This window comes from Moschus berezovskii, chromosome 8, assembly GCF_049115385.1.
Source record: "Moschus berezovskii isolate FMDL1 chromosome 8, NW_MosBer_1.0, whole genome shotgun sequence".
Taxonomy (NCBI): Eukaryota; Metazoa; Chordata; class Mammalia; order Artiodactyla; family Moschidae; genus Moschus; species Moschus berezovskii.
In genome coordinates, this window is record NC_142467.1 from 108,299,105 (window position 1) to 108,440,300 (window position 141,196).

General features: G+C 50.1%; 4 protein-coding genes and 1 pseudogene across 6 annotated transcripts; all 5 read right to left on the bottom strand.

Moving 5' to 3' along the window:
- Positions 1-9,828: 9,828 nt before the first annotated feature.
- PBX4 (PBX homeobox 4) lies at positions 9,829-60,873 on the bottom strand. The gene is made up of 8 exons (XM_088839229.1): positions 60,672-60,873; positions 40,590-40,663; positions 17,465-17,709; positions 17,002-17,192; positions 16,626-16,761; positions 12,968-13,124; positions 12,499-12,684; positions 9,829-10,636 (listed from the first exon to the last, which is right to left on the bottom strand). The coding sequence occupies exons 1-8, from the start codon at positions 60,821-60,823 to the stop codon at positions 10,554-10,556; spliced, it is 1,224 nt and encodes a 407-aa protein (XP_088695355.1). The 5' UTR covers positions 60,824-60,873; the 3' UTR covers positions 9,829-10,553.
- A 984-nt stretch (positions 60,874-61,857) lies between these two features.
- Positions 61,858-67,314, bottom strand: LPAR2 (lysophosphatidic acid receptor 2). The gene is made up of 4 exons (XM_055430537.2): positions 67,116-67,314; positions 66,818-67,001; positions 65,504-66,245; positions 61,858-64,728 (listed from the first exon to the last, which is right to left on the bottom strand). Exons 3-4 carry the CDS (start codon positions 66,243-66,245, stop codon positions 64,415-64,417), a joined length of 1,056 nt encoding a protein of 351 aa, XP_055286512.2. The 5' UTR covers positions 66,818-67,001; positions 67,116-67,314; the 3' UTR covers positions 61,858-64,414.
- Positions 67,315-68,077: 763 nt separating this feature from the next.
- GMIP (GEM interacting protein) lies at positions 68,078-77,642 on the bottom strand. 2 transcript variants are annotated; one of them, XM_055430534.2, is made up of 21 exons: positions 77,498-77,642; positions 76,413-76,497; positions 75,841-75,916; positions 75,672-75,729; positions 75,272-75,397; positions 75,115-75,179; positions 74,895-75,002; positions 74,383-74,463; positions 74,128-74,298; positions 73,900-74,037; positions 73,351-73,538; positions 72,998-73,104; positions 72,836-72,925; positions 72,444-72,521; positions 72,217-72,371; positions 71,811-71,999; positions 71,577-71,714; positions 71,278-71,474; positions 70,561-70,948; positions 68,964-69,030; positions 68,078-68,831 (listed from the first exon to the last, which is right to left on the bottom strand). In XM_055430534.2, the coding sequence occupies exons 1-21, from the start codon at positions 77,514-77,516 to the stop codon at positions 68,458-68,460; spliced, it is 2,898 nt and encodes a 965-aa protein (XP_055286509.1). In that variant the 5' UTR covers positions 77,517-77,642; the 3' UTR covers positions 68,078-68,457. The 2 variants fall into 2 exon arrangements, with proteins under 2 accessions (XP_055286509.1, XP_055286508.1); XM_055430533.2 differs by having other exon boundaries at positions 76,415-76,584; positions 77,498-77,605.
- Positions 77,643-83,272: 5,630 nt separating this feature from the next.
- Positions 83,273-99,638, bottom strand: ATP13A1 (ATPase 13A1). 2 transcript variants are annotated; one of them, XM_055430417.2, is made up of 26 exons: positions 99,227-99,638; positions 96,398-96,487; positions 96,128-96,318; positions 94,677-94,749; positions 94,334-94,489; positions 94,164-94,233; positions 93,979-94,085; positions 93,334-93,463; positions 93,161-93,216; positions 92,202-92,328; positions 91,982-92,119; positions 91,782-91,902; positions 91,235-91,392; positions 90,787-90,962; positions 90,603-90,713; positions 89,506-89,631; positions 88,615-88,723; positions 86,974-87,173; positions 86,794-86,890; positions 85,778-85,938; positions 85,592-85,706; positions 85,308-85,504; positions 84,195-84,337; positions 83,939-84,050; positions 83,713-83,856; positions 83,273-83,627 (listed from the first exon to the last, which is right to left on the bottom strand). In XM_055430417.2, exons 1-26 carry the CDS (start codon positions 99,605-99,607, stop codon positions 83,517-83,519), a joined length of 3,600 nt encoding a protein of 1,199 aa, XP_055286392.1. In that variant the 5' UTR covers positions 99,608-99,638; the 3' UTR covers positions 83,273-83,516. The 2 variants fall into 2 exon arrangements, with proteins under 2 accessions (XP_055286392.1, XP_055286393.1); XM_055430418.2 differs by lacking the exon at positions 89,506-89,631.
- On the bottom strand, positions 92,335-93,154 carry LOC148777194 (NADH dehydrogenase [ubiquinone] 1 beta subcomplex subunit 3 pseudogene; annotated as a pseudogene).
- Positions 99,639-141,196: the final 41,558 nt, after the last annotated feature.

Here is a 141,196-nt window from a genome sequence, read left to right on the forward strand (position 1 = left end):
CTTCCCCCAGAAGGTGCTCCTTGCCTCACGGCCACGCTTCAGCGCTCATCTCCCTGTCCACCTGCCTAAGCCCTGGGCTGGGCAGATGGCCCACACATCCGTTGAGCATGTGCTGGATGCTGAAGCATTTACCTGCATCTCTTCACCGACCCCTCCCAGTGAGGTTGTTCCTATAATTGTTCTCCTTTACAGATGGGAAAACCAAGACTCAGCGGGTTTGCGTGGTGTCCTGGGATAGCACTGCCGATTCTGGAATAGGAGCCATTCCACCACCGGTGAACTAGGATAGGGCCCTGGTGACCTTGTCTTTGGGGCTTGGATGCCCCCTGGAGGTCAAAGGGGGAGCTGCAAGCTGTGCCCCCGGGTCGGCCTGAGCGGCCCAGCTTCCCACAGGCGCTGTCGCTGCCCTGCTCACACGGCCTCCGTGTCGCTGCCGGTCCCCGCCGGTGGGGGGCAGGGGCTCTGCGTGAACCCTTGTGGGTTACCATGGAGACCCCTGAGCACAAAACCAGCCTCTCTTGTCAGAGTCAAGCTGGACCCAGGTTTGGGGAGGGACCAGATAGAGGGAGCGGCCGAGTCCAGTCTGCGTGTGGGTGACACACTGGGGCTCCAGTGAGGGGCCGACTCAGGAGGTGGGGGGGAGTCCAGGCGGACTGCGGACGCATGCCTGCCCAGCCTCCTGCTTTCACTCCACCCCGGGAGAGACGGTGAAATTAAACCCAAAGCTTCGGGGGGACTTTGACGATCGATCAACACGGGGTGACTGGGGGGTCACAGACCTCCCCTCCACACAGACCACAGCTCTCCTCATCTCTCAGCCCTCTCCAGGATTCGCTTTGGTCTGGAAAATCCCCATCGGCCAGGCTGGAGTTTGATTGAAAACCAGCGGGGATTCCCTGGTGGTCCAGTGGTGAGGACGCTGAACTTTCACTGCTGAGGACACCGGTTCAATCCCTGGTCAGGGAACTAAGACCCAGCAAGCTGGGAAGCCAAAAACGAGAAAGAAAATAAACCAAAACCTTGGGACCACAGAGGGGACGCTCCTCCGTGGACACACAGCCCAGTCCCGTCCTGCCCCAGGTGACTTGGCGGCTTGAGGGCGGGGGAGGGCGCCCAGTTGGGGAGCAACGGGAGCCGCAGCCCCCGCTGCAGAGGTGCCCCATCTCAATTCTTTTATTGTGTATATATTTTTGGTCGCGCCTCCTAGCTTGCTGGATCTTAGTTCCTGACCAGGGATCGATTCTAGGGAATTCCCCTCCCCCGCTGATTTTGGGGTTGCCCCATCTTTGTTCCAGAGGGGAAAGAAGGGCCAGGCAGGAGAAACCAAAACACTGTGGCCCTTGAAGTGCCCGTGGCCCTTGGACGCTGGCTGGCTGGTGAGGGGGCGGCGGCTGGAAGGAAGGCTGGGCAGCTGACAGTAGCGTGCCAGGGGCCCTGAGGAGTCAGGTCTGGGGGAGAGGGGCTGCAGGAAGCGGGCTGGGAGCAGAGGAGACGGGTAGGATCTTGGGGGGCGGGGCAGAGCAGCTCACGGGGCAAAGAAGGAAACAGAGAGCCCTCGGGCGGAGGGAACAGCCAGTGCAAAAGCCCCGGGCTGGGAGCATGTTTCTGGGAGGCGTAGTGAAGGAGGCCAGTGAGGAGGGAAATGACGTTTAAAGACGCCGTTTGTAAGACCTGGAGGAGCAGGAAAAGGGAATCGGAGTCTGAGAGCAAAGGGAGCCACGCCTGGACTTGCGTCTTGCTGTCAGTGCGCCCCCTGGTGGCCGAGTGAAGAAGGGGCAGGGAGACGGGTCTGTCCACCCTCGAGTCTATGCCCCCGGCCCTCATAGGCCGTCACAGACACTGTGGCATCCTGAGCCGGGCTGCCCTTCATCAGACCTCTGCCCTCTTGTCTTCCTGTCTCTGTGTTCCCCTCGGAAGGGGGACAAGATAGCCCCAGACTCTCCAAGAGCATGGACACCATGCTTCGGGCCCTCAGCGCTCTTGTGATTCCCACCAAGCCTGTGGGAAGTCTCTTAATATTTCCACTTTGCAGAGGGGAAAACTGAGGCTCAGGGAGGGCCGGGCATGGCTGGACTACCTCACACCATGGATACCTGCCAGGAGAGAATGGATCCCTCCCCCCCCAGGGGCCAGCCCAGTGGGCCAGAACTCAAGTTCAAGTTCTGCCACTTCATATCCTCAGGGTTACCTCCATGTGCCTCAGTTTCCCCAGTCCTTCAGTTGAGGGAGGCTAGCAAGAATAGCTCTAATTCATTCCTCAAACTTTTCTTTTTGCTGATGTTGGTGTCCACTTGTGGTTGTACACTTGCTCAGTCGTGTCCGACTCTTTGTGACCCCATGGACTGTAGCACACCAGGTTTCCCTGTCCTTTGCCATCTCCCAGAGCTTGCTCAAACTCATGTCCATTGAGTTGGTGATGCCATCCAACCATCTCATCCTCTGTAGTCCCCTTCTCCTCCTGCCTTCAATCTTTCCCAGCATCAGGGTCTTTTCTAATGAGTCAGCTCTTTGCATCAGGTGGTCAAAGTATTGGAGCTTCAGCTTCAACATCAGTCCTTCCAGTGAATATTCAGGATTGATTTCCTTTGGTTTGATCTCCCAGTTTCTGGCCAGCCCACAGTAGCGTGGGCCCAGGAACCTATTCAGCACCCCCAGGCTGGCTGGTGATTCTTGCGTGAGTCAGTGCAATCATGGGCCAGTGGGAGGCCCTTTCACACTGCTCCTGCATCTGTCAGTTACCCTAAAATTCAGGTCCTCTGGTTCCCTGACCTCAGGCTCCTACTCATTTGGATGTGTGTTTGAGATTTAAAGTGCTACACTTCATGCCTGAAGAAGGTCCCTTATCACCTGGTTCTACAAGGTCTGGGTCATGAGCCACTGCGATTGCTCACCTTCAACACCCCCTGAAAGGAGTTTGGGGTGGAGATTAGGAATGAAGCTCTCAGTGCTCTGGAGAAACTGGTCGAGTAGCCCTTCAGATAGGTGGGTATTTTCAGGAGAAAACTTTCATGAGCTCAGTGTCTCGCATCTTTTCACACTTAGAAAAGCGCTGAAATCATTAACTGAGACATCTGGTTCTGTGAGTAGCAGCCCTCCTGAGATGCGTGCTTGATTGCACACTCTTCTTCTCCAGGGTCACGTGCGTGCTGACACCCTTCCACCTCTTTGCAGCAGTTGCTGGGGACTCTCTGAGAGGCTTCAGGGGCTGTAGCCCTCAGTCAGTCCCCAAATAAAACTGAAACTCACAGGTCTCATGCTGTGCATTTTTCAAAATTTAATTTTCATTTTATATTGGAGTAACTCAACATTCAAAAAACAAAGATCATGGTATCTTGGCCCATCACTTCATGGCAAATAGATAAGGAAACAATGGAAATGGTATTTTCTTGGGCTCCAAAATCACTGCAAATGGCGACTGCAGCCACAAAGTTAAAAGACACTTGCTCCTTGGAAGAAAAGCTATGACAAACCTAGATAGCCTATTAAAAAGCAGAGACATCACTTTGCCGACAAAGGTCCACGTAGTCAAAGCTATGGTTTTCCCAGTAGGTCATGTATGGATGTGGGAGTTTGACCATAGAGAAAGCTGAGCACCAAAGAATTGATGTTTTTGAACTGTGGTGTTGGAGAAGACGCTTGAGAGTCCCTTGGGCTGCAAGGAGATCAAACCAGTCAATCCTAAAGGAGATCTATCCTGAATGTTCATTGGAAGGACTGATACTGAAGCTGAAACTCCAATACTTTGGCCACCTGATATGAAGAACTGACTCATTGGAAAAGACCCTGTTGCTGGGAAAGATTGAGGGCAGGAGGAGAGGGGATGGCAGAGGATGAGATGGTTGGATGGCATCACTGACTCAATGGACATGAGTTTGAGCAAGCTCCAGGAGTTGGTGATGGACAGGGAAGCCTGGTGAGCTGCAGTCCCTGGGGTCGCAAAGAGTCAGACACGACTGAATGACTGAACTGACTAGTTGATCTACAGTGTTGCGTTAGTTTCAGGTGTACAGCAAAGTGCTTCAGTTACACATACGTATGTATCCATTCTTTCTCAGATTCTTTTTCTGTATAGGTTACTATGAGTGACTGAATGAGGTCCCTCAGTCGTGTCCGACTCTTTGTGACCCCGTGGACTGTAGCCTACCAGGCTTCTCTGTCCATGGGATTCTCCAGGCAAGAGTACTGGAGTGGGTTACTGTCCATTTCCTTCTCCAGGAGATCTTCCCAACCCAGGGATCGAACCTGGGTCTCCCACGTTGGGGGCAGACACTTTAACCTGAGAATACCAGGTAGGGTTCTCTGTGCTATAGAGTAGGTACTTGTCTGTTGTCTATCTTATATATAGTAGTCTATATATGTTCATGTTGTGCATTTTTATTTCATTCAACACTCTTTCCAATTTCTCAGTGTTCCCAAATAAGGAACAGAAGGATCTGACAGCCCAGCCACACCCTGTTTAAGCTGGCCCCAAGGGAAGGGTGTCACATGCAGGGTCCACGCCCAGACAGGGACAGTTACCCCAGTCAGGATCACACATTCCAGGCACACGGCTGCTACTTGCACAACTCTAACCTACAACCAGACTTTTTCTTTCTTTAAATCACCAATCAACCTCAGACACTTTGCTAATTGAGTATCATGATGAATACTGTTGTTGTTTGGTTGCTAAGTCGTGTCTGACTCTTTTGCGACCGCACGCACTATAGCCTGCCATGTTCCTCTGTCCATTTCCCAGGCAAGAATGCTCTAGTGGGTAGCCATTTCCTTCTCCGGGTATCTTCCACATCCAGGGATTGAACCTAGGTCTCCTACATTGGCAGGAGCCGCCTGCGAAGCCTCTATGATTAATATTAGAGTGAATTTTTCTCTGATGGGAGCCTTGGAGTTAAGATGTGTGGATCAGAGAGAATATTAGCAGTTTTTCTGTCCAGACATGTGGTCGGAATGCCAGCCTTATCTGGGAGCTGGGGGAAGTGCAGATTCCCAGGCTTGGCCTGGGTCCAGTGAACCAGCACTCCCATTTAAACCCATCTCTGGCCTAGATACCTCAGAGTAGCCCTCAGGGCTCTTGTGTCCAGCTGCTTGGAACCCTGCCCAGGCTACGGTGGCTTTTGTCTCAGAGGGTGCGTGGAGCTCTAAGCAGACAGAGTGTGCCTTCCTGGGGCTCCCAACCGGGTGGTGGAGATGAGACTCCACAGAACCTGAGGGAGGTGTCCACTCACCTCTCGGAGGCCGCCCAGGACGCGGATTCCCAGTCTCTCAACACACTGGCTCACAGAAAAAGATCTTTAAAAAACTACACGAATGGCATGCAAAAATATGCAAATCACACATGGTTTTAATTCCAATAAAGCAAATCATGCATATCATATGCAAACCACAAACACACGTGCAAATGTCACGAGAGGGAGAGTGCCCGAGTGAGGGCGGTCAGACACTTTGCAAGGGACACACTGAGCAGAATAGCGGCAGTGGAGGTCTCGTTTCCTGCCCCGAGCCTGACCCTTTGTGTGGATCTGCCTTTGAACCCCACAGCTACCAGGTAGAGGGTCTTCCATCCCGGGGTCCCTTGCCCAGGAGCACCAGGTCTCCAGGCCTCCAGCTCTGTACTCTCTGCAGGGCCCTGGTGACCCCTGGTGGATGATGGTGGGACACAGAGCCTGAATCTCCCACCCTCTCCTCTCTGTGCGGCGGCTTCCAGATCCTTCTCCTGTGGGCCTCCTCTCAGGTAAGATCCCGATCACGGACTCCAAGCCAAGGATTAGTGGGTGGGTAGAGGTGTGGTCAGTGTTCCAAGGGTTCCCTCTCCTCTCCCTGCACAAGCCTCTTTTTGTTGTTGTTTAGTTGCTAAGTCGTGTCTGACTCTTGTGACCCCACAAACTGTAGCCCACCAGGCCCTTAGGGATTTCTAAAATGCAGACTGCCCAGGGGTATACAGAGAAAAGAGAGACTGCTTTCCCACCAACCCCCGATCCTTGGTTTCTTCCCCAGTGGTCGTGGCTGTGACCTGGGTCGCCTTCCAAAGATATTTGGATATGTCCTCATTTAAAAAAATGTGTGCAAATTGTTATCTTCCTACTCTTTACAGTAACACGTTGTGGAGAAAAACTGCTTCAGCTTTTTAATGGTTGTATACTATTCCACTACATGACTCAAAAGCCTGATTTAAACAGTCCCTGTGCTTTGTGCTTAGTTATGCAGTTGTGTCTGACCCTTTGCGACCCCATGGACAGTAGCCCACCAGGCTCCTTTGTCCACGGGATTTCTTCCAGGCACGAATACTGGAGTAGTTTGCCATTTCCTCCTCCAGGGGATCTTCCCAACCCAGGGGTCAAACCAGCATCTCTTGCATCATAGGCAGATTACTGCTAAGTCATTGGGGAAGCCCCAAATAGTTCTTAACTGACAAATATTTTTCCTTTTTTTGCAATTACAAAAAATGTAGCAGTAAATGCATCATTTTGCATGCATTTGCATGTTCCTATAGAAAAATTATTAGAAGGCAAACTGTTCAGGGAAAGAGTGTGCATTTTTAATATTAATAGATTCTAGAAAATTGCCATCTTGAGTCACTGTACTGATGAGCAGTCTCCCCTGATCAGCTTTCAGGCTCAAGGCCTTGGGTCTGCCTACCTCTCTCCTAACTGGGGGCCTGGAGCACAGGTCACCAAGCCTCCCAGCCTCAATGTCCCCTCCTGTTGCATGGAGGTGCCATCAGCTCCCACTCTGCCAGCAGGGCGACTCCTCTGAGCTCCTGTAATCCTTGTAGTTCGATTATTGTCGTGTGGCCACATTTCAGGCATTTTTGGAGTAATGTAATATGAAATGTTAGTAAAGTGTGACTTTAGGTGCAGAATTTGACGTAGGGAGTTTCCTCAAATTGAAACCCTCTAAGAGACCCAGCCAGAAGCTGGAAGCTAAACCAACCCAGAGCTGCATTCACACCATGGCCAGGAGAGGGGGCAAGTGAGCGGTAAGCGCCAGGGCTACCTGGGACATACAAGTTGCAACGTTGTCTGTTTCCCTTGGGACACCCCTGCAGGGTTTTCTCCAGCACCTGTGCTCTCCGCCTCCTCTCCAGGGTCCAGACGACCTCCCCTGGTGCATCCCACTTTCCCCTCCCTCAGGACCTGCCTGGCAGCTCTCCCCACACCTTGCCCAGTTTCCCTCTCACACCCCATGGCCTCTGGCGACATTTTTGCTGCAAATGTGCTCAAGAGCTGACCGTGCTCTTTGCCTCTGATTGCTTCTTGAACTGGTTCACAGCCCTGTGGTTCCACTGAGCCCATGCGGCTCAGTCTGGCCATGCTAGTGAGGCTTCACTTTCTGCTCCTGAGATCTGTCTTTCTGACTTGTGACATCCTCTCTTGATTTTTGCCCTGTATTTTGGCCTCTCCCAACTTCCAAATTTCTTTTCTTTTTTTTTTTTTTAAGTTTTGCAATATCTCCTTTATTTCTTTCACTTTACAAAAGAAGTTCCTTTAATTTTTAAAAAACTTTTTATTTTGCATTGGTGTATAGCCAATTAACAATGTTGTGATAATTTCAGGTGGACAGCAAAGGGACTCAGCCATACATATATACCTGTATCCATTCTCCCCCAAACTCCCCTCCCCTCCAGGCTGCCACATAACACTGAACAGAATTCCATGTGTTATACAGCAGGGCCTTGTCTCAGCTTCCACATTTCTATCCTGAATGTGACTCCTCTGCCCAGCTGTGTGGACACAGCAAGCCTGCCGGATCAGAGCTGTGCTACCCTCCCTCTGTGACTTCCCATCTAGTCTCCCTGTGGTTCAGAGCACCCCACTCCACCCGAAATGAAAGGACCAGAACAGAAGGCCTCATGTTGCGTGATCCTATGTGTATGAAATGTCTGGAGCAGGCAAATTCATGGAGACAGAGCAGATTAGTGGTTGTCAGGGGCTGGGGAGGGGGACTGGGAAGTGACTGCTCATGGGTAGGGGGTCTTCTTTTGGGTTGGCTGCTCAACAGCCTCGATTGAGACTCCCCCTACCCCAGGCTGTGCTTTTGGGGCTTCCTAGCATCTTAATCGTTCCTGCTGGGGGAGTGCTCAGTGGAAATGTCACTGGTGCAGGGGGAGGTCCTGATGGCTGGCCCCTGCGGCTTTCCAGGCAGCTTAGTAGTAAAGAATCCTGCCTACAAGTGCAGGAAACAGGTTTCATCCCTGGGTCAGGAAGACCCCCTGGAGAAGGAAATGTCAAGCCACTCCAGTATTCTTGCCCGGAGAATCCCATGGACAGAGGAGCCTGGCGGCCTACAGTCCAGGGGTCACAGAGTCGGACACGACTGAGCGATGCAACAGTGGACTGAAGGGAAGGAAAGCGGCGGCAAGGATGCAAAGAGCCAGGCCGGGGCGGCTCGCTGAGCAGCACTCAGCGCGCAGGAGCTGCTGAGCTGAGGGGCAGTGAGGGCCAGGGCTGCAAAGATGGAACCACCCTAAGTACCCAGTACTAGGAACGAGGGGCTCACTCGCTGGAGGAAGAGCTTCCCAGATTCAGAGGCAGTGACCACTCCAAGATACATCATGTGGAGAAAGGTAGGGCGTGCCAAGTGGGGACATGCACGCAGGGACACACAGACCATCACAGACCATCTTGGTAGGACCCAACCCTAACTCTGAGGATGGGTCTGCAGTGGATGCCAGTGGAAAAGCGGCCAGGGACTGGATGGGGTCGGCTGAGATTGTATTACCTTCACTACAAATCTATTTCTTCATACTTCCCTGGTGGTCCAGTGGTTAAGACTCTGTGCTTCCAATGCAAAGGGCATGGGTTCAATCCCTGGTCAGGGAACTAAGATCTCACATGCCATGCAGTGCGGCCAAGGGGGGGAAAAATATATATATATATATATATATATATATAAAGAAATCCATATCTTGGTTCTCAAACAGAAATGCAGACATGGAAGGCAGTGTGGTAACAGGTCAGGTGAGAGCAGCAGGCCCGTGGCTGTGACAGGTGAGGGTGGGCAGGTGAATGGAAGCCAGAAGGGAGGGGGCTGAAGTCCTCTGATTCCTGGAGACCACTGTGCTCAACCTTTTGGGGTGCAGGCTGTGATCCTGCCATGCCGCATGGCGGACTTTCACTCCTGCACTTTGTGTCCTGTCTGCACCCCTCACTAGAGCATCAGCACCACAGTGGTGGCACCGCAAGGGAGTGGAGACAGGAGGGAGGGGGCGGAGACAGGAGGGAGGGGGGCGGAGACAGGAGGGAGGGGGCGGAGACAGGAGGGAGGGGGGCGGAGACAGGAGGGAGGGGGGCGGAGACAGGAGGGAGGGGGGCGGAGACAGGAGGGAGGGGGGCGGAGACAGGAGGGAGACATGGCGGGGCTTGGAGGCCAAGAACCAGGAGAACAGTGACGCAGTCAACTGGCCAGGATCTGGCATGAGCTGTGTGGAGGCGTGTGGGAGTTGGAACACACTGTGTGCAGAGAAGAAACCCTCTGGACAGAAACTCACGGGCTAGTCGTGGAGTCAGCTGGTAGTGTGGGGTCAGGGCCCCGGTGACGTAGACCGATGGGCAGATACAACATTTGCTCAGGGCCCTGAGCTGTCCCCATTGCGGGCTCATTTAATTCCCCCAACAGCCCAGCCCTACCTTCTTGTTTTGGCTGCACCAGGCCTCAGTTGTGGCATGGGGCGCCTTTAGGTGTGGCATGTGAAGTCTGCTGTGGCGCGTGGGATCCAGTTTCTTGACCAGGGATAGAACCCGGGCCTCTTGCATTGGAAGCCCAGAGTCTTAGCTACTGGAGCGCCAAAGAAGTCCCCCAGCTCTACCATCTTCTTTCCCAGGGAGGGGAAGAGGAGACGGAGCGAAGGCCCCCTCGAAGGCTGAAGCAGAGGAGGAACCAGGTGAGGGGGCAGAGGGACGGCTGGGAGGCGGGGCACACTGAGCACTGAACCTCAGGCCAGCGGGATTTCAAGAGCACAGAGGAAGGAAAGCGCTTGGGAAGTTTATTGTGTCGAATGACATTTCAGCTGAAAATGGTAGAACTTGTATTAACAGAAGAAAGAAAAGTGCCAAACTAATTCCGGTAAAACCCTGAGCTCACACAGACTTAAATCAAAACTGCATTTTCATAACACAACACAAGTCGGGGAGGCAGTGTCTGGGAGAGTTGGCACCCAGACGGACCAGTGAGCAAAAGGGTCGCAACTCAACAACTGCGCTTGCGACGTCGTCAGCCACTGCCAGCAACAGATCTGGGGTGAGTGGTGGCAAAATTAAAATTAGTCCAAAATTTTAATGGCAGAACTGGTGCCAGAATTTCTTGTAGAAATAGTCATAGTCTTAACCATAAAATTACTATATATATATATACACATATATATGTATAAATATAAAAACAAGATTTGGGAGAACAAGTAGCATCTCAAGCTGTTTCAAATCCAAGCTGGTAAGCAGAGGATGGTGTCAGTGTCTCTGGCCGGCAGCTCAGGGAGCGCCCTCTGCTGTCAGCTCTGGGTTTTCTGAAGGAACTCGAGGGCAGGTCACACCGGCCTCTTTTCTGCTCACCCCCACACTTAATTAGATGCGTCTGAGGTGACACTGCCGGGGTTGCCAACGGGTGAAGCGGTTGGCATTCGCTTCTCCTGCCAGCCGCCCCTGGCCTGAAAAGACAGAGACAGAGACTCAGAGGGGGGCCGTGAAGACTGGTGGCCCATCCAGCCTCCATGTCCCTTAGAACGTGCTGAGAACTGCGAGAGGAGCCAGGAGACTGGGGGGATGCAGGGGTCTGCCCTGAGTCGCAGCTGGCCTCCACATGGACGTGCTTCCTTGGCAGGGTCTGGCTTCTGCTGGCCGGGCGCTGGCAGGGGAAGGACGGGGCACCACGGCACGTGCTCTGAGTGGGAGGGAGACCCAGGCAGGCCTGGAGCTAGCGGGCCCTGAAAGACCGTGGTGAGATGTGCTGAGCAGCAAGAGGTTCAGGAACCCAGCAGGACGTGCGCCTGACTGGAGTTAGGACGGAAGGGCCCATGGCTGCGGGGACTCTGTCTGCGCTGTGGGGATGTACTGGCACACGTGACCGTGGGGTGTTCGTCCACAGACCCCCCCACCATCATGGAAACCACTATTGACAATGGCTATCTGCTCCAAGGTGAGTCCTGTGTGCAGCCCACGAGAGCAATAACGCACAAGCTCCCCTTCTCCTTCCTCATTCTCAAACTGTTCTGAACAGGCTGAGCCTGCCTGCCTGCACCCTCTAGTGCATCCAGCCCCACGAGGCCCAAGACCCTGCTCCCTTCCCCCTCTCCCCATGTGCCAGAAAACAGCACTGCTCCACTCAGCCTCAGTCTGAAAGCACCTGGGGCGTGGATGCTGGCTGCAGGGGGACACACTCTGCCCTCGGGTGGGCACCACAGGCCTGTGACCCCAGCAGCAAGACGTGAGTGAGGAGGGGAGGGCCGACCTGGCAGGCCTGGGAGGTGACAGCCTGGGGCCCGGGTGGGCCTGGGAGCTAAAGGGCAGCTCAGGGCTGAGGAGTCAGCGCCCAGCTGGGTGGGGGGTGGTAGAGGAGCAGGGGTGCTCAGCCTGGAGACCTTCTCTCGGGAAGAGCATCTGTACCTGCCCAGGCCAGGGGACTGGGGCACAGCTGGGCATACACACCACATCCCACACTTCCCACTTACTACTTGGGGCCGACAGGACCCGGGCCCCAGTCAGTGGACCCCTCACCCTGAGTCACTCTCACAGGCTTTCCCCTACTGTGGCTGTGGCGCTGGGCCTTGGGCAAGTGCAGAGCAGGATGAGCTGGCCACCTGGTGGCATCAGAGTGCCAGCTCTGCCAGGTGCTGACTGTGGGCTGTGGGGTTGCCATGGTGACGAGATGCACTGCATCCATTCCCTGCATCTTTAAGAGGGGTATACTGAGGAGGGAGATTTGACTCTGAAGCAAACAGTCTGGCTGCGTAAGACCCTGCCCACTGCTGCATGGCCGTGTTACACCTGTACCTGCACAGCTCTGCAGCACAGTCCTGAGGGCACATCCTGAGAGCCGCAATCTAAGGCCCATGCTCTTCCCAGTCGCCAAAATGGACCTTCACTCTGGCCCAGCTGGGCGCCAGCGGAGGGGGTGGCCGGGACGGTGAGGCGTGCTGAAGGCTCTGAGCTCAGGGGGCACCTTCAGACCACTGGGGCCTCGTTTTCCCACCCCACCCTCTGCCTCCTTGGGGAGGGAGGGCCCCTTCCCGACAGGCAGAGCCCACTGTGCCCACTGAGTCCTGTGAGGACTGAGGTCTCTGCTGAGCGGCCCACGGTGCCGAGCTCCCTGAGGGGCTCCGCCCGCCTGCTCCATGCCCGTGACGAGGGCCTGGCGGGCCCACCTGGTCGTCATACCCTTCATGAGAGCCTGCAGAGACCGCGATGCGGCTGAGGCGGCCAGTCCCGAGGACCTGCCACCCACGGGCACTCCAGGCCTGCTCGTCACTAGGTCAGGGAGCCCACAGGTCTCGGGGTTGTGCCACAGACTCACCTGGGCCAGGAGGCCGCCTCCACGGGGGGTGGGCTGGAGGCAGGCCAGCATCTGCAGGCGGATAAGCGCGTCCCCAGGGCCAGTCAGCGGAGAGGGGCCAGAGGAGCCTGCAGGGGTCGGAGGGGTCAGGACTAGCGTTCCTGCCCCGGGAGGTGCAGCGACGCCTCAGGTGGGACTTGCCAGCCCCTGGGTCAGGAGGAGGCCATGAATGTGACTCCCATGGCCCCCAGCCCTCCTGCAGCCTGTGTGGGTGGGGAGACCAGCCTTCTGGGGTGCACCTTCTGTCCCCACGACACCCACACAGCTGTGGGGCTGTGTGATTTGACGGGGACCATCTCCGGTGGGAATGGAAAGCCTGCAGTGTGAGCAGAGGAGAGAGGCGTGCGCAGAGCCCATTGGCTGCCCCGGACGCGGCTCAGTGCACTCGGCCTCGGGGGGCCGCTGAGCCCGGCTGGGCGGCCTCACTCACTGGAGTGGGACATCGATGGGGGGCTGGCCCGGCGCCCTGGGCCCCTGACTTCGGTGGCGTCCACTGCCGCCTTGGCTCTGTAGATGGTAGCCTCTTCTTGAAACTTCCTCATGTTCTTTTTATACCGAATTCTTTTGTTGCCGAACCAGTTGGAGACCTGTGGACACACAGAGACAGAAGTCGCTGGAAAGGCTGACGGAGCAATGAGACATGAAATGAGGGGGGCATTGCTGAGTGACAGCGCGTGGCCCCAGGACGGGGTGAGAGGCTGAGACTGTGAAGCTTTCACCGATGAACCCTGGGCACGGGGAAATGTCTGCTATGTGCTGGGGGTGCCCTGGAGTCGGCGTGGCTTACAGAGAGGGAGGGGCTGCGTTGCTGCTTGAGGACCTGGCGCTGCTGGAGCCTGGGGTGAGGATGGCGGTGGGAGAAGAGCAGGCGCGTCACACGCTTGGGGAGACCAGTGTCTGCTCACCGCAGGCCACAGGCTGAAGCCTGACGCGGGACACCTGCCCCAGCAGCCGCGTTTCTGGGAATGCAGTTTAAGCAAAGAACACGATCGCATCTAAAACTTATCAAAGGATAAAGGACCACCTGACGGAGCAGGGGCAAGAGCTGAGCGGAGCACAGGGAGCCTTCAGCCCTCGAAGCCGGCTGGGAGCTGCAGTCACACACATCTTGTAGGCAGGGGCCCAGCCCTGACACATCTGCACGGGCCCTCTGGGGCAGGGCTCCTCCCTGTGGATCACTCTCTGGGTGGGTGGTGTCCTGGGCCCTGAGGGTGCTGAGCAGCATCCCTGGTCTCCACCCGCCAGAGGCCAGGCGTGCCCTCCCCTCCCCTCGAGCTGTGACAATGAAAACGTCCCCTGGCTGGCTGAGAGGCTGGACAGCGCCCAGCATGGAGACATGTGCGACCGGAAACACCGTGTATCCCAAGCAGGGTGCCTGGGCCTGCAGTTCTGTGCACACACGAGCCCTGCATTCTCATGGACAGAAACACGCAGTTGAACTGCATGGCAGGACTGTGGATGACCTTTTCTCCTTTAAAAATTAGTTTCTTTAGCGTCCCTCTACAATCCTCTCAATGTCAACCACAGACAGAAAGAGCCCCATGTGTGTTCCCTGCTCTCAACTCTCCTGCCCTCGGTGTGAGTGTGACCTGCTCGCAACCAAGCCAGGTAAGCACCTGGCTCCCACTCACCTCCAAGAACGCACCCGCATGTCTGTGCTGAAGTTTGCAGAAGAATGTCAGCGAGCGGTTTTCCATGTTGAATTCAACTGGCATTTTAGAGGGACGAAGGGCAGACTTCCCGAGTTGGTGTCAGAGGGGGAGCTGGTTCAGGCTGGGGTCCGACCTCCCTACGGGGTCTGTCCTAGCACCTTGGACAGGAGTGAGATGCCCTCTCTGCAAGGCTCACCATAGCTTGGCGTCACCGGCCACTCCCTGCCCAGTCCCTCTGGCCCCTGTCGTCCGTGTAGCTGTAGCCACTCAGGTCTCCACCCATTGCCCTGTCCATGCGCTCAGCGCCCCTGTCCTTCCCCCTCGGGCCTCCTCAGCCTGCAGCTGCAGCTGACCCTTCCTGAAAACATCCGTGGTCTCATCTGCAACGCCCTTTGCCTGATGTTGCTCCACTATTTTCTCCTTAAGTGCGCCTCACAGCCTGCACTATGTTTGGAGCCTTAACTTGGCTCTCAGCCATTTTTACTGAGGAGCCACCACAGTGGGGAGGGGTCCCAGGACACAATTCTGCTGCTGGTGGGTGGGTGGGGATGTCAGTGCTCAGCTGCTGAGCGGGAGTCACTGGAATGTGGCCAGTGCTTTTCAAACCTTTGTTTGTCATGAACTCCCTCCTCAGATGAAGTGTAGACCCCAGACCCGTCTGCTGTCTGAGGCGGCAGGCCCTGAAGTGAATCTGGTCATTTCCAGACAACTCCTGGGGACAGATGGGCTGCCATGCCTCCCACTTCTTCTGGGCCTCGAGGTCCTAGAAGCGCAACCCTCACTTTAGCTCTGGCCGAAGCGCTGAGGATACCACGGCAGATCCGGGTGAATGAGGACACCTGAGAGGCCTCGCTGCCTGTGTGACCCTGCAGACCTCCTGGGTGCCACTGCCCCCAAGTTGCTGCTGGACTCGGCAGGGACTGGGGCAGAGGGAGGTGACTGAGGGCACAGGTTGACCGGGCTGGAAACTCAGCCCCTCCCTCAGCACAGCGGGAGGGGTGGCCCCGCTTACTGAGTCCGGGCCCCTGATGGCCCTCTCTGTGGCCAGAGGCAGGCGCCAACCCCCACGCGGCCCCGTGGGTGCTGCCTGGTCCGCTTTCTCACTTGTGGCCTGCCTGTACTTAACTGTTCTCATTTTAAAACCTTTTGAAAGGGCTTCCCTGGTAGTCTAGTGGTTAAGAATCCACCTGCCAATGCAGGAGGCATGAGTTCAATCCCTGGTCTAGAAAGGTCTCACATGCCTCAGAGCAGCTAAGCTCAAGCCGGAGCGCCCGTGTTGTGGCACTGTACAGCAAGAGAAGCCACCGCGATGAGCAGGCCGCACTGCACAACTAGAGTAGCCCCCACTCTGCAGCTAGAGAAAGCCTGTGCAAAGCAGCGAAGACCCAGCACAGATAAAAATCAATAAGACAAGCAACAAAACCTTCTGACGTATTTCTTGGGCTCTCGCCTTAGCCCCGACCCCACCCGAATCCCACTGAGATGAACAGTCATCCCAATATGGTCTGAAGTTGTCTGGGTCTCTTCTCCAACCTGCGCTCCTATTTCCCATCTGGAGCCAGCTGTTGCCTGTCTTGTTGCCCTCAGACTCACACACTGGACTGTCTGAGCAACTAGCAGGTAATGCACACGCCTGAATTTATTCCAGGATAACTGAAGTGGTACTTTTGCACAAGAGCTGGTCTATGACTTTAAGTCCTAATTTTGCTCCAAGTTCTTTTTCTTCTCATTAGCTTACACCCCATCCATCTTACAGAACACAGCACACCCCTCTGATATGAGAATATGAAATCTTAACGACTGGGCTTCCTTGGCGGTTCAGTGGTAAAGAATCTACCTGCCAACACAGGAGACACAGGTTTGATCCCTGATCCAGGAAGATCCCATATGCCGTGGAACAACTCAGCCCATGTGTCCCAACTACTGAGGCTGCACTCTGGAGCCCGGGAGCCACAACTGCTGAAGCCCGCTTGCCCCAGAGCCCGTGCTCCACTACAAGAGAGGCCAGTGCAATGAGAGGCCCGGGCCCCACAATGAAGAGCAGCCCCTGCTCGCCACACCTAGAGAGAAGCCTGCAGTGCAGACCCAGCACAGCCAAAACTAAATACAGCAGTAAACAGAATGTAAGGTTTAAAAAACTTCCTAATGACTGCAGTTCACCGAGGATCACTACTGAGTGCTATGCTCAGTGGTGCGGGGCCTCACACTCCATACCCATTGCCTCAGGGAGCATGGGAGGGCAGGTATGGCTTCCTGCCTGAGCCCACGTTCATGGCCCAGACCTGGGACCTGAGCCCAGCCAGCCAGTTCCGAGGCTGCACTGCACGTGCTTGGCTGTGGCTGCACCCCACATTCGGCTCCTGCGCCACACATTTGATGAACCTCCCTGGGTGTCCCTTTCGGGTTCAGGGAGGTGTGACAGGAAAGGACCATCACCTGGGAGACCGTGATGCCACCCCTCCTGGCCAGCTCCTCTTTGGCTTCTTCACTGGGATATGGGTTGCTCAAATGGGAATAAAAGTATTCATTCAGCACTTCTGTGGCTTGCTTGCTGAAATTCTGCCGCTTACGCCTGAGAAGACAGATAGCCTCAGCCGGTGATCACCCATGGGGCCTCATCCCCATCTCTGATCGAGAGGCTGTGCCAGCAGCAGTCAGCACTTCCGAGCCTTCCTGGAGGCTGTGTGAGGGCCGCAGCCACAGCTGTGATCAGAACCCCTGCCCAGGCTGGGAGGCTTCCGTAACTCAGACCCAAACCAGCGCAGGACCTGCTTCCTCTTCCTGAGGTCACAGGTCGGGGGTCGGGCCTGACCTGGCATCGAGGAGCCTCGCACGCAGGGCCATCACAGCCTCACAGGCGCTCTGCTTCAGCTGCATCTGGATGCTGTTGAACTTGCCGTGGATGACGCCCACCATGCGCTCTATCTCTGTGGGCGAGACGGGCCTGATCCTGCTCTGCTCTTGGAGGAGGCTGGTGACGTGCATGGTGAACTCGCGGCAGGCCTGGGGCGGGGACACACACGCCAGCTGGTGACCACCTAGCAGGCTGGCCTGGGGTCCCGTGTGGGATCAGCCACCTGCCCTCCGAGCCTCTCACACAGGCTGGCTACTGAGAAATGATGGCAAGGGGCTGGGGTCAAATCGGCTACCTCTGCTATGAGACCAAGCTCGTGGGCTCTCTGCTCGATGCTGCCAAGGGAAGGCAGTTTGTACTTCATGGTTTCCTTTGACAAACGTGCATTCCCATGACAGAAACTTCCACGCAGAAAGATCACCTGTTCATATTTCTCTAGCTCGGAGTGGTACATCTGTCGGATCTGGGACAGCCTGGCCCTGTAGTCAGAGTGCTCGAGGCCACTGTTGTTTGGACGGCCACCTGGCGTTGCCTCGTTGGCTGCTGCTGCTGCTCCGCCCCCTTGCTTCTCAGGCCTGGACACGCCCTCGGCCAGCAGCATGTTCTCCAGCCTCAGGAGCTGAGCATCAGGGGGGCCCGTGTCCTGAACGCCATGGGTGCTCGACACTGGATCAGAGAGAGGAGGTGGGGTCACTGTCTGTTGTTGGAGCGAAAACCACCAGCACCACAGAGCGGCCGCGTGTCTCAACATTCCTCAGGAGCCCTCTCGGGGAGGGAAAGGCTGTCTGATAACAGACATCAAATAACCCACTCTGGTGCTGGTCTAGCTGCTGTGCCAGGAGTGCAGGGGGCAGACGCGCCACAGCCCACAGCCCACAGCTGGGTACATGTGGAGCTCCAGGCAGGGCAGGGGTGGGATGGCACCAGGTGCTGGAAAGCCTGAAGCCCTGAATCACGCCTCCAAATGGGAGAGGAGGCACCTTCCAGATGCTCACAGTGCATGGACAGGAATATGAAGGCTAGTGGCAGCCTGGCTTTGGGCAAGGCTGTGCTGGTCTGTGTCTGAAACTGAGCCCCCCCGAAACCAAGTTCCCTCACTGAGTCTCATTAACTTCTCTATCTAAAACCTCATTCCCTTTCTCGTCCCCTTTGACCTCAACCCTGTGTTTTTCAGTCGCAAAGTCATGTCTGACTGTTTGTGACTCCATGGACTGTAGCCCGCCAGGCTCCTCTGTCCATGGGATTCTCCAGGCAAGAATACTGAAGTGGGTTGCCATGCCCTTCTCCAGGGAATCTTCCCAACCCAGGGATCAAACCCGAGTTTCTTGCTTGGCAGGTGGATTCTTTACCATTGAGCCACCTGAGAAGCCTCAACCCCGTGTTAACTGAACACTAATGACTAATATTAGTGTTAGTTGAACATCTGAACACAGATAACTAATATTCTGTTGTTGATGACATGGTTAAGGTGCTAAAGTTGCTATCATAGATATTTCATCATTCATGTACAAACTCAGGTTGTGTCTCCAGGGCAAGATGAGCTAACAGGCACGGACCACCTGGAGAGTGAATCATAGGCCAGAAACATCCTGACTGTTGAAACTATGATTATGAAATGTCACAAGATGATGCTTAACTCCAGCCTCTCTGTTCTCCCCCTTAAAAAAAGACCTTCATTCAAAGACCAAAGTGGGGTAGATCTGAGGCTTGTCTCCCACTCCCTTGCTTGGCGCCCTGAAATAAATGCTGTACTTTCCTTCACCAGGACCTGGTGTCAGTAGAGTGAATTTGTTTTTCAGGTTACTGAACTTTGGTTTGGTAATACGTCTGTTGTGTCTGTGTCTATTGTGTGAGTGTGTTGAGGGGAGGGTTTTTGCTGTGAAATCAGAGAGGAAAAGATGGATCCAGAGGTGCCAGAAGAAATGAACTAACTCACTGAGAGATGGGTTAGTTTGAGCACAGACCCAGTTGCATGGCTTTATAACATGGAGAAGCCATCCTAGCTAGGCGATGTGCTCAAGGGAAAGACTGGATGGGCAGTGGATGGGCAGGGGACGAGCCCCTGCTGTCTGAGGGGTGCATGTCAGCTATGAGGCAGCCAGAGGGAGAGGCCCCAGACTGACCACCGGAATATGAAAGTGTTAGTCGCTCAGTTGTGTCTGACTCTTTGCAACCCCATAGACTGTAGCCCTTCAGGCTCCGCTGTCCACGGGATTTCCTAAGCAAGAATACTGGAGTGGGTTGCCATTTCCTCTTCCAGGGGGTCTTCCCAATGCAGGGATCGAACCTGTGCCTCCTGTGTTTCCTGCACTGGCAGGTGGATTCTTTACCGTCTGAGCCACCAGGACTTGAGAAAAAGGAAGACGCTGTGACAGCTCCCACATTTGCCCTGGAAGGCGCTACTTTTACCCAAGCAGAAGACTCAAAACAGCAGGCAGGCAGGTGAAAAGGTGGTGTCAGGTTGGTCCCTGACACAGCTCAGCACAAACATCTGGGTGGCTGCGAAGCAGCTGCTACCTAGGAGCTGAGGCTGAGCTGACCAGTTCAGGTGCTAGAAGGTATTCCTGAGTCATCGGGGTGTGGCATGTGTTTGGGAAGTCTGTTTCTATCTGCCTGTACCTTCTCACCTATGAGAAGGCCACACTCCCTGAATGCTAGAAAATCAGCATTTAAAGGGTAGGCAAAGGAGGAGATGGAAAGAGTTATGAGGCAGGTGGAGGAATAATCAGAAGTGGTAACAGAGGGGTGAAAACAGGCTTGGTCATTAGGGGAAAATTGTTCAGTTCAGTTCAGTTGCTCAGTTGTGTCCAACTCTTTGCAACTCCATGGACTGCAGCATGCCAGGCCTCCCTGTCCATCACCAAGTCCTGGAGTTTACTCAAACTCATGTCCGTTGAGTTGGTGATACCATCCAACCAGGGGAAGATTGTTAACCTCTGCAAAAGCAGCTTCAGGGCATGGTGGGGTGAAGCCTGACTAGCAAGCTCAGAGGAGGACAGGAGGCAGGCAGTACAGGGAGGAGGCTGCTGCAGGGGTTACAGAGTGAGGCTCGGGTCCAGGGAGGGTGGTCTTGCAGGACCTGTTTTTTCTCTGCCTTTTCAGTGATGGAACACATATCTGTGGAGACACAGGAAGGAAGGTTGAGGGGTGGTTCCTAAGGGGATGGGAGGCAGGGAATGGGGAAGGAGGTAATGATAGATGATATAGATTCCATGTAGTTCTAACTGTCAAGAAAAAGTTTTAAGTCTTTTCTTAGAAACAGGTTGTCAGTATTATCAGTTACTAATGGACTTCAGTGCTCAGATAAGAATTGAGCTTAGGGAATTCCCTGGTGGTTCAGGGGTTAGGACTCAGCACTTTCACTGTCATGGCCTGGTTCAACCCCTGGTCCTATAAGCTGCATGGTGCAGCTGCTCATTAATCATGTGCCACGTTCTTGTTCCCTATTTAACAGATGAACTTTTTTTGGTAAAAAACGCACTAGCAAAAACTGAAGGAGTTCAAGAGATATCCTTGCAGGAATTTTCCTCACAGGCAGGGACCTCTGCCTCCTCAGATTCGGGGACTCAACTCACACAAAAGCACCCTTTCCCTTTAGTCCCACTGGGCTGCAACAGGGCTCTTTCTGAAAGAAAGAAAGGAAAAGGGTCCCTTTTATGAGTTGTGGGCCTTCCAGTTCAGAGACCTAATTCTCTAACGGCCTTACTTGGTCTTCAAGAAGCGCCAGATGTAAAGGCTGGGGACTTCTGGACAGAGCGGAGCTGCGCTGCCTGATCCTTGTAAAGGCCCACACCCCCCGTAACCATTCCTAACCCAGAGCAGATTACGGACATGCTCTTCCCTCATCCCTCTGTGTGTGTGGATCCTATTGATTCCACCTCGACGCCTGGCCCACCATCCAGCCCTTCCCTTCACGCCCCTCCCGGAACCCTGCTGCGTTGACCCCTTCCTGCCCTTTGCGACCTGTGAGGAAAGCTCTCCCCTCCGGTCCATCAGGCATACCTGCAAGCTGACTACCCTCAAATGCTGTCTTCATCACGCCAGTCTTCTGTTCAAAGACTTCAACTAGCTCTGCATCCACAGCGGCAGCCTAGACTCTGACACCTGGCACTCAGGGCCTTTCCTGACAGCCTTCCAAACCCGCCCTTGTGAGCTTTCCCTCTTCTGGGCCCGTCATGGCCCTTGGAAGCACTGCGACTGTCTCAGGCTTGCTCAGCAGCTCCTCCCTAAGCACCCATGGGTCCGGCCTGGGCTCAGGAGTGACCGAGAGGGACACCCACAGCACTCCGCCCCCCCACCCCCAGAGGGCCCCCAGCACAGCCTGCCTCCCAGGGCTGGAGAGGTCCCTTCAGCTTCTCTCGTTACAGTTAGGGGCAGGGGTGGTTCAGGCTGGACACATGACTGAGTGAAGGGTGGCTGGGAGCACATGTGTGTGTTTGGCATGTGTGTGTGTGACTCTGGGCTGCTGAGGAGTGCTTAGTAGTCAGTCTTTTGTTCTTTTTGTTTGGCCACGCCTTGCAACTTGTGGGATCTCTGTTTCCCAACCAGGGATTGAGCCTGGGTTAAGGCAGTGAAAGCACCGAATCCTAACCACTAGGGAACTCCCCTTTCGCTCTTTTATTTAACCAACAGTGTCAAAAGAATGCACTGGTCATAGCAAACACCCTCTTCCAACAACATGAGAGACAATTCTACACATGGACATCACCAGATGGTCAATACCAATATCAGATTGATTACGCTCTTTGCAACCAAAGATTGAGAAGCTCTATACAGTAAGTAAAAACAAGACCTGGCTCAGATCATGAGCTCCTTATTGCAAAATTCAGGCTTGAATTGAAGAAAGCCGAAGTTCCAGTACTTTGGCCATCTGATGCAAAGAGTTGACTCATTAGAAAAGACCCTGATCCTGTGAAAGATTGCAGGTGGAAGGAGAAGGGGGTGACAGAGGATGAGATGGTTGGAGGGCATCACCAACTCAATGGACATGAGTTTGAGCCAGCTCTGGGAGATGGTGAAGGACAGGGAGGCCTGGTGCGCTGCCATCCACGGGGTCACAAGGAGTCAGACAAGAACGAGCGACTGAACAACAGCCACAAATTGAAGAAACTCGGGAAAGCCACCGGGCCGTTCAGCTATGACCTAAATCAAGTCCCTTAGGATTGCACAGTGGGGGTGACAAACAGACTCAAGGGGCTGGATCCGCTAGACAGAGTGCCTGAAGAGCTATAGGCAGAGATTGTAGCACTGTACAGGAGGCAGTGACCAAAATCATCCCCAAGAAAAGAAATGCAAGAAAGCAAAGTGGCTGTCTGAGGAGGCCTTACAAACAGCTGACGAAAGAAGAGAAGCAGAAGGCAAGGGAGAAAGGGGAAGGTATACACAACTGAATGCAGGCTTCCAGAGGACAGCAAGGAGCGATAAGGCCTTTTTACATGAACACTTTAAGCAAGGGAGTTTCCGAAAAACATCTGATTGAATACGCTAAAACCTTTGACTGTGGAGATCACAACAAACTGCGGAAAATTCTCAAAGAGATGGGAATACCAGATCACCCTACCTATCTTCTGAGAAACCTATAAAAGGTTCAAGAAGCAACAGTTACAACTGGACATGAAATTGGTTCAAAACTGGGAAAGCAGTACAAGGCTGTAGATTGTCACCCTGCTAATTTAATTTATATATAGAGAACATCATACGACATGTAGGGCTGGATGAATCAAAAACTGGAAATAAGATTGCCAAGAGAAATATCAACAACCTCAGATATGCAGATGATATCAATCTAATGGCAGAAAGTGAAAAGAAACATAAAGAATCTCCTGATGAAAGTGAAAGAGGAGAGTGAAAAAGCTGGCTTGAAAATCCACATTCAAAAAACTAAGATCATGGCATCTGATCCCATCAGTTCAGTTCAGTTCAGTCGCTCAGTCATGTCCGACTCTCCACGACCCCATGAATCGCAGCACGCCAGGTCTCCCTGTCCATCACCAACTCCCGGAGTTCACTCAAACTCATGTCCATCGAGTCAGTGATGCCATCCAGCCATCTCATTCTCTGTCGTCCCCTTCTCCTCCCGCCCCCAATCCCTTCCAGCGTCAGGGCCTTTTCTAATGAATCAACTCTTTGCATGAGGTGGCCAAAGTATTGGAGTTTCAACTTCAACATCAGTCCTTCCAATGAACAGCCAGGACTTATCTCCTTTAGGATGGACTGGTTGGATCTTCTTGCAGTCCAAGGGACTCTCAAGAGTGTTCTCCAACACCACAGGTCAAAAGCATCAATTCTTTGGCGCTCAGCTTTCTGCACAGTCCAACTCTCACATCCATACATGACTACTGGAAAAACTATAGCCTTGACTAGACGGACCTTCGTTGGCAAAGTAATGTCTCTGCTTTTTAATATGCTATCTAGGTTGGTCATAACTTTCCTTCCAAGGAGTAAGCATCTTTAATTTCATGGCTGCAATCAGCATCTGCAGTGATTTTTGGAGCCCAGAAAAATAAAGTCTGACACTGTTTCCACTGTCTCCCCATCTATTTCCCATGAAGTGATGGGACCAGATGCCATGATCTTAGTTTTCTGAATGTTGAACTTTAAGCCAACTTTTTCACTCTCCTCCTTTACTTTCATCAAGAGGCTTTTTAGTTCCTCTTTACTTTCTGCCATAAGGATGGTATCATCTGCATATCTGAGGTTATTGATATTTCTCCCGGCAATGTTGATTCCAGCTTGTGCTTCCTCCAGCCCGGCATTTATATAAGCAGGATCCCATCACTTCATGGCAAATAGATGGGGAAAAAGTGGAAGCAGTGACAGATTTTATTTTCTCAGGCTCTAAAATCACTGCGGATGGTGACTGCAGCCATGAAATTAAAAGATGCTTGCTACTTGGAAGGAAAGCTATGACAAACCTAGATAATGTATTAAAAAGCAGAGATGTCACTTTGCTGACAAAGGTCCATATAGTCAATGCTATGATTTTTCCAGTAGTCATGTATGGATGTGAGAGTTGGACCATAAAGAAGGCTGAACGCTGAAGAACTGATACTTTTGAATTGTGGTGCTGGTGAAGACTCTTGAGAATTCCATGGACTGCAAAGACATCAAACCAGTCAATCCTAAACGAAACTGATCTTGAATATTCATTGGAAGGACTGATGCTGAAGCTCCAATACATTGTCGGTGAAGAGCTGACTCACTGGAAATGACACTGATGAAGGGAAAGACTGAAGGCAAAAAGGGAAAGGGGTGTCAGAGGACAAGATGGTGAGCTACCATCGCTGACTCAGTGACACGAACCTGAGCAAACTCCAAGAATTAGTGGAGGACAGAGGAGCCTGGCAAGCTACAGTCCACGAGGTTGCAAAGAGTTAGACATGACTTATTGGCTGAACAATGACAGCAAAGAATCTGAGAACCCATAAGTCAAGTACCCAACCAGGTGCAGGAGATTAACAAACAAAACACACTGGAGAACGATGGGACCTGTTCTCAGCTGAAAACTCACAGAGAGCTCTGAGAACACAGAGAACCTTGTCTCACACCTCGTTACGGGGTATGCATTATTGCAGCCTTTTTTGGAGGGGTGCTAAACGCTGATTAACATCTTCAAATTCTTGTCTGAGAACTTACCCTACAGGACACCAGTAGATGTTATATTTATAGGACATACAAGACCACACTGAAAAAAAAAAAAAAGGCCACACTGAAACTGTGAAAAACCAAACCTGCCTATATGCCCAGGAATAAGGATACTCCTGGGCAGCAGACTGGCCCCAGGGCAGCCAGCAGCGGCAGAGAGACCCTGGAGCCCTCTCCTCCAACATATGCTCCAGCCTTCCCCAGACTCCCTTCCAAGCTACTCCAGAAGGAGCTTTGCCTTGACTTTTGAGTCGCACGGCCATTGGCGGTTTATATGCTCAATGAGGACCAGCAGTGGAACAACCAGGGCACCAGGCATGTCACCCAGCTACATGGAGCAGCCGAAGGGCATGTCCCTGCTAGTCAGGGCCTGACAAAACATGGCCCACTAAAGAAGGGAACGCGAACCACTGCAGCATTCCTGCCTCGAGAACCCCATGAACAGCATGAAAAGGCAAAATGATATGATACTGAAAGATGAACTCCCCAGGTCGGTAGATGTTCAATAAACCAATGGGGAAGAGAGGAGAAATACCTACAAAAAGAATGAAGAGGCGGAGTCAAAGCAGAAACAACACCCAGGTGTGGATGTGTCTGCTGGTGAAAGGAAAGTCCGATGCTGTAAACAGCAATACTGCACAGGAACCTGGATTGTTAGGTCCATGAATCAAGGCAAACTGGAAGTAGTCAAGCAGGAGATGGCAAGAGTGTACGTAGACATTTAGGAATTGGTGAACTAAAATGGACTGGAATGGGTGAATTTAACTCAGATGACCATTATATCTACTACTGTGGGCAAGAATCCCTTAGAACAAATGGAGTAGCTGTCATAGTCAACAAAAGAGTCCAAAATGCAGTAGTTGGTTACAATCTCAAAAATAACAGAATGATCTTGGTTCGTTTCCAAGGGAAACCACTCAACATCACAGTAATCCAAGTCTATGCCCCAATCACTAATGCTAAAGAAGCTGAAGCTGAATGGTCCTATGATGACTTACGAGACCTTCTAGAACTAACACCAAAAAAAAAAAAAAAATGTCCTTTTCATCACAGGGGACTGGAATGCAAAAGTAGGAAGTTACCTGGAGTAACAGGCAAGTTGGGCCTTGGATTACAAAATGAAGCACAGAAAAGGCTAATAGAGTTTTGCCAAGAGAACGCACTGGTCATAGCAAACACCCTCTTCCAACAACACAAGAGATGACTTTACACATGGACATCACCAGATGGTCAATATCGAAATTAGATTGATTATATTCTTTGCAGCTGAAGATGAAGAAACTCTATACAATTAGCAAAAACAAGACCTGGAGCTGACTGTGACTCAGATCATGAACTCTTTATTGCAAAATTCAGGTTCAAATTGAAGAAAGTAGGGAAAACCACTAGGCCATTCAGGTATGACCTAAATCAAATCCCTATGATTATACAGTGGAAGTGACAAACAGATTCAATACACCAGATTTGGTAGATGGAGTTCCTGAAGAATTATGGAAGGAGGTTCATAACACTGTACAGGAGGTGGTGACCAAAACCATCCCCAAGAAAAAGAAATGCAAGAAAGCAAAGTGGTTGTCTGAGAAGGCCTTACAAGTAGCTGAGAAAAGAAGAGAAGTAAAAGGCAAAGGGGAAAGGGAAAGATACACCCAACTCAATGCAGAGTTCCAGAGAACAGCAAGGAGAGACAAGAAAGCTTTCTTAAGCAAATATTGCAAAGAAATAGAGGAACACAATATAATGGGAAAGTCTAGAGATTTCTTTAAGAAAACTGGAGATACCAAGGGAATATTTCATGCAAAGATGGGCACAATAAAGGACAGAAATGACAGAGCAGAAGACATTAAGAAGAGGTAGCCAGAATATACAGAAGAACTGTACAGAAAAGCTCTTAATGACCCAGAAAACCACGATGGTGTGGTCATTTACCTAGAGCCAGACATCCTAGAGTGTGAAGTCAAGTGGGCCTTAGGAAGCATTGCTACAAACAAAGCTAGTGGAGGTGATGGAACTTCAAATCCTAAAAGGTGATGCTGTTAAAGTGCTGTACTCAATATGCCAGCAAATTTGGAAAACTCAGCAGTGGCCATAGGACTGGAAAAGGTGTTTTCATTCCAATTCCAAAGAAAGGCAGTGCCAAAGAATGTTCAAATTACCATACAATTGCACTCATTTCATATGCTAGCAAGATTATGCTCAAAATTCTCCAAGCTAGGCTTCAGCAGTACGTGAACTGAGAACTTCTAGATGTACAAGGTGGATTTAGAAAAAAGCAGAGGAATCAGAGAAAAAAATTGCCAACATCTTCTGGATCATAGAAAAAGCAAGACAATTCCAAAAAAACACATCTATTTCTGCTTCACTGACTACTCTAAAGCCTTTGACTATGTGGATCACAACAAACTGTGGAATATTCTTGAAGAGATGAGAATACCAGACCACCTTACCTGCCTCCTAAGAAACATGTTTGCAGGATAAGAAGCAACAGTTAGAACTGGACATGGAAAAATGGACTGGTTCCAAATTGGGAAAGGAGTATGTCAAGGCTGTATATTGTCACCTTGCTTATTTAACTTACATGCAGAGTACATCATGTGAAATGCTGGGCTGGATGACTCATAAGCTAGAATAAAGATTGCTGGGAGAAATATCAATAACCTCAGATATGCAGATGATATCACTTTAAGGATGGAAAGTGAAGAGGAACCAAAGAGCCTGTTGATCAAGGTGAAAGAAGATAGTGAAAAAGCCGGCTTAAATCTCAACATTCAAAAAACTAAGATCATGGCATCTGGTCCAATCACTTCATGACAAATAGGTGGGGAAAAAGTGAAAACAATGTCAGATTTCATTTTCTTGAGCTCCAAAATCACTGCGGACAGTGACTGCAGCCATGAAATTAAAAGACGCTTGCTCCTTTAAAGAAAAGTTATGACAAACCTAGACAATGTATTAAAAAGCAGAGACATCACCTTGCTCATCTAGTCAAAGCTATGGTTTTTCCAGTAGTCATGTATGGGTGTGAGAGCTGGACCATAAAGAAGGCTGAGCACTGAAGAATTCGTGCTTTCCAACTGTGGTGCTGAAGACTCCTTGGATAGCAAGGAAATCAAACCAGTCATTCCTAAAGGAAATCAGTCCTAAATATTCACTGGAAGGACTGGTGCTGAAGCTGAAGCTCCAATACTTAGGCTACCTGATGTGAAGAGCCACCTCACTGGAAAAGACCCTGATGCTGGGAAAGATTGAGGGCACAAGGAAAAGGGGGTGACAGGGGATGAGATGGTTGGATGGCATCACTGACTCAGTGGACTGAGTTTGAGCAAGCTCTGGGAGATGGTGAAGGACAGGGAAGTCTGGTGTGCTGCCGTCCACAGGGTCACAATTTAGCGACCGAACGACAGCAACAAGGAGACACTACGCCTGTCACACCCCAGGCCCCGAGGTGCTGACAGTGCGTGTGTTACAGCAGGCGTACACACTTAGAAGTTTAGTGTCTTCAAAGCTGTACGTTTTTGTGAACATACTGTGGTCCCAGCTGTGGACACAGCTCTGCTGAGCACCGTGGCGCTCTGTCAGCGGCCCTGTGTGGAGCCCTGTGAGTCCTCAGCATGGCCCAGCTGTTTCCCAGCACCGTGTCCCTGGCTTGACTGTGGTCATTAGCACATGTGACATCGGCACATTAGCTTCCTCTCACACACGTGCAGATGACTCGTTACTATCAATTACAACAGGCTCATTTCCGGTCCCAGGGGTGCTCCTCAGCTCCCCCAGGGCCCTCGACTTTGGAGCGGGTGGCTCTGGAGCCCAGGAGCTCAGCTCAGGGACACTGTCAGTTAGAGGCATTCAGAGGAGGAGCTGGGATCTAAAACAGAGGCACTCCCCACCAAACCACCAAATTTCCTTATGTTCCCAATTTACTGTGGGTTTAAAAACCACACAATGAGGTAAAATAAAATTATGAATATCAACACATTATGTTTTTTATAAGAAACAATATGGAACTGCTATGTACTAACTTGTGTTCCCCAAATTCACACATGAAACCCCAAATGTCTTTGTGGAATAGGGCCTGTGAGGAAGTAATTAAGGTCAAATGAGGTGATGGGGCAGGGCCCTAATCCACAGGACTGTGGCCTTCTAAGCAGAGGACAGGGCTTCCCTGGTGGTTCAGACAGTAAAGAATCCACCTGCAATGCAGGAGACCTGGGTTTGCTCCCTGGGTCGGGAAGATCCCCTGGAGAAGGGAATGGCAGCCCACTCCAGTATTCTTGCCTGGAGAACCCCATGGACAGAGGAGCCTGGCGGGTTGCAGTTCACGGGGTCGCAGAGTCGGACACGACTGAGTGACTAACACGTCACTTCAAGTAGAGGAAGAGAGACCTCTTCCACCTACAAACCAGTAAGAGAGCCCAGACTAGGAACTGAACTAGCTCCGGACAATAGTAAAGCAACGAGCAGCGGAGTTCCAATAAAACTGTTTACCAGGACTGTGGTCTGGGACTCTGCTCCTCCATGTGTGTCACTGAGCCTAACACGTGTCTGAGGAGGAGCCTGTGTGTGCGGGTCCAGACGGGTCCTCCCACCTCTGCGTCACTGCCTTCAGGCCCCCCCGTCCTTGGAGTGCCTCTGGACCCTTCCCCTTCCCTGACAAGTTTTCTTCTGTGCGTGCAGTACAGAGCAGGAGATTTTAGTGTGTTCATTCAGCTCTAATCTAGACAAGGACTCCTCGAAAGGGAGTGTCTGGTTTGCCTTCTGTCTGCGTGAAGGCCAGCGCAAACGTGACAGGCAGCCACGCGACAGGGTGAATTTATGCCTGTCGAATCTAATGAGACTTTTGAGCTTACTCTTTGAGATGTCTGCTTCATTTTTTGTTTCCCTTTCCTGGTTTCCTTCTTTGTGTTTCGCTTTGGTCCTGGGCAGCAGTGAGCCAAAATGCTTCCTGTGGCCAGGGACGTACTGTCCCTGGGTCACTCCCAGAGGCTGTGGGCACGTCCGGGGGTGCCCCAGTCCCAGATGCAAGGTCCAGGTGAGGGGCAATCCAGCAGTGACACCCTCGGGTAAAGCTGCTCCCTCTCACCCAGGCCTGCCTCCCTGGGTGTCACGCGCACTGTCAGTCTGGGGGTGGAGGTGGCGCTGCTCCCTGAAGGAGTCTGGAGATGAGACGCTGAGGGAAAGCCCCGTGCGCGGTAAAAAGGCTCATTCCAGGTGCTCCCACCGAGGGGACGTGGAGGCGCCGAGTGAGGAAGTGGGGGCCGGGCCCGGCTTGTAAGGGAAGAGCAATCCATTCTCACGGGAAGATCCATGTAGTGAGGAAGCAAGGCCCTCCAACCCCCAACAACGCCAGGCTGGTGGCATCACAGATGCGGCAGGAACCCAGGCTGTGGGCGCTTCCTTCACAGAGAAGGCAGACCAGGTTGCCTGGCCCAGGAGTGAACACCTTAGCCAAGGCAACAGCATGGGAACAGGAGGAGGTGGGGGTGATGCCCTGACGAAGGTGACTGGGGTGAGGAGGCTGGCTGGGCAGGATGGGGAGTGGCACAGCGAGAGGGAGGCCCCCCAGGAGGCCCGGGGACCCACACTGAAGGGGCGGTGCCAGAGCGGGAGCAGGACATGGCCCCACCCCCAGCAGGGGCGGGGCGCTGACCCCCGCCCGACTCCTCAGGTTCTGTTCAGAGAAGCTCCCTGGCACTCCCTGCTGCTGCCCACTCTCCTCACTCACTCAGCTGCCTGCCTTCGGGCCTGGGTCCCACGCCATTCCTGCCTCAGAGACACTTTCCCAATGTGGAAGCAGAGATGTCCCATCAGGCAGGTCCTGGCTCCGGTCAGATCCCCCGGGGAGACTGACCTGCCCAGCTGCCCACCCCACCGCCCCACTGCCTGCCACCGAGGGCTCTGAAGGCCACAGCGGTTTCTGCGTGGCTGTGTGGGACCACCTGCTCCCCAGGGACTGTTGCTGGCTCCTTCACTGCCACGGCTCTGGTTCCCGTAACATTCCTGGCCTCATGGAATCATGGCCCAGAAATAGGAGCCTGTGCTAAGAAACCTCTCCCCAAAGGCTAGCAGGACATTTTAGGGACCAGCACTACCAGGCCCCTCCAGGAAGAGAGAGCACCTTCCTGCTACACCTTTAGAAAAGAGAGACACAGGAAAACCAGCCACTCACAGATGGAAACTGAAGGTGGGCGATCGCACGCAGAAGTCACAGCCCCATGCGTTCATGACCAGAGAGCTGAGAAAGTAAAACATGGTCAGCAACCCGAAGTCAGCAGCATCTGTGAGCATGTGTGAGCACAGACACAGGGCTCACAGCCAAGGGGACTCACCTCTGAACATGGGGGCTTCCAAGCTCTGTCAGTAAAACACACCATTGTCAATGAAAATCAATGTAAGTCTATCAACATAAAGCACCGCAGTAACCCCAAGGAGAAAAAGCATATCTCAAAAGATGCAAAAAGAAACAAATCGATTAAAACAACACCCGTTAATGATAAAAACCCTTAGCAAACCAGGAACAGAAAGAACCCTCCTTAACCTGACAAGGGGCATCTCCCTAAAGCGCGCACACACACACAAATACACACATACACTTGGATGTACTGGGGACCCTTTTGAGGCACTACTTCAAGTCAGACACTGTCCTGTAGATGCCAGTCAAGCGGATGGGACCAGAACCTGGAAAGGGACAGATGGGCAAAGTAAAGATGGGAGATGTCACCTACTTACAGGCTGAAGGGCATCCCTGTGTGGCTGGAGTCACCCAGGGAGTCACTGATGCCACTGACAACTCCCCTCTCATCCTCCACCTCACCCCCAAAGTGGCCTCCAGGTGGGGTCGGTGCTGAGCAATGGCATTCAGACCAGCTGGCCACCCACACTGACAAGGGACCTTTAGATTCTTGCTTCCTGGGGATAACTTGGAATACAGCCTGCTGGTGTTGAGAACTGTCTGCATTTAACTTTGAGGCAATGTTTCCCAGGTCAGTTCTTTAAGCAAGATTCTAGATGAAGCCTTGTTTAATTAAAAAAAATTTTTTTTGTATGTTGTTTCTTTGGCTGCACAGGTCTTAGAGCAGCATGCAGGATCTTTAGTTGCGAGGCATGACGGGTATTTTAGTTGCAGCATGGGGGATCTAGTTCCCCGACCAGGGATTGAACCCCGGTCCCCTGAAGAGTCTTAGCTAGTGGACCACCAGGGCAGTCCCCGAAGCCTTGTTTCAAGTTACTAGACTTTCTCAGTCCCATGAAAGTGGAAGTGTTCATTGCTCAGTTGTGTCCAACTCTTTGTGACCCCAAGGACTGTAGCCTGCCAGGATCCTCTGACCATGGGACTTTCTAGGCAAGAATACTAGAGTGGGTTGCCATTCTCTTCTCCAGGGGATCTTTCCAACCCAGGGATAGAACCTGGGTCTCCCACACTGAAGGCAGATTCTTTATCATCTTTCCCACAGGACTTCACAAAGAATATTTCTTTAGGGAGTGCCCTGGTGGTCCACTGGTTAGGTCTCTGCGCTTTCACTGCCAAGGTCCCTGATCAGGAGCTAAGATTTCACAAGATGAGTGGTGAGGACAAAAAAAGCAAAAAGCCAAAGAATATTCCTTTAGCAAACACTCATCAATTTCTGAAATCACACCTGACATGAATGTTAGATATTCATCAGACTGAAGGAGTATAACACTATGCAAATTCCCATAGGTTCTAATCAATCCTTAGTTGAAATACATCACAACCTAAGCGCTGAAATCTCAACCAAATATGCAAGTTGTTTTCATTTCAATACACGTTTGCAGTTGTTAATTAAAGGCCTGTGATTCTGTCATAGACTATTGAACTGCTGATGCTCAGTAAAAATGGCATGGAGTTTGCTTTAGCTCTGTTTTCTTGTGGCAACAGGGCAAAAGGACAAGACAGAGAAATGTTGTAACAGAAAATGCAGCCAAGTAAAACACCTAGAAAACTGGTCCATGCTCTCCTGTGAGGCTTTGGGAACATTTAAGAGCAACAGCCAAGAAAAAATAGCACTTACAGATGGCTTCTGTATACCTTAAACAAACTTATTTCTCATCCCAAGAGATGCTCTCATTTCAACTGAATGATATCTAGAAGCTTCTGAAGTTGGGCTATGATCACCCAAGGGATGACCTTTACTTTGCTGAGTCCTGCACAGGGAGGTGACCAGCCCAGCAACATGCACAACCATGTCCAACCCATTCCCAGGCTGGAAATCAGATTTTCAGGCCCGCCCCGGACCTAACTCCCCTCTGAGGGATTGGCTCAGGGACTGCTGTCAAGCAGGTTCTGCTGCTGCTGCTGCTGCTGCTAAGTCACTTCAGTCGTGTCCGACTCTGTGCGATTGGAGGTGACTGTAAAAAGGCATTCTCTGTTAAGAAAGATTAGTCACTTTCACACCATCACCAGGTTTACCGATATCGACTGTGGGCCAAGCCCGTAACTGGGTTGGGATACGCTGGCCAGCAGGCACATCTGTGCATTCGCAGGCCGGCATTCCAGGGAGGGGATCAGGAGACACACCAGAGACAAACCCACAGGATAATTTCAGCGAATGGTTAAGCCCTAAGAAGAAACTGCAATAAAGGTACAGACACTGCAAGAAAGTGATGCTTTATAAGAATCTGTGTACCAAGTCCTTAAGCTGTGGGCCCCTGACTAAAATCCCCCAGTCTTTGGGTGGTTTTTATGAAAGTTTTATTGAGAAATGATTCAGGTGACATACAATCCACCCGTTTCCAGTGACTAACTCTGGTTTTTCAGTGCTTTCACCAGGTCGTGCAACCATTGCCTAATTTTTCTCCTCCTCAAAGAGACCCTGGGCCCGTCAGCAGTCACTCCCCACTCTCCCACCCGGCCTCTGGTAACTACTAATCATCTCTTTCCGCCTCTTCTGGACAGTTCACATAAATGGAGCCACGTGCTATTGTGGACATTTTTGTCTGGCTTCTTTCATTCAGCACAGAAGTTGATTTACAATGTTTTAGGTGTGCAGCAAAGTGATTCTGTTATATATATGTTATTTATATAATATATAGAAACATATATTCTATTAATGTACTATATATATGTATCATATATATATTTCTCAGATTATTTTCCATTATAGGTTATTACAAGATATTGAATATAGCTCCCTCTACTATACAGTAGGGCCTTGTTGTTAGAATAAAGTTTTTAAGGTTCCTCAATGTTGTAGTTTGTGTCAGAAAACTTCATTTCTTTTTGTGGCTGGACAGTAGTCCATTGAACAGATGGACCATATTTTGTTTCTCTGGTCATCATCATGGGCATTAGAGTGTTTTTTTTTCATAATTCTTGATTTGTGTATTTGTCTATACTAATCCATCTGTCTGTCCAGTAGGATTTCCCCAGTGATGGAATGTTCTGCATCTGCACTGTCTAATATGTGACCCACCAGCCACACGTGGCTGCTGAGCACTTGAGATGTGGCGAGTGTGGCTTAAGAACGCCTTATTTAATTATACTTGATTTTAATTAATTCGAATGTAAATTGTCCCTGGGGGATGAACCACAGTCTGTCGCTGCAGAGGAGCTATGATAGGGTGGTCAGAACTGGAGGCTCAATTCATGAGTCACCCTGAGACTGTGGGGCCAAGAAAGGATACTCCAAGCAACCTGAAAAATAACCCCAACTCTAGGAGATCTGCTCCCTGCGCAGCCACAGTGAACTACTCCTCAGGTCCAGCCGATCACAAAAGGGGCCCGGATTCCAAAAAAAGTCACACACTGGCCCCAAGGGCAGTCTTTGGGACAGACCCAACCAGAAGGCTGAAACTACCCATCACGATGTTACAATCGCAACAGCTCTGAGTGGCTGAGGGGGAAGGGAAACATAAGTAAAAAAACAAATTAAAAAAATGCTGGATGACTATGCCTGAGAGCTTCCAGCCAGGCCCAGAGCCTGCGCTCCTCAGCAAGAGAAGCCACTAAGATGAGAAGCCCATGCATCGCGACGCAGAGCAGCCCCTGCTCTCTGCAACTAGAGAAAGCCCTTGGGCAGCAATGAAGACCCACCACAGCCAAAAAATAAAATCTATCAATCTTTAAAACAACAAAAAAAAGAAGAAGCTGATGTGCCATCTCCTGCTGTGAGTGCCCCAGGAGGCCCAACCCCCAGGATCGCTCATCGGGCAGAGGCGCCTGGGAACCCAGTGCAGGGTCAGGACCCTCAGCAGTTTTCTTTGGGCCAGGACTTGGTCATTCCTGGTCAGGGGGCTGGGGAAAGCTCAGGCGGAACTGAGACCTTGTTTCTTTTCTTTGTGGTCCGTCCTGAGGCGGGAAGGCCTGTGGCCCGCGTGTTGGACAGGCAGTACTGCCGCGACCGCACTTTCTACTAATACGACAAGACGCCTGGCCACACTGAGCCTGACGTGTAGGCAGCTCTCGGCAGCCGTGATGGCTTGTGTTTTTCAAGGCTGAGTGGTGCCGCTCCTTCCTGATGCCATGCCCCCAAATGTACCAGGCACCTTAATGTTTGAGCCAATCAGTGGAAAGGAAGCATGATTTTCTGGAAAAAAAAAAAAAAGCCCAGATCTGACGTGTGGCCTATACTGTGGGCCCCACAGCTGCCTTGGGACTCAGTCTGGGTGGGGTCAGAAGCCCTGAGTGTGACCCCGACAGCCTGGGAGAATGGGCTCGGGCAATGATGTGGGCTAAAATGGACACCTCAGCCAGCCCTGATGGCAGTAGGTGTCGAACCGTTCTTTTTCTCCTGAAACTGCTGAGTTGGAAGCTGACTACTGGCTGTCGTCACGTCCGTACATACAGAATCAGATGAAGCAAAAGCAGACGTGCCCAGACAGCGCAGCCGCGGCACTCAGGAAGCAGTTTTCTGATCAGTCCCAGCATCTTGCTGATGGGAAAAGCTTGTCAAGAGCCACAGCTTCCTGAGATGACAGCTGATAAAAAGACTTTTAACGATTGCTTATTATTGCCACTCAATTCTTTACTTTGCATAGCTAAGTTGGCAATAAAAACCTCAAGGACCCACACAGCCAAGGCGCTCTGATGACAGGGCCAACTGCTGGGGGCAGTGGGGAGCCCCCCAGAGGGCTGTTTCTCTCCTCTAGGGGTGACTGGGAGACAGCACGCCTGAGAGAGGCACCAGCACTGCACAATTTTGAGGACGGTGACTAACATCACACAGTCCACGTGGTGCTAAGGAGCACGTGACTGTGCCAGGAGCTCCAGGCACTGGACGCACACCGGCGTGTCCCGAGGGCAGTGTCTACCAGCCCACAGGACTCTTGGGTTGTGCTACTTTTTCAGTTGCAGGAATGCTGCTTATCTGGTTCACACAGAGCTCTGGAGGGAGGTGCTGTGAGGTGTTGAGAGCAAACTTGCTTATAAACCCCCCAAAAGCTCAACCTTTGTTTCCTGGAAGCCATAATATCTGTACCCCATAATAAAAATAAGGAACACAAATAAAAACATACATAAATAAGGAACAGAGAAGACAGACCACTAGACACTCAGACACCCGTGAGGAGCACCTGAGCAGAAGCTCAGGGGAGGGGCATTATAGCCCTGTAGGACAAAGGCCTGTCTGCAGGGGAGGGTGACCTGGCTCTGGGCGTTGCAGGCTGAGGAAGGTGAGGAGGGCATCCAGCAGGGGTTGGCGGGGGATCCGGGTCAGGGGCCGAGGGGGTGAAAAGGGATCCACGTCGGGGAGGAGAAGGAGGGCTACACGTGAGAGGGGAGGGGTGACTGATTAAATAAGGAAAACACCAAGGGTGTCAGAGGAATGAGTCGCCAATCTAGAGAGAAACAGACAGCACCCCGCGGCGCTGGGCCGTCCTGGGGTTAGGACTCCATGCTTCCACTGCAGGGGGCAGGGGCTCCACCCTTGGCTGGGGAACTAAGATTCTGCGAGCTGTACCGCATGGCCAAAAACAAAGAGAGAAAGAAAAGAGTTATAATAGTAACTGACTGTTTCAGATAATACTCCATGAACCAACGGCGATACAAAGCCCAAAGATGAACAAACGGGAATTTAATAAGGAGCAGTCTGAGAGCACCTCCGACAGGATACTCATTGCCAAGGGAAAAGGAGGGACTCTAGAAAGGAGGAGTCTGGCACACACCACCTTACTTGAGTTATCAAAGTTAATGTCACCGAGACGGGAGAGCAAACGTGGGCACCACTGACCAGTCCTTGTAAGAGAAGAGGCATGGCCCCCTTCCGAGGATGTGTAGTGGGAGTCCAGTCGTGAGGAGACACCAGATAAGCCCAAATGAAGAGGCTCGCCTGTGATCTCCCAGATGCTCAAGGTCATGAGAGTCAAGGAAAGACAGGGGTCTTATCACAGATGGAACAAGACCAAAGAGGCGTGACAACTAAGGGCAATGTGAGACCTTGACTCTTTTTGTCCTTTTCTCTAAAACACATCGTTGGGACCACTGGCAGAGCCTGAGTGAGGTCTGAGAATTCCATGGTGGGTGGCGCATCAGTGCTCCTCTTCTGACCATGATGGTTGTTCTGTGGGTAAACAGGACACTGTGCCCTGTTCGTTGGAGATGAGCTCAAGTGTGCAGGGGTCATGAGGTATCACGGCAGCAACTTACCCTCCAGTAGTGCAGAGAAAAAATTTATTTGTGCTATTTTTGGAACATTTTTGTAAATCTGTGATTGTTTCAAAATAAAAAGTTAAACACCCATAAACAGACTTATCAGAACAAACGTAGACCACTCAGACTATAGTGGCTTTGTAAACCAAATGGAATATAAGTTTCTGGGTTACAGAGTGCATAGAAGGGAAAATAATTAAAAAGAAATACACCACAAGCTAGGCTTTCCAGGTGGTGCTAGTGGTAAAGAACCCACCTGCCAATGCAGGAGATGGAAAAGATACCGGTTTGATCCCTGCGTCAGGAAGATCCCCTACAGGAGGGCATGGCAACCCACTCCAGTATTCTTGCCTGGAGAATTCCATGGACAGAGGAGCCTGGCAGTTCAGTTACAGTCCATAGGGTTGCAAAGAGTTGGAAAGGATTGAAGCAACTTAGCACACACACTCATACCATGGGATAGTTCTTATGAAAAGTCTCAGTTTAGGAAGATGAAAACGTGTTGGAGGTGGATGGTGGTGATGGTTGTACAACGATGTGAATGTACTTAATACCACTAAACTGTACACTTAAAAATGGTTGAAGTGGTAAATTTTATGTTATGTATATTTTATCACAATAAAAAATATTCAAACTGTGGGAGGAAAAAATATTATTATGTTCTTATAGCATTTGGGTGAAACTTAACTAGTTTTAAAATTGAATTTTTCTTTCAGTCATCAGATAATTACTGGAGGCCGGCACTGCACTCATAACCTTACATCTATGAACTCACACAGTCTTCAGTCATCATGAGCTAAGTGTTATCACTGTCCCCAATTCACAGAGAAGGACTAGGGACAGGAAAATTTTCAGTCACGTGCCAGGGTGATGGAACCAGAAGCAAAAAGGAATTCAGACCATGTCACTGCTCTCTGCCACTGTCCATGTCAAGTATACATCAATCTTGCACCAAAACCATGTTGAGAAACAAACATACTTTTGGATTTCTCTGGTGGATAGGAAACCACCCGCCAATGCAGGAGACGTGGGTTCAATCCCCAGTCTAGGAAGACCCCACAGGCTGCAGGACAACAAAGCCCTGCACCATCACTACTAAACCTGCAGCTCTGGGGCCTGCCAGCTGCAACTGCGGGAACCTGTGCATGCCTAGAGCCTGTGCTCCGCAGCAAGAGAGGCCCACACAAAGCGGTGAAGACCCAAAAATAACTGAGTTAACAAATAAAAAAAGAAACATACTTTTGTACCGCATATGTGCTTTCTACAAGCCCCAGAGTAACTGTGCTCTAAAGCGACACCCAACACTCAAATAACTGATCTCAAGAGACCAGCTCACTCTAAGAAATCAAGTGACAACCCTTCTACTGAGGACTTTAGTTTTAAAGATACCTTCACCATATTTGGTGGCTTCTCTTATAAACCATCTTCAGGGGACCTCCCTGGTGGGCCAGTGGATAAGAATCCCCCTGCCAATGCAGGGGACACAGGTTCAATGCCTGATTTGGGAAGATTCCACATGCCGTGGAGCAACTAAACCTGTGCACCACAATTACTGAGCCCACGTCCCAGAGCCCACGAGCCATGACTACTGAGCCTGTGAGCTGCAACTTCTGAAGCTCACATGCCTAGAGCCCGTGCTCTGCAACAAGAGAAGCCCCCACAATGAGAAGCCCGTGCTCCGCAAAGAAGAGTAGCCCCTGTTTGCCTGTGAGCAACAACGAAGCCCCAGCGCAATCAAGAATTAAAAACAACAACAAACCTTCAAACTGTTATTAACCTTGACCAAGTGATCGGGTCGGAACTGTCAGTGGTAGGATTTACTGACGGCACATACCTCAGACATGATGCACTGAGAAGTACACAACCTCGCTTCTGTGAGATTTCTGCCAAAGACGCACAACCTCAGTCTAATTATGCAGAAACAATGGACACACCGCACTGAAGGACTCTCCATAAAATGACTGAGCGGTCCTCAGCGAAAGTATGAGTGTCATGAGTGAGGGGCAACAACAGAACAGACTTCAGGGGTGGGGTAACTAAGGAGACACGGGGACTGCATGCAATGCGGACCCCGGAGCAGAAAAGGGGCACGCGGGACCAGACCCAGGGAGATTCAAACAGGGCCTGTTGCTCAGTTACAGGCATTGTACCAACGTCAGTTTCCTGGTTTTAATCACCGCACTATGGAAACAGTGACAGACTTTATTTTCTTGGGCTCCAAAATCACTGTGGACGGTGACTGCAGCCATGAAATTAAAAGACGCTTACTTCTTGGCAGAAAGCTATGACAAACCTAGACACATATTAAAAAGCGGAGACATTACTTTGCTGACAAAGGCCTGCATAGTCAAAGCTATGGTTTTTCCACTAGTCATGTACGGATGTGAAAGCTGGACAATAAAAAAGGCTGATCACCAAAGAATTGATGCCTTCAAACTGTGGTGCTAGAAAAGACTTGAGAGTCCCTTGGACAGCAAGGAAATCAAACCAGTCAATCCTAAAGGAACTCAGGACTGAATTGGAAGGACTGATGCTGAAGCTTAAGCTCTAATACTTTGGAGAAGTATGTGAAGAGCTGACTCACTGGAAAAGACTCTGATGCTGGGAACGACTGAAGGCAGGAGGAGGAGGAGGCGACAGAGGATGAGAAGGTTGGATGGCATCACCGCCCCAATGGACATGAGTCTGAGCAAACTCTGGGAGACAGTGAAGGACAGGGAAGCCTGGCGCGCTGCAGCCCATGGGGTCGCAAAGAGTCGGACACGACTGAGCGACTGAAGAGCAACAGCGGTTTTGAAGGTGTTGCCACTAGAAGAAGCTGGGAGAAAGGTGTATGAGAACGCTGTGCTAGTTTTCCAACTTTCTGCAGGTCTAGATTAATTCAAAATAAAAAGCTTTTTTTAAACAAAAGAACTTCCAATAGCAGAAACTTCCATGGGGCTTACTTTGGATGCTTAAAACAACCAAAACAAAATTATTCTACTTTCCGAATTCCATCATGTTAGATACTTTTGTAAAGCAATGGAATGCCACAATGCTTCTGAGGCCTTATACACAGAACATGGCTGCTTGTCACTCACTGGCAGCAGCACTTCTCCGGTTACAAACTATGAAAGAAACGAGTGTAATACACCAGCAAGCAGGGCTGTGACGAGTCAGAAGCGAATCATCTGAACCACTGCTGCCAGAGAGGGATGTGACGAGCAAGATGGCTCAGGACGCATGTGAGGACTGAGCCGGGACCAGAGGTATGAAGCGGTGGTGGTCCTGGACCCATACGGGAAGCGCCTTCTCGACGGCCTACCTGCCTTGTCCTTGATCTCGCAGAGCACACTGAAGAGAGCGGGCTTCATCCGATGGCGGTTCAGAGCGTGCTTTCTGAAAGAGGCGACAGAGGAGCGTGTGAGAAGGGGAAGAGTCGCTCTGGGCACAAGAGTCTGCCAGTTCTGCTGAGATTTCCTATGAAAGGACAGAACCGTAGCATTTCAAATGAATTCAGTTTGTAACAAATCCAAACAGTAATATTCAAATATTCAAAACATTTCTCCTTAAACATCGCAAACTCAAATAACACAAATATGACATTTCAAGGTCCAGTAATTTGAAAGCTGTTCGCATGCTGCCCTACAGCAGCCTTTCAATGCATAAGTAAAACCCCAACTGAACTATCCCAGTGTCCTGCAATGTTAATGTAGCAGGACTGATGCTGAAGCTGAAGCTCCAATATTTTGGCCACCTGATGCAAACAGCTGACCCATTGGAAAAGACCCTGATGGGGTGTTTCTGGAAAGATTGGAAGATTTGAAAAATTGTAAAGGTTGAAGGCAGGAGGAGAAGAAGAGCGTGACAGAGGATGAGATGGTTGGATGGCATCACTGACTCAACGGACATGAACTTGGGCAAACTCCAGGAGATGGTGAGGGACAGGGGAGCCTGGCGTGCTGCAGTCCATGGGGTCACACAGAGTCAGACACGACTCAGTGACTGAAAAATGACAACTGAGCAGCTTCTAGGTGCCACACACGATTTGTGTCACAGAGACACCTATGAGTTAGGATGGAGACAATGGGACACCACGCAAACAAACATACCCCATCAGCGGGGGCAGGCGCTTTCTGGGGGCTTAAACTAGAGTGACCAGAAGGCTTATAGGAGTTTGCATGTCTCTAAGGCGACATCACTGGAAAGGTCTCTGATGCTGGGAAGGGTTGGGGGCGGGAGGAGAAGGGGACGACGGAGAATGAGATGGCTGGATGGCATCACCGACTCTGTGGACATGAGTTTGAGTGTACTCCGGGAGTTGGTGATGGACAGGGAGGCCTGGCGTGCTGTGATTCATGGGGTCGCGGAGAGTCGGACACGACTGAGCGACTGAACTGAACTGAACTGAACTGAAGGCGACATCAAAGCTGAGATCAGAGTGACAAGGAGAAGTCGGCGGGAAGAGGTCCAAAGAGGAAACAGCCAGTGCCAAGGCCCCAGGTGGGGGTTTCCCTGGTGGTCCAATGTAAGAAATCTGCCTTGCAATGCCAGGGACACCAGTTCCACCCCTGGTTCAGGAAGCCCCCTCGTGCCTCGTGCACCACAGCTGCTGAGCCTGTGCTCTGGAGCCCACGTGCAGCAACTGCTGACACCTACAGGCCCGAGAGCTTGTGCCCCCAGAGAAGACTCTGCAACAAGAAGTCTAAGTACTGCACCTAGAGAGGAGCGCCGGCTGGAGACAGCGTGCCGCAACAAAGACATGGCACGGCCGGAAACAATAAACACTGGGCTTAAGAGGCCAGGCCGCTGTAGAGTAAGGGGTGAGGGGACAGCCGTATGGTCAAGTTAGAGAGGCAGGCGGGGCTGACTGGAGAGTCTTGTAAGTCAGGGGAAGGACTCTGGCTTTTGCTCACCTGTGATGCAAACTGTGGTTGGCAGAGGAATGGCCCCCAAAGATGCCTGTATGGTGATCCTCAGAACAACTTACAAGAGCAAAAGAACTCTCAAGAAGATTAATGTTAACGACTTCGACGTGGAAGGATTAACTTGGATTACACAAATGGGCACAATCTAACTCATGTGTCCTTTTTTTCCCCCCAAATTGAAGTACAGTAGAAATGGCAGCCCACTCCAGTATTCTTGCCTGGAAAATCCCATGGAGAGAGGAGCCTGGAGGGCTACAAGTCTATGGGGTTGCAAAGAGTTGGAGATGACTGAGCATATACACACATATACATAGCTGAGTTACATCCAATCACGTGTTCTGAAAAGCAGACAGAATCTCCCAGCTGTGGTCAGTGAAAGAGAGGCAATGACACAGGGTCAGAGACACTGTGTTGAGGGCTTTGAAGATGGAGGGACTGTGAGCCAAGGAATGCAGGTGGAAAGGGCAAGCTGGAAAAGGCAAGGAGGTAGACACTGGTCCAGAGCCTCCAGTAGGAATCCCCCGCTGACACCTTGATTTTAGCCCAACAAGAGCCACGTTGGACTTGGAACCTACAGAAATGGAAGATCATAAATTTGTGCTTTTTAAGCTGTGGTCATTTGTCACAGCTGGCAACAGAAAGCAAACACAGGAAGCGACAGAGGATTTTACAGGGTGATTTTCATGTGATTTGTATTGCAATTTATTAGTGCTGATTTTTTTGAGATGTAATTCACACACCATAAAGTTTACCCTTAAGCGTTATATAATTCAGTGACTTAGCTATTTCATGACATGTTTCTCACCACTACCTAATTCCAGGACACTTTCATCACCCCAAGGAGAAATCCTGTTCTCATTAGTAGTCGTTCCACATTTCTCCCTCCTCCCAGTCAGCAACTCCTGATGTGCTTTCACAGATTTGTCTGGTCATTTCATATAAAAGGAAATCATACAGCATGCGGTCTTTGGTGACACAGAGCACGTTTTCAAAGTTCATCCAAGATATTGTGTACCAGTGCTTCCTTCCTTTTTATAGGCAACTAATATTCCATTGTTAGATTATATTTTGTTCATCTATTCATTTGGGTTATTTCCACCTTTTGATTATTATTAATAATGCTGCTACGAACATGCATGTGTAAGTTTTTTTGCAACCACATACCTAGGGAGAATGGTTGGATCATATAGTAACTCTGTTTAACTTTTTTAGGAAATGGCAAACTTTTGCAAAGTGGCTGTACCATTTTCCCTTCCTACCAACAACTTAAGAGGGATTCAATTTTTCCACATCCTCAACACTTGTTACTTTTTATTTTTTATTTATTTATTTTTTTTAACACTTGTTACTTTTTAAAAAAAAAAATTACAGCCACTCCTGTGGGTGTGAGGTGGTATCTCACTGTGGTTTGGATTAGCGTTTGTCTAATGGCTAATGACGTTGTACATCTTTCCAAGTATTTATTAGTCACTTTTTTTGGTTGTATTGGGTCTTCATTGCTGAGTGTGGGATTTCCCTAGTTGCGCTGAGCAGGCTTCTCACTGTGGTGGCTTCTCTCGAGGAGCACAGGTTCTAGGCATGTGGGTTTCACTTGTTGAGTTGTGCGGCTCTACGGCCGTGGGCTCCAGCAGCGGTGGCACTGGGGCTCAGTAGATGCAGCTCTCGGATTCCAGAGTGCGGACTCAGAAGCTGTGGCCCATAGGCATAGTTGCCACAAGGCTTGTGGAATCTTCCTGGACCAGGGATTGAACCTGGGTCCCCTGCACTGGAAAGCGGATTCTTATCCACTGTGCCACCAGGGAAGCCCTACTAGCCTTCTTCTTCTTCTTTTTATTTCTGGTGTATTTGGTCTTTTTATTTTTAATATTTACTGGAGTATAACTGATTCATGGGCTTCCCAGCTGGCTCAGGGGTAAAGAACTTGCCTGCCAATGCAGGAGACCATGGATTCCATCCCTGGGTTGGGAAGATCCTCTGGAGAAGGAAATGGCAACCCACTCCAGTATTCTTGCCTGGGAAATCCCATGGACAGAGGAGTCTGGTGTACAGTCCATGGGGTCACAAAACAATCGGGCACAACTGAGTGACTAAACAACAACAACAAACAGTTGGTTTACAGTGTTGTGTACTTTCAGGTGGACAGCAGGCCATTCTTTAGAAAAATGTCTATTCAGATCCTTTACTTACTTGACTGCAATGGATCTTAGTTGAAGCACTTGGGGTCTCTGATGTGTCTCGTGGGATCTTTTGTTTGGGTCATGGACTCCGTCTTTTGTTGTGGCCTGTTGGCTCCAGGGTGCATAGGCTCAGTAGTTGCAGGGTGCGGCCTTAGTAGCTCTGTGGCAGGAGGGATCTTAGTTCCCCGACCAGGGATCTTAGTTCCCCGACCTAGTTTCCTATATTGCGAGGCAGATTCTTAATCACTGGACCATCAGGGAAGTCCCCTCTGTTCCTTTTTAAATCAGGCTCTTTTTTATTGTTGAGTTGTAAGAGTTCCTCATATATTCTGGATACTAGATGCTAACATGATTTGCAAACTTTTTTCTCCCATTCTATAAGCTGTCTTTTGACTTTCTTTATAGTGTCCTTTGGAGCACAAAGGTTTTTCATTTTCATGAAATCAAATTTATCTTTTTCTTCTTCAATTTATCTATTTTTTTCTTCTGCTGCGTGTGCTTCAGGGGTCATATCTAAGAAGCTGCTGAGACTGGAGGGCTTTGGGGGTTTGAGCGTTGAGCACGTTTGGGGGAAGGTCTGGAAAGGTTCGATCAGGTTATACCTGAGGTCCCTATAAGCTTCCCAAGAGGAGGAATCAGGTGGGCAGATAGCACACAGACATGGACTCAAGGCTGGAGATAAATGACATGAATGTCAGGAGAAGCACTGACTGAAACTGCCCACCCTGGCCGGGCACCATGGTAACCATTTACGTGCTATTTCACGACAGGAGGTCCTGGTAAGAAATAGGGAACTAACAAGCCACCACCAACAGGAAGAATATGGGAAAGGTCAAAAGGAGACGCCGTGTGTCCTACCAACCTCCCAGGATCGTCCTCGCTGGAATCCGCCCTCCCAGGATCCCCCTCACTGGCATCCATCTTGGCTGGGTGATGCGTGCGCCACCAGGAAGGACTCTGAGTCACAATGATTGGTCAGAGACAACCCGGAAACTAACCCCATCACCATAAAGCCCAAGACTGCGAGCCACGTGGCAGAGCAGTCCTCCTGGGTTCCTTTACCCTCCTGCTCTCCGCCCAGGCACCCCTTCCCAATAGTCTCTTGTTCTGTCAGCTCGTGTGTCCTCTCGGACAATTCATTTCCGAGTGTTAGACGAGAGCCCACTCTCTGGCCCTGGAAGGGGTCCACCCCGCCTTCCTGCAATGTAAAGACGGAGCCCTGGGCATAGAGATGGCACTTTTAAGTCACAAGACTTGAGGGGATCGCCACAGGAGAATGTAGATAGAGAGGGACCCAGACCCTGGGCTCAGCCATCTGGCCTTGGAGAGGCCAAGCAGATGAGAAAGTCCTGCAGAGGAGACTGGGGCCCAAACTGCCAGTGGGGAGGAACCAAGAACAGTTTCAAAGACAGAAGCATAATCTGCGAGAAATGCTTCTGAGAGGTGAAGCAGGAGAAGAGACCTTGGATTTAGCAACATGGAGGTCACTGGTCACTGACTCAGCAGAGGAAGGAGGTTGGGAGAGGGTGGGTGGCGGTGGGAGAGGAAGTGGAAGTAGCAACCACAGACTGACACCATCACAAAACACAGCAAAGAAACGCAGCAAGTGCTGAAAGAAAGGGTGTGTCTTAATCATGTTGAACATTTTACTTATTTTTTAAAAATTCATTTACTCATTTTGTTGCACCGGTCTTAGTTGCGGCATGTTCTGTCTTTTATGATGCTTTGACTTTGACATCCTGGGGTAGGGAGAGACCGACTTTCCCAGGGCTAGCTAAATCCACACATAACAACTTGTCTGAGAGTGTGTCTTTCATAGGCAAACTCCAGCCCAAGGCCCATACTCTTAACTACTGCTTTAACTCTCAGCACCAGTCAAGATGCCCCCAGCCCTAAATCACCCCAGGTGCCTGGCGCCAGATGAGAAGAGAGGAGCTGCTGCAACCATTGAAACTATCCAAGCCCAGACTCGCTCAGTTGTCTGCCCAGGCTCACTGCTTCCTTCTCATAAGCCGCTTCTGTCATGTCTGACTCTTTGCGACGCTATGGACGTCAGGCTGCTCTGTCCATGAGATTCTCCAGGCAAGGATACTGAAGTGGGTTGCCATTTCTTCCTCCAGGGGATCTTCCTGATCCAGGGATCGAACCTACGTCTCTTATGTCTCCTTCATTGACAGGCGGGTTCTTTACCACTAGCACCACTTCATGGAAATCAAAAAAGGCTCCAGGCCATGCTTTCTCCTCACTTCTGCCCATGTGGCGCTTCCCCATGTGGCCTTGCATGGCGTGATTGCCTTCTCTCAGGAATTTTAAGTGATAAACTCTTCTTTTGAAGTTGTCTCTGTCTTTCATCTTATCATACCTGATTAAAAACAAATCCTAGGGATTTCGCTGGTGGTCCAGTGGTTAAGAATCTGTCTTCCAATGCAGGCGACTTGGGTTTGATCCCTGGTCAACACACTAAGATCTCACATGCCTTGGGACAAAGCACATAGCTACTACTGGGCCGATGTGCTCTAGAGCCTGTGCCCCACAGCTAGAAATCCCCCACGCACCGCAACTAGAGAAAAGCCGGCATGCCACAATGGAGAGCTCATGAGAGGCAATGAAGACCCAGCACAGCCAAAAAAACCCAAAAAAACCACCCACCCAAATCCCAGGTACAGGTCAAAGACAGGGAGAGCCAAGGGATGCTTTTGTTTCTTTGTGTGTTTTTAAAGATGGGAGACACCAGCACGTGTTTATATGCCCAAAAGCCAGTCTAGGGAGGGGACTTGGTAACACAAGAGAGAGAGTGCGGATAACTGTAATCTCAAGGGTGTATATATATGTGAGAAGTCAGCATACAAATTTGATTGTTTGTAGCTAGGCTTCAGCAGTACATGAACTGAGAAATTCCAGATGTACAAGTTGGATTTAGAAAAGGCAGAAGAACCAGACATCAAATCGCCAACATTCACTGGATCACAGAAAAAGAAAGAGAATTCCAGGAAAACATTTACTTCTGTTTCTTTGACTACATTAAAGCTTTTGACTGAGTGGGTCACAAAAAACTGGAAAATTCTTAAAGAGGTGGAAATACCAGACCACCTTACTTGCCTCCTGCGAAACCTGGATGCAGGTCAAGAGGCAGTGGTTAGAACCAGACATGGAACAAAAGACTGGCTCAGAATTGGGAAAGGAGTACATCAGGGCTGTATATTGTCACCCTGCTTATTTAACTTACGTGTAGAGTACGTCATGCGAAATGCCCAGCTGGATGAAGCACAAGCTGGAATCAAGATTGCCAGGAGAAATATCAATAACCACAGATATGCAGATGACACCACCCTTATGGCAGAAAGTGAAGAGGAACTAAAGAGCCTCTTGATGAAGGTGAAAGAGGAGAGTGAAAAATCTGGCTGAAAACTCAACATTCAGAAAACTAAGATCATGGCATCTGGTCCCATCACTTCATGGCAAATAGATGGGGAAACAATGGAAACAGTGACAGACTTTATTTTTGGGGGCTCCAAAATCACTGCAGATTGTGACTGCAGCCATGAAATCAAAAGATGCTTGTTCCTTGGAAGAAAAACTATGACAAACCTAGGCAGCATATTAAAAAGCAGAGACATTACTTTGCTGACAAATGGCCATATAGTCAAAGTTATGGTTTTTCCTGTAGTCATATATGGATGTGAGAGTTGGACCTTAAAGAAGGCTGTGCACCAAAGAATTGATGCTTTTGAACTGTGGTGTTGGAAAAGACTCTTGAGAATCCCTTGGACTGCAAGATCAAACCAGTTAATCCTAAGGGAAATCAATCCTGAATATTCATTGGAAGGACTGATGTTGAAGCTGAAGCTCCAATACTTTAGTCACCTGATGTGAAGAGTCTACTCAGTGGAAAAGACCCTGATGCTGGGAAAGACTGAAGGCAGGAGAAGGGGACGACAGAGGATAAGATGGCTGGATGGCATCACCTACTCAATGGACATGAGTTTGAGCAAGCCCCGGGAGACAGTGAAGGACAGGGAAGCCTGGCGTGCTGAAGTAAACGGTATTGCAAAGAGTTGGACACGACTGAGTGACTGAACAACAACATGCCATTGTTTTAACATTTACTGCTGCTTTAAATGTTTAAAAGCATTTATGATTTTAAACCCTATAATGCTGTCATCCAAGCATCCATTATTAAAAGATGTTGCCAAGGACACATAATGTACCTGAAAACCAGTAACTTCAATATGGAAGCCAAATGTGATTAACACCATGAAAAAGGTCAAACATCTGCCACAACTCACTATAATGTTGATCCAAAGGAGAATGCCCTCATTTTCAAATGCTTTCCAAATTCACCATGTGCCCCTGCAGGATGCCTTTGAAAAGGTTAGGGTTGGGGTGCAGAACTGAGACACACATCTCTGAAGCCAAATATGAGAATGTTAATGGGCGATGAGATCCAGTGTTCTGTAGAGCTGAACCCAAATGTGAGCCTTTCTCACACAGTGTACAGTAGTTGATCACACAGGATATCATGCCAAAATGTTTTCCTTCCATAGAAGCAGTTATTATCATCACAAAAATGGACTCTGCTTAGAGCGTGCTATCCTCTGTGATGTAATTCTAAAAATACAAGGAAAGAGGGACAGAGAGTCAAGTTGGCTGCTTTGCTTCTCAAAGGGGATTCTAGGAAAGTTTATTCCCAGGTCAGTTTCCTGCTTATAAAACATCTTACTTAAGATACAGTATAAAGGCACCTTTGAATGAACACAAAGTGATTTCACAGAATGTTTTTTGTGGTTTATTATGAAAAGTAAACAAATGTCTAACCTTCCAGCATGTTCCTGGCCTAGAGGTGGTCAGCTGACAGCAAACCATTAATGATCTCATAAAGTATGGCAGACCAGGGAACTCACAGTATCACCAGAAAGGATGGATTACTTTCTGCGATGGACACACCCTGAGGTGACCCCACTGAGTGTGATCTTCTTTCCTTGAGTTTGGGCAGATTCTGTGACTTGGAGGGCAGCCATGGTGATGAGATAGTCTTGCCTGCGGTTATGTTACATTATGCATGACTCCAATTTAGTAGACTGGGGAATGTAACCTGTCGTCTTTGAAGCCAGCTGCTATGTTGTGAGAGGGCCATAACGTGGAACTCTAGGGAGTCTCTTAGAGTTGAGAGCAGACCCCATCTGACAGCTGGCTAGAAAATAATAACCTCCATCCTATATCTGCAAGGAACAGTTCTGCCAACAACCCTACGAGACTGGAAGAGGACCCAAAGCTTCAGATAGGAACACAGACCAGCCAACACCTTGGCTGATGCCTTGCGAGACCCTGAGCAGACGACCCAGCTCACATGTGCCCAGATTCCTGCCCATGGAAACTGAGATCACAATGGTATATTGGTTTAAGCCATTAGGTTTGTGGTAATTTGTTACACAGCAACAGATAACTGACCAGATAGTAAGGTGGTGAATGGGGACTGTGGGCAGAAAAACAAGGTCTGTGATGTTCTGCCCAACCAAGTATCTGCACGAAAAGAAAACAAAATGTTAATGTTTATGAAGAAGTAAAAGTCCAATGAATGAGAAACGATAAATCCTTTAAAGAAAGAAACTTCTGAGGATAAACTAAATTAAAAAACAAATCTGTATCCTTTTAAAACCAATCTGTAACAAAACTATTATCACATCGAATCATGCCAGAAAATGAAAGCATTCAGCTTTACCACCCCCCAACCCCCTCATTCAATATTTACAGGACAAACATTGAGGCACTATTATACAGTGGTCACTGCGTAAGGAGAAAGGGCTGTGGCAATGAACAGAACATAAATCACATCCTGGCTTCTACCAGGCTGTGTGCTACAGCCTCGAACTTTGGCTGTTATTTACTTTTCCAAATTGTGGATTGATCTGCCTTCCTGAACAAAGTATTGTTTCATTTTATTTATTTTTGGGGTAGTTGTTTCCTACTTTTTATTAAAGTATAGTTGACTTACAATGCTACCTTAGTTTTGGGTGTGTGCGCGTGCTAAATCACTTCAGTGGTATGCAGCTCTTTACGACCCTATGAACCGTAGCCCGCAGGCTTCTCCGTCCATGGGATTCTCCAGGCAAGAATACTGGAGTGGGTAGCCATTCCCTTCTCCAGGAGATCTTCCTGACCCAGGGATCAAACCAGGTCTCCTGAGGCTCCTGCTTTGCAGGTGGATTCTTTACCACTGAGCCACTAGGAAGCCCAGACTGGGGTGTACACCAGAGTAATATTTGTAAGCTTATACTCAACACAAAGTCACTGTAAAATATTGTCTATATGCCTTGTGCTGTGCGTTACATTCCTCTAACTTACTTATTTCATGGCTACTAGCTTGTACCTTTAACCCCTTTCTCTGTCTGGCCTCTCGCCCAGCCCTCGTCCCTCTGGTAGCCACCAGTTTCTTCTCTGTGAGTCTGTTTCTGTTCTATTTGTTCACGTGCTTTACTTTATAGATGCCACATATAAGTGAAAACACACTACGTATCTTTTTCTCTCTGACTTATTTCCTGAACAAGGTCTCATTTTAAATTATTGAGAAATTTGACTTAGAGACACATCCAGAGATCTTATCCCTTAGAATAGGATACGTCTTGAAAAAACTTCCTTGAGAGCAACAGTGATAGAATACCTCCACAAAAGATGGAATCAAATCCCCTTAATTATTTTCATTTCTGAAGAACTGTTTTAGCCAACAAACATTATGTACCTCCTGGAGACAGACCGAGGTGAAGAACAACAATTAGAAGACATGGTCCCTACCCTGAGGAAATAAAATATTGATGGAAAACCTAGAAGCTCACAGAGGGTGCCGAGCTCCAGAAGGGAATGCAGTCCAGGAGGCAGATGCCCCTGGCATTTTAAAATAAACTTCTTAGTAAACTAGGAAGACTCAAACTATAGTAGGAGTCATCAATCATTTGTACAGTCATGCAAAAAACAAACTTACACACAACGAAACAAAAATAGCTAAGTAAATGGGAGTTGAGAATATGTCCTGATACCTAAGTTCAACCATGGAAATCATTACAGCAATTTTAGCAAAATGAAGCCTTGAATCAGGAGCTAACTTTGGCACCAGGAAACAAGGAAAATTATTCAATACAACACGAGAAAAACTCTGTAGGACTTGAATGAAAGAGCAACCTTTATGTAGAATAAGTTTAAGACTGTGTAAAGTTCATTTCAATGTTATTTCCTAATTTGCCCATGGATTGGTCACGATTGACTCTACCGTGAAATTTCTTACTCAAAACCACGGAGAGATGAGAATCTCTCTGAGCACAAGATGAAATGGCTACTCACTATCTGCTCCAATAAACTCAAACCCCTCAGCAAGGTATTTGAGGCTCTTCACCAGCATCTCTCTGACCTGCTCCCTCCGCTGGTCTTAAAAGTGAAAAGTGAAAGTGAAAGTTGCTCAGTCGTGTCTGACTCTTTGCAACCCCATGAACTATACAGTCCGTGGAATTCTCCTGGCCAGAATACTGGAGTGGGTAGCCTTTCCCTTCTTCAGGGGTCTTGGGGAAGTCCTACCTTTCTGTCAAGTCCAAGACTCCAATGGGCTGGCCTATCCCAGCCTGGATTCATTACTCCCTCCTCTATTCTGTTGACAGCGCTTACCAAGCCTGGCCTGGGCATGATGAAGGCCTCATCTTACACATTTTAGAAAGTCCAGGCCAGCACCACACTTGGCACAATAACTGAGCAAAGATTTGTTAAATTTGACTGAAGGAAAGGTAGAGGCTAGAGATGTCAAACTAATAGAGGAGAAATGAAAAGTGGCAGAGCTCTGAGGATCTCTAGACTGAAGTAGGGCAAGTGGAGAATCAAAAACTAGGGTGAGAACTGTAGCTTCCACGGTCAGAGAGGAGGAGAAGCCAAAGGCACACAGGGCTCGGTTGGGAGTCCTTCCTTCCTTCCTGGTCTCAGTTATAGGGCTGAGCTCCTGGTGGGCACTCATCCAGCCTAGGAATGAAGAGAAAATATTAAGGGGTTTAATAATGCTGCATGATGAGAGAGACAATCAAAAAGGATGATGGCCGGAACACACCACATTTGGAGAATTCCCTAGAGGTCCAGGGGTTAGGACATTGACGCTTTCACTGCTGGGGCCTGGGTTCAACCCCTGGTTGGGAAACTAAGATCTTGCAAGCCTCATGACATGGCCAAAGTGAGGGGGTGGGGAAACACTAGATTTGGGCAGGAGAAAGTGATGAATAAAGAAGAAAGTTGCTTTGATAAGAACTAAGAGCAAGAGTCCTTAAAGGTAACTTGCTTGAGCTGGAAGGCTCCATCTGCAAGAGAAATGAGTGTCTCAAGACATTTCTGAAGAATGGATGGTAGAGAAGAGCCAATGACTACTCAACTTTCTTCGGATCCAGGACCAACGCCTTAGAAAGGCTGGAGTACTTCAAGAAGTACTCACACAAGGAACAGAATAAACTTCATGCTCATTCCTTGCTTGCTGCTTGGCAAGGAATTCATGCTCGACTGGACAGCAGAGAAGACAGGCAGTCAACCCACTGAGTCCCCGCCTTGAAGGCCGTGCCCTCCACTCCGGTCTGACAGAACCACATGTTCCATGCCTTCCTTGCACACATGCTTGCCCCAGCCTGGAATACTGTTGCCTCCTTGGCCTAGGCAAAGCCTCTCCTCTAGGTCAGTCACCCCGGGAGATGCTCCTGACACCCAGCCTGACTTCAGCTGGGCTCTGGTGTCCCAGGGTGCACATTCCATGGGCTCTCATCTTGCTGACAGGTAGTCTCTCTTGCCCTGGCTGATCGATTCCTCGTCACCCTCTCTCTGGTCGCCCCTGCACTGCACTCTGCAGTGTCTGCCTCTCCTGAACTGTGACCTTTTGGGACTCACTGCTGTATCCCCAGAACCTGGCACAAAAGAAAAGGTTACTGAGCAGTTGAGATTAAATTCTTAAGAATGAACTTTAAAAAACAGCTTCTGATGCTTCACTCCAGCTTTCTAATCTTCCACAGTACTGGATCAGCTCCAAACTCCTCTGAGTGATGTCATGCTCTAGGGAGTCCGTGGGGCACTGGGAGAAGCAGGGAGGACAGCAGGTCAGCACCAGAGTTCAAGAGAATAAGGCCAAATCTCCAACCACCCACACCCTAGTCATCTGACCTCAGGCAAGTTCTTACTCAGGTCCAGTTCCTCCTCAGTGAAACCACCCACTTCCTAGCATTTTTGGGAGATTTAAATGAGAGACAGAAATTACGGCTGTCGTCGTCATCATCAACCACTGTATTCTGAAAGAGGTGCTCAGTGCTGTGCTGTGCTTAATCACTCGGTGTGTCTGACTCTGTGCGACCCTATGGACTGTAGCCTGCCAGGCTCCTCTGTCCTTGGGATTCTTCAGGCAAGAATATTGGAGTAGGCTGCCACACCCTCCTCCAGGGGATCTTCCCAACCCAAGGATAGAACCCAGGTCTCCTGCATTGCAGGTGGATTCTTTACTGTCTGAGTCACCAGGAAAGTCACACTGTCACTTAAATGACTGAAACCTACTCATTTATGAAACTTTTCTGAAACATTCACATATTGCTTTACTTACTGATAAAACCACTTCAAAAGGGATTTTGCTGTGAGCCTAGATAGCTTCAGGAAATCATTTTAAAACTAGCAAAGTCCAACTCTTGGGAAAAGTACCCCGAGGACAGTAAGACTTTGTTTTGGCACTAGAGCAAGCCAAGCTAAGTGTGTTAAGCGAGGAGCAGAGCTAAAGCCTGCAAGCAGGGCTAAGGACACAGACTGCCAGGCACCAAGTCGACTGGCATTTACAGAACCTCCTTAAGGGTGATGAAAAAGATTTGAGTGCTGAGATTTTACTTCCTGGGTTTGGACTAATAGATCCTCTCTTGCTAATGCTATCTGGCTTTAGGAAATTACGAACCATAAGTTCCTCTTCTGACTCCTTGCATTCTCTGATGGGTGTGCTGAAAGGCTGAACGCGTTCTGATGTGCACTGACGTGCTTACTTCTAATGGTCTGAGTTCCCATATTTAGTATCGAGGAACCGAGACAAGGGGCTCACCATTCAGTTGACAGTACATACCTCGCCATTTGAGTAAGTTCTAAGAACAGTCAAATTTACGTCATCATCACCTTTCAATATTCAGAACTTAATCCATAAGTAAAATCTGCAGAAATACTGGAGGAATTAAGAAAGTCATGCACATTTTGACTAGTAGAAAATATCTTACAAATCATATAAGTAAAAATCACATTAAAAATCGTTTCTTCCTAAGGAAAGTTATGAAGGTCCTAATTGAAGTGTCCATTATGCTGCCTAAAAGCCACCCTCTGAATATAACCTTTTGAGTTTCAGGTACACCACGCCATGTGCCATACAGCTAGCTCCTAAGACATGGATAAGAGCGAGGGTTTTCATCATATAATCTCATCTGTTGCATTGCAATCCCTTTTAAAAAATTTTATTTAATGAATTTATTATTTGGCTGCATCAGGTCTTAATTGCAGTACGCAGGGTCTTTTAGTTGTGGCATGTGGGAGCTAGTTCCCCAGCCAGGGATCGAACCTGGGCCACCTACATTGGGAGCACAGAATCTTACCCACTGGATCGCTAGGAGTCCCTCTTCATCATATTTTTATTTGTTATATATAAAGCTCTTTTGCCCTAAAAACCTTAGTACCATTCCCCATTGGTCATTTGCTATTATACTTAAATTCTACAAACTATCACAAATTTGAGCTATGGTTTTATAGACTGTGTACAGGAAATATTAAAAACAATGCCTGGAACCCCTAAAACCTGATTTCCTTGGACTGGAAATTAAACAGACCTGGAAACAACAGGGCCCCAAGCCCCCAGATCAAAAGTATCATCTAGAGGGGAAAACAATCAACTATTTTCTGATTTTTATTTGGTTCATTTCTAATTTTCTTTCTATGTTAAGAAGGCAAAACAATGCTAATATGTGACCCTTGTGGTTAATTTTAAATTCCTTATGCCCACACACAATTTGGGCTCAAAAATAATTTCCATTTGTCATATTAACCATCTACTCAAGGAGATTAAACCAGTCAATGCTGAAGGAACTCAACCCTGAATACTCATTGGAAGGACTGTTGCTGAAGCTCCGATACTTTCGTCACCCGATGTGAAGACCCAACTCATTGGAAAAGACTGATGCTGGGAAAGATGAAGGCAGGAAAAGGGGACGACAGAGGATGAGATGGTTGGGCAGCATCACTGGCTCAATGGACGTGAGTCTGAGCAGGCTCTGGGAGAGGGTGAAGGACAGGAGGCCTGGGATGCTGCGGACCATGGGGCGGCAAACAGTCGGACACGACTGAGCGACTGAACGACAAAAACAAGGTAAAGCAACCCCTGAAAACTGAAGTCAGTGACACGCTCTCGTCCCTACTCCTGAGAGTCCAACCTCTCCAAGGGCGGTCAGGGATCAGCACCCGTGGGAGATGGTTAGAAATTTGGACTCTTTGGCCCCACTGGGACCTGGTACATCAGAGTCTGCAATACAATAGGACTTCTGCAGAGATCTGCTGCAGGTCCAGCTGAGAGAAGCATTGCTCTGAAGCAGAGTTGTCTGGAAATTTCTGCAGTGATGGAAATGTTTTTTACCTTCATTCATATAGTAGCTATTAGCCACATGTGGCTACTGAGCCCTCGAGATATAACTCGTGTGACTGAGGAACGGAATGTTTAATCCTATTTACTTTTAATGCATTTTATTATTTCTAATTATTATTATTTTTCTGCTGCTCTGCGTGGCATGTAAGATCCATCTTAGTTCCTCACCCAGGGACTGAATCTGTGCCCCCTGAGATAGAAGTGCAGAGTCTTAACCACTGGGATGCTAAGGAAGTCCCCAATTTTAATGCACTTTAATTTAATTTATGGCAAGGGGCTACCACATTGGACAGGTAGCAAGTACCTGCGTTTCCTTGCAAGCAGATGGTCAAGAAGTGACCACAACAGCCAAATTTGCCAATCTGGCAGCACAATCCTTCTATCCTTCCAACATGCAAAATGACTCCAGTCGTCTTTAGCTGCTTCTCCCTGAACATCAGGCCTGAAGCTGGGTCTCCAGTTTGACACCGCTGAACATTCTGCTTCTTATTTTTTTTTTAAGGTAAAAAGTGGATTCATTTAGATTCAGAGAGAAGTACACTCCACAGACAGAGTGTGGGTCATCACAGAGGGTGAGTGGTGAAATTTGGCGTGGTTAGTTTTTATAGTGGAGAAGGAAATGGCACCCCACTCCAGTGTTCTTGCCTGGAGAATCCCAGGGACAGCAGAGCCTGGTGGGCTGCCGTCTATGGGGTCACACAGAGTCGGACACAACTGAAGCGACTTAGCAGCAGCAGCAGTTTTTATAGACTACTTTTGCTCAGGTTCTTGACAACTCATCGCAGAAAGAATTCAGTGAGAGACAAAGTGATAGCTAAGAAGTAGGTTTATTTAGATTCAGAGAGAAGCACACTCCGCAGACAGAATGTGGGCCATCGCAGAGGGCGAGCATGGCCCCTTTTTAAATTAAACTTCCAAAACTCACCCGTCAGCTTTGCCAGATCCAGAGTTTTCACCCTGACTTCTTAGGAATCTCACTACTAGACAAAAAGTAAGTCCTCCAGCCTTTGATGACTGGCAGCTTTCAGACCTCAGGGCACCTGAAGCCTGAGGATTCTCAAAGGTGTGGTATACAAGCACACTGTTTGGGGCCATGGTAGTGGGGTGGGGGACCCAGAGACTGCACCAGATTTTCAAAGGGGCCCATGATTCAAACACTGGCTAAGAACTCTGAGAGGAAGGAAGAACTCTGCAGCCTGACAGTCCTGACAGAGGAGCCTTCACAACCTGAGTCTGGCAATCTCATAAACCCTTCATAAAGGGTTTCAAAGGTATTCATAAAGGTATTCAAAAGTATTCAAAAGAGGCAAGTGAAAAATCTATGTAAACTTCAAAATGTACTATTATAAAAAATAAGGCCATATGTGATAGAGCGATAGACTCAGAAAATCTTTGGCAAATGAGAGAAAATTTTCTGCCTTCCTGGTTCCATATAAGAAATGAATGAGGACATGGTCAGTGAGAGGTCCAAACCAGAAACTGTAAAACTGTCCCTTCTCCAAGAAAAGCTCAGGGTGTCACCCAAGAAAGTCATATCATTCAAGGAAACCGGTTATCCCTCACACAGGAAGTCTCTAGCTGATGAGGGCTGAATTTCACCTAAGACGGTGCATTCCAAGGTCCCCAGTGTCCATCTACTGTCCGGCTACTAGCTGTGTAGCCGGAAAGAAGAACAATACACCGTTCACCATTCCAAGACTCCATCAAGCTGAAGCTATAATGACAAAATGAATTACACACAAGCACACAGAGCTGCCTTTCTAGCGTAGAAAGGTGTAAGAAAAATCCAGGGCTAAGGAGGACAGCTGTGCTTTCCTTCTTTAAACACGTTTAAGGGTGACAAAGTGGGCTTCCCTGGTGGCTCAGTGGTAAAGAACCCACTTGCCAGCGCGGGAGAACTGGGTTCCATCTGGGGGTCAGGAAGATCCCCTGGAGAAGGAAATGTCAACCCATTCTAAAGTTTTTGCCTGGAAAATCCCACAGACAGAGGAGCCTGGCAGGATATAGTCCATGGGTAAAAAAGAGTCAGGTATGACTTAGCAACTGAACATGAACACATGGACAAAGCAGGTTGAGAGGGCCTCAAATCTGAGATGAAAAATTCTTTCTTGCCAGCCAGTTGAGCTAAATGGACTCCAGGGGCGATGAAGGGGTTGGCAGGGCACAGAGAGATCGCAGGGTCAAAAAGACTCAGAAAGGTCTCACCCATTTGACCAATCAGGAAAACACAGTTTGCTCCCCTGCCCAGGTTGATAATCTACCTGGCTGCTGCGTTTACTATGAGGAATGAAGTTAAAGTGTTAGTCGCTCAGTCATGTCCGACTCTTTGCAACCCCATGGACTTCAACCCGCAAGGCTCTTCTGTCCACAGAATTCTCTAGGCAAGAATACTGGAGTCAGTAGCCATTCCTTTCAAGGAACAGACCCACCCAAGCTATATTTTCTCTGAAGTGGAGTAAGTAGTCTACCCACTAGAGGATTAAAGACTGGTGTCTGGACGTGGGTGACTTTTAGGGCCCTGAATTCATCTAGAGGCAACCCAAGAAGCAGGACAGATGTGAAGCTCCCCAAAGTCTCAAAATAGAAACCCCAGGGCTCTTTCTACCTCAGAAAGAAAACAGGAATCAGCTACCTAACAGCTGTGTGGTGGTAAAGCAAGCACCATACCCTCCGTTTTCAGTTTCTTAGCCTTCAAAGAGAAAGGACTCTGAAAACAGCAAGTAGTGACTGACTGCATTCCATTCTAAAGCCTACCTAAGGGAGATGAGAATCTCGAGATTGACAAGAGAAAAGCAGCAGCCTCGGGGCTGTGCTGGGGTGCCACATGCCTGAGGAAGGCCGTCTCGGAGCAGAGTTCAAGCTGCTTAAGCAGCTCTAGGCCTAGAACAGAAGGAACACGGCTAACTTGGCAAACACTGAAAACACTGCTTCTGTGGTTCCTGGGTGTGAAGAGCCCATTTTCCCTTTCTCCCAGCTCCAACCAATCCTTCCAGAATCTAAGTGCCACAAAACTTGACTGAATACTAGGTGCCAGGTATTGTGCACAGCCCTGGGAATACAAAGGAAAGTACGACAGTGCCCTTGCTCTCAGACTGGCTTAGCAGACAGGGCATCACAGAAGGGCACCCTCTCCCGGCCCAGCTCTTTGTGCCAGGAATCACCTCTATTCAGCACACTGCTATTATGACGACCATTTATAAGGCAGTCTCCCCCACACCTTACTTCTGAATGAGCTTATTGTAAAAGAACCTCTCAGCCGACCTGGGTTCTGTGGCAGCTAGCACGCTGCTCCAGTGAGGGAGGAAGTATGTATATGTGACACTCAACTTTCCAGATAGAGGCCTTGAAACTGTGGAAAGAACTGACATGTTATAAGAAGACATGTTATATATTTGCTTCCTCTGTTTCTGGGGCTGCTGTTCACCTGGTTTTGTAACCTGTCCTCCCTAGAAGGTTCTAGGCACTGTACAATTCACACCTCCAGACCCTGGTCCCATCCCCAGGGACCATCCTTTACCCCAAACAGGTCCCATTCAACAAGACCTCATCTTCCAAAAGGCTTTGCTATTTTCAATGCTTTGCTATTTTCTAATAATCCAAGCAGACCCCAAACACAATTGGCTGCCTTGTGAAGCACATTCTACCAGTCCTGGCTGGCTGACAAGTGGTAGGTGGAGGTGAGACATAAAAACCACGGTGACTTTCCCACTACACCTGAAATAAAACCCAGACCCCTTCCCGAGGCTTGTCATCCCCACGCGACCCTGGTTCCAGGCTCTCTGCACTCTACCGGGGACTTTCAGTCCCCAGCTCTGCTTGCTTCCTGCCCTTTCCCACCTCGGGGCTCTGAAGGTGCTGTGCCCTCTCCCCCTGGCTTCCACAGCTCTCCATCCCTTTACAGTTTTTCTCACAACTTACTGCTGTTATTTTCTCTCTCTCAAACCATTAGCCTGAGAACAGTGACTATGTCAGCACCCAGCTCTGTGCCCCACACATAGTACCTAACAAATAGCCACCAAATGAATTTAAAAAAAGCCGGGGGGGGGGGGGAATCCTGTCTCCACGCAGCTTCCCCACTAACCTTTTTACTGGATCATTCCCAAATCAAATGACACCATCTCTTCATTCCCCAGTCTTATTTCCCACAACTCGTTCTCCATTACCGGCCCCCCCAAATTTCCCATCTTCATAAATACCACTGATTCATTATTCACAAATCCTGTGTGTACCCACCTCTTAGCCCTTACACGCCTCATCTCCAAAACTCTTCCGCCTTATATTCCATAATCCTTGAAACCACCTTTCACCATAAACCTCTCCATCCACAAACACTCCTTAAACCCGTCTCTCTCACCTCAGGACCAGCTCCTAAAATCCACCACTCAACTGCGTAGCCCCATAAGCCCCCTCTCAATCCGTTCCAGTTTAACCCTTCCCGTCCCTTCGGCCTCCGAACCCCGCTTCAGTCCTCCTCAAGCCTCCCCCTCCCGTGCGCCCTGCCCGCCCTCTCTCCGCCCAGAGACTCGTCGCATCTCTCACCTTGCACCTTCCTCACCCTTCACCCCAGCCGCCCGGTCCTGGCCCCTCGGCCCACACCCCTCAGGGAAGCGACTCTGGATGGCCCCCCGCCGAATCCGCGCCAGCACCTGGCCTGCGCCTCGTCCAGGCTCTGGTCGGTGATGGCCATGATCTGCTGCAGGACGTCGCCTGTGTTGGAGCCCGGTGGGGGCCCGGGCGGCGAGCGGCGCGGGGCAGGCGGTGGCGGCGCGGGGCGCGGCGGGCGCTGCGGAGCGTCCATGAGCTGCGGGTGCTCAACCAGGAGCCGGCGAGGCTGCAGAGCTCGCGCGGACGTCGTAGCCAACTGCCGCAGTCCGTGCGCCTCGCGCGCACGCTGGAGCCCCGCCCCTCGCCGCCGCCTACGGCCAACCGCCGCCAGCCAAGCGGCGGCGCCCCGCCCAGGGACACGCCCTACTATCGCCGCCAGCCAACCGCCGCCGCCCAAGCAGCCCCGCCCCGCCCACAGACACGCCCCCACCAGCCCCTCTCAACGGCTTAGGACTCTTTCGGAGGTTGCTGAGGCAACGGCGCTTTCCATTTTAACCCGCTCCTTCTCCCCTGCTGGCTCAGACCTTAAAGAATCCGCCTGCAATGCGGTAGACTTGGGTGCGATCCCTGGGTTGGGAAAATCCCCTGGAGTAGGGTATGGCAACCCACTCCAGTATTCTTGCCTGGAGAATCCCATGGACAGAGGAGCCTGGCGGGGTACAGTCCATGGGATCGGACTGAGCGACTAAGCACACATTCTTCCAGCAGGAGAGGGCGGCGCCGGTTTTGCTCTGCTTCGGAGACTCCCGCCTCTCACATCTCTGCCTTCCACATTTCCTCAGAGCGAACGCTCCTGCTCAGAGACACCTAACTTCTCCTCAGAGCCAGAGCCCACCCCCCTCGCCTTTTCATAGGCTCCCATGTCTCAGAGCATCCCTCAGGAACCTACACATCTCAGATTCTAACTTCTCAGACACTCCACTCTTCCTTAAAGCCACCCTTTCTTTTCAGACCTTCCGTTGCCTTTCAGAACCCCATCAACACCCCCCCCACACACACACACAACCTCCAGAAACCCTGAGCCCCAGACCCCTGCTCAGTGAGCTAGTACATCGCTGAGCCTAGATTCCACCAGTAGGTCACTGGGGCTTCCAGCCTCCTGGCTCCCCCTGCTGCACTTCTAGTGTTCCATGGTGGCACAGGAATATGTGGCGATGGTGGCTGGGAAGTTAAAACTGAGTGATTTTCTCACTTGCAGAAACCAATTCACCTTTCAAGATTCAGCTTGAGTTTATTCATTCTTTCGCTCTACAGCATTCTGCTGGCACGGGAAGGATGCTTTCTGAGGACCTACCCTGTGATGCATCCCCAAATCAGAGCGAATCTTCACAGGCCTTTGTTTCTAGCTGTTAGGACTTCCACCATCAGAGGATTCTTGTGTGAGAGAAAAGGATTTATTATTGGACATAAATCACTTCTCCAAAGTCATGGGACTCCTTAGAGTCTGTTTGCTTTGGGGACAGATTCCTGACACAGGCTCAGAAAGGAACTTCAACTTCCTGGGAACATTTCAGAACCTTCTTCCCACTACTGTTGGAAAGGAAATGCAAAAACCATCTAATGTGAAACCCCAACATGGCCCCAGTTAACAGGAAGTACTAGAACACGTGGGGACCATGGAAATGTCAGTGACTAGTGCGGTCAGTGGCCACATGAAAGACCTGAAAAGTGGTCAGTAACTTTGGTGTCCTTCAGAGAATAGTGGTGGGGGGAGGGGGCTGAAAGCTATGAGTGCAGTCTGAGACAAGAAAACCTGAAGTCACCTGGTAGACAGGAGAGAGCCTACAGGGGAGGGAAAAACTGATGGCACAAGATCCCAAAGACCAGAATTGTGTGGGTTAGAATCTGGAAGATGCTGATGCAACAGCAGACAGCTCAGAGCACACGAAACAGAGCTACCTTTGGAGACCACCGGGCGGGGGGGATTTTCCCACCCCACAGGAATTGATTGACTGCCTCTGCATCCGAAACAAAAACTCCTGTCCAACAGGCATGGAGCTCCATGGAGACAAGGACTGTGTACTCATCTGTGTGGTAGAAGGTGCTGGCTAAGGTCATCACTTCTGGCAATTCAGGGCCCATGCTGCCCACATTGGACCCTGGGATACATAGCACCCGTTTATTCTTGCCTCTTCACAGAGCTGTTGTAGGGCCGGGAGAGTTTCCTAAAGGGAAACCCAGCCCCATTCAATGTAGAAAGACCTACATGTTTTTGGTTCTTTGGCAATGCATGCTTTAGTAGTTTAAGAATTTGGTCTCTGATGGGAGGCCTGGGTTCAAATTCTGACTAGGTGTGGAAGCAGAGAATTCGGACCCTGGTTCACTCTGTGCCTAGCAGATTGCCTCTTGAGCATCTGAGAGGGGGTTCATCATGGGTCTGGCACATATGAGACCATAGAGTGAAGTGGGGAAAGCCGGGCTGAGCTTGTGACCAATTCCAGACTTTATGGAAAACTGAAGTCCTTTCTTCAGGGGCCTCTCTAGCCCGCTCTGTGTCCTTCTGCAGCTATGTAACCATGGGCCAAATCTCAATCTTTTTAGGCCACTGTCCTCACATGAAAAATATGTGTAATACCTTTGCCACAAGAAGCAGATGGTGATTAAATAAGGTACCTAAAGTACTGTGATGCTGGGAAATAGAGGGCAGAAGTGGGGACAGAGGATGAGATGGTTGGAGGGCATCACCAAGTCAATGGACATGAGTTTGAGCAAGCTCTGGGAGTTGGTGATGGACAGGGAAGACTTAACGTGTTGCAGTCCATGGGGTCGCAAAGAATAAAGTACATATCTGTGTGTCAGGCACAGCAGAGGAGCTTGAGAAATGGCAACTTTAAAATCCTGCATGCTGGTCCATGGACCCCACAACCCCGAGCCCATCTATTATAGGTAGGTGATAGAGTGGGCAATGGTATGACACACCTGACCATTAACAACCTGGACTCAGACAAAAGGGCAAGCAGGAGGCTTACACAGGCCAGGAACCACTCTGGGCTCCAGAGGATGGAGACAGAGAGGCAGGTGGCAAGATGGAGGCAGGGGAATAGGTGGAGGAGATAGAGGACAAAAGGAAAGAGACCAAGGGGGAATGAGAACAGGGCCGAGGAGATGCCATGTTGAAGGGTCCGAGCTCAGTCTGAGCCAAGGTGGACAATTCTGGGACACAGGGACAGACAGACCAAGCTGACAACAGAAGAGGCTTTGGAGATCTCAGAGTAGAAAAGTTTACTCCTTAAATCACGCCCTCCTTGTAGACTGCCTCAGTTCTCATGGGGACAGGCAAAATCCCTGGAGGCTGCAACGGGTCTTAGACCTTTTCCAGCTCACACTCAGCACTCCTGTCTGTGCCCCTAAACAGTCAGCCTCAGGCAGACGGGGCACCCATAGTCTATCCTTGTTACCCTGCTTCCCCGGGCTGTGTGGCCTGAGAGTCCTCATCTCTCTCATCCACACCACCACAGACAGGAAAGCAGTCCACAGGGGTTACCAGGCATGTGCAGAAAAAAATAGAAAAGTGTCTGTTAAAAAGCCCCCCAACCTGAGATGACTTCAGAGCCCAATTCTTGCACCCCATTCAACTCTCTTCCAGTTGCATAGATGACCCTAACCCGCAGGCTCAGAGACAGGCACAGCTGTGTGCCTGGGAAGGGCTGGCAGTGGTTCACGCCATGTCAGATTGACGGTCTGCCTTTAAGTCTGGCTCGCAGACTGGGTAGAGCCAGGCGCATCCACAGTGGCCTGGGGCAGCGATGTGGCATTTGCTGTACCCTGCTGAAGTCCAGGTTAGCTAAAGGGTGGAGTCCATCAGGGAATGGCCATTCTCAGGAAGCATGATGCGAGTGCTAGTGCCTGTGTGGGTGGAGGTGGTGTAGCGAACAGACTCGTGGGTAGATGGGTGGAGGCACCGACAGCAGAGGAGGCGGCGGAAGGTGCGGCGCATCTCAGCATCACGGCATGAGTACACCACGGCGTTGACCAGCGAGTTGGCCTCGGCTAAGAGTAGGAAATACTTCTCCACTGCCAGGACGTTGCAGGACTTGCAGCCCAGACCATCCAGGAGCAGCACCACCTGGCCCGGCGTCCAGCAGACCACAAATGCCCCTGTGGGATAGAGCCTGATGTGAGCAGGGCCAGCTGTTGCAACCGCTCAAAGCTGGAGGGACTCTCTAGATCTTGGGCGACAGCTGAGCGGTTTACAAGCAAGTACTTCCTATCTTGCTGCTTTTGCAGCATGATGGGCAGAACGGCTAAGAAGGGGAACCTTTCTCTGATTTGTCTGCCTTTCCTAACTGGTACACGGTGGACAGGTGGAGTAGGAAATGGCAGCTACAGTATTCTTGCCTGGAAACTCCCATGGACAGTGGAGCGTGGCGGGCTACAGTCCATGGGGTCGAAAAGAGTCAGACATGACTGAGCACGCACGCACACAGTGGACAGGACCCCGGACACTGAAGATTCTTTGGTGGAAAGGAGGTCACTGTGGGACTGGCCAGTTAGTTGGTGGGGGGAAAAGAATGATTGGGAAGAGTTGCTTTGTTTCTTGGGGGTGGTGTGTGTCCTCAACCCAGACCATTCTACATTTAACAGCCAAACTGACCTCATTACTCCTGGCTAAGAACCCTTAAATTCCCACGGAACTCAGAACAAGCTATGACTCCCGTTTGTACCCTTTAAGGCTGTGCTGACCTCTCCTCACAGAACAGCCACGTGGGCCTTCTTCTCTCTTTGGGCTGGTCCTGTTGGAGCTCTCAATTTCTGTTCCCTCTGCTTGGGACTCTTCCCTGGCCTCATCTCAGATATCACTTCCTTGGAGACAGTTCGTCCCCTCCCATCCCGCTCAATCAGATTGGCAGTCGGGAAGCAGGGTACCACTCACCTAGGATGATGACAACAGTCTTGACCAGGTTCAGCGTTGTTTCACGGTAGCGGGGGTGGCAGCTGACATGCTCGGCCATGCGCTGCACTCGCCGCCTCACATAGAAGAAGATGCGGGTGTAGACAGCCACCATGAGCAGGAAGACAAGCAGACTGGACAGCGCCCAGACGGCGAGGTAGGAGCGGCTGAGCAGGGGGGCCATGCGAGAGCAGCGGTCCAAGGCACAGAGGCAGTGCCAGGAGTGGGCGGGCAGCAGCCCCAGCCCCAGCGCGGCCACCCACACACCCACAATCAGCATGATGACCCGGCCTCGGGGAAGGCGGCTGTGCAGCTGCACGGCCATCACACTGCGGTGCCGCTCCACGGCAATGGCCAGAAGTGTGGCCACAGAGGCCGTCAGGCTCGTGTCCAACAGGCCCTGCCGCACGAACCAGCCCCGGAGTGACAGCCGGGCTGTGCGCGGGCCTGTGTGGAACATGAGGAAGAGGTAGGCCACACCGGCAAAGAGGTCAGCTGCGGCCAGGTTGCCGAGCAGGTAGTAAATGGGTTGGTGGAAGCGGCGATTGGAGGCGATAGCTGCAATGACCAGCAGGTTGGTCAGAAGCACCAGCACGCTGACAGTCAGGCCCAGCGCCACCACGACCAGATCTTTGGGCCGCCAGTGGGAGCTGAGCTCCTTGCCACTGTTGTTGTAGAAGAAGCCGATGGTCTCATTGTAGTAGCACTGGCCCATGGTGACCATCTGGGGGCAGAGAGGGAGAAGTCAGTACAGGCAGTCCTTGGTGGAAGGACACAGAAGGGAGCAGCAGCCAGAGGTAGGGTTAAGACAGGAAGGGCAAGTGTCTCAAACTCAGATGAAAGTGAAAGTCGCTCAGTCCTGTCCAACTCTTTGAGACCCCATGGACTGTATAGTCCACGGAACTTTCCAGTGGCTACCTAGATGGAGTGGGTAGCCTTTCCCTTCTTCAGGGGATCTTCCCAACTCAGGGATGGAACCCAGGTCTCCCGCATAGCAGGCAGATTCTTTACCAGACGTCTGACCACCAGGAAAGATGCCTCATGGCAAAGTGGCACTGGTGGGGACAGGGCTGACCTTGGAAAAGCAAGCTCCATGAGTTGGGGGGTGGGCAGCTGTTGCTAATTGGTGGGGGGTGTCGATTAGGGCAGGACAAAGCGGGGTGAGCTGTGAAAGTAGACAAGCGAGGGTCAGTTTGGTGTTGGGGGTCAGTGCAGGGAGCAGAAACCAGCGGGAGTGTTCGCAGGGCGGGGCCACTGCTAGGACCAGGCAGGAGGTCGGTGCTGGGGTGTGGTGACCTGGGCAATCAGATTGGACAGTGAGGCAGCTCCATGAGTTGGTTTGAGCGCGAGTGCTCCCGAAGCAGGCGGTGCGTCGGGCCGCTCCGGGTGGGAGTGAAGACGCTGGCGGCCTCTGGGACAAAAGGGGCTGTCAGGAAGGCGGCGGCAGGCCTGGCCTCGGGGTTGGGGGGTGGGACCCAGGCTGGGGGTGGAGAAGGAGGAAGGAGAGGAGGGTGAGGCGCCCGGGCCCCGCGGGCACGTGCCGCGCCCTCCTCGGAGCCCGCGCGCACCCACCCCGCGTCGATGCCGGCCTCACCTGAGCCGCCCGTCACGCCGCCGACTGGGCGGACCCGCGCCCGAGACCCATGGCCGGGCGACCAGGGCGGGAGCAGAAGAGCGTCTGGCAGCGCCGGGCCGGAGCGGCCGGGGGAGGGCGGGAGGCGGGGTCCCGCCGCCACGCCCCCGCCGCGGCGTCCCGCCCCCACCACCTGGGCGAGCCCCGCCCCGTCCCCGCCACCTGGAGGAGCCTTGCTTCCGCAGCCGCGGCGGGGACAGGGGCGTCCGGAACCGCGGCTCCCCGTTTCCTCTCCGCCGCGCGGCCCCTCGGCCGCCCCTCTCCACTTCCGGCGCGGGACCCCCGCCTCCTGTCCCTGCACACCTCTCGCGCCTGCAACTGTGGGCCTTCGCTGGGCTGGCCGCGAGTTCCCGCCGTGACCTGGCGCCGCCCGGGCCCGCGTCCGGGTGGTCGCCTGGTCCGCGCCCCCGCCCCGGCCCTCCCCTGCCCGCTCCCTCGCGTCCAATCCGCCGCCGAGTTCCAAGCCACGCCCTGATCCGACCCCGCTCCCCTCGCCCGGACCCCAGCCCCTCCTTGGCTTCGCCCGCCCAGAGCTACCGCACGCCTGGCCCCAGCTGACTGTCCGGGCGCGCTCAGGTTTCTCGGAATGCCTCTCTCCTCAGCACTGTTCCCTGCTCGGCCCACGCCTGTGGCAGCCCTGGACTCCCACGTACCGGAGCACACAGCCCTATTGTCTCGGTTATCTGCACTTTGTTTAAGTGTTTGATTTCGCAGAACTCGATCTCACACGGAGCTCTGGAGGGCCGGCCCGTGTGACTCAGCAAGGTGTCCAGGCCCAGCCTCTACTGCCTGTGGTAGGGTGTTCTGAGATGAAAATATGAGTGCTTTGGCTTCCGTGGTCGGTGAAAATGAAGCGGAAGGTTGCTGCCTCACTGACCTCTCCTCTGTCACCCTCTCCCAGCAAAGAAATACACTCAAAGATATCAAAAGACACAGTTTATTCAGAGGCCACCAGACCCCAGGCACCACCAGGATGCTGAGTCTGGGTTGCCACACCCTCCAAGATCTGGTCACTTGGGATCAGCTAAGGAGGCAGACAGATGGGGGAGTGGCCACAACCAAAGTAGCAAAAAGCACCCCTGTCTCAAGGATCCCAAGACCTATATTGACCCTGAGTAACCTCTGAACTTGAGTGGCCCTGATGCTTGGCATTGACCTGTGTCTTGTAGATGGTATCGTGATACCACCAAAAGGTTTTTACTTCTCCGCTAGGCCATGCAGTCTTTCCTCCCCAACATTTAACTCCTGGGAAGTTGGGCCCATCTTCTCAGTCCTGGCCTTCTTGATCAGAGCACTGGAATAGTCAGAAGTGGTCCTCGGCCTCCTCAGTTTGGGGGTCTGGGCAGCAGGTGGCCTTGGGCACAGACTCGCTGTGCAGCTTGGAGAGTAGTCTGGCTGTCTCCTGGGTGATCTCAAAATGCTTGGGCAGCGGGGTGCGGCGCAGAGGGCTGTCCTCACGGATGGTGGCGGCAGGGCTGGGTCCTTGCCTCCGCAAGCTCCCTTGGGGCACTGATGTGACGGGGGTCTCCTCGGACAATTTGGAAGCCACCAGGGCCAAGCCGGACAGCTGGTGGGTGACAGGCCGCACACCTCCCCGGGGATATTTCACTGGCTGGCGGCTGAAGTGGCCACGGGGCTGTGTCCCCAGGGGTGAGTCCTCAGGCCCTTGGCTGGACACTGTGGGATAGGGTGGTCAATGCTAAGCACCCCGAAGTCCTCTGGATACCACCCTCCATTGTCATCACAAAGTCCAGCAACCCCAGGGCAGGAGCAGCCCCAGAACCCTGGTCTAACCTCCAACACACTCACCATCCCCTCCCTCATTTTTGATGTCTTCAGTTATTTCCTCTTCCTGCTCACTCTGCAGAGTTGGAATCTGTAAGAAGAAACCCAGGAATGAGACCTCCAGTAATAAAATCCCAGTTCTTAGAGACTCTTGAACATGCCAAAGCTCCTCTTTGTAGTTTTGTTATTTGGGGAGAGATGATGCCCTCAAGAATGTACTGCTTGCCCTCCTGGGAAGAGGTGTCATTAATCTCAACTGTGGGCTCTGTAAAGTGGGAATGCCTTTGCTTAGCAGAGGTTGTTGGTTGTTAGTCACTCAGTCATGTCTGACTCTTTGCGACCCCATGAACTGTAGCCCACTGGGCTCCTCTGGCCACAGGATTCTCCGGGCAAGAGTACTGGAGTGGGTTGCCATTCCCTTCTCCAGGGGATCTTCCTGACCCAGGGATCGAACCCAGGTCTCCCACATTGCAGGCAGCAGAGGACCAGCCTGGAAAGTTACAGCCATCTCTCTGTTAGGAAGGGGTGAACTACCAATCTCCATCCTGCTATACTGTCTGCAATTTTCAGCCTGCTTTTTTAGCTTGTCTGTGCACCTTTTGGTTTATCCCTGGTTTATCCTTTAGCTAAATGCTAACAGCAGTTGGAATGCTCTCTGTGTCCTGAGCGCTTTCTGAAGTGCTGAGTCCCATATCTCACTAACAGCCCCCTTCCCAGCTCTGGGGCGCTACAGGGAAGACCCAAGCTCTCAGGAATGGTGAGTATATCAGGACCCGAGGGACAGGAAGCCTCCCCCAGGAGTCCCGTCTACACATGGTTTTCACTAACAATATGTACCGCTTAGGGCACTCACCAGCACTGTAGGCATGCAGTCAGCGGAGGCTTGCACACCCCTCTCTGGCCTTACTTCCTACCACCACTTGTTCATTACAGCATAGGGCTGTGCCCTGAACACACCAGGCATGGTCCCACCTCAGGGCTTTTGTACTGGCTGTTCCCTTTGCCTGGAACACCTTTTCCCTGATCTCCACCTGGCTTCCTTCCCCCTCACATCCTTCTAGTCTTTGAGCGAACTCATCTTCTTCAGGGGACCCACCCACGGCATCCTGTTTACTGTTACAAACTGCCCACCACCTCACCGTGGTGCCCTTGGCATCTCTCACTGTACCCAGCCCTTTCTTTCCTTTATAGTCATCATCACCTTGGAACATCCCATATAACTCTGTATGACTTTGTATCATATATCTTGTGTATTGTTTTTTTCCTCACTATAAGGTAGGCAACCAAGAGGGTGGAGTCTGAATATTTGGCTCACTGATATATATGTAATGCCTAGAACAATGCTTGGCACACAGTAGGTGTCCCATAAATATTGTTGAAGGAATCAATAGTATTCATGTTAGGATCTCTGCAAGGCTGTACCCTGTTGTTATTCCATTATTTCCCACCACTCCATTCCTTACTTTTCCTTTCAGGATGAGTGCAGGGTCAACAATAAAGGAGGAAGGGAATGAAACAGACCATTTTAAAGGGGAAGGAAGGAAGGAAGACAGGAGAGAGAGTGAGAGGATTACATGGAGAGCAGGTTCTCCCCAGGTCTGTGGGCCCAGCAGGTTCCTACCTCTGGGAGCGTGGCCTCGGGATGCTTCTCCAGGGCACTAAGGAGCATGGCGTCTGGGTCCTGGTCTGAGGCTAGGGATAAGGGCAGGGGGTCCAGGACAAGTTGTAAGTGTGGTGGCTGCAGGCTGGCTGGGAGGGTCACAGGGGGTGGGCTGGGGTCTCGGGGCAGGATCTCAGTGGCCAGGAGGAGCTCGTCGGGCCCGAAGATCTGCTCATAGTGCGCAATGAGGAACTCGATGAGCTGAGCCTGGTGTGCAGAATCCAGGAGGCAGGTGACAGGTCCGGCCCCAGCTGGCCCCGGACCGTCGGGCAGCCGCAACAGCGTCGGCCCAAATACGATGCCCAGGTTGTTGGCAGACATCTTGTTGTCCTCAAACTGTGCAGCCACCCTGGGGACAGCATGAGCAGAAGGATCAGGGCACAGAGTGTCTGATTACTGGCCACTGGGTAGGACCTGCAAACCAGGCTAGTGGTGACTTGCTCAAGTCATGGGTAAGAGGTTCTGGTCGTTGCTTGCGACCAGCAGCCACAAGCCTGGAGATGGGGGTCAAGGGTCAGCATCCAAAGTCAGGAGTCATGTATTAAGTTTCAGAGCTCAGAAAACACATATGAAGGTCAGAAGTCAGTGTCAGGGGTCAGTGGTCCCAGGTCTAAGGAAGCCACAATAGTCTGAGCCTCAGGTCAGAAGTCACGTGTCAAGATCAAGGACAGTGCACACCTGAACAGATGGGCCACCAGGTGCCGCAGGGTGTTGTAGTTAGAGTCGGGCAGCTGCACCAAGAGGGTCTTCAGCGAGCGGATAACCTCAGGGCTGGGGCTGGGGGTCCCAGGGTCGTGCACAGGGTCTGCATGCAGGGTCTTAGCCAGAGAGATGAAGGCATCGTAGAGGTGGAAGGGGACCACGGGGTCAGTGAGCTGGGGGTGGAATGGCAGGGGGGATATGGATGTGGGTGGGCTGCAGAGGGTCCTCAGCCTGAGCCCATCTGGCCCACGAGTCCCAAGTCACTGAGCACCCACCTCCTGGAGGAATCGCTTGAGAACACTCGAGACATCATGAGGTGAGTTCCCTGACAGGTCAACCAACGCTCGGCCATTCTCAAAAGCTTGGCACAGCCGTTCCACGCGGACCCTGGACCCGCTGACCCGATAAATGCCCTGCAGGGCAGGGGTGGGAAGTGGACACCTGGCTTGCAATCTGGCGATTGCGAGGGCTGGGTCACTATTGGGGGTGGTCAAAGGTCAAGGCAGCACCTGTACATTCAGCGCGCGCTGTTCTATCTCGGCCGTGCACCTGGTGATCACAAAAGGCACCTCCTCTGGGAAGTCCCTGGGCAGTTGCAGGAAGTTGACCCCAAAGAGGGAAGTCCGGGCTGGCATCCGCTTATGTCCACAGAGGATCAGTAGAGTCTCGAGGCAGCGCTTGTGGCAGGTCAGAAAGCACTGAGGAAAGGGCACAGGGTCAGGAAGGTCATGAGGGTCAGTGGGGGAAGAGAAGGTCACAGAGATACTCAGGGAGCAGGGGGTTCATAGGGGATCATCAGATCAGGGCAGGTCTCTCATGGGAAGGTCTTAGGAATCTCAGGTCAGGGAGATGCCTGTGGTAACAGAGGTCACTGGGGGTCAGCAGAGGTCATTAGGACATCAGTCAAGGCCATACCTCCTCGCATTCTGTCCCGCTGACCATGAAAGCCTCACACTCTCGGCACTTGGCTGGGCCCCGCAGCCGCCGCAACCGGTGGGTCTGGGCCGCGTTGGATAGTATCCACTTTTTGAAGGGGGTCCCTGGCCCATTCTCCAGCCCATCTCCCAGGTCTGGAGGGAGGGAGACAGGGTCAGAAGTGCCTAGTCCATACCCAGCCCACCTCCACCTGCTTCCAGCCTCACCAGGGTCTCGCTCCTCAAAGTCATCTGAAGACTCGGTACCTATGGATGACACTTTTACCAGCCGCCTTGTGCCGGAGCCTGGAGGGTGAGGGTCACAGAGGTCATGGGGGAGGCTCCAAGGCTAAGGAGACCTTCCTGGTCTTCAGCCTTCCCAAAGCACCCACGGATGCCCTTGGGGAAAGGGACAAAGGTCAGGGGGGTCAGACAGGTCAGGGGTTAGGGGCTGAAGAATAGGTCAGTAACCTGGGGGTAGCAGTGGGTCCAAGTTGGATCAAGAGAATGGGTCAGAGATTGAGAAAATAGGTCAGGGATGCCGGGTAAGTCAGAGGTCAAAGAAAGAGGGTTTGAGATTGAGGGTTGGAGCCTGGCCAGGGGCCAGAGGATGGTCCCACCTGGACTGGAAGTGGGAGAGTCCTGGGAGCGAGACTCGCTGCCGCCGCACATGCTGTCCACATCACTGCCCACAGTGGGGCCCAGAGCCCCTAGGGAGGGACAGGTCGGTCAGGTGTGGCTTTTTCCCCAGCACCACTCCTGCCCACTTTCACTGTGCTTACCCTGCCAGCCTGTGCCTGTGTCCTCCCAAGGGCCTGGCTCAGCTGCACTCTCATCCAGCTGTGGAGGGGGTGCTCCAGAGAGCTTCTTTCTTGTGTCCAGAGGGGAACTGAGAGGAGAAGTTGGAGGGCTCTGATAATCAGGAAGCTGGCCTGGGATTCACATCACCCCTGGCATCCCTTTTAGGACCCAAATTCAGGGACTTGGGTCTGCAAGCCCTTTTGGCCATGGGCATCATGGCCCCCAGTGCAGTAACCCCAAATTCCCAACCCTCCCACGACTAGGACAACCCCACCCAAATGCCTGGCGCTGTGTCTCCCTGACTTCCTATTCGACCCTGTTCCTGGGGACCCACCTGTGCGTGAACTCCTGGAAAGAATAGGCGGGTGGCGGGGGCGGTGGGGAGTGGGGCCGTATGGCCCTCACGAACTCTTGGTATCGCTGGCCGGGCTCGAAGGGAGTGCAGCACTCGGCCAGGGCGGCGAAGGCGCGGGGGCCACGCTCTGCCTGAGCCCCTCGAAGCCCGAACAATCCCAGGGTCACCTGTGGGGCGGAGCCCAAGTGTGAGAGGGGCGGAGCCTGGGAACCTGGGGCGTGGCCTGACCCTGAGAGACACCAGCTCGGTCCAGGCTGGTCCAGGCTTGTGGGCCCGGCAGGGCAGTGGGAGGTGGCTGAGGGACTGAGCCTGCAGCTGGGATAGGGGTGTGATCGAACCCGGGTGGGTCAACCTCGGGGCAGGACCCCTTGAGTGAGGCCGAGAAAGGAAGTGCTGTCAGGGTCTGGGGGCGGAACTGGTTGTCCCTGGAGAGGGAGGGAGTCCTGGTGCCCTGGAGGCGGTCTAGGGGCAGGTGAGGCCCAGCGGTGCTAATGAGTGAGGCGGGCAGCTGTCGGGTTAGGGTCTCACCCGCCTCAGTACTTCGTCCCCCTGCAGCACCAGTTTGCGCACGTGTGACACGATCCGCTGCTTGGCGGCCTCCAGTTCCTGTTGCCGCGCGTTGGCCTCTCTGACGCAGGCCTGGTACAGCGCTTCGGCCTCCTGCGCCTGGAGAAACCGAGGCAGGGAGCGTGTATGGGAGAGATCCGTGGGGCTGGGGGCGCCGAAGCGCAGCGGGGCGCGGGGCGGAGTCCCCACCTTGGCCTGGGCCTCTTCTCGAGAGCGCCGCCGCCGCTCCTGCTGTTTGTTGGGGCCTGGTGAGGCCTGCAGAGCCAGGTCTTCGGGCGACACCTGGGAGCGCACCCGCAGCTCCTCGCTGCGCTGCATGTACTGGAGCTGGGCCCGCCGCAGCGCCTGCACCGCCTCGTTCTAGGGGCGGAAGGGGGACTAGTCTTCCGGCTTCTTCATCTCCTCCCTCAACCCGGTTTTCCAGCCCGCAACCCTAGGCCTCACCATTCGCTTCTGCTCTTTCATCCACTGCTCCTTGAACTCCTTCCGCCACTTCTCAATCTCAGTCCGTTTGGCAGCCAAGGGCTGGGAAGGATGGGGAATGAGGAATGCTGCCTGGGTTGCTTGGTCATCCCATTCACCGGGGCCACATGTCTTTCACCCTCTGGACCTTTTTCTGGGTCTGCGCTCTCTCCTGGGTCTTCTCCCCCAGATCTGCCCTCCCCCACCCCCGTGGCCTCTCCACAAAGAATCTCGGTGGTCACCTCCACCCTTTGGGTTTGGAGCTGGGGATGCCAAGGCTCTCTTCCCGAGCACACTCGGCATCTCGCCCATAGCCCGCAGACAAACAAAAGCATAGTTTTGCAATCGCACAGGAAGCCTGGTTTGAATCTCTGCTGGGTAACCTTGGGCAAGCAGCATCCCTGGTCTTGGCTTCCTCATCAGCAAATGGTGCTGACGGGAATGATGCCTCCCCGGGTGCTTGTAGAGAAATGATGCATGAAGGGCCCCCTCACCTGGTAGTAGTCTCTTTTCTGCTGGGCCAGTGTCTCCATGGCCAGTGTTCCTAGGCTGAGGTCGTGCTCCAGAAACAGGAGGTAGATATACTGCAGTGACATTTGACTCTGGGGGAGGGGAGAGGCAGCTGGTTTAAGAGGATGCTGAGGATCTAGGGGGGCGTCCAGCTGGGATTCTGGAGGCATTGGGCTCTGGGGGCCAGTGTCTGCTCAGGGTTACCTGCTGCTGGATTGACACCTTGCCAGCCTCGGCAATCTTCATGATGTTTTTGGCAAACTCCAGCTCTGGGGGTAGACAGCAGGGGTCTGAGTCAGGCGGGGTGTGAGTACGGCAGGGTCCAGGGCGGGGCCTGGGACTGGGCCCAAGAAGCCCTCACCATAGCTGGCTCTCTTCTCAGTCCAGGCCAGCAGCTCCTTGACGTAGCGGCTCCAGGTCTTGGCGTACTCCAGGGCTGCATCCACGCCCCCCTTGGTTCGGATGAGCCGCAAGTCCAGTTCCTCCCCTGGGGCAGATGGGTGGACCTCTGAAACCTTCCCTGAGCCCTCAGACCAGACCAGTGAACCCTGTTCTACATCCTATGGCTTCTCCAAACACTCCCTTGCTTTTGCTTATCCAGGTTGCGGTCTTACACTGATTCTCTACTGAGACTGGGGGCTCCCTGAGGACAAGGGTGCACGTCTGTTGTGTGCACTGCCATGTCCCTGGTGCATGGAACAGGCAGTTGGTGATGGAAGGACTCCTCTCTGCCCCCATGCTTCTGGCCCCAGAGCCCCTACCTGTAAGGGGTGCAGGATCCTCTGGGGAGGCGCCACTCCAACGGCTGGTTTCACTGGTCTGAGGGGTAGGGGGAGACAGCATTCAGCAACAAGCAGTGCAAGCGCCCCACCTTCCTCAGTCTCTCCTCCGAGGCCCCCTTTTCCCTGTCCCCTGGGTCCCATCTCTCACCAAAGTGGCTGTGGGGTTCTTGTCTGGTTCCGGGTCTCCTGAAATCACAGGGTCTCCAGCCAGCATCTCAAGAGTCCTGGGAGGTCAGGGAGTCAGGATGCCACCCTCCACCGAGTCTGTCTCACCAAGGGTGCTGGGGACCCCAGGGCAGTTTGGGGATGGTCCTAGATATCACCTCTGGGACATCTGTCATATCTGGGGATCCTGAGGGAATGGACTTTAGGAAGGAAGTATGTGAGCTTTTTTTTTTAATGAAATTTGAGATAGAATTTGAAGGATCCTGGGTAACTTTGGGGTTTAGAGTAGGATTATAAAGTTCTCAAATGTTTTAAGGGATCACAAGGGTCACAAGAAGGATACATGGGGGCCCTAGGATAGCTCTGGGGGTTTCTGGTGGATTTAGGGGGTTGAATTTGGGGATATTCAAGTGTGTTGAGGGCCCTCTCTTAAGCTTCTTGGGTTATTAGGTAAGTGCATCTAGAAGTTGCAGGTTCCTAAAGGGGCTTTGGGCATCTAAGGTTAGGGATTTGGGGATCCTGGCAGAATTCGGGGTGACTCTGGCTCAGACTCACACGTTCCCCAGTGAGATTTCGAGGTTGTCCAAGCTCCGGAAGATGTCACTGTACCTCTTCCTGCTCTCAGGAGCCGGGGGTAACCCTTGGAGAGGGGAGTTTCACACATGGGCCAACAGAGGCCTCTCTCTACCCACTGCACCTTGGCAGCTTGTTCGGAGGGTGAGGATGGCTGGCGGGGGGCGGGGGGGGGGCGGCGGGGGTGAGGAGGTGGGGTGGGAGGGTGGAGGGAAGGAGAAAGGAAAGAGAGAGACAGAGAGTTCTGGTCCCATGGGGAGTGCAGGATGGTGTGGGTGTTTGAGCTGGGATGGCGGGAGTGTGGGCTTGGGTGGGGCCTGACTCAGGACAGGCAGATGGACTCAGGCACAACCCAACACAGAGACGGCTGCTTGCAGAAGCAGAGACACCCACACATGCATGGGCCTAGAAGCAAAGTGACAAAACAGATGTCCTAGATACAGCCACACTGTCTCCAGGGACAGAGACAGCTTGACAATGGAGCCACATGGACCTCAGGCCGGACAGATGGAAATACACGTGGGACAGACCAGCACAGGGCCCGCGGCAGAAACACACACGGGCAGATTGAAACCCGGGGAGGCATAAAGACCAAATGACACTCAATATGCAAATCAGAGACACAAAGACTGGTGGAAACAAAGTCGGACCTCGCCACGTTTCTGCTGCAGGCACCCCTTCTATGGGGCGCAGATCAGCATGCTCCCCTCCCTGGGCAATGGAGTAGCTGGGTGGGGATCCTGCCGCGTTGCCCTCTCCATCAGCAGTTGTGACACCCTGCCCCCATCACGAATATCAGAAGCAGAAGCGGCCACTTCCCCTTCCTGGGCCCCCTCCCCCAGACATCCGGGGTGAACTCCTACGGGGGAGGGGGTCAGGGGCTGGTGTCCCGGGCCCCCTCTCAGCTTGGGAGTCTCCACAGTGGGGGATTCCCGCGTCCTCCCCATTCAGGAACTCCTCTCCCAGCTCTCCGGACGGAGAGGGACAGGCGGGGACCCTCACTGATTGAGGAAGTAGGGTACGGTCGGGAGAGGCCCCTCGAGGATCACGAGTCCCGGACCGCCTACCCGGCTCTGTTGAGTCCATGCTCCGGCCCCAGGGTCGCTCGGCTAGGACGGGGACTGGGCTGGAATCGCGCGCCGGCGCCGCCGGGGCCCAGCCCCGGTTTCCTGCCTCGGCCGCCGCTGCCGGGGCTCCGCGCGGCCCCGCCTCGCGAAGGCCCCGCCCCCAACCACGCCTCTGCTGGCAGGCCACACCCTCCAGGCAAGGCACGCGGACCACGCCCCCTGCCGGAGCGGCCGGGGGTGCACGCAGGACCTCCTGAGTGACCGGCCGAGACGGCTCCATCCCGGCCAGGGTTTCCTCTTCCCACATCTCTGTGGGCCCCCCTAGCCCCACCTACACAGTCTGCCTGGCCAGAGGAGCCTGTCCCAAACTTTTCCCGTTCTACAACACAGTGACACCCCTGCCCAGCAGTCTCTTGGAACTCTGAACCCATCCTAAACTGACTGGGGCAGTGGGAGCCCCCTGGTGGTGGTCTGATGTTCTGCCCCATTCCGGTTGAATCTGAAGTCCCCGAAAGCTGAGCACCGAACTGATGCTTTTAAACTGTTGTTGAAGACTCTTGAGAGTCCCTTGGACTACGAAGAGATAAAACCAGTCCATCCTAAAGGAAATCAGTCCTGAAAATTCACTGGAAGGACTGATGCTGAAGCTGAAACCCCAATACTTTGGAATTCATTGGAAAAGACCCTGTTGCTGGGAAAGTTGTTGGCGGGAGGTGAAGGGGATGCCAGATGAGATAGTTGGATGGCATCACCAACTCGATGGACATGAGTTTGACCAAGCTCCCAGAGTTGGTGATGGACAGGGAAGCCTGGCATGCTGCAGTCCATGGGGTCACAAAGAGTTGGACGCAACTTGAGCGACTGAACTGACTGAACACAGCAGTCCTCAACCTTTTTGGCACCAGGGACCGGTTTTCTGGAAGACAGTTTTCCCATGAATAGGGGAGGTCTGAGCAGGGGTATGGTTCCAGGATGATTGGAGAGCATTACACTTATTGTGCACTTCACTTCATTATTACATTGTGATGTATAATGAAATAATTATACAACTCATCATAATGCAAATCAGTGAGAGCCCGGAGCTTGTTTTCCTACAACTGGATGGTCCCATCTGGGGGTGATGGGAGACAGTGACACCTGAAGAGTGTTGCTTATGTCCAGTCTACTCTGGAATCTCATTTTGGTTGCTGTCACTGCAGAAAACCCTACTTCACAAAGATGAGATGGAATGGAAGTGGACATGGAAGCAGGTTTTTCAGTGCTTTTGTGGCAATCGCAGGATATTCTGCTTTGACTTTAATCCAGAACGTGTGTGCGTGCTAAGTCGTTTCAGTTGTGTTGGACCTTATCGACTATGGACCATATTGTCCATGGGATCCTCCAGGCAAGAAGACTGGAGTGGGTTGCCAAGCCCTCCTCCAGAGGATCTTCTTGACCCAGGGATTGAACTGGTGCCTCTTATGTCTCCTGCATTGGAGGCAGGTTCTTTACTACTAGCGCCACCAAGCCGGCAAGTGTTAGTTGCTCAGTTGTGTCTGACTCTTTGCGACCTTATGAACTGTAGCGCACCAGGCTCCTCAGTTCCATGGAATTTCCAGACAAGAATACTGGAGTGGGTTGCCATTCCTTTCTCCAGGGGATCAGATTCTTTACCATCTGAGCCACCAGGAAAGTCCATCCAGAACATACAGAAATTTGAAATGATCTTAAACATACTTTTAAGGCCACCGTCATTTTTTATCTCAAGCAGTTGCTCCTTTTCTAGCATGGACAAAGTCAATTCACCTGGCTTTTTCACAAATGGGTTGAGGATCCATTCCTTCTTAATTTGGGGGTCTTCTGTGGTTGGAAAGTAGTGCTCAAACTCTTGAAAGCTGCGGTAGGTGATCATTCATCAGCTGGGAGAAAGTAGGCCCCGGCTCAGTCCCTTTCAAAATCTCTGCTAACGTTTGAAACATGTCAAAAATCCCCAATGCTCACCTGTTGCCCCCATAATTCTGGTGTGGGTTTGAATGCAGCCACTTTATCTGCTGACTTGAACATAGTTGTTTGCCCCTGAAGTGACAGATTGAGTTCGATGAGCAGGTTGAAGATGTCACACAAATAAGCAAATTTTGCAACCCGTTCTGTCACTGGAATATGCTGCCAGTGGTGACTGTTTTTCTAAAAGAAATTTCCAGAGCAGCTCTCGTAACTCAGAAACTCTGGCTAGGGATCTGCTTTTAGGTAATTTATTTTTATTTATTATTTTTGGCCGTGTTAGGGCTTCGCTGCTTTGTGCGGGCTTTCTCTTGTGGCGGTGCAGGGACTACCCTTCGTTGCAGTGTGTGGGCCTCTCATTGCAGAGCACAGGCTCTAGGCGCGTGGGCTACAGCAGTTGCAGCTGAGGGCTCAGTGATCGTGGTACATAGGCTTAGTTGCTCCTTGGCACGTGGAATCTTCCTGGACTAGGGATGGAACCATGCCCCCTGCATTAGGAGGTGGATTCCTACCCACTGTACAATCAGGGACGCCTCGGTGATCCGCCACTAGAAAGCATCTCACTTCTGTGTGAGAGACGCTTGTGCTCTGGCTCCTCACAGAGCGGCTCGAACAGATGTGAGCTAGGGGCACGCACTTTAATGTGGTTGATAATTTTAATCACATCACACAAAATGTTAAGTTCAGGTGACATTTTTCGGCTAGCAGTACTTCTTTATGGATGACACACCGTGTAGACTCACGCTCAGAAGTGACCTCTTTGACTCAAGTAGTGAAACCAGAAAGCCTTTTAGTCACGGCAGCCCTTCAGTCCATGCGTATACCGACACAGGGGCCTGATACACAACCACTAGACTTGCGGTATTGGTTGGCAACAAAAGGGCAGGTAACATATTCTCATGAAAAATATACGGCAAACATTGCTGCCTTGTCACACTGGTGGATTAGTCCACCTGGATTGTGTACCATGTTGATTTGTTAATCCTAACAACTGTACCTCAATATTCTCTATTTCATCAGTTTACTTATGAAAGTGAAAAGTGAAAGTGCCAGTCACTCAGTTGTGTCTGACTCTTTATGACCTCATGGACTGTAGCCCGCCACGCTCCTGTCCATGGAACTCTCCAAGCAAGAATCCTGCAGTGGGTTGCCATTCATTCCCTTCTGCAGGTGATCTCCTTGACCCAGGGTGGAACCTGGGTCTCCTGCAGTGCAGGTGGATTCTTTACGGTCTAAACCACCAGGGAAGCCTAATTATGGTATCCTCTAGTTATGGCACTAGCCAAAAAAGGAACACACGCCACCTTTTGAACTGCAGCCTCTCCTAAAAGTTCATGACAAATGTCCTCAGCAGCAGGAAGGATCAACTCTTCACCAACAGTAAAGGGCTTAGCTTTAGCAATAGTGTTAGCCACTAAGAATAATGTTTTCTGTTCAGACATTTAATGAAGTGGTGGCCTTCAATAATTGCTTCTGTTCTCCAGTTCACTTTTTTTCTTTTGAAAAACTTCAAAGGCTTGTCTTTTAATGCTGGGTGCTTGGTCTCCATGGGGCAAAGCAGTTTTGAAGGCTTCATGGTTTTGCTGGATAGCCAGTTGCCCATATTATTCAACATGGTCTTAGAGAGTGTGAATCACCTGTTACAATGAACCCATAACTTAATTATGCTAGGACTCTTGGTTGCTATTGTTTAGTTGCTAAGGTGTGTCTGACTCTTCTGCGACCCCACAGACTGTAGTCCACCAGGCTCCTTTGTCCATGGGATTTCCCAGGTAAGAATACTGGAGTGGGTTGCCATTTCCTTCTCCAGGGGATCTTCCCAAACTAGAACTCTTGGTATTTTCTTCCAAATGCAGCTTTTTTTTTTTGCAGGGGTGGCAGTCTTGGGAGTTTTCTGCTGTCTCACCACTGGGTCTTTCCTCCCTTACAGAGCTCTCTAGCGACATTTGTTTTCACACATTTTGGCTAGGGTCAGCTTGTGGCCTTATCAAAACCGTAACTGAGACAAGTGTGCAGTTTGGGAAACAGGCACGGACGGAAATGAAGTGGTAAATAAAATGGGCAGGCCACACATGGACTAAAACAGTGTCGGATTCTGACTTTAACCCTGCCATCAGATGTAGCTGTAAAATTGAAGTACATCAACTCGCTTGCCACTATAAATCCTGCCAAGAGATGCAGCTTAACTGGCACTTGCCGCTCACTGATGGGGATTTGAGCCTGCAAGCAACTGATGTATGGTCTGTGCAGTGGAGCCTCTCTACTAATGAAAACCTGGCTCTGTGGCTGCTTCCTGTGCTGGCATCACTGCCTCAGCTCCACCGCAGACCACCAGGTATTAGATTCTTTTAAGGAGCGCACAACCTAGGGATCTAGGTTTGAATCCTTGCATGCGCAGTTCATGATGCAATGAGAATTTAATGCTGCCACTCATCTGACAGGAGGTGGAGCTCAGGTGGTAATGCGAGATGGGGAGCAGCTGTAAATACAGATGGAGCTTCACTTGACCACCTGCCACTCACTCCCTGCTGAGCAGCCTGGTTCCTGAGGCCCAGGGCTTGGGGACCTCTGCCCTAACATGCTGGGGCCGAAGACACTACTGGGGAACCCCCGTGAGGGCTCAGCGCTGGATCAGGTCTCGAGGGCCCAACTTCAGGGCAATCAGAGCACCCCTCGGACCTCTCATTCACGGAGAGTACAAGGACCCTTGCTCTGGGCCCACTAAGAATCATTCCCAGCAAACCCCCATCCAGAGTGCTCCCCCGCCCCAACTGGAGTGCCTCAGATGGTCTCAGGGAGCCCTGCTGGATGCGGTCTGGCACCTCTGTTGTTCAGTCACTAACTGGTGTCCGGCTCTTTGCAACGCCATGGACTGGGAGATAAGCAGAGAACAGCAGGCACCTCTCCCCCTCTGGAAACCCTGGCCAGTGGCCAGTGTCCAGTGATGCTCACGGCTGGTCCCAGCCCCTCCCTCACTTTGGCTTCCAGGGCTCTCGGTGGGCTGTGGGCCACACCTCCTCTGATGGGGAAGCCTGCTGGGTGGGTGGCTGAGGATGACCATGAAGCAGGAGCAGAACAGGGTACAGTCCCTCACTGAGCATCGGCGGGGAGAGGAAGTTGTCCAGAAGCCTGGGCTTGGGTTCCGTGGCCTGAGGTCGTCATATGCAGCTTGTCAGTTATCAACGGCACCCACACCCCCACTCGAATTTCTGATGGGAAATAAAAGGCTTTTTCTAGTTTTTTTTGGCTGTTGAAAAGGTAAGAAGTCTCTGACTGCAGCTCTTAGCTCTCATGCTACCCAGTCCACAGCTCCTGCGCTGTAGTGGGTGAACGTCTTCTGGAAGGAAGGACAGTGTCAGTACTGAGCGCCAGACTGCAGGCCAGACCCTGGCTAGGATGTGACCTAGCGCTGGCACCCGTGTGCTGCAGAATCCTGAGGGCTGTGACCTGACTCAGTATTTGTAATGACTTCAACTTCCTGTATCTGACATCACGAGAGGAAGGCATGCTGTTATTTTGCATGTTACGTAAAAAGGAAAATTGCCATGATCCTAAGACTTCCCTGAGTGCCTGAGGTGTCAAAAACGTGAAGCTGCGAGGCCATGGAAGCATGGAAGTGCTTACAAAACTAGCAAGTGCACAGAGAGCTCTCTGGGCTCCGAGCTTGGTCTGTCCAAGGGCCGAATGTGTTGCAGAGCAAGGTTAAAACCTCACACTGCCCACGGCGGGAGGCAGGGGCCAGGACCTTCCTTGGGGACCATTCAGATCCTGACAACACCTTCTGTGGCACACAGATGCAGGTGAGGCTTCTTAAAATCATCGATGCTGCTTTATTTACCAAAGGTGCTGGCCCAGGGCTGGTTCTGCCAGCCAGGCCCTTAGACAGCCATAGGGGGGTAGGGTGTGGGGGTGTCCCAGCTCAGTCTCGGTGGGCAAGGCCACATCAGCCTCACTGTGCGGGCAGCGTTCCCTCCTGGGGCCCTCGTGGGGCTCCTGCCCAGTGGCAGCAGGGTGGGCAGCAGGTGCCAGCACTGCTGTCTCAGGAAGGCACTTTCAGCTTTGGGGTCCCCAGGAAGAACTGCAGGACGCGGTCGGCCAGGAGCGCCAAACAGAAGTCCAGGAGGAGGACCTGAGCGATGACCAACTTGAACTGTGGGGCAGGGAGTGCTGGTGAGGCAGGCGTCCACAGACAGGGCCAGGCCGGGTCCCGGGACCGTGTCTGCAGAGCGACTCACCTCCACAGGGATGTCCACAAGCCCGAACTGGCTGTTGAACTCAGGTGAGGAGCCGAGGAGCAGGCCCACAATGGCCAGGAGCGACACGGCCAGGCTCCACACCAGGGGCCTGTTCTCAGGCAGGCTCTCCATGAAGGGTGGGCCCTGTGGGACAGACGGATGGAGAGCTGTGTCACGGGGGCCCAGAGGGTGGGCAGGGGGTGCCTGGGCAGGGGCTGGGCCTTACCTTGTAGTTAATGGCGAAGGTGGCCATCTGCATGGCCATGGCCATGATGTACACTGTGCTGTTGACTAGGCTCGGCTCAAATTCTTTGTATAGGTCCACAAACTGCTCCTGCCTGCGGGGACACGGAGGGGTCAGGGCCCCGTTGGGACCCCTGCTGTACCCCCTGCCCCTCAGAACCAGGACTGTGCCGGCCTGGTCGCCCCAGGCCAATGTCTGTTCGAGTCCCTCCTGCCCCCCACCCTGGGCGGGCACTCACTTCTCAGGGCTCCGGGCCTGGGCCTCGCTGTACAGGTAGATGAGGCTCATGAAGTGCACACAGAACTGCAGCGTGACAGTAAGGATGGTATACAGGTTGAAGATGCTGGGCAGAGGCCGCTCTCGGGACAGTGTCTTCAGGGGCTGCAGAGGCAGGCTGGGGTCAGGGCCCAGGCACAGCCCGGGGCCACCCACCCACCCTGCTTCCCGCAGGCCTCATGCAGAGAGTGGCCACTGAACTCTGGGGGCTGCAGGGGCAGGCTGGGGTCAGGGCCCAGGCTCAGCCTGGGGTCACCCACCCACCCTGCTTCCCACAGGCCTTAGGAAGAGAGCGGTCACTGAACTCTGGGGGCTGCAGGTCGGAACCAGTCCTCCGCTCACTACTCCAGCTCCGCAGTCCCGATGCCACCCCAGCCTCGCTCAATGCCCGCGTGCTGCACGGCTATCACAGGGGTCTCATGGCCCACCGCACTCCTGCTCTAGAATGAATGTAAAGCCCCTGCCCCCATGACTGCTCATGGCGCAGGTGCGGTCAGTGCAGACCACCGCCCACACCCTATGGCCTCCTGCACCAGCCCCTGACTACCTGCGACCTTTGTGGGGGTTCCTGGCTGCTTCTCTTGTTCTTCATGTGCTGACTTGAGTGTCAGCATCACACAGGCCTCCCTGACCGACCCCGAGGCCGCTACCCACAAGTAGTGTGTGACCCTACTTGGTGTTCTTCTCAGCATGCATACTCTGAGTGGTCTTGATAATCGTTTCCCCATCTATCTTGTCCTCACCTGTGTGGCCCACCTGAGACCCCAGCCTGTGGACAATGCTGGGCCAGAGATGCTCCACTCTGAAGAACCCAAGTGGGCGCCCACCCTGCCTCCGATCTCCATCTGAAACTTGGAGGTGACAGTTCCCACCCCAAGGGCTGCTGCGCAGACAAGTCAGACCTGCAGCTCCACCTTTAACAGCGTGCCCTGGGTGGCCCAACTGTCAACTGATGGCCAACCAGCAATCCGAGAAGCCTCTCAATACCTCCAGGGCAGGAATCGTGGCTCAGAGAAGCAGAGGGTACCCTGGGGCTGGGGCAGGAGCCCCTGCCTTTCTCAGGCTCCTGGCCCACCTTGGAGCGGGAGATGAAGAGGAAACAGCCAGCCAGCAGCAGCCCCTGCAGCGTGGCCTGGAAGTCACTGAACTTGACACCCTCCAGGTACAGGACACTCTGGCTGTAGGCCAGGATGAGGGCGTTGAGCGCCAAGATCTTGAACATCTGCAGTGTGGTCACCAACGTGCATCGGCCCTGCTTGATCACGTGACAAACTGCGGGGGAAGGCAGGTGTGGGCCTGGGGGCCAGGCAGTATGGGCCGAGGGGTGGGGTAGCGGGAGGAGCAGGCAGCAGAACTCACTGCACTGGATGGAAGAGAGCTTGGAGGTGAAGGGCGCGGCGATGCTGGCATCCCCCAGCTTCACGATGGGCGTGCTTTCGTCCTCTAGGTCCCGCAGCACCTGACTCAGGCGGTCCTACGAAGCAGGCAGATGGGTGAGACCTGACCACAAGGGGGCGCTGGTGCCCCCCTCCTCCGGAGACTCACCCGCTGGGAGGCCAGCTGTTCCTCGGCAGGTAGGAGCCCTGACCTCTGCTTGGCAGCCCTGGAGGTGGCCCTGACTCCGCTGTTGCTCAGGATGGGGCTGTCCCGGGGCCGCCGCCGCCGTTCAACGACCCGCTCAGGGGCATTGGCCAGGAGGGCCACACCTGGTGGGAGAGTGTGTCAGGAGCCAGAGCGTGGAGCTTCTGCTCAATGAAGCTTGCCCAGTACCAAACCCCCCATTTCACCTGCCCATCCCCCCCAAGGAGCCAGCACCTCAGACAGCATCCATCCTACTTTCTACAAACTAATTATAGAATAATGACAATAAAAAAGCACACGCAAATAAAGTATGTGACACTACATAGGTCCAAAGCGATTCCCAGAGAAGTTTATTGCCCAGAGTCATGCGGTCATGAGAACTGCAGCTGATAAACCAGTAAGTATCTGAAAAGCACGGGAAGAAGGCGGGGCTCCCCAGGTGTGCTAGTGGTGAAGAACCCGCCTGCCGGCGCCGGAGACCCAGGTTTGACCCCTGGGCCAGGAAGATCCCCTGGAGGAGGGCACGGCAACCCAGGCCAGTATTCTTGCCTGGAGAATCCCATGGACAGGGGAGCCTGGTGGGCTACATGGGGTCCCACAGAGTCGGACACAACTGAAGCGACTTACCACGCACGCGTGAAAGAAACAAAGTTAAACTGTCTTTAAACACCAACTTGCTATCTGTGCTCTGCTGACACAGAATCAAGGTGGTGAGCTCTCCTGCCTTGGCTTTGGTGCTCACACAGTGCCTGGGTGGAGGGCTGAACAAACCGAGTTGTGTCCGCCTGTGGAACCTGCCTGGGCCCCCACCACACTCTTCCTCAGGCACGTGGATCCCTTCCTGGCCTTGGAGCCCTCCAGATCCCCAACCCCAGTGGTCCGTGCCCCATCGGTTCACCGCTGGTGCCTTACAGAACTGTGGCGCGCCCCTGACGGAAAGCCAGGGAAGGCAGAGTGTGCCGCCCCCGCCCCCGGCTCACCCACGTCGGCGTGCTTCAGGGCGCCCACATCATTGGTGCCATCCCCGCACATGAGGGTCACGTAGCCCAGCTCCTTCAGGCTGGTGATGACAAACTCCTGTCAGGGGAAGAGACGGGCCGAGTGAGGACTCTGTGCCATGCCCAACACCCTGCCTGCCCTCTGCCACCCCCTGTACCCACCTTCTGTTTGGGGGCCACTCGGGCGAACACTTGCACGTAGGGGATGAGGTGAAGCAGCAGTTGGGGGTCCTCGGCCTGCAGGTGGGCCAGGCCATCGCCTGTGAGGCACAGCGCGTGCTCCTGGGCCAGGGTCTTGGGGGAGCCCTGAGCCAGGGGCTGTGAGATGCTGCCGTCGATGGAGTGCCACTCACATGGGCCACCTGCAGGGCCAGGGCCCAGGGTCAGCTGTTCAGGTGGGCCCTCAGCTGGACCCCACGCGTGCAGTCCTTGCCCTCCTTCCCCGGGGCTCCTTCTTACTCCCTGCCCTCCTAATCCAGGTCCACACCAACCCGCACCTACTCAGCACCCACAGAGGTCGTCCATGAAGGCTCCGACACAAAGAATCTGAAAACCTAGGGCCTAAGCTACTAGAGACTGCATGAAGAGGCCAGATCCAAACCCAGAGAGCGTCTGCCTACAACCCTGCTCTCCTGGACCAGGGCACCCCATGTCACTTCCTCAGGCCAGACGCTGCTTGCTATCCACTTCTCCTTTCTAGCTCGTGGGTCTAGGCCCAGATGCTGAGTGTCAAGGCTGAGGGCAGTCTACCAGCCCTTGTGGCACAGGGCTGGCAATGAGCTGTCTCAGCCTAGAGGGAAAGCGGTCTCCACTTGGCTTTGTTCTAGCTGTTTTGCTAAAGTAGCTTAGCTGGAAAGCCAGCAGTCTTGGTAGTCATCTCTGGGCCACCCACCTATGATTTCCCAGGCTCTGGAAGAGCGCAGTGCCTGGGACTGGGACAGAGATCTGGGCTACAACACAGACCCAGAGGAGGGCGAGGAGGTTCTGGCAGCCCCCCTGGCTAGGCCATGCCAGCATCCTCCTCTGTCTGGCCTACTGCCTGGTGACACCCCTGCTGCATGCTGCTCCCAAGCCAGGCCCTACACTGGGTACCACCCTAGGGCATCTGACAGATTCCACCCCACCAGCTAGAGGTGCTGGTACTGGATTTGTCTCTTGACCAGTCTGATTCTGAGGCACCACTCACAACCAGTTCGGTTACTCAGGAGACACCAGAGACCACGAGCTCTGGAACTGAGTTCAAACCCTCAGTCACAGTTTCTCCAAATGACCCAGGTGGATGGCTTCACTTCTGTTTCTTTATCTACAGAGCAGGGACCCCCACAACTGATCCAACTGGGTTCCTATGTGGTGCGGGGATGGCAGGCCCTTCCTCATGGAGCAGAAGGGCTGACCTGGTGAAGCAAACCAAGGCCTCTGCCCTGGGTCCGGCCACACCAACCACGAGGACCAGCAGTCCCTGTGCTTTCAATGGGAGCACTCAGGCAGCCAGCTGGGCCCCAGTTGGGGGGAGGCCATGAAACGTGGGGTGCTGTGGCTATAATCCAGCGCCTTAAGATTGCAAGTCACTGCCAGTCCTGGAGCCAGGGGTCATCTGCACGCTGCTGCACGGGCGGGGTGTGGGGTTCCCTGGCCAGGTAGCCTGAGTGTGGTTACAGGGCAGTGCTGTGACCAACAGGCCTGTGTCATGGGTGCCGGAGGACGCCAGGCATGCTCACTCAGGCCTGGCACAGGGTTAAACCACCACGTGGGAGCTGCTCTTGGACTTGGGGCCCCCCCAGCTTATGAGACATGGGGCCTCACCTTTCCCCGTGGGAGGCTGCAGGATCAGTGTCTGAGCCTTCTCGATGAAATGCAGTTCCCGAGCCACGTGGCAGGCAGTGAGTGGGTTGTCACCTGTGATCATGACCACCTGGGGAGATGGCAGACAGCCAGGAGAACGGGGCTCAGTGGTCAGAACTGCAGCCTGCAGACACGGGGGCTAAGTCTCTCCTAAGGAAGGCCACAGAGAGAGCTCCTGGTCTCCTACCAGGGACTGGGCTTCCAGGAGCCATAACGTCTGGTAGTAGTTTCTACAAATTGTATACGTGTTTGTGTCTTTGTGAGAACACTCACAGCCTTTAACTGTAACATACACCAAGAACCAGCCTTTGGTGTGGATCCTCTTGGCTTGGAGCCTGGTGATGGGAAGACGGGCCCTGACTGCTGAGGGCCAGGTGAGGACTAATGATATCACTACCCCCTGACACTTCCAGCTCATCTCCCATACCCTAAAACTGCATCCTGAACCCCCAACTAGGAAACACCAACCACGAGGACTGCCAGAGCAAAGTCACTGGGACAGACGCGGCCTGTCTGGGTGTGGCCTCCATGTCCTCTCAGCCAGTCTCAGCTTTTCCCTGAGACGGGATGGAATGGAGGAATAGCCCTCATCTCCCAGGGATGCTGCGGGCCTGATGGGGTGAGGTGAGAAGGGTGGGCATGGATCCTAGAGCATCCTCAAGATGGGACAGCACGAGTGTCGAAGTCCTGGTGGCACTCAACCAAAAGCCATGCTCTTTGCTTCCAAGGCCCAGATGCCCACCCCTGGGCACCCCATGGAGGGCCAATTGTCTTCTACTGTCACACCCCCTCTGAAGGAGCAGCCAAGACCGCCCACCTGGGGGCTGGTAGAAAGGGGGCCAGTGGCTGTACCCGATGGGAAGCGTTCTGGATCTCACGGATCACGGCCTTGGAATCAGCCTTGAGTGGGCAGGAGACCACAATGAAGCCGACGAACTTGAGGTTGCACTCCAGGGCCTCCCGCTTGACCTCCCGGGCCTGTGGATGCACACACCGGGGCCCTAAAGATCTGTTTCTGTCCTCCTTCCCCAATACCTAAGCTCTGACACGACAACACGGTGGGGCTGGGGCATCAGAGACAGCCCCTATTTGCAGGAGGGGACCTGAGGGTCAGAAGGTGAGAGACGTGGGGAGGGTGAGAGGCGCCCTGGTGGCAGAGGGGCTGAGCAGTGGCTGGGCGGTCCTGGCTCCCCAGCGGCACCGCTACCCTCTATCACAGACACAGCGTGGCACAAAGTCCCTGTGAGTCCACTTCCAGGACGAGGGTCCGGACTCTCCTCTGATAGGCACTGCGCGCAAGCTGACCCTCCTCAGCACAGAAAGCAGGAAGCCTGCCCTCGTGGAGCCTGCCCTCTCCGGGGGGACCCGCACAGTAACTGCACAGAAAGCAGAGAACCCAGTGCCCCAGGAGAGGCGGGGGCGGGGGCGGGGGGTGGCACGGCTCCTCTGCGGCGCTCGGGACACGGAGGCAGGACCTGCTGCGCTTCCCCGAAGGATCTCATGGCCACTGGGTGCAAGCAGATGAAAGCCACTCGGATGAGGGCCGAAGTGGAAGCAGACAAAGGAGCAGTGTTGGGGATGGAGGTGGAAGGAGTCCACAAGGTTGTGGGCTGTGACCAAGGGCTGGGGATGCCCCACGACTGTACAGGGGCCAGGTGGCTGGGCACGGCAGGGGCAGAGCTGGGGAACCCGAGGTGCCCCAAGGCCTCCCCAAAGTGGGTATGAGGTTAGGAGGTGAGACCTGGGTGTGTTCTCCAGGGAGCAGCCCCGGATCTGGGGACGGGATGGGGTCCCTTAGGGGAGGGCGTGTGCTGGGGAGAAGAAACCGCAGAGGGAGTGCCACCTGGGGCTTCAGGGAGGAAGACGATGAAACTGTGGCCGCTTGTGGTCACAGGGGGTAGAGGGTGATCCGCACGGCGGGTTGGCGGGTGGGGGGCCTGGGCCCTTACCTGCTGGTGAGTGAGGTGCCCCAGCTCCTTATACCCCAGCGCCAGAACTCGGGCTCCTTCCCGGGAAATCTCCGTGTGAATGTGGTGGTAGTCAGGTGGGCACTGGGCGAACTGCAGGGAACGCAGGGGGAGATCACCGACCGCCCTGGACACCCCCTCCCGACCCTGGCCGGGGCTGGCTCACCATGGAGTGCAGGGTTTCGGGGGCCCCCTTCACGGCTGCGATGTAGCAGAGATCAGTGGAGCCAAGCTTCTCATAGGAGGCGAGCACGGACATTCGCTTTAGGGCACTGGCAAAATGAAAGCGCTGGTGAATTTTCAGCCCCTGAGTTTTAATACTTCGGGGGAATACTTTCTCATCTGGAAACAAATAAGCACGAGTCCTGAGGGCCTTCGCTCCAAAGAGGCCGCCAAGCCCCCGCCCGCCCCCGCCGTGCCCTTCCTCCCTCCGCCCCGTCCTCCCCACACCTCCACACACGGGGTCTGCCTCGGGGAGGACGCTGCCCCAGGTCAGAGGCGAGCCTGTGCCCACCCACCTGCCCCTGGGTTGAACACACAGGCGTCTGACAGGTACCCTCTGCCTGCCCGGGGATGCACAAGCTGGTGGCGTGCCTGAGGCTCCAGCCCCTCACCTCTGGTCAGGGTCCAGTCTACGGCCGTCAGCATGGCTTTCTCCAGCGGGTCACCCACGAGGGTTCCGTCGTCCAGCTGCATGAGGGAGTGGCACGAGGCCAGGGCCCGGTGTGTCTCTATGGGGATGCTGGACACAGGGGTCACCTCCTTCCCGTCCCTGCAGGGAGGAGGACCCGCTGGTTACCGAGTGGAGGGGAGTGGGTGGAGGAGCCCCTGGGGATTCCCAGTCAGGACGAGGGATGGGCCCCCCCACTCCCCTCCTGTCACGGGGCGGGGGCAACGGCGACAGGGCGTTAGGGTGTTGCTGTGGTCCTTGTAACGTCTGTGCCTGCTCCACGACGCCCCCGAGATCGTGTGACCTCCTGAGGCCCAGGCTGAGCACCGTCGCTCACACTGAGAACTGCTGGGGGGGACCCTGGAGTGGGCCTCGGTGGCAGGGCCTGGGCCAGGCCCTCACTGTGAAAGCTCAGGCTGGGCAGCCCTCTGTCCCCTGAGCGCCCAGAAACGCCCCCGGTGGCACCTGGTGACCCTGATGCCCGTGCTCACCGGAGCCCGGCCACTCCGCGCACCACCAGGCTGTCACTGGTCAAGGTCCCCGTCTTGTCGAAGCAGCACACCTCCACCTTGCCAGCGAAGGGGATCCGGAAGGGCTCCGTGCAGTACATGTCTGGGTGGTGGGAGCCAGGGTCAGGGGTCCTGCTGGGCCCCAGCCCACTCGGCACCCCGTCCCTGCCCCAGGGACTCACAGAGCTTGGCCAGAGCGATGAGAGAGGTGTTGACGGCCAGAGACAGCTCAATGGGCAACTCAGGGGGCACGACGGAGGTGAGGATCAGCGTGCATTCCAGAAAGAGCTTGTAGCGGTTCCGGCTGGGGTCCTTGGTACCTGCACAGACAGGGCCTGCCAGTTCTGGGGACCTGGGCCTGGGGCCGAGCAGATGGCGGGGGGAGGGAGTCAGGGCGCTTACCTTCGATCCACACATAGGTGGCTGCTGCGATGGCAAAGACCAGGAGGAAGAGGATGAAGATGAAGGTCTCCAGGTTGTTGGCCGTCACCCTCTTGACCCCAAAGAGGATGGTGCGCAGCAGCTTGCCCTGGAGGGATGGAGGGGCAGAGGGCTTTCCTGGGAGGGCAGCAGCCTCTCCTGCCCCGCGACTGAAGACGGGGGTCAGGAAAGGAGGTGGCTGTGACTGGGGCAGGGGCTGAATTCTCCAGAAGGAGAGCTGACCATCATCTTTCCTAAGGAATCCTTAAGCCACTTTTTCTTTTTTACAGTGAAGAAATCTTTTTATAAGGAAGTTAAGACATTAAAAGATATTTCCAGGTACTATCTTCAGTGATGCTTCTTATCTTTTTTCTGGGACTCCAGGTAATATTCAGCCCCTACAGCTACCACAAATGCAGCAAATCCCCACTTGAATCCTTTTAACAATGCTCCAACAAAGGAAACATTATTTGCAAAGTCACCCATGTATCTCCAAGCTCCACTGCGGCCCCACGGATCCCTTAGTCCTCATGCAGCCAGTTTCTCCTGGACAGTTTCTAACAGTGTCCCTTCTCTCTTCCATTGTTTATAATCTGGAAGTTCCATTTCACTAGGACCGTGTTCACGTCCATGTCCATGGGCCATGTCTGACAGCAATCTGACCTCAGGACACTCCCTTAAGCCACTTTAGTGTTTTCTTGGCCCAGATGGTTTGTGATCCCCAGGGGTGCGGGGTCACAGTCTGGGGTCTCCACTAGAGCCCTGGCCAGGGAAAGCGGACCTGCTCTGGGGCTTGTCTCTGCACTGTGGCCCTCAGCCCAGCATCTGCTACCAGAGAGCGCTTATGGGCTGGATGTTCTGGGGTCTGAAAAGGCTGCCACCTCAGCTGCCCCCCGATCACCTCAGGTACCACCCTCCTCAGGATGGGCAAGGTGCCACACCTGGGATGTGTTGAATCCGGTCCTCAGGACGTAGGCCACACACCCATTGTCCACGGCTGGGGAGACAGAGAGCGGGTGTCACTCGTGCCTGCATATCCTGGCCCTCTCTTGGGGCCAAGCAGACCCGGGGTGCGGGGTGGCAGGGCGGGGACCCCCACAACCGAGGCACCTACGCTTCAGGCCTGCGGCGGCTTTCTGCGGGGGGATGTGCTGCACAACTTTGGTGCCCCCGAAGACGACGTGGAGCCGGGCGTCGGCCTGAAGGTCCAGCACCCGACTTGGGCTGAGGTCCTCGATGGGCTCCTGGGGAGGAGGGGAGGATAGTAGAGTCAACGGCTAATCCCACCCTGGCCTCCGTCCCTAGTCTGGAGTCTGCAAGGAGCCCGCCCGCCCCTCATGGGGCTCCCCATCCAACCTGGTGCGTGTTACCAGGCTCACGGGCCCGGTCTGTCTTCTTTCTACCTTCGGCACACTACTGACTCCCCAGGACCCTGTACCCAGCCTTACCCCGGAGTCGCAGCTGCTGCTTCTCCCTCAGCCCACCACAGCCTGAGACCTCAGACTGCCTGACTCCCCCCTGATGCTGCTGCCTCTCGTCTCCTCCTTCCCCCTCTCACCACCTGGCTTCCCTCAGTCCAGGGTGCTAACCCCCCAGGAACGCCAGGACCCTCGTCTGTGTCTCCTTCGTCTTCTGGGCTCCGTCCCTCCTGGACCTGAGCCTGGGCAGGACCCTGGCCTGTTTCCTCCCCAGGGAGTGTGATGCTAACAGGCCTGAGTAGATGGAGGAGCACTCCCCTCCCCGATGCCCGACCCAGCACCTTCATCTGGGGCACCGACTCCCCGGTGAGCATGGCCTCGTCCACGATGCAGCGGCCCCGCAGCAGCAGCACATCGCACGGCACCAGGTTCTCCTGGGGGGAGCGGCCTGTGGGGCAGGGGCGGGGGGGTTGGACCGAAGCCTGAGGCAAAAGCTCCCACAGGGCAGAGCAGGACTGGGCCTCACCGATTGAGACGATGTCCCCGGGAACAATCTCATCGCTGGCGATGGGCCTCCACTTCCGGCTTCGGTAGACCTGGGCAGGGGCGGAGTGCCGTCAGCTCTAGGGGAGCTCCCGTGATGTGCCCCAAGACCACGGGGACCCTCCCACCCGCCCCCCACCCCACTGGCTGCACCTGGACCAGGTGGGGCTTGTTGCCCATCTTCCGGATCTCTGCCATGTTCCGCATCTGCTGCTGCACCAGCGAGGCCTCAAAGGCCACCAGCATGGACAGAGTGAAGACACTGTAGTACCAGTACTCGTCCAGACACCAGAGTCCCACGCAGAACACCTGTGGGGCACGGGCCTGTCTGTTCCCAGCAGCACGGGGAGACCGCCTGGGGCAGGCCAGCTGGCACGCTGAGGGCCACGCTGCCCGCGGGCTCTGACCACGAGGGTGGGGGATGTTTTCACATTAGGAGGTGGGCTAGGAGAGTCCCAAGAACAGGTGGGGAGAAGGACCAGCACTGCTGCTTTACCTGGAACACAAAGAAGGGTGCCGTGGCTCTCTCCTTGAACAGCTCCGAGAAGTCAGGCACCACCATCTCGGCCCTGAAAGAGACAGATGGCTCACCCTGTTGTGGGCAGGAGGCCCCACCCTCACATCTCCCTGGGCGACGGGACGCTCCATTCAAGCCTGTCCTCCTGACCGTGCAGCACCAGGCGGGCACGCTGACTGCCGCAGCCCCCTGCTCTGCAGAGTCCTGACGAAACCTCTGAGTCTGCACTGCAGGCACTTCAGGGAGCAGCCGCCCGCTCGGCCGGGCTGGCAAAGACAAGAAGCTGTCAGGCGGCGGGGGACAAGGCTGGGGAAGACGGCTCACTGTGGGCCGAAGCCCTGAGGCTGCACAGAGGAGGCCGGGCAGCTGGGGCTGTGGGGCACCCTGGGGCCTGAAACGAAGTGCCGGAACCCCACCCTACCATGGGGGGCGCGGCCTGAGCTGGGATTCCCCAAAGACTCCCTGGGTGAGAGCTCTGGGATCTGAGGAGGGCTGAGGCGCGCTCTGCCGCACGCTGGGTGGCGGCTGGCTCTGCCCCAGGGGCCAGGTCAACCTGGGCTGTCTTCGTTCGGCCCTGCAGAACTGCGCTGACGTCCGGGATGCGGGACTTGAGAAAAGGAAACCGCACAGTGGCCGCGTCGCAATACAAACCGAGCTCCAACCCGGACTGTGCAGGGTGCCTTCACCTGAGTGAAGGTGGTGTGAAAAGGGACATCCCAGGCTGCCCGCACGCTGACCAGGGTGGGGTGGGAGAAGAATCAATAAATGCTTCCGGTAAGACTTCCGATTAGATTGCTGGGTGCGGTAACGTTTTTGTAAGTTCTGAAAAGCAGCTAGGTCAGGAAGTAATTCCCTAGAGGTTCTGAGGGTTTCTAAGTCAAGGACAATCACCACCAGGATGCGGGCTCTGAAGCCCAGCTCTGCTCCCACCCAGCCCGGTGTCGACACAGGTGGCTCTGGTGCAGATGAATGGAGACAGCGCTAACACAGCACCTGTGTCCCACCTGGCACAAACAAGGGCTGTTCCGATCACCACCATCCGTTTTCCTTATCATCACTCATATGGTGCTGGGTATGTATGAGGAGAATGACAAGGATTCACATCTACAGACAAAACTTTAAACGAAGAAGAGAACTAGACACACAGGGCATGGATGAACAGCCCTGGGCCAGGGCTCCCAGCTATGGGCCCTCCAGGGGGTCCCATCAGCAGGCACGTTGGGAGAGACTAGACCAGAACAACTTTCTCAAATAGAGCCTGCCACGTCCACCTGGGACGTTCTGTTGAAAAGGCAGCCCCCCCCCAAACCACTGAGCACACATGAACGGGGCAGGTGCCATTTACTGGAGCAGGGACCTGGCCTGTGACTATAAGGCAGAGCCCCAGCCCTGTCTCAGCAGGGGTAACACACAAGGATGCTGGGACTCACTTGTTGCTCCCAAACTTCTTCTCGGCAGCACGAATCTCCGAGTCCTCCTGGAACCCTCTGTTGCTCTGGTAGAATGAGAAAGCGTTTCCCACTGGAAAGGCCACGGGGAGAAAACACTTCTTCTCCAGGGCATCATAGGAATACTTGATCTTCTGGAATTCAAAGGACAGCACCTCCTGCCCATCTTCGCCCTGTGGGAGGTGAGTCTGTGGCAGGGGCCTCTGGCCTGGGGACCCCATCTGAGCCCATGCCGGAGCCAGTGGTCCCTACCTCATCGCGATGCAGGGCCACGAGCTCAGTGGAGCCGTTGTTGGGAGTTGGCACCACCTTCACGAAGGTTGCTTTGTGGGCATCGTACTCCTGTGAGAGGCAAAGCGCCACTGCTGAGCCCTCCTCAAGTCCCAGCTCCACATTCTGGAACATACCACTGGGCTCTGGGTGTGGACTTGGCCACACCCAGTTTACCATTGGGAGAAGGGACAGCATTTCACTGGGCCTTTGGTCCCGCCCATATCATAAAGCCAGGGTCATGAACAGTGCCAAAAGCCCAGGGTTCTGCTGACGAAGATAAACTCCAACAGGAAAAATGCTGCCTGGCATGAGGTACGCTCTCAGTCCATGTGAGTCAGGCCCTGTCCCAGCCCACCTGGCCTGCTGCTTCTGCTGACCCCCCGCCCCCGCCGCCCATTATTATTCTGTGTTCTAGAGTGACAAGGGACAACAAGGCTCATCCTCGCTTCAGTGAAAGGCACATACTGTTTTTTTTTCCTGCCTGGAGCGCATGGTCACACCGCAGGCTTTAGGCCTTTGCTCAAATGTCACTTCCTCAGGAAGCTGCTCCACCTCAAGTTCCCTCACAGAATCCTTGTCCTGGTTTTCCCTTTTGCATTGACCCTGGAGTTCCATCTCCCCCACTAACACCATGAAAGCAATGCATTTTGTTTGTTGTTATTTCTCCAGCACTTAAGACACAGAGGCACTGAATAGAGCTGCGTTAGTGCTCTCTGCCGGAGAAGGCAATGGCAAGCCACTCCAGTACTCCTGCCTAGAAAATCCCATGGATGGAGGAGCCTGGTAGGCTGCAGTCCGTGGGGTCGCTAAGGGTCGGACACGACTGAGAGACTTCACTTTCACTTTTCACTTTCATGCATTGGAGAAGGAAATGGCAACCCACTCCAGTGTTCTTGCCTGGAGAATCCCAGGGACGGGGGAGCCTGGTGGGCTTCCGCCTATGGGGTCACACAGAGTCGGACACGACTGAAGTGACTTAGCAGCAGCAGCAGCAGCAGTGCTCTCTGCTATGAGCTGCATCCACTCCATGGCTACTCCACCAGAACCTGTGTTGCCCTGTGTCTTTTTTTTTGGGGGGGGGGCGGTGTGGAGGACACAGCAGTGATCCTGAGAAGCAAAGCCCTGCATGGTCCACAAAGCAGGCAGAAACTAACGACAAAAGACAGAATTACCAACCCTGGGAATGCCAGGTAGAATAGGTGCAAAGTAGTACACCGGCCGCACGCCGGGTGCTCTGCAGATGGCATCTCAGGTTCTTCTTACACTGGCACCCTGAGCTAAGTGTTACGGTTCTCACTTTACACAAAGCAAAACTGAAACCCCAAGAGGAGAAGCACCCTTGTCTGAGATCTCTGATGTAAACTCAGATCTGCCAGTCCTAACCTCCAGCTGTCGAGCTCTCCATTTTTGGAGAGGAAGTTAATAACAGTCCCACTTTTTAGCTGCAGGCTAATAGGCAGCTGGAAGTTTGGGGGTGTCACCCCCCCCACTTCCCTCCATTCTTTTGTCCCTCACTGGGGTCTTTCATTGCACTGACTGGAAGCTACCAATCCCAGAAGTCTGAGTCTCCCTTCTGGGATAAGACAGATTTCATTTTCTCAAAAGAGAGAACTCAGTCCATATTTGGAGTCAGACAGGTTGTAGGGTAGGGTTGTTGCTCCCCTTTCTCTTTCTGGAGCCCTTGGTGCTGTTCCCTTTCTCTCTTCTTGTAGCAAACACGTCTGGGTTGAGAGGGGAGGCTGGTTGGAGCCCGACCTCAGTCCCCATGGCTCCACACCTGCTGGAGTCATATGAAGCAGGCCCAGAGGGCAGTGGACAGTCAACTGCTGAGTGGGCAGCACGCATCCAGACCTCACTGTTAAAGGTCACGTCTACTACCGTGCTGTTGTATTCTGAGGGCAGCCTTCCTTAACATCAGACCCTTGCAAACGAACATAAGGGTCTCTGAGCAGTTAAGTCACTTGTTCACAAATACCCTCTGCTCCTCTTAAACGCTGCAATTAACTGCATTTCAAGCTCATTTTGGTCGCTGTGGGGTGGAGGCTCCCAGCGCTGGCCGGCAGGACCGATGCTCAGTTCTCAAGATGCACAGACAGGAATATCCATCCTACAGGTCTAACCTCACACTTTGAAAAGCAAGGTAGGAGGCAGACAACAAAGAAGGCAGGACCGATTCTAGGAGACACATACTCGCTAGTATCAGTTCAGTTCAGTCGCTCAGTCGAGTCCGACTCTTTGCGACCCCATGAATCACAGCACGCCAGGCCTCCCTGTCCATCACCAACTCCCGGAGTTCACTCAAACTCATGTCCATCGAGTCGGTGATGCCATCTAGCCATCTCATTCTCTGTCGTCCCCGTCTCCTCCCGCCCCCAATCCCTCCCAGCATCAGAATGTTTTCCAGTGAGTCAACTCGTCGCATGAGGTGGCCAAAGTATTGGAGCTTCAGTTTTAGCATCAGTCCTTCTAATGAACACCCAGGATTGATCTCCTCTAGAATGGGAGCTAGCAAATGGTGACATATGCTAGGCTCTGCGCTAAGCTTTTTACAGGGTACCTTATCGAATCTAATTGACCACACCAGGGAAGAATTTCAGAGAAGGGAAGTAACCTGCGCCGGGGTCGTACAGCTAAGTCAGTAGCCGGTCGGAATTTAGCGAGCAGCGTAAAAGGATGGAGGGTGCCCGGCGGAACCTGGGACCGGCTGAGGCAGCCCCGGCTGGGTTGGGGACCGACACGAACGCAGAGGCTGAGATCCGCTGTGAGGCCTGACCACGGTTGTGGTCGGTCTCGGGTGCGCACACTTACCGGGGTGCAGGTGAGCGCGCAGTGCGCGTGCACGGACCAATGCCCCGAGAGGACGGTGAGCGCGTGCGCCAGGCAGATGGTGGCGAGCACAAGCAGCGCGGCCTCGGGGATCTGCGCCCAGCTGCTGCCCCAGCCCCAGAAGCCGGTAGCTGCGGAACCCAGCCAGGCCGGGTAGAGTAGCCCCACGAACGGCAGCAGCGTGAGGCGCCGCAGCAGCGCCAGCCGCCGGTACGGCCACACAGCGGCGACCAGCTCGTCGCCGCTCTGTATGAGTGCGGGCCCAGCGGCAAGGAGCGAGCGCGGTTGCGGCCTGGGCTTGGGCTGCCCGGCGGGCCGGGCCCCGCGAGGAACCGCATTGCCCACCGCCGCCTCCGCCGCCATCTTTCCCAGCGCCGCGCTCGCTTCCGGGCGGAGGCCCCGGCTCACTTCCGATGCTTTACTTCCGGTAAGCCCTGGGGGCCGCCATGACACACGGGAGGAACACGAGCCCGGAAACGGAGGTGTTTGTGTCTGAATTTTGCTCCTCAGGGCGTCGCCATGACAGGCTGTGCCCGGAAGGAGACGCAGGGCACTGCCATGACAGAGAGGGCTTGAAATGACTAAGACCGCCTACCTACTCTGCCACGCCGGACTGAGACCGGAAAAGACGAGGCAAGGTGGGCTGGGCGCCACCATGACAACCTAAACCGGAAGAAGCGAATGCTCCTCGGAGTCTGCCGGGTCTGGGTCGGGAAGGGTGGAGCCTGGACGCTGCGGAGGCGGAACCAAAGAAGCGCCGGCGCTGTGTGGGCGGGGTTTATCATGAGGGTGGAGCTTGTGTGTGGGAGGGGAGCGGGTGAGGCTTCCCTCTCTCGGGGCTTGGGCTTGGCTTGAGGCTGGTGGGCTTAGAGGGTCAAGGCAGGATACAGTGCAGACTCTTGTCCGACTCTTTGCGACCCAGTGGACTGCAGCACGCCAGGCTTCCCTGTCCATCACCAACTCCCGGAGTTTACTCAAACTCATGTCCACTGAGTTGGTGATGCCATCCAACCATCTCATCCTCTGTTGTCCCCTTCTCCCGCCTTCAGTCTTTCCCAGCATCAGGGTCTTTTCAAATGAGTCAGTTCTTTGCATCAAGTATTGGAGCTTCAGCTTCAGCATCAGTCCTTCCAATGAATATTCAGGACTGATTTCCTTTAGGACTGACTGGTTGGATCTCCTTGCAGTCCGAGGTACTCATCTCCAACACCACGGTTCAAAAATCATCAATTCTTCAGCGCTCAGCTTTCTTTATGGTCCAAATCTCACATCCATACATGACTACTGGAAAAACCATAGCTTTGACTAGATGGACCTTTGTTGACAAAGTAATGTCTCTGCTTTATAATACACTGTCTAGACTGGTCATAACTTTTCTTCCAAGGTGTAAGCGTCTTTTAATTTCATGGCTGCAGTCACACCTGCAAAGAGGCATCATGTAATAGGTAATAATTACACACTCACAAGGGGCTTCCCACGTGACCATAGTGGCAAAGAATCTACCTGCCTATGCAGGAGAAACTGGGTCTATTCCTGGGTTGAAAAGATCCATGGGCTAGAGGACCCTAGTGGGCCCAAGTCTATGGGGCTGCAAAGAGTGGGCCAGGACTGAATCACTGAGCACATGCCCACAAGATTACTTCTTTTACATAAGAATATGAAAAATTGGTGATTATTTACTGTTACATAAATGCTGTTGCTGGAACAAAATCAGCATAGGACTAATAGCGATGGCAATTAGTATTTCAATACTAGCTATTCAGTCACATCTGACTCTTCGTATCGCCATGGGTTGCAGCAGGCCAGGATTCCCTGTCCTTCACCATCTCCCAGAGCTTGCTCAAACTCATGTCCATTGAATCAGTGATGCCATCCAGCCATCTCATCCTCTATTGTCCCCTTCTCTTCTTGCCTTCAATCTTTCCCAGCATCAGGGTCTATTCTAATGAGACAGCTCTTTGCGTCTGGTGGCCAAAGTATTGGAGCTTCAGCATCAGTCCTTCCAATGAATATTCAGGACTGATTTCCTTTAGGACTGACTGGTTTGATCTCTTTGCAGTCCAAGGGACTCTCAAGAGTCTTCTTCAACACCACAGTTCAAAAATATCAATTCCTTAGTGCTTAGCCTTCTTTATGGTCTAGCTGTCACGTCCATACAGGGCTACTGAAAAAACCATACCTTTGACTATATGGACCTTTGTTGGCAAAGTAATGTCTCTGCTTTTTAATACATCGTCTAGGTTTTCAAAGCTTTTCCTCCAAGGAGCAAGCATCTTTTAATTTCATGGCTGCAATCACCATCCACAGTGATTTTGGAGCCCAGGAAAATAAAGCCTGGCACTGTTTCCATTGTTTCTCTATTTGCCATGAAGTGCTGGGACCGGATGCTGTGATCTTAGTATTTTGAATGCTGAGTTTTAAGCCAGCTTTTTCACTTTCCTTTTTCACCTTCAAGAGGTGGTCTAGCTCCTCTTCGCTTTCTGCCATAAGGGTGGTGTTATCTGCATATGTGATAATATTGATATTTCTGCCAACAATCTTGATTCCAGCTTGTGCTTCATCCAGCTGGGCATTTTGCATGATGTACTCTGCATGTAAGTTAAATAAACAGGGTGACACTATACAGCCTTGATGTACTCCTTTCCCTATTTTGAACCAGTCCATTGTTCCTTGTTTGATTCTAACTGTTTCTTCTTGATCTGCATACAGGTTTCTCAGGAGGCAGGTAAGGTGGTCTGGTATTCCCATCTCTTTAAGAATTTTCCACAGATTGTTGTGATCCACACAGTCAAAGGCTTTAGCATCGTCAGTGAAGCAGATGTTTTTTTTGGAATTCTCTTGCTTTTTCTATGATCCAATGGATGTTGGCAATATCACAGTCAATATCACAGTAATCCAAGTCAGAACCCAAACAAATAATGCTGAAGAAGCTGAAGTTAAACGGTTCTATGAAGATCTACAAGACCTTCTAGAACTAACACCAAAAAAAGAGATGTCCTTTTCATCATAGGGGATTGGAATGGAAAAGAAGGAAGTCAGGAGATACTTGGAGTAACAGGCAAGTTTGGCCTCAGAGTACAAAATGAAATGGGGCAAAGACTAACAGAATTTTGCCAAGAGAATGCACTTGTCATAGCAAACACCCTCTTCCAAGAACATGAGAGATGACTCTACACATGGACATCTCTAGACTGATTACATTCTTTGCAGCCAAAGGTGGAGAAGCTCTATACAGTCAGCAAAAACAAGACCAGGGGCTGACTGTGGCTCAGATCATGAACTCCTTATTGCAAAATTCAGACCTAAATTGAAGAAAGTACGGAAAACCACTAGACCTTTCAGGTATGATCTAAATCAAATCCCTTAGGATTATAGAGTGGAAGTGACAAATACATTCAAGGGATTAGATCTGATATACAGAGTGCCTGAAGAACGATGGATGGAGGTTCATGACATTGTACAAGAGGCAGTGATCAAAATCATTCCCAAGAAAAAGAAATGCAAAAAGGCAAAATGGCTGTCTGAGAAGGCCTTACAAATAGGTGAGAAAAGAAGAGAAGCTAAAGGCAAAGGAGAAAAGGAGAGATATACCCATCTGAATGCAGAGTTCCAAAGAACGGCAGGGAGACATAAGAAAGCCTTTCTCAGTGATCAATGCAAAGAAATATAGGAAAACAATAGAATGGGAAAGACTAGAGATCTCTTCAAGAAAATTAGAGATACCAAGGGAACATTTCATGCAAGTTCAGTTCAGTCACTCAGTTGTGTCCAACTCTTTGTGACCCCATGGACTGCAGAGATGGGCACAATAAAGGATAGAAATGGTATGGACCTAACAGAAGCAGAAGATATTAAGAGGAGATGCCAAGAATACACAGAGGAACTATACAGAAAAGATCTTCATGACTCAGATAACCACGATGGTATGATCACTCACCTAGAGCCAGACATCCTGGAATGCGAAGTCAAGTGGGCCTTAGGAAGCATCACTATGAACAAAGCTAGTGGAGGTGATGGAATTCCAGTTGAGCTATTTCAAATCCTAAAAGATGATGCTGTGAAAGTGCTGCACTCAATATGCCAGCAAATTTGGAAAACTCAGCAGTGGCCACAGGACTGGAAAAGGTCAGTTTTCATTCTAATCCCAAAGAAAGGCAACGCCAAAGAATGCTCAAACTACTGCACAATTGCACTCATCTCACGGGCTAGCAAAGAAATGCTCAAAATTCTTCAAGGTAGGCTTCAACAGTACGTGAACCGAGAACTCCCAGATGTTCATTTCAATTCTAAGTAGTACTACTGATAGAAAACACATAGCACTATGTTTGAGATAAATTTGTTTTGATACGTTTATAATTTTTTCTGTCCTCTAATACAGAAGTTTATTTGAACTACTTTTTAAACTTTCATCAGATATTAAATTTGTAGGTTTATTTTGTTGCCTATTAAGGTATATACATGTAAGACTGCAGAAGGAGAACAGAAGTGCAATAGGACTTGGATAATATTCTATGTTTAATTAGAAATACGACATTTCTATGTCTCCCATTTTCCACAGTAGGACACCTTTACTCTTTCAGTTTTGTTTTCCAGTAATGCTTCTTTGAATGGACTGCAGTCTTTACAGCACCCTTGTCACAGGAATTCCCTGCCAGTCCAGCGGTTAGGACTCTGCTTTCACTGCTTATGGGCAAAGGTTCAGTGTCTGCTTGGGGAACTAAGATACTGCAAGCTTGGCCAAAAAAAAAAAAATAATAATGTTTTTTTCTTTTATGTGGTGATAAAACTGGCCCAGTCAGGGGTTTCCTTGTTGATCCAGTGGTTAAGAACCTGCCTCGCAATGCGGGTGACATGGGTTCGCTCCCTGGTTGGGAAACTAAGATCCCACATGATGCTGAGCCTGAGCACCAAAACTAGAGAGTCTGTGTGCTGTTTTGAAAGATCCCACATGGCACAGGGAAGATCCTGATGCTGCAGCTAAGATCTGACACAGTCAAATAAATACACAAAAGCTAGCTCAGTCAAAGATTTCATCACTTTGGGACTCCCCTGGTGGTTCAGTGGCTAAGATTCCCGGGGCCAGGGTTCCCTCTTTGGTTGGGAAACTAGGTCACACAAGCCGCAACTAGAGATCCGGCATGCCAGAACTAAGACACAGTGCAGTCAAATAAATTAAATATTAAAAATGGGGCACCACTTTAACTCACTTCCCTGCTCTTTGCAAGCCCACAATTACACTGATTCTTGGTGTCATTCCACTGTGAAGACGTGAAGCAAATATCCTCCCACCTGAAGTACAGCATGGATTTTGCTAATTATTAATAGCAGCAACAGGCTTTTTGACTTGCAAGAATTCGTTTCTATTACTAGCTCTCCAGACCAGGTTTGTTTTGTAGACCAGCTGTTTGTCAGTCAGGTCTTTGCAGTCAGTGGTGACTCTGTAGTAAAGTTATCATATGCCACTACTGGTGTGCAAGGTGTTTGTCATTTCTGAGCACGCTGGAGCACAATTCCAGTGTTAACTTATTCCAGGTTAACTATAAGTCAAACCTCCCTTGCTCAGGGAGAATGATTTTAAAGCATAGAGGTAACTTGTGAAATCAGAGTTGGATTCCAAATAGTTACGTTTTTAGAAAAGAAACAGTCTATCCAATTTTAATCGACTGCCCCTTTCTGTTGACATTTTGAATTCCAAAGCAGTCATACTTCAGAAAATGAGTCATTATTTGTCGTATGAGCTTAAAAAGTTTTATTTCTGTGTTTATATATTTATTTTTGGTTGCACAGGATTTTTGTTGCTGCGCGTGGGCTTTCTCCAGTTGCAGTGAGCAGGGGCTACCCTTTGCAGTACATGGGCTCCTCTTGCGTGAGGCGCAGGCTCTAGGCACACGGGCTTCAGCAGTTGTGGCACGCGGGCTCAGTAGTTGTGGCACACGGGCCTAGTTACTCCTTGGCATATGGAATGCTCCTGGACCAGGCATTGAACCCATGTCCCCTGCACTGGGAGGGAGATTCTTATCTGCTATACCACCAGGGAAGTCCCATGTGAGTTTTCATCACAACCTACACACAACAAAGATGTCCAGCAACTTAGGGGTAATCAGTCCTTATCTGGGCTCCTTATGGCTTCTTCAAACAAGTGTTTTGGAGGAACAGCTTGTAAATTTCTGCTTTGCTATCATTGTGTTTTGATTCTAATTCTCCATGCATTTACGAATTAGAGAAAGTCATTTTTCTTTTCTAACACTTTGAAAATAGGTTTTATGGCAGGTCAACTTAAAAAAAACTTTATTAGATCAAATAAAACTTCAAGCTCAAGCAAAGTTGAGAGAAAGGTACAGTAATTTCCCACATTATCACCTGCCCTCCCACGTTTATAGCCTTCCAGATTATCACCTAACTAAATGGACATGAGTTTGAGCAAACTCTGGGAGACAGTGAAGGACAGGAAGCCTGGCATGCTGCAGTTCATCGGGTCACAAAGAGTCGGGCACCACTTAGCGACCAAACAACAGATTATCAACATCTTCCACCCAAGTGGTACATTGTTAAATTGATGAACCTATATTGACACAACATAATCATTCTAAGTCTATAGTTTGTTGTAGGGTTCACTTTTGGCATTGCACATTCTTGAAGTGAAGTGAAAGTCACTCAGTCATGTCTGACTCTTTGTGACTATATGGTTCATGGGATTCTCCAGACCAGAATACTGGAGTGGGTAGCCTTTCCCTTCTCCAGGGGAATCTTCCCAACCCAGGGATCGAACCCAGGTCTCCCACATTACAGGTAGACGCTTTACCATCTGAGCCACCAGGGAGGCCCGAATATTCTATGGTTTTGGGCAAATGTATAATCAAATGCATCCACCGTTATAGTGTCATACACAGTAGCTTTACTGTCCTAAACTCCTTTGTTCTGCATATTCACCCCTCCTCCCCCGAACTCCAGGCAACCATTGACTTTTTTTTTCCTGTCTCCTCTGTGTTGCCTTTTCCAGAATATTATGTAGTTGGAATCATGCAGTATGTAGCCTTTTCAGACTGACTTTTTAACTTAGTACTGCATTTAAGCTTCCTCAGTGTCTTTTCATGGCTTGATAGCGCATTTCTTTTTAGCACTGAGTGGTTGTTCATTGGAGAGACTGATGCTAAAGCTGAAACTCCAATACTTTGGCCATCTCATGCGAAGAGTTGACTCACTGGAAAAGACTCTGATGCTGGGAGGGATTGGGGGCGGGAGGAGAAGGGGACAACAGAGAATGAGATGGCTGGATGGCATCACCGACTCGATGGACATGAGTTTGAATGAACTCCGGGAGTTGGTGGTGGACAGGGAGGCCTGGCGTGCTGTGATTCATGGGGTCACGGAGAGTTGGACACAACTGAGCGACTGAACTAACTAAGATTCCATTATCTGGATGTGCCACAGTTTATTTACCTGTTTCCCCTACTGAAGGACATCTTGGTTGCTTCCAAGTTTTGGCAATTATGAATAAAGTTTTGCTATAGGTGTATGCTATATGTGTCACAAAATGGTAACATGGTGACATACGTATCTTTTTTCTTCCTTTCAAATGTTCTAGCTTTATTGAGACACAATTCACATATAACATTGTATAAGGTGTACAACATGAGATTTCCTATGCTTATGTGTTCCAAAATGATTACCACAATAAGTTAACACCTCCATCACCTCACATAGTATGTGTGTGTGTGTGTGTACTGAGAACATTTAAGATCTACTCTTTCAACAATTGGGCTTCCCTTGTAGTTCAGCTGGTAAAGAATCTGCCTGCAATGTGGGAGACCTGGGTTCAATCCTGGGTTGGGAAGATCCCCTGGAGAAGGAAATGGCAACCCACTCCAGTATTTTTGCCTGGAAAATTCCATGGATAGAGGAGCCTGGTAGGCTACAGTCCATGGTGTCACAGAAGAACTGGACACGACTGAGTGACTTCACTTTCTTTCTTTTATCAATTTTCAGTTATACAGTACAGCATTAGCTATAGTCATCATGCTGTACATCACACCCCCAGAACATATTCACCTTGTATCTAGAAGTTTATACCCTTTGGCCAACATCACTCCCTTTCCCCCACTCCTCAGCCCTGGCAACCCCCCCTCTACTCTCTGAGTTCCAGGTTTTTAGATCTCAAATATAAATCATGTGATCATGAGGTATGTGTCTTTCTCTTCTCTATCTGACTTCTTTCACTTTCCATAATATCCTTAAGGTCCATCCAGGTTGTCTCAAATGGCAGGATTTCCTTTTTTTTTATTGGCTGAATGTGTGTGTACATATATATATGTACATACTCCACATTTTAGTGATATGCATATTTGTAATATTCATGTTTTATGAATACACACATATTTGTAACATGTATATACCTCACATTTTCTTTATCCATATATTGTTGACAAATACTTGGATTTTTTTCTGTGTCTTTCTATTGTGCTTAATGCTGCGGTGCACATGGGAGTACAGCCTGCTCTCTGAGACACGGTTCTAACTTCCTTAGAGGCAGTGATTTCTTTTGCTTTGGCTGTATACCCAGAGTATGACTGCTGGACCACACGGTAGCTCTGACTTTAATTCTGTGAGGAGACTCCATGCTGTTTTCTGAAGTGGCCGTGCCAATCTAACGTTCCCACCAGCAGTGCACAGTTTTCTCCACATCCTTGCCAGCTTTTGATATTTCTTGTCTTTTTGACAAAAGCCATTTTAGGGATGAGATTATATCTCATTATGATTTTAATTTGTGTTTCCCTGACAGTCATGTTGAATACCTTTTCATGTACCTGTTGGCCATTTATATAACTTTTCTGCTAAGTCACTTCAGTCGTATCCGACTCTGTGTGACCCCATAGACGGCTTTGGAAAAATGTCTATTCCTACCCTCTGCTCATTTTTAAATTGGATTTTTTTTTTTTTTTTGCTATTGAATCATAGGTGTTCCTTTTATATTTTGGATATTAATCCATTATCATATATCTGGGGTTAAAAATATTAATCTGGGGTTAATATATCTCCTGTTATATAGGTTGCCTTTTTTGTTATTCTTGTTGATTACTTCTTTTACTTCTTTTAGTTTGATGTAGTTTCTCACTTACTAATTTTTATTTCTGTTGCTTATGCCTTTGCTGTCATATTCATGAAATGGCTATCAAGACCAATGTCAAGGAACTTATTCCCTTTGTTTTCTTCTAGGATTTGTACAGTTTTAGACTTATGTTTAAATCTTTAATCTATTTCATTGTGAGTGGTGTAATATAGGGTTCCAATTTCATTCTTTAGCATATGAATATCCAGGTTTCTCATTACCATTTATTCAAGAGACTAACTTTTCCCATTGAGTATTCTTGGCTTTCTTGTCAAACATTGGTTGACAATATATGCGTGGGTTTGTTTCTGGGCAAATGATTCTGTCTCATTGGTCTCTGTGTCTGTTTTTATGCAAGTCCTATACTGTTTTGATTACCATACTTTTGTGATATGGAAATCAGAAGGATGATGCCTCCAGCTTTGTTCTTTCTCACAATTGGTCTACTCAGGGTATTTTGGGTTCCATGCAAATTTTAGCATTGTTTATTTTATTTTTGTGAAAAATGCCATTGGAATTTTGACAGCGTTTGCATTGAATCTGTAGACGGCTTTGTGTGGTATGGAAATTTCAATGATATTAGCTCTCCTGATCTATGAACATGGGATGTTTTCCCATTTATTTGTCTCTTCTTCCATTTTTTCATCAATGTCATATAGTTTTCAGTGTGTGTGTGTCTGTGTGTATATGTATATATGCTGCTGCTAAGTCACTTCAGTCGTGTCCGACTCTGTGTGACCCCATAGACGGCAGCCCACCAGGTTCCCCTGCCCCTGGGATTCTCCAGGCAAGAACACTGGAGTGGGTTGTCATTTCCTTTCCAATGCATGAAAGTGAAAAGTGAAAGTGAAGTCGCTCAGTCATATCCGACTCTTAGCAACCCCATGGACCGCAGCCTACCAGGTTCCTCCATCCATGGGATTCTCCAGGCAAGAGTACTGTAGTCGGGTGCCATTGCCTTCTCCTATATATATATATGTATATATTTGTATTTATCTTTCTCTTGGTTGAATTTACTCCTAGGCATTTTATTGTTTTTGATGCTACTCTGAATAGGATTGTTTTTTTTTTCTTTTCACATAGTTTATTGTTGGTGTATAGAAATGCAACCAATTTTTTATGATTTTTTTTTTTAGCACTGTTCAGAATGCAGGATCCTAGTTCCCCTCCCAGGGATCAAACCCACACCCCCGCAGTGGAAACAGAGTCTTAACCTCTGGACTGCCAGGGAAGTCTCTTTGTATGTTGATTTTGTATCCTGAAATTTTACTAAATTTGTTTATCAGTTCTAACAATTTTTTTTGAGGAGTCTAGGATTTATAAAAAAATCATATCAGCTGATAGAGAAAATTTTACTTCTTTTTTCTTTTTCAATTTGGATGTTTTTTGTTTTATATTTTTCTTGTCTGATCACTCTGACTAGGACTTCCAGTACTGTGTTGAATAGCAGTGATGAGAGTGAGCATGCTTGTCTTATTTCTGAGCTTAGTGGGAGAATGTTCAGTCTTTTATCATAGGGTATGATGTTAGCTTTGGGTTTTTATTGATGGCCTTTGTTGCTGCTGCTGCTGCTGCTAAGTCACTTCAGTCGTGTCCGACTCTGTGTGATCCCATAGACGGAAGCCCACCAGGCTCCCCCATCCCTGGGATTCTCCAGGCAAGAACACTGGAGTGGGTTGCCATTTCCTTCTCCAATGTGTGAAAGTGAAAAGTGAAAGTGAAGTCGCTCAGTCATGTCTGACTTGTAGCGACCCCATGGACTGCAGCCTACCAGGGTCCTCCGTCCATGGGATTCTCCAGGCAATAGTACTGGAGTGGCTTGCCATTGGCCTTTGTTATGTTGAGGTATGTTCCTTCCACACTCACTTCTTTTGAGAGTCTTCATCATGAAAGTATGGAGAATTTCATCAAATGCTTCTTTGGCATCTACTCAAATGATTACATGATTTTTGTCTTTCATTCAATTAGTGTGGTGTGACGAGTTGACTCACTGGAAAAGACTCTGATGCTAGGAAAGGTTGGGGGTGGGAGGAGAAGGGGACAACAGAGAATGAGATGGCTGGATGGCATCACCGACTCTGGACGTGAGTTTGAGTGAACTCTGGGAGTTGGTGATGGACAGGGAGGCCTGGCGTGCTGTGATTCATGGAGTCACGGAGAGTCGGACACGACTGAGCGACTGAACTGAACTTAACTGAACCATATTTACTGATTTGTGTGTCTTGAACTATCCTAGGGATAAATTTTGCTTCTTCAAATTTTGCTTCTTGTGATCCTTAAATTTGGGCATGTTCTTTACTTTCCTGTTTTTTGGAAGAGTTTGAGAATGATTGGTGCCAACTTACCCTTGATTGGTAGCATTGGTAGAAAACTGGAGTTTTCTTTCTCCAGAGTTTTTAATTACTGATTCAGCCTCCTTACTTGTTATTGATCTGTTCACATTTTCTATTTCTCCTTATTCAGACTTGGTAGGTGGTGTGTTTCTAGGGATTTATCCCTTTCTATTAGCTTGTCCAATTTGTTGACTATTTTTTGACTGTTATTGTTTATAGTAATCTCCAATGATCCTTTGCATTGTTGACCCTTGAACAACTTTGGGTGTTAGGGGCGCTGACCCTCTCTGCGGTAAAAAAATCTGTGTATAACTTTAAGTCATTCATCTGTATCTGTACATTCTGAATTCTTGAATTTAACCAACTGTGGCTAGTGTAGTATTGTAGTACATATTTGGTGGAAAAAAGTCCATGTATAAGTGGACCCACACAGTTCAAACCTGTGGTTCAAGGGTCAACTGTTTATCTGTGATATTAGTAATGTATTTCTTCTTTCGTTAAGAATTTTATTTTAGTCCTCTCCTTTTTTCTTGGTAAATCTGGCTAATGGTTTGTCAATTTTGCCTTTTCAAAAAACCAACTCAGTTTCATTTTCTTTTCTGTTGTTTTACTAATCTCTATTTCATTTATTTCTCCTATGATCTTGTTATTTCCTTCCTTCTGCTAACTTTGCCCTTTGTTCTACTTTTTCTAGTTCCTTGAGGTAAAATGTTAGGTTAGTTGAGATTTTTTTAAAAAAATGTAGGCATTTATCGTTATGTAAGTGCCTGACTTTAAGCTTTTGATTGTCAAGGCATTCATTTCAAAAGATATCCATCTTGAATAAACATCTTGGCAACTGTATGACACTACTAACAGCCCGGGTAAGGAATTAGACCACCTCTACTCATGAAGATTGTTCTTTCAGAAATCCCTGGGTAACCTAGATATCTGAACACTTGAGTAACCCTGCCTCTCCCTTCCTGTGCCCTAATTCCTGCTGTTAAGCTTTAAATAACCAGTAAAGAGTGAATCCACAAAACTCTGGACACGCCAATCTTGGATTCTTTGAATCCCAATAAAAACAGACCCCCGTGGCTACTCTTTGTCTACTACCCACTCTGGCCTGGAGAAGTCCATGGACTGTATGTATAGTCCATGGGGTTGCAAAGAGTCAGACACGCCTGAGTGACATTCACTTTACATTATTTGACTTAGTTGTGGTGTGTGAGCTTCTCATTGTGGTGGCTTCTTTTGTTGTGGAGCAAGGCTCCGTGTGGAGCACAGAGTTCAGGGTTCAGCAGCTGCGGTGCAGGGGCTCGCTAGTTGTGGCCAAAGGGCTTCCTTGCCCTGAGGCACGCGGAATCCTCCCAAACCAGGGATTGCCTCATGTCCCCTGCACTGACAGATTCTTAACCACGGGACCACCAGGGAAGTCTGGCCTATGTGTATTCTTAAAGCTTAAGTGAGTCTATTGAAGGAAGCATGTAGTTTGACATTTTTTTTTTTAATTCATACAACTGCTCCATGTGTTTTGATTGAGAATTTAATCCATTTGTATTTAAAGTACTTATTGATAGGTAATGCCATCAATATGGCATTATGGCATTTTTATTATATTTTTGGTCTTTAAAAATTATTTACTTTGGGCATTCAGCATTTTTTTTTGAAGGATAATTATAGTATTGTGTTGGTTTTTGGCATGCATCAACATGGATCAGCCATCGGCATCCATATGTTCCCCCTCTGTGGCATTTCTCTTTTTTTGGCTGCAGCACACAAGATCTTAGTTCCCTGACCAGGGTTTGAACCCGCGCTCCCTGCTCCCAGCAGTGAAGTGCAGAGTCGTAACCACTGGACCACCAGGAAGTCCCTAATGCCATTAAAAAAACAAACAAACAGCAAAAGCAAGTGTACGCGGAAACAGCCATTGGAACTGCAATTCCTCAGGCTATGGGAGACTATAAACTAATGCTGTCTGAAGACTTGTTTTCTGAACATTTGTAGTCTTTTCCCCTTCTGTTCCTGTTTTCCTTTATGAACTGATGCTTTTCTGTAGTATATGCTTTTATTCCCTCCTCTCTATCTTGTGTATAACTACTATAGGTTTTACCTGAAGCTTCCTTGAATCATATTTACCCTGCAGCTTCCTTGAAATATCTTATGTGACAGCCTATTTTAAGCTGATAATAACTGATCACTGACACAAACTCTGCTCTTTACTCGCCTCCATTTTTATGTTTTTTAATGTCATAATTTACATCTTTTTATATTGTGTATCCATTAAAACGGAGAAGGCACTGGCAAGCCACTCCAGTACTCTTGCCTAGAAAATCCCATGGATGGAGGGGCCTGGTAGGCTGCAGACCGTGGGGTCGCTAAGGGTCGGACATGACTGAGCGAGTTCACTTCCACTTTTCACTTTCACACATTGGAGAAGGAAATGGCAACCCACTCCAGTGTTCTTGCCCGGAGAATCCCAGGGACGGGGGAGCCTGGTGGGCTGCCGTCTATGGGGTCATACAGAGTCGGACACGACTGTAGTGACTTAGCAGCAGCAGTAGCAGCAGTATCCATTAAAAACTTATTGTGCCAGTAGCTAGCTATTTTTTAAATACTTTTATCCTTTAACCCTTGAACTGGAGTTAAGTGCTTGATATACCATCATGTTACAGTTTTAGAGTATTCTGAGTATGACTATACACTTACCTTTCCTGGTGTATTGTATATTTTCATGTTTTTCTACTACTGATTAGCATCCTTTTGTTTCAGCATGAAGAACGTGTTTCAGAATTTTTTTGTAAGAAAGGTATAGAGTTCTGAACTCCTTCAGCTTTTCTTTGTTTGGAGAAGCCTTTATTTAGCTTTCATTTGTGAAGGACGACTTTTCTGGGCAGAGTATTGTCGGTGGTAGTCTTTTTCCTTTCAGTGCTTTGAATGTGGTGGTGGTTTTCTTTCAGTGCTTTCTTTCTGTGCTGGCCTGCAGAGTTTCTACTAAGAAATCTGCGTGTAGCCTTAGCAGTAGAAAAGTTACTTTGTGTGAGAAAAATTTCACTTTTCTGCTTTTAACATTCTCTCTTTAGTTTTGATTTTTGATAGTTCTGTTATAATGTGTCTTGATGAATATCATTTTGGATTGAAATTTTGAGGTGATCTATTAGCTTCATGAACTTGGATGTCTAAATCACTCCACAGGTTTGGGAATTTTTCAGCCACTCTTTCTTTTTTCTTTAACGTTTTTATTTATTTATTTTTATGAGATACAGTTGACAAATAACATTATATTAGTTTCAGGTATACAAAATAATGATTTGATTTTTACATGTGCTGTGAAAGATTTAAGATTTACTCTCTTGGCCATTATTTTTAACAACAAGCCTTCTAACCTTTTCTTCCCCTCTCCTTCTGGGACACAGTTGTACACAATTTTGTGTACATTCTGTTCTGTTCTGTTCAGTCGCTCAGTCGTATCAGACGCTTTGCGACCCCGTGGACTGTAGCCTACCAGGCTTCTCCGTCCATGGGATTCTCCAGGCAAGAATACTGGAGTGGGTTACCATTTCCTTCTCCAGGGGATCTTCCCGACCCAGGGATCGAACCCGGGTCTCCCGCATTAACCTCTGAGCCACCAGGATTATTTCTTCTGCATGGCCACGTTTGTTGTTGACGCTTTCTGTACCGGTTTCTGTGTGGACATAGTTTTCAGTTCTTTGGTTATATACCCCAAAGTTTGATTGTTAGATTGGTGGTATGCTCAGAAAGGCAATAAAACACTTCCTCAGCCTAGAGGAAGTATCAACCTAGACGGGTGGGATGGGGCGGGAGACGGGAGGGAGGTTCAAAAGGGAGGGAATAGATGTATACCTCTGGCTGATTCATGCTGAGGTTTGACAGAAAACAACACGATTCTGTAAAGCAATTATCCTTCAATAGAAAAAATAAAAACAAAAAACCTCCTCAGATGAGGCTGTGGCCCCAATGAGACCAAGGTGTCTCCCGCAGATTCATGATCTGAAGGTGAAACGTGTCTGTGAGACTGAGAAAGGGCCCTGTGGGCTGCTGCTGGATGCCTCAAGTGTCACATCCAAGGAGTCATTGCTAAATGTAACGTCATGAGCATTTTCAGCTATGTTTTCTTCTCAGAGGTTAATAATTTAGGTCTCCTGTTTAGTTCTTTACCTATTTTGAGTTAATTTTTGTATCTGGTATTAGGTTCAACTTCATTCTTTGCATGGGGAGATCCAGATTTTCTCGCACCATTTGTTGAAAAGACTGTCCTTTCCACGCTTGAATGGTCTTGGCACCCTTGTTAAAAATCGCTTGACCATGTACGTGAGTGTGTATCTCTGAGCTTTCTGTTCTATTCCATTAGTCTGGATGTCTCTTTAAAAAGTTATTTATTTGGCTGCAGTGGGTCTTAGCTGTGGCATGTGAACTCTTATTTGCAGCATGTAGGATCTAGTTCCCTCACCAGGGATTGACACTGGGCCCCTGCATTGGGAGCGGAAGTCTTATCCGCTGGACCACCAAGGAAATCCTTGTGTGTCTTTTTTTAATGCCAGTGCCATGTTGTTTTGATTACTGTAGTTTATGCTGCTGCTGCTGCTGCTGCTAAGTCACTTCAGTCGTCTCCGACTCTGTGCGACCCCATAGATAGCAGCCCACCAGGCTCCCCCGTCCCTGGGATTCTCCAGGCAAGAACACTGGAGTGGGTTGCCATTTCCTTCTCCAATGCATGAAAGTGAAAAGTGAAAGTGAAGTCGCTCAGTCGTGTCCGACTCTTAGCGACCCCATGGGCTGCAGCCTACCAGGCTCCTTCGCCCATGGGATTTTCCAGGCAAGAGTACTGGAGTGGGTTGCCATTGCCTTCTCCAACTGTAGTTTCTACTAAGTTTAGAAATCAGGAAATGTGAATTTTCCAAATGCTTGGTCCTGCTGTGGCTCCTCATGGGACGCAGTTACTGGATGTACTTCCTCAATTTTTTTTCTAAGTTCTCCTTTGTGGATCAAAGAGAGTATGCCCAACACTGCCATGGGCCCACATGGGGCATGGTTGCTATGTCTAGTCTCCCTTCAGAAGGGGTACATTTCCAAGCCAGCCACTTCAATCTTCCCAGGTCAAGATTGCAAGGGGAACTGGGGCAAAGTCAGGTAGGTAGCAGAGCTCTTGCCTTTACCCAGGGATCTGGATTAGGCCCATTCCTGCCCTAGCTGGTTATTGGGAGTTGACTGGCTCCTGCCTTTATGTGGCTTCTCTGGAGCTCTGATTGTCCCTGGAATAGAACTGAATCTGGCCATTATGGCCTGAGGCAGAGTTTCAGGAGGCTGGCATAATGGCAGGGTTGTTCTCTTATGCACAGTATGGCAGGGGAAAACATTTGCCACAGATTTACTTACAGATGGGGAGAGAGTGAGAGAGTTAATTCTTAGGTAGGTTGATAAGGAGTCTAGGGCCATTGAGGAGGAGAAAGAGGCCTGGGGCCCTCAAGGTGGAGAAAAGGGACATTTTTTTTTCTTTCCTACATTTCTTCATCTTAGTTGGGCTTCCCTGGTGGCTCAGACAGTAAAGAATCTGCCTGCAAAGCAGGAGACTACAGTTCAATTTCTGGGTCAAGAAGATCTGCTGGAGAAGGGATAGGCTACCCACTCCAGTATTCTTGGGCTTCCCTGGTGGCTCAGCTGGTAAAGAATCTGCCTGCAGTGTGGGAAACCTGGGTTCGATCCATGGATTGGGAAGATTCCCTGGAGAAGGCTGCCCACTCCAGTATTCTGGCCTGGAGAATTCCATGGACTGTATAGTTCATGGGGTCTTAAGGAGTCATTTTCACTTTCACTTTTCATCTTAGTCACAAAAGAAAAAAGTTTTTTCTTAAGCTGAGTTGTTATGGCAACAATCTATTTCTTGTAAGACTATGTATTTCTTTAAGCCCAGAGCTAATGATCAGAACAAAGCAACTCATCCTGCTCAAGGATATGTTTTTCCTTAAACTCTGTACTAATGATTATATAACAACAATGTACGTTGCTCAAGGACAGTTTCTGAACCTTCTGACTAATCCTGTTATCCTAAGATGTGTGTTGTGGGAGTGGGTCTGGGAAGACCTTCCTATCATTAGTAACCAACTGAAAAGGTATACAAGGCCTTGATAAGCCTAGCCAGTGGGGAATTCTCTACCTCCTTCTGAAGTCCATGTCAGAAGCGTTCTCTATGCTTTACCACTTTAGTAAAATGTGCGACATGAAGCTCTGAGTGACTGAAGCTGTGTCTTTGGTCCCAAAGTGAAATTCTGTCCTTCAAAGATCACAAATCTGACACCGTTCACTGTAAGCCATCAGGAGGCCGCCGTTCACTGTTCAGACAGCAGCTGGGATAGGGACCTTCCACTGGTTTGGACTGTCTGAGTCAACCACAAGTAGGATGTATGGGATTGGGTCATCTGATGAGCTTCCTGAAAATGTTTCCAAGGCCTCCTCATGAGGCCTGGAATGTACCCTCCCTGCCTTGGCCTGGAGTAGGACATATAGGGATCCAGGCCTTCCTGCCACTCCATGTAAGGAGTAGACCAGATGGCCCACAGGATCATCTAATGGTGACAAGGCTGTTGCAGGTTCCAGTGGCCAGGTTGAAGTTCCAGCAAGTCACCCTGTGGTGTAGACATCACACACTGTTGGGGTTGGGGGTCTGTTTTCTGACCTGGCAGCCAGACTGGGCCACCAGAATGATGGTGACGTGCTGATCTTTGGCTGTTCAGACTGCCCACCACCCGATACTCCTGCTTGAACTTTACATGTGCTGACTCTTGTCTGCCCACATGTCCTAACCTCAGTGCTACTTCTGCTCTGTGGCGCCTGAGAGTGGCAGAGGCGATAGTACAGGTTCTTCACCAGCAGAGGACAAGTGTCCAAAAAGCACTGAGGTCAACCTGAGGTCAAGTTCAAGGCCAGACTAGACTGAAGTAAAAATTTCAGGCAGCAGTAGAAATTATGAGGATAGTAGTCAAGGACAGTATATGGGTCTTCAAAGGTCAAGGTCAGGGTCAAATTATTAGTCAGTGATAGAAATAAACACTGCTTAAGATCAATGGTAGGATTTGGTCTGAAACAGTTCAGTTCAGTTCAGTTCAGTCGCTCAGTCGTGTCCAACTCTCCGCGACCCCATGAATCACAGCACGCCAGGCCTCCCTGTCCATCACCAACTCCCGGAGTACACTCAAACTCATGTCCACAGAGTCGGTGATGCCATCCAGCCATCTCATTCTCCGTCGTCCCCTTCTCCTCCTGCCCCCAACCTTTCCCAGCATCAGAGTCTTTTCCAGTGAGTCAACTCGTCGCATGAGGTGGCCAAAGTATTGCAGTTTCAGCTTTAGCATCAGTCCCTCCAATGAACATCCAGGATTGATCTCCTTTAGAATGGACTGGTTGGATCTCCTTGCAGTATAAGGGACTCTCAAGAGTCTTCTCCAGCACCACAGTTCAAAAGCATCGATTCTTCGGCGATCAGCTTTCTTCACAGTCCAACTCTCACATCCATACATGACCATGGGAAAAACCATTGCCTTGACTAGATGGACCTTGGTTGGCAAAGTAATGTCTCTGCTTTTTAATATACTATCCAGGTTGGTCATAACTTTCCTTCCAAGGAGTAAGTGTCTTTTAATTTCATGGCTGCAATCAGCATCTGCAGTGATTTTGGAGCCCAAAAAAATAAAGTCTGACACTGTTTCCACTGTTTTTCCATCTATTTCCCATGAAGTGATGGGACCAGATTTGTTTTCTGAATGTTGAGCTTCAAGCCAACCTTTTCGCTCTCCTCTTTCACTTTCTTCAAGGTCTGAAACAGAGTAAATATAAAAGCCTAGGGCAAGGTCACATAATCAGTCAATAATAAAAATTGTCAGGATACAGAGTATGCGTCTGAGAAGAGGCAAGGTCAAATCTAAATCGAGTTTAGGGGAAAGGGCAAGGGCAAGGTTGAGGCTGAAGCCAAGGACAAATTTTCAGCTAGTAATAGAGAAGTAATAGAGAAGATCAAGATGATTGTAAGGGACAGGACATACGTGAAAAGAGGAATGTGGGGAAAGTCAGTTCACAAAGTCAGATCAAGGCCAAATTGTTGGTCACAGAGAAATTGAGAAAGACAGTTAGAGACATGTTGTGTTTGACCAATATCTATGTCAATTTCAAGATTACATCAATTTCAAAGTCAAGTCAACAAGATCAAGGCCAAATTCTCAGTCATTATTAGAAATGGTGAGGATAATATTTTTACTGAGACTTTGGTTCTGAATAGGGTGAAGGTCATAATTAGGCCATGATCAAGTTCAATATCATAAAAGCCCAAATCAGGGAGTTCTCTAGTGGTCTAGTGGTTAGGACTCTGAGCTTTCACTGTTGAGGATTCAACTCCTGGTCAGGAAACTAAGATCCCACATACTACACAGCACAGCCAAAGAAAAAAAAGCCAAAATCAAGCACATGTTAATAAATTAGTGATAGAGAGCATCAAGATAGTACATAGGAGATACAATTTGTTTAAAATAAGGGTCATGGTAAAATTAAAGGTCAGGGTCAATATTAAGATTGGGGTCAAAGTTAAATTATTAGTCATAGAGAATGCTAGGATGGTAGTCAAGAACAGATTACAAAACTGGGACAGATTAAGGTCAAGAGCAATGCCAGGTCAAGTTCATATTCAGGGTCAAATTCAAGTTTAAGTTTTCAGTCAGGGGTAGAAAAGAACACTGAAGAAGGTGAAGGACAGGATTTGGTATGTATCAGAGTCAATATACAGGTCAAGGTTAAGGTCAAATTAAAGTAATCATTCAGTAATACAGTAATGATAGGGACAGAATATGGGGCTGAAAGTGGTCATGGTCAAGGTGAGGTCAAGGTTAGGTAAAAATCTAAGCATGGTTCAAACAGTGTTAGAGATATGAAAAGACAGTCTGATATAGGCCACTGGTCTGAAAACGTCTAGGTCAAGGAAAGGTGAAGGTCAAGAGAAAGGTTGACATGTTCCTTGGACCCATTCTTGGCCACTGCTTTTAAGAAACAGGGAGGCCAGCTAGAAGGAGAAAAGCAAAGACCCCCACCCCGCACCCTCACCCAAGGGGCCAAAAGGTCCTTTAGCAAAGGCCTGGCAGTGAGGGAAGCAGAAAACCTCCCTGGTGACCCTTGCTCCCAGTTCCTCCCCTAACCTGAAAGCCAATTCTGGGCAGCGGCTCTCTCTTCTCGGCTCAGCCCATGTGCGAGTTCCTTGACAGCCAGCCTCTCCACCAGGACAAATTCTCGTTTCCCTAAGGGCAGAGTCCTGGTCTGGGTGGTGGGTGGAGTGGGAGTGAGTATGGAGGGCGTCAGCAGGACTGAGCTAGAGGCCCCCGGTTGCACAGGTGGCTCTGGGTGGGAGGGTTAAGTTAGGGCTGGGAAGATGTAGCACTGGCTTCACTGAGGTCCCGTAGGCCGATAGTATTCAGGAGGACACTCTTGGGGCACCCGGCCGAGGGTCCCAATGACAGCAGCCATCCAACCTGAATGAGCTGGGTCTTCTCTGCTCTCACAAGCTAAGTGGCGTCAGGCCCATCCAGGATACTGGGTGCTTTCCTTTTACTGTCCTCCCCACTCACCCCAGCCAGCCAGCAGCCTCACCTCTTGCAGCAGATCAGAGCAGATCAGCCACCAGCCTCACCTCTTGCAGCAGGTCCTTCAAAACATCACCTGCCCCTCCATCTCCCGGATAGGGACCACAGCCCATGACACCGTCAGCTGCGCAGTACTGTATCCCAACCCTGAAACCCTGCGGGCCCAGGTCAGACCAACAGGCAGACTAACAGGGCCCTGGCGTGTGACGCTCGACCCACCTGGAGGGTCCCGAACGGGGCACGCAAGTGCGGAGACGGCCTCCAAGTACTTGCACCTCCAGTCTTTGAAAGTGACTGAGCCGTTCATTCCCCAGCACGGCACAGCCTGGATGATCCCTCTAGAGCCTCAGAGACCCTCGCCTAAGGCACCCCCCGCAGATCCCTACCGGTTTCTCTGGAGCTGAAAACTATATGATAGAGGCCGCCAGGTGGCGCCAGACAGCCAACGCGAACGTCAGCGGGACGGATCCGGATCGCAGGCCCGGGAGGGAACACCGCCCGCCCCCTGGATGCCCGGGCCTGGTCCAGACTCACCTCTGAGCGTGTCTCTCCAGACAACCGGCAGCAAGGGCGTCAGCCTGGGAGCTCAAAGCCTGAGCGGCGTGACCGCAGCAGCAGAAGGGGGACTAGGTAAAAATCTTTTGGGAAAGGTCCCAGAACCACTGTTCACTTCCAGAGACGGCTGCTGGGAAGGGGACAGTCTCCCTACGCGACTGCGCGGCTCGGGGCTCCGGAGGGGAGGTAGAAAAAGTCCCGGAGACAATGCCAGGCAGGGGCATCCTGCTCATCTTCCTAGACCTGCAGGAGCGGCAGATCTGGGTGGGAGGGCATGCACTGTAAACCTGAAATCATGAAAGTACTCCTAGAAACATGGATGAATCATTTTTATTCTACAATTTCGGAGAGGAAGTTTTCCCTAAAGCATAAAACGAGACCCAGAAGCCATAAAGGAAATGATTGGTAAACTTGATCACACAAAGTTTAGACAAAGTCTGTCTATTCCATAAGGAAAGTCCAGCTGTAGCAGTGGTCAGAGATAGGACACAAGGCATAAGGGGCCTTTCCACTGAGACAGACACCAGCTCTGTAGAACAGTCCTACTCAGCCGTTTGTCAGCCCCCTGTGTGCCCCTCCTCCCAACCAAGTCAGCTACTGTCAGCCCCAACCAGTTAACAGCCCTGCTCTGCCATTGGTCCCGGCCACAGAAAGCGCCTTCCCACTCTCTCTATTGTGTATAAAAGGATCCTGATCCCTGAGGGAGATGAGATGGTTCTTAGGCTAGTCTGCCATCTCCGCCGTCTGCTGGCCTTCCGATTAAAGTAGTCATTCCTTGCTCCAGCAACTCGTCTTGCAATTTATTGGCCTAACATGGAGTGAGCAGAACGAGCTTGGGCAGAACGAGCTTGGGCTCGGTAGCAAATTTTGCAAAGCCAACCAGGAGCCTGGCTGCGCGTGGGGAGCTGGCCCCGTTGGGGAGTTTTCAGGTAAGGCCCGCAGCTGCCAGGGCCATTTCTCCTGAGGATCTTCCCTTCACAATTTCCTGTAGCGGCACTGGCTGCCCCAGCGCTTGGCAGTTGGAGCAAGGAGTTGACATTTAGGAGCTGTCGGGCTCCACATACTAGGGAAAGTCTCTCCGTGCGTACAGTTGGGAACATAACCCCCTCTGAATTCGTTTGTTTGTTGCTTCAGGGTGCCTTCTGGAGGGCAGAACTATCATTGGATTTTACCTGATTTGTGAACTGGTTCCTTTGCTTTTGTTTTTGTGTCCATTCCTAATGGAATTTCTTTGTTCCTTTGGTGTTGAAATCTGTTTGTGTCTTTGTTTTGTGATTCTTGAACTTATCAAGAGAGGAAGTACTCCATCTGTCCCTAAGGACAGTCCTCTGGGTCATACCCTAAATAAATGGGCAAGATACAGTTGTGGGTCTATGACCTAGACAGAGATGATATTCTATTGTAGTGGCGTATGGTCCCAATATACGCCAGAATCAGGGGGGCGATGCCCTTAAATGGCTCACTTAATTATGATACAATCTTACAATTTTTTTTTTTTTTGTGAAAGGGTAGGTGAAAGTGATGAGATTCCATATGTAGAGGCATTTAGGCTATTACATCAGGAAGAAAAGAAGTCCGATGGCTGCCACCTTATGGGGCAGCGATGAAAGGAAACTCAAGGAGAAACCTATTCTACAAGAGGGAGAGGGAGAACACAAGAGTGAGGATTTGTTGTTTCAGAACTTAACCACCCCTCCGACCAAACCAGCTACTCCTCTGGCCAAGCACACGGCACTGGCAGTTGTTCCAACTGCCCCCGTGCCATGGGTATATCCATCGCCTCCTGTTTCCCCTCCTTTTGGAGATGAACTAGAGGTTTCTATGTTGACACCCAGGGCACAGGAGCCTGGCTTGGCTTCACCATCCAAGATGCGATAAGGAACCCAGTTTGGACTGGGAGCCACTTCTGGAGCAGGGCAACTTCCCTTGTGCTGACATCACTTCATTTCAGTTCAGTCGCTCCGTCGTGTCCGACTCTGCGACCCCATGGACTGCAGCACGCCAGGCCTCCCTGTCCATCACCAACTCCCAGAGCTTGCTCAAACTCATGTCCATTGAGTCGGTGATGTCATCCAACCATCTTATCCTCTGTTGTCCCCTTCTCCTCCTGCCCTCAGTCTTTCCCAGCATCAGGGTCTTTTCCAGTGAGTCAGTTCTTCATATCAGGTGGCCAAAGTATTGGAGTTTCAGTTTCAGCATCAGTCCTTCCAATGAATACTCAGGACTGATTTCCTTGAGGATTGACTGGTTTGATCTTGCAGTCCAAGGGACTCTCAAGAGTCTTTTCCAACACTGCAGTTCAAAAGCATCAATTCTTTTATGATATCATGTAGGAGGCCTTAATGCAGATGGTCAACCTGTGGGGTGTCTATGAATACACAAGCCAGTCTCAACTTCAGATTTGTTTAATTGGAAAAACAATGACCCTACATTATCGAGAGGACCCCCTCCGCATGACAGAACTTTTCACTTCCACCTTTGCCCTTTGCCATCCCACTTGGATAGACATTCATACTCTTATGAATTGGATGCTCACGGGGGATGAAAGGACAGTTGTTGACAAGACTAGAGAGGAAGCACTCCAGCCTTATCTAGCCGATCCAGATGAACTCCAGAAGCAAACCTGGAGTTCCTATTGCTGAACCTGCCTGGGATCCCAACAATGGAAGTATGCCACTCCTAAAGCATTACAGGAAGTGTATCTTTGCAGGCCTTTGAAAGGTAGTACCTAGGCAAAAGAGCTGAAACAAAATTCAGGGGCTACACCAAAAACCCTGAAGACCCATAAAAATTTCTAGGAAGAATTTATCAAGCTTGTAGGTGGTACACTGATGGTGACCCTAAGGCCCCTAAAAACATGAGAATGCTGAATATGACTTTCACCGGGCAAAGCACCCCAGATATAAGAAGAAAATCGCAAAAGTTAGATGGTGCATTGGGAATGAAACCATCTCAGTTGGTAGATGCTGCTTTTAAGGTGTTCAATAACAGGGAGCAGCAGCAGAAGCCAAGAGGATGCAAGGTGGAGTGCTATGTTATTGGCAGTGGCAGTGGATTCCCAGAAGGCAAGTAATCAGAGGAGAGGTGAACCGCCGCTGGGGAAGGAGCAACACACCGCCTGTAAGGAGAAGGGCCACTGGGAGGGGAGCCGCTGGGGAAGGAGCAACACACCGCCTGTAAGGAGAAGGGCCAATGGGAGGGGAGCTGCCCTCAGTTAATGGATAGCAATTAAAAGAAGATAGCAATAAAAGAAAGGTGGAGAGAGAGGAAGACACTCTGATGATGAGCGAAGGGACCTGGGAGCCCCCTCGGACCTGAGATATTTGATTCAAATTTCCCCACAGGAGCCCTGGGTCACTGTGATGGTGGAGAACGAGTTAACTGACTTTCTAATAGATACAGGTGCAGCATACTTTGTGGTGAACCAAGGTGGCACAGAAACCATCTCAGTCCATCCCAGGCATGGGAGTGTCTGGGGAAGGACAGAATCAGTCCTTCTTACAACCTCTAGAGTGCCAACTAGAAGCACTTTACCTTGAAGCACAGTTTTTTTATTTTTTTATATTCCAATGTGTGCAAAATTGGTCCTCCATGCAACCTCTGGGGAAGTACAAAATTGTTCCTTCTTATAACCTCTAGAATGCCAATTAGGGGACTATACCCTGAAACACAGTTGTTTTTTTCTTTGCCTATCCTAGCATGTCCAGTCCCTCTTTTGGGTAGAGATCTTCTTTGTAAATGAAATTCTCAAGTAACTTTTCCTCTAGGGCAATTTGACATCAGAATCCCTCCAGAGTATGCTGTAAGCCTACAGATGGTACTCATGGATGCCCCTGAACAGGAGACAGAGCCTTTTCCCACTGAGATCTATGAAAAGGTAAGGCCAGAAGTGTGGGTTAATGGCACCCCTAGGAAGGCCAGGAATGCGTGGCCAATACATATTCCTTTAAAAAAGAATGCTGGGACACCTACTTTAAAGCAACACCTTCTGAGACAAGAGGGCCGAAAGGGAATACAGCCAATTCTTAAGGAGTTTTTGAAAATAGGACTGATTAAACCTTGCATGTCCCCTTGTGGGCTTCCCTTGTGGCTCAGATGGTAAAGAATCTGCCTGCAATGCGGGGGACCTGGGTTCGCTCCCTGGGTCGGGAAGATCCCCTGGAGAAGGGAATGGCAGCCCACTCCAGTATTCTTGCCTGGAAAAATCCCCTTGGACAGAGGAGCCTGGCGGGCTACAGTCCATGGGGTCACAATGTTATTGCCACGCATTTCGGGAAACAGACTCACTCAGAAGGACAAGGCAGATAGTGGAGGGCAGTTTATTACACCGGCGGGCCCAAGGCAGAGTTTCCTCTTAGCCAAGGACCCTGACCGACTTTGGTGAAAATCTTATATACCTTACATGTACTGCTCAAGCCCACATCCCCAAATTCCTTAAACCTAGCCTGGAAAGTGTTAAAGGGAGATGCAGTCAGGTTACAGGCATGATTCACATTCAGAAGGGTCAGCTGGTTATACACCGTGGCCTACACCGATGGATGCCCTAAAGATTACAAAGGTGACTGACCTCATAGGGGATCATTACATTCTTTTTGGCGACGGGAAATCTTGGTATGGGATCTGGTGTTTATCAATCCGGGAGGCCAGTTTGGCCGTAGGTGTGTTATCTCTGTGTCTACCAGGCACATGGTCCAAAGCTCACTGAAAGTGCAAGATGGAGTTTCCTTCTTTTTCAAGATGGAGTCAGCTCGGCCTGTTCCTTTCTTCCCTCAGCCGAGAGTAGGACAAAACTGAGTTACTAAGCACATAGGGGTGTTTTTGAAAATAGGACTGATTAAACCTTGCAGTTCCCCATATAACACCCCTATCATCCTGGTCAAAAAGCCGAACTCAGCAGAGTAACACTTTGTCCAAGACTGAGAACTATTAATGAAATAGTCCAAGATCTGCACCCAGTGGTACCTAATCCATATACTCTGCTTATAGCTATTTTGGGAGAATACAGCTGTTTCTGTTTTGGACTTGAAAAATGCTTTTTTCTGCATTTCTATTGCAGAAGAATCACAGCAGCTTTTTGCTTTTGAATGGCAGGATCCAGAAACACATGTAATCTAACAGTATTGTTGGACAGTCCTGCCTCAAGGATTTAAGAATGCTCCTACCTTGTTTGGGGAAATTCTGTCAATGGACCTTAGAAACTTAATATAGACTAAAGGACTCATACTCCAATATGGGGATAACTTGCTCATAGTAAGCCCTGTTTATGAAAAGTGTCTGCTGCTGCAAAGTCGCTTCAGTTGTGTCTGACTCTGACACATAGACGGCAGCGCACCAGGCTCCAATAGACGGCAGCGCACCAGGCTCCCCCATCCCCAGGATTCTCCAGGCAAGAACGCTGGAGTGGGTTGCCATTTCCTTCTCCAAAGCATGAAAGTGAAAAGTGAAAGTGAAGTAGCTCAGTCATGTCTGACTCTTAGCGACCCCATGGACTGCAGCCCACCAGGCTCCTCTGTCCATCGGATTTTCCAGGCAAGAGTACTGGAGTGGGGTGCCATTGCCTTCTCCGTGATAAATGTCTACTAAATCCCATCAGAGCCCTGAACTATTTGGCCAGTTGTAGATATAGGTTTTCCCAGAAAAAGGCCCAAGTATGTAAGCAACAATTCAAGTATCTAGGTTTTGCCATTTCCAAAGGACAGTGGGGTCTTTTACCTGACAGAAAAGGGGCAGTTGGAGGCTTGAGAACACCCAAGACTTGTAGATAACTGAGAGGGTTTCTGGGAATGGCAGGCTTCTATTGGATCTGGATCTCAAACTATGAGCTCATAGTAAAGCCCCTCTATGAGGCTTTAAAGGGCTATGATTTTGAGCCCCTTACTTGGACAAGCAGATGCCAAACAGCCTTTGAAACCATAAAGACAGCGTTAGTTTCAGCACCTGCTTTAATACTGCCAGACTTAAAGAAACCTTTCAGACTGTGTGTTCATGAGAGACAAGGCAGAAGCCTAGGAGTGTTAATGCAAACTTTGGGAAACACTCCCGAAATGATGCCTACTCCTGAAAACATCTGGAGCAGACCATTAAGGGATGGCCCCTTTGGCTTCTAGTTAGCAGCTACTTGTGACATACTTCAGGAAGCTGAGACGTTTCCCCCAAGGCAACCCACCACTGTCTGTGTCCCTCTCTGTATCCTTTCTTTACTGGAACAAAGAGGTGGCTATTGGCTGACTTCTGGGAGAATGGGGAAATACCAAGCCATTCTCCTGGACCATCTTAAAGTGAAACTTCATTGCTCCCCAGCCCCAAATCCAGCCACATTGCTGCCGACTGATGGTGCACGATCCCCGGAGCACGCCTGCCCACACGTCATGGAGCTGGTGTGCTCTAGCAGACTGGACTTCATGCGTCAACCTTTGGCTAAACCAGATGAGGATGTGTTCACCAATGGAAGCAGCTCTGTGGGCTGAGGTAGGCGATGTGCTGGGTGCATGGTGATAACCCTTACAGAGATCGTGGAAGCAAAGCCCTGCCCCCAGGGGCTCAGCTCAGAAGGCAGAGACCACTGCTCTGGCAAGAGCCCTACTACTCAGTGAAGGCAAGCGGGTGAGTACAGACTTAGACTCTCACTATGCGTAGTGTACGCTTAAGGGGCAATGTGGAGAGAAAGGGGACTCCTCACGTCAAACAATGAAAACTGCCGCCATGCTTCCAAGATCCTGTTGCTGTTGGAAGCAGTCTATAAGTCCTCACAAGTGGCTGTAATGCACTGCCCAGGCCACCAACCTGCTGACTCAGAGGTAAAGAATCTGCCTATAATGCAGGAGGCCTGGGTTTGATCCTTAGGTCAGGAAGATCCCCCGGAGAAGGGGATGGCACCCCACTCTAGTATTCTTGCCTGGAGAATCCTATGGACAGAGGCGCCTTCGGGCTACAGTCCATGGGGTCGCAAACAGTCAGACATGACTGAGTGACTAACACTTAATATATAATAAAAGGCAACCAGCTAGCTGACCCATCTGCAAACAAAGCAGGAAAGGAAGGGAATTATCAAGCCATGATAGGGTCACTACTCCCATAGATTAGCTTGTCAAGATACCAGCCAGTATATTCAGAAAAGGGCAAAGAGAGAGCCAAGGAGTGGGGATTCACTCTTGAACACACTCCACCTTGTTGGAAATGTAATGCACAAGGAAGTGTTTTGATTCCTGAGGCCTCTTGAACACTGTGCTCTGGCACATTCATAATAGTACCCATTACGGGAGAGATGCAACCTTACAATTGATTCAGAAATATATAATGGGTCCTAGAAAAGACCCAAGGAAGGGAAGGATTGAAGGCAGGAGGAGAAGGGGACGACAGAGGATGAGATGGTAGGATGGCATCACAGACTCAACGGACATGAGTTTGAGCAGACTCCGGGGGATGGTGAAGGACAGGGAAGCCTGGCTGCTGCAGTCACGTATGCAGACCTCTCTGCAGGGGTCGCAAAGAGCTGGACATGACTGAGCAACTGAACAACAGCAACCACCTACGAAGGGCCGTCTACTGAGTCACCAGAATTGTATGATTTGTGCAAGAAAATGACCCAAAGACTGAGGGGCCGAACGACAACCAGGACCCCAGTTAAGCAAAGACACTCCTATCAGACAGGACATTCCGAGGACTTAGAGACTCCCTCCAGGAGCCAGAGGAGGCCAGACCTGTCTTGGAGTGCACAGGTTCTGAACATCCCAGACCTGCTGCTGCTGCTGCTGCTAAGTCGCTTCAGTCGAGTCCGACTCTGTGCGACCCCATAGACGGCAGCCCACCAGGCTCCCCCGTCCCTGGGATTCTCCAGGCAAGAACACTGGAGTGGGCTGCCGTTTCCTTCTCCAGTGCATGAAAATGAAAAGTGAAAGTGAAGTCGCTCAGTCGTGTCCGACTCTTAGCGACCCCATGGATTGCATCCTACCAGGCTCCTCCGTCCATGGGATTTTCCAGGCAAGAGTACTGGAGTGGGTCGCCAGTGCCTTCTCCAAGACCTGCTGGGTCAACCCTTAACTGCCCAAGTTTTTATTGTCCTGGGATAGAAACCTCAGGGGTTGAGCCTTTGACTGTGTGGATCACAACAAACTGTGGAAAATTCTTCAGAAGATGGGAATACCAGAGCACCTTACCTGCCTCCTGAGAAACCTGTATGCAGGTCAAGAAGCAACAGTTAGAACCGGACATGGAACAACAGACTAGTACAAGATCGGGAAAGGAGTAAGTCAAGACTGTATATTGTAACTCTGCTTATTTAACTTATAGGCAGAGTATATCATATCATGTGAAATGCCGGGCTGGATGAAGCACAAGGTGGACTCAAGATTGCTGGGAGAAATATCAATAACCTCAGATATGCAGATGACACCACCCTTATGGCAGAAAGTGAAGAGGGGCTAAAGCGCCTCTTGATGAGGGTGAAAGAGGAGAGTGGAAATGCTGGCTTAAAGCTCAACATTAAAAAATGAAGATCATGGCATCTGATCCCATCACTTCATGGCAAATAGATGGGGAAACAAGGGAAACAGTGACAGACTTTGTTTGCTGGGCTCCAGTATCACTGCAGATTGTGACTGCAGCCATGAAATTGAAAGACGTTTGCTTCTTGGAAGAAAAGCTGTGACAAACCTAAACAGTGTATTAAAAAGCAGAGACATTGCTTTGCTGACAAAGGTCTATATAGTCAAAGCTATTGTTTTTCCAGTAGTCATGTACAGATGTGAGAGCTGGAGCATAAAGAAGGCTGAGCACCAAAGAACTGATGCTTTCACACTGTGGTGTCGGAGAAGACTCTTGAGAGTCCCTTGGACTACAAGGAGATCAAATCATTCAATCCTAAAGGAGATCAACCTTCATTGGAAGGACTGATGCTGATGCAGAAGCTCCAGTACTTTGACCACCTGATGCGAAGAGCTGACTCATTGGAAAAGACCCTGATGCTGGAAAGATTGAGGGCAGGAGGAGAAGGGGAAGACAGAAGATGAGATGGTTGGGTGGCATCATCGACTATTGATGAATCTGAGCAAACTCCATAAAATAGTGAAGGACAGGGAAGCCTGGTGTGCTGCAGTCCATGGAGTGACAAAGAATAGGACACGACTGAACAACAACAACATATTTTAAATTTATTTTATCTTTAGCTGTGCTGGATCTTTGTTGCTGCTTGGGCTTTTCTCCAGTTGTGGAGAGTGGGGGTCACTCTAACTGCAGTGCGTGGGCCTCTTCTTGTGGTGGCTTCTCTTGTTGCAGAACGCAGGCTCTAGGGCATGCGAGCTTTAGTACCTTTGGCACCTTGTCTTTAGAGCATAGGCCCAATAGTTGCGGCACACAGGCTTAGTCGCTCTACAGCGTGTGGGATCTTCATGTTTCAGGGAGCAAATCTGTGTCTCCTGCGTTGGCAGGTGGACTCTTCACCTGTTTTGGAGTGTGCAGGTTCTGAACATCCCAGACCTTTACCACTGAGCCACCCAGGAAGCCCTGAGTGAATTTTAAAAGACTTAAGCAAATGAATTTGATCTCTGGTGCCTCTGCCTTTTCTAAAACCTGCTTAAACATCTGGGAGTTCACGGTTCACATATTCCTGAAGCCTGGCTTGGAGAATTTTGAGCATGACTTTACTAGCGTGTGAGATGAGTGCAATTGTGCGGTAGTTTGAGCATTCTTTGGCATTGCCTTTCTTTGGGATTGGAATGAAGACTGACCTTTTCCAGTCCTGTGGCCACTGCTGAGTTTTCCAAATTTGCTGGCATATTGAGTGCAGCACTTTCACAGCATCATCTTTCAAGATTTGAAATAGCTCAACTGGAATTCCATCACCTCCACTAGCTTTGTTCATAGTGATGCTTTCTAAGGCCCACTTGACTTCACATTCCAAGATGTCTGGCTCTAGGTCAGTGATCATGTTATCGTGACTATCTTGGTCGTGAAGATCTTTTTTGTACAGTTCTTCTGTGTATTCTTGCCACCTCTTCTTAATATCTTCTGCTTCTGTTAGGTCCATACCATTTCTGTCCTTTATCGAGCCCATCTTTGCATGAAATATTCCCTTGGAATCTCTAATTTTCTTGAAGAGATCTCTTGTTTTTCCTATTCTGTTGTTTTCCTCTATTTCTTTGCATTGATCGCTGAGGAAGGCTTTCTTATCTCTCCTTGCTATTCTTTGGAACTCTGCATTCAGATGCTTATATCTTTCCTTTTCTCCTTTGCTTTTCGCTTCTCTTCTTTTCACAGCTATTTGTAAGGCCTCCTCAGACAGCCATTTTGCTTTTTTGCATTTCTTTTCCATGGGGATGGTCTTGGTCCCTGTCTCCTGTACAATGTCACGAACCTCCGTCCAGAGTTCATCAGGCACTCTATCTATCAGATCTAGTCCCTTAAATCTATGTCTCACTTCCACTGTATAATCATAAGAGATTTGATTGAGGTCATATCTGAATGGTCTAGTGGTTTTCCCTACTTTCTTCAATTTCAGTCTGAATTTGGCAATAAGGAGTTCATGATCTGAGCCACAGTCAGCTCCTGGTCTTGTTTTTGCTAACTGTATAGAGCTTCTCCATCTTTGGCTGCAAAGAATATAATCGATCTGATTTCGGTGTTGACCATCTGGTGATGTCCATATGTAGAGTCTTCTCTTCATGGAGAAAGCAAGAGAGTTCCAGAAAAACATCTATTTCTGCTTCATTGACTATGCCAAAGCCTTTGACTGTGTGGATCACAATAAACTGTGGAGAATTCTGAAAGAGATGGGAATCCCAGACCCCCTGACCTGCCTCTTGAGAAACCTGTATGCAGGTCAGGAAGCAACAGTCAGAACTGTACATGGAACAACAGACTGGTTCCAAATAGGAAAAGGAGTACATCAAGGCTGTATACTGTCACCCTGCTTATTTAACTTCTATGCAGAGTACATCATGAGGAACGCTGGGCTGGAAGAAGCACAAGCTGGAATCAAGATTGCTGGGAGAAATATAAATAACCTCAGATATGCAAATGACACTACCCTTATGGCAGAAAGTGAAGAAGAACTAAAAAGCCTCTTGATGAAAGTGAAAGAGGAGAGTGAAAAGGTTGGCTTGAAGCTCAACATTCAGAAAACAAAGATCATGGCATCTGGTCCCATCACTTCATGGGAAATAGATGGAAGAACAGTGGAAACAGTGTCAGACTTTATTTTGGGGCCTCCAAAACTACTGCAGATGCTGATTGCAGCCATGAAATTAAAAGACGCTTACTCCTTGGAAGGAAAGTTATGACCAACCTTGATAGTATATTAAAAAGCAGAGACATTACTTTGCCAACAAAGGTCCGTCTAGTCAAGGCAATGGTTTTTCCCGTGGTCATGTATGGATGTGAGAGTTGGACTGTGAAGAAGGATGATCGCCGAGAATTGATGCTTTTGAACTGTGGTGTTGGAGAAGACTCTTGAGAGTCCCTTGGACTGCAAGGAGATCCAACCAGTCCATTCTAAAGGAGATCAATCCTGGGTGTTCATTGGAAGGACTGATGCTAAAACTGAAACTGCAATACTTTGGCCACCTCATGCGATGAGTTGACTCACTGGAAAAGACTCTGATGCTAGGAAAGGTTGGGGGTGGGAGGAGAAGGGGACGACGGAGAATGAGATGGCTGGATGGCATCACCGACTCTGTGCACATGAGTTTGAGTGAACTCTGGGAGTTGGTGATGGACAGGGAGGCCTGGCGTGCTGTGATTCATGGGGTCGCGGAGAGTTGGACACGACTGAGCGACTGAACTGAACTGAACTGAACTGAAGCAAATGAAAAGATACCCTGAGTTCACGCTCTGGAACACATAATATTGCTAAGATGACAGTACTATCCAAAGTAATATTCAATGCCATTCTGAGCAAAATTGCAGTGTTTTTGTTGTTGTTGTTAGAAAATACCCAACATAGAGTTTGAAGGGAGCCCAAAGAACCAAAACAGCCTGGAACAAGAAGCATAATTAGAGGACTCACATTTCCAGATTTTAAAACTTAACTTCTAGGCTACAATAATCAGAACAGTGTGCCTACTGGCATAAAGATAAACCCACAGTCAAGTGGACAGAATAGGGGACCAGAAATAAAACCTCAGGTATATGACCAATTAATTTTCGACATGGATATCAAGACTGTCCAGTGAGACTATTCACTCTTGTTCACAAATTATGGTGGGCAAACTGTACATCCACATGAAAAAAATGTGGTTGGGCTCTTACCTCACATATGTACAACAATTAACTCATAAAGGAACAAGACTTACTAACGTATATATGGAATTTAGAAAGATGGTAACGATAACCCTGTATATGAGACAGCAAAGGAGACAAAGATGTAAAGAACAGTCTTTTGGACTCTGTGGGAGAGGGCGAGGGTGGGATGATCTGGGACAATGGCATTGAAACATGTATATTATCATATGTGAAACGAATCACCAGTCCAGGTTCGATGCATGATACAGGGTGCTCGGGGCTGGTGCACTGGGGTGACCCAGAGGGATGATATGGGGAGGAAGATGGGAGGGGGGTTCAAGATGGGGAACACATGTACACCCGGGGTGGATTCATGTCAATGTATTACAAAACCAATGCAATATTGTAAAGTAATTAGCCTCCAATTAAAATAAATAAATTAAAAAATAAATAAAGGAACAAGACTTAAATGTAAGAGCTAAAACTATAAGAATCTTGGGAAAAAAACATAGAGGGAAAATCTTCATGATCTTGGATTTGACAATGATAAATTAGACATCAGGAAAATTAAAAACTTTTATGCATCCCTTAAAAAGGATTAATATCTAACGTATACCAAGACTCATAACTCAACAACAAGAAGACAAAAATATCTAATTTCAAAATAGGCAAATAGTTTATTTACTGAAGTATTTAATCTCCCCAAAGAAAAAATCATTTGCCTTTCTGTGTGTTGCCTTTTCACTCTCTTGATAGTGTCCTTTGATGCATAAAATATTTTAATTTTCATGATGTCTAATTTATCCTTTTTTTAAATTTCATCATGCCTGTGCTTTTGGTCTTATACTTAAGAAATCACTGTTGTGATGAGTAGGAACTCATTGGTTCTCTTGATTATTTTTGTGCAAAGAAATCTGAAGTCAGTGCTTATGTCGTTGGCCAGGGCACTACATGAATTTTAGCTTCATTTTGTTTTTCAGGCTGACTGGTTTATTCTGCTGTTTTCTCCCTTTCATCTGTAGTTCTCACTGCTCTGATAAATATATATTTTTTCCACTTTATAGTCTTCAAACTCACTTCTTATATTGATATTTATTTTTAATTTATCAGTCTTAAAATTTTTTAAATTAGAGAATAATTCAATATTGTGATGGTTTTTGCCATACAACAACATGAATTGACATTAGGTATGCATATATCTCCTCCCTCTTGAAACCCCTTCCCACATCTCTCCCCTGCCTACCCCTTCACGTTGTCACAGAGCACTGGCTTCCCAGCATCCTACATTGAACTCCCACTGACTATCTATTTTACATATAGTAATCTACATGTTTCAATGCTGCTCTCTCAAATCATCCCACCCTCTCCTTCCTCTATTGTGTCCAAAAGTCTGTTCTTCATGTCTGTGTCTCTGTTGCCCTGCATGTAGGATTGTTAGTACTATCTTTCTAGATTATATATATATATGTTAATATTTGATATTTGTCTTTCTCTGACTTCCCTCTATATGATAGGCTCTAGGTTCATTCATCTCAATAGAACTGACTCAAATGCATTTCTTTTTGTAGCTGAGTAATATTCCATTGTATGTATGTACCACAGCTTCTTCATCCATTTATCTGTCAATGGACATCTAGGTTGCTTCATGTCCTAGCTATGCTGCAGTGAGCATTGGGGTGCATGTTTCTCTTTCAATTCTGGTTTCCTCAGGGTGTATGCCCAGCAGTGGGATTACTAGGATGTGTGGTGGTTTTATTCTTAGTTTTTTTAAGGAACCTCCATGCTGTTCTCCATAGTGGCTGGATCAATTTGCATTCCCACCAACACTGTAAGAGGGTTCTCATTTCTCCATACCTTCTCCAGCATTGCTTATAGACTTTTTGATGATGGCCATTTTGACTGATGTGAGATGATACCTCATTGCACTTCTCTAATAATGAGTGATGTTGAGCATCTTTCCATGTATTTATTAGCCATCTATATGTCTTCTTTGGAGATATGTGTGTTTAGGGCTTCTGCCTGCCTTTTTTTTATTTCTGTCCACTTTTTGATTGGGTTGTTTGTTTTTCTGGTATTGAACTGTATGAGCTACTTGTAATTTATTAACTTTTTAATAAGTGTTTATATCCTTTTTAATCTTCTACCTTCTTTGAATGTTTTAATTAATTCTCATTTCTGCTGTTAATTTATTTATTCCTTTGTGACCTTAAATTCCTCTTGGGTTCTTTCCTGCTTTTCCTCTTATCTGGCAGTTATAATATTCCCTCTCTGTCTTCTATGTCTTCATTTTGTTTTCTTAATTGTATATATATATTTTTCTTTCCATCATGCTTTTGCATTCTTTAACATAGTTTTCTCTTTCTTCATTCCTCTGTAATGACCTTTCTCATATCACTGAACATCTTTTCAACACTCGTATGTGTTATTTACTCTTATATATGGTCTGATTTTTTGAAATTCAAAAATTTTAGCAATTTTATTTTCATTCTGATTCTTTCCTGTGTGTATTTCTTTTTATGTATAATTCTTTCAAACCTATTTTTATAAGGTCAAATTAGCAAACTGTTAAAAACAACTCTATGGAAAAATATTGTGTGGTACATAGTTTGGAAATTATTTAAAAAGCAAGGAAATTTGCTGTACAAATTTCAGCTCTTTCCTAAGTTTACATATAGTCTCTTTATTTTTTCGATTAAATGTAGTAGTCTCAAATTCAGATTCATGAATTAATTTTAAAAAGTCAACTGCTGCTTTTCTTATATGTGCCTTTCTAATTCAATTTTATTTGTGTGATTCTTAATTATACAAGTTTGTATAAATTTAGGGTATTTCTCAGGTGTGTGCCACAAACAATGTTCAGAGTCATTTCAGAAGCAACAGAAGTTGAATTCTGTGTTGTAATCAAATAAAAATCACACACACACACACACACACACACACACACTATTTGGCCTTATCTATCTGTATACCATCTATTTATCTCTAGCAAAACAGAGTGACCAGCAGTGACTTTCCAGCATAAAATGTATCACACCAGGACAACCAGTGATTGGAGACATGGAATTGAAGGATATGTTAAAAAGTGTAAGAAATGATGTAAAATATTAACTTCATTCTCTATGAGGTTGAATTATGAAAGCATGAAAATATTTCATGTAGTAAATCAATAATCACACCACATCAGAATTATTTTTTGCAACTGTATAAAATAATAATAAAGCATTTATGTCAATTTCATAATCGTGAGGGGTCTTTCTTTTAAAGCATCACAAGAAAGCATGAAGATCTGAAATGGACTGATCTGAAATGGACTCAGGACATCACTTTAGGGAGGAGGAAACTGATCTGGAAATGAACAAGAGGGGCCAGGAGAAAGCTTCTCCAGCTGAAGGACTTAACTTGTGAAGTAGTGAGAGATAATCAACAGCCCCCACCCCAGAGGGTTGTGAATGCAGTCACAGGGTGGGTGCTGGGGACTGAAGAGAAACGGAGTCCAGACAATTCCAGCAGTTCCGGGAGCAAGCAGGAGAGCTTGAAGACCCAAAGACATGGCTGATGACTGATAACTCAACTTAGGGAGCTCTGCTTTACCAGTGGATAATGTTTCTCTTGTTGCTTTATATACTTTGTTTCCTTTTTAAAAATACATTTCTGCTGATTTTTATAAAATATTTTTAACCACCCTGATGGTTCAGACAGTAAGCAATCTGCCTGCAATATAGGAGACCCAGGTTTGATCGTTGGATTGGGAAGATCCCCTGGAGAAGGGAATGGCTACACACTCCAGTATTCTTGGCTGGAGAATTCCATGGACAGAGGAGCCTGGTGGGCTACAGTAGTCCATGGGGTGGCAAAGAGTCAGACACAACTGAGCAACTAACAGTTTCACTTTACAAAGTGTTTATTTTTATTTTATTTATTTGGCTGCACGGGTTCTTAGTTGTGGTACGTGTTATCTTTGATCTTCATTGCAGCTTGTGGGGTCAGGTTCCCTGACCAAGGATTGAATCCAGGGGCCCCCTGCAATGGGAGGACAGAGTCTTAGCCACTGGACCACCAGGGAAGTCCTTATATTTTGTTTCCTTTCTTGTCATCCTTTTCATGCCCTATTCAGATTTTTCTCTTAAGCGTAAGCTCCTACTTAAGCCTGTGAAATTACTTTTGTTCTATTTCTTATTTTTGGTGTTAATCATTGTTAGTTTCCTACTGTTCATCTTATTCAGATTATTAACGTGATGTGACACTCCACCATTGTTTTCCTCTATATCTTTTCCTAAGACTTCGTATCTTTCATATTGAATAGTCTGCATCACAAATAGATTTTAAAGTCATGTTTCTTCTTCTCATCCCTAAAGAGTGTTTTTGTCTCCTCTATCATCTTAACATTTCAACTGCCTTATATTATTTCTTGTCCAATTTCTTCATGAGTTATTTACTTTTTCCTTTGGATACCTTCCAGTATTTAGATACTTTTGTCCCTCTTTCCAAATATGAAGGTGAAAATGTTAGTCACTCAGTCGTGTCTGACTCTTTGCAACCCCAAGAACTGTAGCCCACCAGGCTCCTCGGTCCATGGGACTTTTCAGGTAAGAATATTGGAGTGGGTTGCCAGTCCCTTCTCCAAGGGATCTTCCTGACTCAGGGACTGAACCTCAGTCTCCTGCATTGCAGTCAGATTTTTTTTTTTTTAACTGTCTGAGCCATCAGGGAGTAATATATTCCAGATATACTGTTGTCTTAACTCATCTACTAAGTTTTTTAGTCAAAAATTATTTGGAAAATTTCTCTTTTAACAGCATCCAAGTATATTCTTCTCTTTTTTCCTCTCATTATTTCAGTATCTCTTCCCTTCTTTTGTTTCTTTTTTGAGTTTACCTTTTAATGGAAAGATACTTGCTTTGTAGAGTTTTGCTGTTTTCGGTCAGACATCAGCGTGAATCAGCCATGGGTGTACATGTGTCCCCTCCCTTTTGAAGCTCCCTCCCATCTCCCGCCGCATCCCACCCCCTAGGTTGATACAGAGCCCCTGTTTGAGTCCCCTGAGCCATACAGAAAATCCCACTGGCTCTCTGTTTCACATGAGGTAATGTGACTTTCCGTGTTACCCTCTGCTCGCGGCTCACCCTCCTCCCCGCTCCCTGTGCCCCCTTCTCTGGTTTCTCTTGTTAGTGTTCTTGTTTTCTTTTTTCTGTTTCTATCACGCCTAGTGCTCTTCTTCCCTCTGTTCTTACTCTGTTGCTGTTGGTTTGGTGTTTGGTTCTTAATCCATTCTCCCTTTGTCTCATTAGACTGTGATAACTCCCTCTCCGTTTAATTCCTTACTGTTCTCTCTTTATTTGCCACTGCTTTAATAACCTATTTTTCTCTCTTGTAAGTGCTCTCTGATATCTGAATTCTTGAAATCTATATTCTTCTGAGCTTTCAGTTCAGTTCAGTTGCTCAGTCGTGTCCGACTCTCCGCGACCCCATGAATCACAGCACGCCAGGCCTCCCTGTCCATCACCAACTCCCGGAGTTCACTCAAACTCATGTCCACAGAGTCGGTGATGCCATCCAGCCATCTCATTCTCTGTCGTCCCCTTCTCCTCCCGCCCCCAACCTTTCCTAGCATCAGAGTCTTTCCCAGTGAGTCAACTCGTCGTATGAGGTGGCCAAAGTATTGCGGTTTCAGTTTTAGCATCAGTCCTTCCAGTGAACACCCAGGATTGATCTCCTTTAGAATGGACTGGTTGGATCTCCTTGCAGTACAAGGGACTCTCAAGAGCTTTAAGATTTCTTTATTGATCTTGTTGGGGAAGAAAGTTTTATTTTCTACCCTCTTACATTTTTGTATGGGGGCCTGCAAGTTAAACTGACAAAAGACAGGTTAACATAGAAAAAGTAAACCAAAATTTATTCATGTGCGGATGGAAACTCACCAAATAAGTAGTTGGTAAATGGCTAAAATTAGAGTCTTACATAGCTAACTTCAGAAAGGTAAGGGAGAACGGACAAGAAATTTGCATGGGAAGAGCAAATGGATTTCTAGTCGACCACATTGGAGGTAAGAAAACTTGTGATAATCATTGTTTGTGCAGAAACAAATGATATTTTCCGTAGTTTCTGGGCCATAAAACTCCCCTAGAGATGAGACTTTATGACAGTTTCATTTCCATAAGTTTCTGCATTTAGTGAGATAAGGGGAGCTCCAAGAAGGCTTCTTTCTGCATCTTTTGAATCTCAGATGTTTTTATTTCCAAATAATCTTTGCATTAACTCCAAGGGTCCAGGAGAATTCCTTCAATCTTATCTACATGTTCGCACAGAAATTTCTTACAAAGAAAACAAGTGCTTCTTGGAAACTGTTCTTTTTTCTTTTCTTCCTAGAAACTCCTACTTTCTGCACTCAAATTTATTCTGATAGTCATATTGTTACAAAAACTGGGGGTCCTTCTGCTCACTGCTCAAAAGCCAATCAGCAGGCCAGGTTGGTGGGAAGGAAAGTTTGCTTTATTTCAGATGCTGGAAACTAGCAGGCAGGCAGGATGTCTGTCCAAAGGCTGACTCCCAGTCCCTGACAAGCAGTGGGTAAGAGCTTTTACAGACAGAGGAGGGGCTACCTTCAGAAATAGTACAGTCAGCCCTGACAGTCGTCTTGAAATTTATCGTCAGTAGTCTGAGCAGCAGCATCTTGATTGCTTTAAGTACAGTTAAACTTCAGTTCCAGGGTCAGTTGGTTTCTGTTTCTTTGAGGCCAATTCTCAGCATTGTGGCAGCTTATGTCGTGGCTACTATGTCAGTCTTGTCATCCTGTATCAATAGTTAACTTTTCCACCTGCTGGGGTTTTCAGAACCTACAAGACAGCTCACGGGATATGGCCCAGAGTATTATCTATAGTCCTTGAGAAGGAACTAAAGGCCCTTGACTATGCTTAATGACTACATTATCATTCGGTCTCCTTGACTGTTTCCCTTTGTTTCTGTATTTTCTCATCTTTCTGATTAAACTTGCATGCTAAGTCGCTTCAGTTGTGTCTGACTCTTTGTGGCACCATGGACTGTAGCCCACCAGGCTCCTTTGTCCATGGAATTTTACAGGCAAGAATACTGGAGTGCATTGCCACTTCCTTCTCCTTAGGATCTTCCTGACGCAGGGCTCAAACCCACATCTTTTGCATCTCTTCCTTTGGCAAGTGGATTTTTCTTTTTCTTTTTACCACTAGTGCCACCTGGGAAGCTCCAGTACACTTCTTAAATGTCTAATTTATAAGAGAATTATATTGGGTTTCATAATTTATTTTTAAATTCTATATTTATATTTGCTGCCTTGGATGAAATAGCATGGAGAGATAAGAAAGCTTTCCTCAGTGATCAATGCAAATAAATAGAGGAAAACAACAGAATGGGAAAGACTAGAGATCTCTTCAAGAAAATTAGAGATACCAAGGGAACATTTCATGCAAAGATGTGGGTCAATAAAGGACAGAAACGGTATGGACTTAACAGAAGCAGAAAATATTAAGAAGAGGTGGCAAGACTACACAGAAGAACTGTATAAAAAAGATCTTCATGACCCAGGTAACCATGATAGTGGGATCACTCACCTAGAGCCAGGAGTGAGAACTCAAGTGGGTCTTAGGAAGCATCGCTATGAACAAAGCTAGTGGAGGTGATAGAATTCCAGTTGAGCTATTTCGAATCCTAAAAGATGATGCTGTGAACGTGCTGCACTCAATATGCCAGCAAATTGGGAAAACTCTGCAGTGGCCACAGGACAAGAAAAAGTCAGTTTTCATTCCAATCCCAAAGAAAAGCAATGCCAAAGAGAGTTCAAACTACTGCACAATTGACTCATCTCATCTCACACACTAGCAAAGTAATGCTCAAAATTCTCTAAACCACATGTACACTCGGGGCGGATTCATGTCAATGTATGGCAAAACCAATACAATGTTGTAAAGTAATTAGCCTCCAATTAAAATAAATAAATTTAAAAAAAGTTCAAAAAAAATTCTCCAAGCCAGGCTTTAACAGTATGTGTACGTGAACCATAAACTTCCAGATGTTCAAGCTGAATTTAGAAAAGGCAGAGGAACCAGAGGTCAAATTGTCAACATCTGTTGGATCATCAAAAAAGCAAGAGAGT

Coding starts and splice junctions, on each gene's coding strand:
- GMIP (XM_055430533.2), bottom strand. CDS start 76,521: ATGTGTGAAACTCCCCTCTCCAAGGGTTACCCCCGGCTCCTGAGAGCA. Junction 72,522..72,835: donor CTCTCCCACTTCCAGTCCAG/GTGGGACCATCC, acceptor CTCACCCTCCAG/GCTCCGGCACAAGGCGGCTG. Junction 69,031..70,560: donor CCGAGGCCACGCTCCCAGAG/GTAGGAACCTGC, acceptor TTCTTCTTACAG/ATTCCAACTCTGCAGAGTGA.
- ATP13A1 (XM_055430417.2), bottom strand. CDS start 99,607: ATGGCGGCGGAGGCGGCGGTGGGCAATGCGGTTCCTCGCGGGGCCCGG. Junction 92,120..92,201: donor CACCTATGTGTGGATCGAAG/GTAAGCGCCCTG, acceptor CTGTCTGTGCAG/GTACCAAGGACCCCAGCCGG. Junction 90,963..91,234: donor AGACTGGACCCTGACCAGAG/GTGAGGGGCTGG, acceptor ATTTGTTTCCAG/ATGAGAAAGTATTCCCCCGA.
- LPAR2 (XM_055430537.2), bottom strand. CDS start 66,245: ATGGTCACCATGGGCCAGTGCTACTACAATGAGACCATCGGCTTCTTC. Junction 64,729..65,503: donor GACTGTTGTCATCATCCTAG/GTGAGTGGTACC, acceptor TCTATCCCACAG/GGGCATTTGTGGTCTGCTGG.
- PBX4 (XM_088839229.1), bottom strand. CDS start 60,823: ATGGACGCTCCGCAGCGCCCGCCGCGCCCCGCGCCGCCACCGCCTGCC. Junction 16,762..17,001: donor GCGAGGCTCCTCGATGCCAG/GTCAGGCCCGAC, acceptor CTGTCTTCTCAG/GCGTAAGCGGCAGAATTTCA. Junction 13,125..16,625: donor GTGGCATCACGGTCTCCCAG/GTGATGGTCCTT, acceptor GTGTGTCCACAG/GTCTCCAACTGGTTCGGCAA.